This window comes from Pongo abelii, chromosome 19, assembly GCF_028885655.2.
Source record: "Pongo abelii isolate AG06213 chromosome 19, NHGRI_mPonAbe1-v2.0_pri, whole genome shotgun sequence".
NCBI classification, from domain to species: Eukaryota; Metazoa; Chordata; class Mammalia; order Primates; family Hominidae; genus Pongo; species Pongo abelii.
Window position 1 is genome coordinate 71,442,296 of NC_072004.2, and position 144,179 is coordinate 71,586,474.

At 41.1% G+C, this 144,179-nt stretch overlaps 12 protein-coding genes and 2 pseudogenes across 13 annotated transcripts; 9 read left to right on the forward strand and 5 right to left on the reverse strand.

Annotated features, from left to right (window-relative positions):
• Positions 1 to 5,743: 5,743 nt before the first annotated feature.
• Positions 5,744 to 6,184, reverse strand: LOC134760598 (keratin-associated protein 4-2). Its single transcript, XM_063719037.1, has one exon. The coding sequence runs from the start codon at positions 6,182 to 6,184 to the stop codon at positions 5,744 to 5,746; it is 441 nt and encodes a 146-aa protein (XP_063575107.1).
• Positions 6,185 to 12,641: 6,457 nt separating this feature from the next.
• LOC100452524 (keratin-associated protein 4-1) lies at positions 12,642 to 13,253 on the reverse strand. Of its 2 annotated transcripts, none has more exons than XM_063719036.1 (2): positions 13,015 to 13,253; positions 12,642 to 12,795 (listed from the first exon to the last, which is right to left on the reverse strand). In XM_063719036.1, exons 1-2 carry the CDS (start codon positions 13,251 to 13,253, stop codon positions 12,642 to 12,644), a joined length of 393 nt encoding a protein of 130 aa, XP_063575106.1. The 2 variants fall into 2 exon arrangements, with proteins under 2 accessions (XP_063575106.1, XP_063575105.1); XM_063719035.1 differs by having other exon boundaries at positions 12,642 to 12,852.
• Positions 13,254 to 17,989: 4,736 nt separating this feature from the next.
• Positions 17,990 to 18,769, forward strand: LOC100451298 (keratin-associated protein 9-1). The gene has a single exon (XM_024235272.3). The coding sequence runs from the start codon at positions 17,990 to 17,992 to the stop codon at positions 18,767 to 18,769; it is 780 nt and encodes a 259-aa protein (XP_024091040.3).
• Positions 18,770 to 34,977: 16,208 nt separating this feature from the next.
• On the forward strand, positions 34,978 to 35,540 carry LOC112129696 (keratin-associated protein 9-2-like; annotated as a pseudogene).
• Positions 35,541 to 50,025: 14,485 nt separating this feature from the next.
• LOC100450918 (keratin-associated protein 9-2) lies at positions 50,026 to 50,520 on the forward strand. Its single transcript, XM_009251772.4, has one exon. It carries the CDS (start codon positions 50,026 to 50,028, stop codon positions 50,518 to 50,520), a length of 495 nt encoding a protein of 164 aa, XP_009250047.4.
• A 5,436-nt stretch (positions 50,521 to 55,956) lies between these two features.
• LOC100937929 (keratin-associated protein 9-2) lies at positions 55,957 to 56,582 on the forward strand. The gene has a single exon (XM_003778847.3). The coding sequence runs from the start codon at positions 55,957 to 55,959 to the stop codon at positions 56,479 to 56,481; it is 525 nt and encodes a 174-aa protein (XP_003778895.3). The 3' UTR covers positions 56,482 to 56,582.
• Positions 56,583 to 61,855: 5,273 nt separating this feature from the next.
• On the forward strand, positions 61,856 to 62,857 carry LOC100937701 (keratin-associated protein 9-2). Its single transcript, XM_003778846.4, has one exon. The coding sequence runs from the start codon at positions 61,863 to 61,865 to the stop codon at positions 62,382 to 62,384; it is 522 nt and encodes a 173-aa protein (XP_003778894.1). The 5' UTR covers positions 61,856 to 61,862; the 3' UTR covers positions 62,385 to 62,857.
• A 9,832-nt stretch (positions 62,858 to 72,689) lies between these two features.
• Positions 72,690 to 74,535, forward strand: LOC112129660 (keratin-associated protein 9-4). The gene has a single exon (XM_054546646.2). It carries the CDS (start codon positions 73,581 to 73,583, stop codon positions 74,058 to 74,060), a length of 480 nt encoding a protein of 159 aa, XP_054402621.1. The 5' UTR covers positions 72,690 to 73,580; the 3' UTR covers positions 74,061 to 74,535.
• A 4,710-nt stretch (positions 74,536 to 79,245) lies between these two features.
• LOC100447272 (keratin-associated protein 9-2) lies at positions 79,246 to 80,240 on the forward strand. Its single transcript, XM_002827558.5, has one exon. It carries the CDS (start codon positions 79,248 to 79,250, stop codon positions 79,770 to 79,772), a length of 525 nt encoding a protein of 174 aa, XP_002827604.4. The 5' UTR covers positions 79,246 to 79,247; the 3' UTR covers positions 79,773 to 80,240.
• Positions 80,241 to 89,783: 9,543 nt separating this feature from the next.
• On the forward strand, positions 89,784 to 90,266 carry LOC100450189 (keratin-associated protein 9-6). The gene has a single exon (XM_009251770.1). It carries the CDS (start codon positions 89,784 to 89,786, stop codon positions 90,264 to 90,266), a length of 483 nt encoding a protein of 160 aa, XP_009250045.1.
• A 5,431-nt stretch (positions 90,267 to 95,697) lies between these two features.
• LOC103892848 (keratin-associated protein 9-2-like) lies at positions 95,698 to 96,222 on the forward strand (annotated as a pseudogene).
• A 25,746-nt stretch (positions 96,223 to 121,968) lies between these two features.
• On the reverse strand, positions 121,969 to 123,044 carry KRTAP29-1 (keratin associated like protein 29-1). Its single transcript, XM_009251776.4, is given in 2 exon segments — positions 121,969 to 122,945; positions 122,948 to 123,044. Coding segments are annotated over 2 exon segments (1,074 nt in total).
• A 4,829-nt stretch (positions 123,045 to 127,873) lies between these two features.
• LOC100446172 (keratin-associated protein 16-1) lies at positions 127,874 to 129,457 on the reverse strand. Its single transcript, XM_002827555.2, has one exon. The coding sequence runs from the start codon at positions 129,455 to 129,457 to the stop codon at positions 127,874 to 127,876; it is 1,584 nt and encodes a 527-aa protein (XP_002827601.2).
• Positions 129,458 to 135,036: 5,579 nt separating this feature from the next.
• LOC103892847 (keratin-associated protein 17-1) lies at positions 135,037 to 135,819 on the reverse strand. Its single transcript, XM_009251769.2, has one exon. The coding sequence runs from the start codon at positions 135,757 to 135,759 to the stop codon at positions 135,445 to 135,447; it is 315 nt and encodes a 104-aa protein (XP_009250044.1). The 5' UTR covers positions 135,760 to 135,819; the 3' UTR covers positions 135,037 to 135,444.
• Positions 135,820 to 144,179: the final 8,360 nt, after the last annotated feature.

Here is a 144,179-nt window from a genome sequence, read left to right on the forward strand (position 1 = left end):
TGTGTAAGAGCTGGGGCAGCAGCCTCTAAGTTAGCCCCATTGTTTCTGCCACCTGGTGCTCATGGTCTTAAGTAATTCCAACCCTTTGAGAAACTTACTTCTAACCAACATCATATGGTACATTGAATGATTAAGTTATTATACAAAAGATTGTCACTTTCTTCTTGTTGGCCAGCTCTGGTTTGCTCTCACGCTCACTCTCATTGGGTTTGATGAAGCCAGCTGCTATAAGAGACAGAGATCCATGTGGCAACAACTCGAAGACAGCCCCCATCCAACAGTCCATAAGGAACTGAGGCTCCCTGTAATTGTCCTTGGGAGCTGAATCCTGTCAACAACCATTTAGTGAGCCTGGATGTAGCTGCTTCCTAGTTGAGGCTTTAGATGAGACTCTAGTGACAGTGAACACCTTGATTACAGCCTTGGAAAACACTATGATGCAGAGAACATAGGTAAGGCATGCCTGAATTCTTGATCCACAGAAACTGTGAGAAAATGTGTGTTGTTTTAAGCTGTTAAGTTGTGAAGTGATAATATAAGGCAACAGTAGATAACTAGTATAGATTTATCTGGTAACACACAGCCCATGGAAGAAGAGGAAGGGATCAAAAGGTGCAGAGAAGGGAGGCCGAGGCGGGTGGATCACGTGGTCAGGAGATTGAGACCATCCTGGCTGACATGATGAAACCCCAACTCTACCAAAAATACAAAAAGTTAGCCGGGCGTGGTGGCATGCGCCTGTAGTCCCAGCTACTCTGGAGGCTGAGGCAGGAGAATTGCTTGAACCTGGGAGGCAGAGGTTGCAGTGAGCTGAGATCTCGCCACTGCGCCCCAGCCTGGGAGACAGAGCAAGACTCCATCTCAAAAAAAAAAAAAGTACAGAGAAGTGGAAATATTAAAATAGCTCTGGTCTTAAGGCCAAGCAGCTGACTATATTTCTGGGGTGAGTCTTGGAGACACTCTGTTTACAAAAGCAGTAAGGAATGAGCAGGTAAGAGAGCCACCAACATCAATGAGAAATTTAGTAGTGCCTATTCCATAAAGTCAGCATTTGTGATAAAAAGTTTTGTTATAGAACTAAGCTTCCCAGGAGTAATGGGGATGATAAGATCCCAGAATAGCAAAGCCAGGAGGTAGCATTTAACTTTAAGAATTAGTGTAGGTATAATTATATGATATGCAGCAAGCAAGGAATGGCAAACTAGGCAGAGTGATCTGTGACTTACAGGGATCTGTAGTTATGAACAATAGAACATAGTGGTCCTCAGAACAGGACATAGGTGGCCAAAAGGGCATAGGAATAACTGTAGACTCTGTAGATCAATAGCTACGTCTATATCCATATCTATATCTATATCCATAGCTAGCTACATCTATAGCTATATAATCTACATCTACAGTTGACCCTTGAACAACGGGTTTGAACAACATGGATTCACTTACACATGGATTTTCTTCTGCCTCTGCCGCTTCTGAGACAGCAATACCAGCCCTCCTCCTCTTCCTCTTATTCTCAGCCTAATCAACATGAAGATGACCAAGATAAAGACCTTATGATGATCCACTTCCACTTAATAAACAGTAAATATATTGTCTCCTCCTTGTGATATTCCTAATAACATTTTCTCTTCTCTAACTTACATTCATGTAAGAACACAGAATACAATACATATAACACATAAAATGTGTGTTGATTGTTTAAGTTTTCAGTAAGGCTCTGGTCAACAATAGGCTATTAGTAACTGAGTTTTGGGAAAGTCAAAGTTATTCTTTAATTTCTGGCTGCACAGGGTATTGGCACCACTAACACTTGTCTCATTTGAGAGCCAATTGTATATCTGTATCTCCACCTGTGTATATGTATATTTCAAGAGCTTAAGATTAAATAAGCAAAAATATAAGTTGCTCCAGTGGAAATTCATCATCCTTTATCCAATTTCCAGATGCGAGTTGATTATTGGACCTAGAATATATCAACTGAAGGAGAGACCAGTCCTCCCAAAAACAGGGTCACAGCAAATAGTAGCCTCACTAGTCCTTTCCCATAAATACCCACAGCCATCTTCTCAGGGGAAAGTGGAATCCCCATGCATTTGGATCCTGTTCAATACCAGATCTGAGTTGACATTGACAGTTGGAAACCCAAAATGTGAACACAAACCCCATTAGGATCTCATAATGATGGTGTGAAAATAAATGGAGTCTTGATCCAGGTTAGTCTTACAGTAGTTTCACAGGGTGCACAGACCCCCATGTGGTCATTTACCCAGTTCTCCAATGTAGAGTTCACCAATAACATTCCTTGACCTATGGAGTAAGAATTATTACAAAAGGAAAGGCCCAGTGGGAGCTCGTGACATTGCTTGGGACCTCTCACACATTCTCCACGCAAGCGAGTGGATAGAAGCAAGAAATTAGAGACATACTCAAGACTTACAAATGCAGGAGAGGTGAATACCACCTTCATATGATTCACTAGTTCAGACCCAACAAAAACCACATAGATCATGGCAGATGACAGTGGATGAACACAAACTCTGTCAAATAAAAATCTAATTATAACCAATGTGATTGATGCATGTAGAATCATTTCTGGGACAAATGAACACAGTCTCCAATATGGGGTGTATGGCAACCAAACTGGTAAATGTATCCTTTTCAATAACCACCAGGAAGCAGCATCAGAAGTGAATCCATTTCACCTGGAACAGACAGTGGTGTTAACACTCTGTGCTGAACCAGGGATATGGTAATTCTCCTGATCTTTGTCACAGTATAGTCGCAAAAGATCTAGGCATTGTGAACATCCTACAATACAGCATGTTGATCCACAATATTGATAATGTCATGTGAATCAGACTTGATGAACACAAAACGTGAATACTGTGGAGACCTTGCTAAGATCCATGTGCTCTAGAAGAGAAGACAAAGATTCCAGAGGCTGCCACACTGGTAATATTTTTAAGCATCCTGTCTAGAGCATACCAGGACACCACTGTTGAATATCCAATCTGCCAGCAAGAGAGTGGCCCTGAGTCCCTTGTAAGGTACCATCCTATGAGGGGATCAGCCAGTTACTTGCTGCTGATGGAATTGACATTCAGTCAGGGGATGGGCTTGCATTTTCTGCTTGCGGTGCCTCAGCCAGCACCGTTATATGGGGGCCCAAGAGAACTTGATGTGGCAGTGTGGAATCCTACCTAACTTCACCTTTGACTGATCAACCCTATATGGAGCACAAGGTGTGTGGCAGTGGGCAGGTAACTGTAGATACCCTGTTATCCACAGTATACTTTATGCTGCACCATCCAGAAACAGCTGAATGGATAGTGTGATGCAACCACCTCTTGAAGCCATAATGGAGGTCTCAGCTTGGAGATGACACCCTGTGAGGTGGAGCGCTGTTCTTCAGGATGCAGTAAGAATTATTACACCAATCATCATCACATGGAACTGTGTCCACAATAGGTAAAATACATTAATACAGAAAACCAAAGTGTGGACAGAGGAGTTGCTCACTCACTTTCATGCCCTGTGAGCCACTTGAGGGAATTTGTGCTCCCTCCCAAATAACTGTAAGTTTTATGGAGAGGTCCTGGCTCCAAGAGGGGAGGAGCCACCTCCAGAGGGCATAGTAAGGATTTGATTGGAATTAAAGCTATGGTTGTTACCTTATCACTTTGGCTGGAGAAAAGCACATAAAGAAAAGAGCTGTTCCCACAGGCAATTGGCCTCATCATCATGAGGAAGTAGGACCACTGCTATACCAATGGGGACAGGGAGGAATATATTTAGCACTTAAGTGATCCCCTGGGGCGTGCCTGGTGCTTCTACTTCCAGCCTTGACTGCAAATGAGCAAGTTCAAGGGCTCAAGCCTGATGAGGACACAGTAACCAAGGCTCAGAGCTCTCAGGATGAGGACTCGGGTTACCCTACCAAGCAAGTGACCTAGACCAGAAGCAGGGGTGCCCATGACCCCTCCTCTCATACATTTCTCTAGAAACTATGACCAACCAGTTGGAGTGAGCCTAACGAGAGAAATAGCTGCAGCCGAGCAGTGCCAGAGGTGGACTACAGGTCTCCCTATCCTGATCCCATTTACCAGAAAGATGCCCCCATCCCCAAGCTAGTGTAAGTAGGACAGCCAGCAGCTCCCTTTGTTCACCTGCACGCTTCTCCAGATAGTTGTCCTCAGCTTACAGGAGCCACCTCATCTGGAGGATTCTGCCCTCTTTGCATCCTCTTCCTCTCCCACAGGGTGGCCCATAGCTAGTGGTAACTGATGTAGGATTGTAAACTTCCAACCACCTTACTTCTCAGAAAGATGGGTCTGTAATACCATTCACACTCTAGAGCTTCCTGTGGGGTCAAATGACAATAAAATCCTTTTGGGCTTAGCCTCTTCTACAGTCCTATTCTGTTTCCGACAGTTCCTTACTGATTTCTCCTGAGAGAATTTTCTTATAAAAATCACTCGTGCAAACATCCTGTTTTAGATTTTTCTTTGGTGCCTCTAACTTAGCAGCATGGCTCAGGGTGAAAGCTTTTTCGATACAGCCTTTTTTAGGATAAGAATCACCAACATGGTGGTTGTGTCCTATCCCTCAGATAAAATGATGTAAAGAAAAAAACAATCAAAGACAACTAGTTTAAAAGCAAATATGCATATTGAAATAAAAACTTTAAAAATTAAAATTCTTAACAGAAGACCAAAAAAGTAAATGAATAAATAATAGGAAAAAATTGTAATGCTCAAAAATTGAAAAGAAAAAGAACAGCAAAATGTTCAGAGGTATCCATTCAGGTGACGATATACTCAAGAGTTGACCAAAATCTATGGTAACCATTCATATTGTACAAAAACATTTTGAAGGACACTGATACTGAGATTAGGAATACTGCTGTTTTAGACTGTGTGCCCTCTGGAGCAAACCCACAAAAGAGGATCTGAGAACATGTGGTATATTTGGACGATTAACCCAAGAAACACTGGAGGAAACTTGAAGAATGACCCTGGGAAGGAGGGAAAGTCATTATAGAGTGAGCTCATGATCAGAATGTTCCTGCAGGCATCTGGAATAAATCCCACTGAGGACCACTGGAAGACTGGTTTGACATACCCCCCACTGGAGGGAAACAAGCCAGGGCATATATTACCAACTCCCACTCATTCTCTGGGTGCTGTTCCTAGAGGCTTTAAGTCTCCAGCCCAGAGTTTGCTCCTTTATCCAAAGTCCTCAGGTAGAGAGTTCCAGGTGCCTGCTGTAAGGAACCATTTTCCTATATTTGAATGGAAAGTGCTGATAGGATAGAGGTGGAGCCCCTGATGTCATCTGCTGTGGTCTTCTCCCTCTGCAGGGAAGAACATCAGAAAATTTGACAGGTAAGGATGAGAATTCAAGAAGGAAAAATAATGAGACACTATGCCCATATATTATTTATATGCCTCAAAAATTAAAATTTATTTAAGATAGAGGAATAGCTCCATGTGATAAATTATGGTAGAGAGCAAATATTTCAATTCAGGGAACATGGGGTTGACATATTTCAGAGAAAATTGAAACTTGTATTCATTTGGTAGAGGGTAGCAACATAGTGTTGGGTGAGCATATTTGGAGGCCAAACTCAATCCAAGAATTGGTTGGAACTGAGGTTGTCCAATTGGCCTTGCATGATTCACTTCACAGGTGGACTATATCAAGAATGCTGGTTAATAAAGGCAGGTGAGTGTAGGTGAGGGCATCAGCAGCAAGAGCCACTAGAGCAGGTTGGGCGGCAGCAGGTGGACACAAAGCAGCTGGGGTGGCAGCAGGTGGTCCTGCAGCAGGTGGTCTGGCAGCAGCTGGGGCGGCAGCAGGTGGGCTGGCAGCACACAGACTGGCAGCACTGGGGCCTGCAGCAGCTGGACACACAGCAGCTGGGGCGGCAGCAACTGGACACACAGCAGCTGGGGCGGCAGCAGGTGGTCCTGCAGCAGTTGGTCTGGCAGCAGCTGGGGTGGCAGCAGGTGGGCTGGCAGCACACAGACTGGCAGCACTGCGGTCTGCAGCAGCTGGACACACAGCAGCTGGGGCGGCAGCAGGTGGTTCTGCAGCAGGTGGTCTGGCAGCAGCTGGGACAGCAGCAGTTCTCTAGGCCACAGCCCTGGTCAGAGCACACAGAGTCACAACAGGAGTTGACCATGGTGTCAGAGGGTGGAGGTTCTGGGTGGATTTCCAGGAAGGTGGGTTTGGAAGGTTTGGAAGTTTGCTTGCCCCAGATCCTCTTTTATACCCTGCTAAGGCCTGGTGTCATCAGATGCAGCACTCTTTCCTTGTTATTGTTTGTCCTGATAAGTAGGCAATTATTAAATTAGGCAAGTTTGTTGTTCTGGTTAACTTATCCACATAGATGGAAACACTATCTCCTTTCCCTAATGTGTTAGGACTCCTCAGCTCAGCTCTTCCTGAACCACCTCCTGTGTCTCTCTTACTGTAGCTTCCTCCTAGAGCCGCCATATGACATCTGCCTGTAAGCACATACTATGTGCTTCAGTCTCATTTGCTTAACACATCATGACTACTCTTGGGTGATTACTATTCTTACAGTGCCACGACTCTTTTTGGTGACTCAGGAGGATAAAGCTGCATTTCAGTCTGATGGCTTGTTCATTATGGGTCAGATGGCCTGTGAAGGTTTCGGTGTGAAACAGATTTCAGTGTGAAACAGATGACCACTGGTGTGAGAACGAGAACACTGTAGGACCTATCCCTTTTCTATCTTCTGCACTCTGAATTATGACCCGTTTTCTAGACCTTCTGATGAGAAATACAGAGCTGTTTTAAGGTGGACAACTAAGCTGTGAAAGTTTGATGTTTCCTTTTCTACAGAAACAACCCTCCAAAATTCAGATCCAGGGCCTCTTGGGGAATGTTGGCTTCAGAGAACAGCTATACTAAAAGGTCCAAGTCCCTCATTTTTTTGCTCCCTGGGGCAGATTTTCCTTGTGACTTTGCCTTTCTGCCTTCCTAGCTCTAACAGGGCACATGAACTCATCTCTCCAGGTTCCAAAATTTTCTTGCCAACCCAAGTTAGATGACTCAGTATCCTTGTCTTACTCTAATTTACTCCCAGCCCTCTTGCTTTCTCTGTTGAATTGCTGGGCCTTGAAGATGCCCTATACTCTGCTGCTTCCTTATAGAAGTTGTTGATCTGATTTCACACTTTACATCTTTGTTTTCAAAAAATAAATCAATAAAGAGAGAAAGAAAGCAGAAAACAGGTATCAAGAACAAAGGATATCAGCCTATATTTTTTCATGTAGGGATGGCTGAGTATTGTTTCAAAAATGTGCAATGTTGTCAATTCATTAACTCATCAGTTAATAAATATATATGTATTTCCCCACCCCTGAGGAGTCAAGGAACCCAGGGAAGGGGGTGGAAAAATGTCTGACTTACAATGATGGAAATGTTTTATGAACCGGGCCACCTCTGCAGGTAATCAGGGGAGGAGTTTCAGTGTAAGCTGGTGTTTCTGAGGGAGATCCGAGAACCAGATGGAGGGGATTGGATGAATGAGAGAGATTCCCTTTCTGCTCTCAGGTGCTTATAAGTCTAATAAATCAAATAGTGGTGTTCTTATGATGCTGCTATGTTCCTAGCCAGTTCCTACTTCTGCCCTGGCCCTAATTTCCAGGTGATTCAACCAGGATGAAAACAACCTGGGCTCCCAAGTGGACCCCTGCTTGGTGCACTGGCTGGTGTTCTGAGCCTGCACTGTTCTCTGGCTCTGATGTACCCAGACATCATATTTTACTGAGGGATGAAAGTGGGTTCCACGATGCTGTGGGATTAAGACCCTGTGAGCCCCGTTGTGGTGTACGAGAACAACACTAAGATTTCCAGGAGACCTTGTATTCTGGAAAAGAATCATGCCCTTGAGAAGCCGTGACAATTGGTGCCTGCTGATGACTCAGTAGAGATCACTTTATATTAACTATTTATTTTTCTTCATGATGTGAGTGTGTGTGTGTGTGTGTGTGTGTGTGTGTGTGACTGTGTGTGTGTTTTCCTTAAGATAAATTTAGATTATGTTTAGGAATCTCACGTGATTTCTTCTAGTCCTTTAACAATTTCATTTTTTCTACCTCTACTGAGCCATAATTGAAATATAAAATTGTACGTATATAAGGTGTACACCCTGATGCTCTGATATGTATATATTGTGAAATTATTATCACGATCAAATTAGTTAACACCTCCACTACTTCACATAGTTACCATTTTTTGAGTGTGTATAGTGAGAACATTTTAGATCTACTCTTTCAGCAAATTTCAAATATACAATACAGTGTAATTAACTACAGTCATCATACTGTACATTAGCTCCTCAGAACCTGTTCATCTTCTAAATGAATATTTTCTCCCTTTGACCAACATTTCCTCATTTCCTCCATCCACAACCTTTGGCAATCACCATTCTACCCTCTGTTTCTATGAGTTTTTAGATTCCACATGTAAATGAGATGATTTGTCTTTCACTGTCTGACCTACTTCACTTAGCATAATGTCCTCAAAGTCCATCCATGTTGTCCCAAATGAAAGGATTTTCTTCCTTTCATGGCTAATAATATTTCAGTGTGTGTGTGTGTGTGTTTGTGTGTGTGTGTAAAATCCTTGCAATCTTACATTGGTGTTTGTGCCTTTGAGGACACAGTCTCCTCTTCCACTTTACAAGTTCCCTTCAGCAGGGAAAGACTCTCAGCAGTCAGCCCAGCCTGGAATTCTGGACGGGGAAGCTGGTAGCATTTGTGAACAGGCAGGGCTTACTCTTGGGGGTCTCTGGGTGGGTAAAACTGCTGCACAGGCCCTGAGGTTCAGTGGGGCTGCTGCCTGGGCTTTTGTTCAGCTGTGGCTACTGGCTGGGATCCACAGTTAGGTGGGGCCACTGAACGGTTTCATTTTTATGTTGAATGTTTTATCTGAATGAAATTTGTTTTGATTTAACAAATGAAAATCTCTCCTTTTTTTCTTCATTCTGTACATCTTTCATTAATTTCTTTTATTCTTTATTCCTTTTTCTCCTTTCCTTCTTTGTTTGTTCCTGAATTTGGCTATCTGTTTTATAGTATATTTGAAATAATCCTTTCCATACTGCTTTTAAGACACCAGCTTTAGGATATAATTAATTTGTATAGACTTTTTTCTTTTTTGAGACGGAGTCTCACTCTTTCGCCCAGGCCTGAGTGCAATGGCGCTATCTTGGCTCACTGCAAGCTCCGCCTCCCCGGTTCACACCATTCTCCTGCCTCAGCCTCCTAAGTAGCTGGGACTACAGGCACCCGCCACCACGCCCAGCTAATTTTTTGTATTTTTAGTAGAGACGGGGTTTCACCGTGTTAGCCAGGATGGTCTCAATCTCCTGACCTCGTGATCTGCCTGCCTCGGCCTCCCAAAGCGCTGGGATTACAGGCATGAGCCATGTATAGACTTTTAAGTCAATTTCTGGACTCCACTCGATGGCAAACTTCACTGTTTGAAAATCTCTGGGTTAAATATCTCTAATGTGACTTCCAGTTTACAAACCTATACATTTATGACTTTTTTTGTTATTTATTTATTTATTATACTTTAGGTTTTAGGGTACATGTGCGCAATGTGCAGGTTAGTTACATATGTATACATGTGCCATGCTGGTGCGCTGCATCCAGTAACTCGTCATCTAGCATTAGGTATATCTCCCAGTGCTATCCCTCCCCCCTCCCCTTTTTTTAATTCCCTTTTACTTGATGACTTATTGTTATACTTTATCCCTCCTATCCATGTTCATGCTCATCTTTTAAAATTTATAATTGTCCTCAGTTTCAGTCATGTAAAATCTCATTTTTAAGAGTATGGATCCTATAAGATATAGTAATTTTCCCTACATGCTCCTCCTAGGAGAGAAACAATTCAAAATAAAATACCCAGCCACAAATACCCGAAAGACATTTCTGTCTTACATAAATTATGACTTAAAACAGTGATATAAACTCTTCAAAAATTATTTTTCCCAACAACCATATTACTAGGTTAGTGCTGAATGCACCAAAGTCCTCTAAATATTAGCCATAATTAGATAGGCCACAGGAATAAATACAACCTGCATTTTTATACTTCTGGCAACACATCTTGCCTGTTTTGTGCCTCATTTCAAAATTTAACTGAGACATAAGCTAATGTTTACCCAGAAAAGTGTATTTAGATTCTCATAAGAAAAGAGCGATACCCTTACAAGAAAGACTAAAATGTTAGAACTCTTCCGTCCAGAAAGAAAATAGAAGGTTGGTTAAGTATAATAATAATAAATTTAAAAAAAAAAGAAACTCTTAAAAGCCTTGGCCGGGCGCGGTGGCTCATGCCTGTAATCCCAGCACTTTGGGAGCCCGAGGCAGGCGGATCACGAGGTCAGGAAATCGAGACCATCCTGGCTAACACGGTGAAACCCCGTCTTTACTAAAAATACAAAAAATTAGCCAGGCACGGTGGCAGGTGCCTGTAGTCCCAGCTACTCGGGAGGCTGAGGCAGGAGAATGGCGTGAACCCGGGAGGCGGAGCTTGCAGCGAGCCAAGATCGCGCCACTGCACTCCAGCCTGGGCGACAGAGCGAGACTCCGTCTCAAAAAAAAAAAAAAACAGAATGTGACTTTCTTTATGACACTAATGCCATATTGCTCTATTGATATGATAATGTACTTAATTTTTGCCATTTTCTTCTTCGTCCTTGTCTAAATTTTGCTTCTAACTAAAGTCCTTAACTCTTGGGCCTATCGATATTTGGTTATGGAATGGAAATTATCTCAAAGACAGAAGAAACTGTGATAAGTTTGTACTTCCAAAAGGGAAAGTAGTTGCTAAAGAACAGAGGAAACAACCAGATGGCTGCCTTGGAGCTAGGCTGCCTTGGGTAAAACATTCACTTGTCATGGGGAGATGAGAGGCTGCTGTAAACACGGTGACACACGCTGTAAAGACAAAACAGATAACATTTCTTGACAATTTGCTTTGCCTATCCCAGACAAGTGTGGACAGTAATTGGTATTTAAGTATAAATTATACCAATCAAAATGAGAAATCTACCAGTATTTCTCACTTTACCTTCCTGCTGTCTACCCATCAGCTGAGTGGCTCCCCCATCATTTGCAATGACTTTCCACTGCACCTGTGCTTCACCTTGATAGCCTTGGCATTACTGCTTACTGCACTCCTGCCCATATTTTATGATCCTTCATGATTATTATCATTACTGAAAAGAATATTATTTCCCCATTTTAGAACATCTATAATTTTTTTGGTCCTTTCCTTAGGATAATTTTTATTCTATTAACTCCTGTATTTTCCTCAAGTATATATTTTTTTCATGTGGAAGTGATATCAGGCAGAACAAGCAAAGCCATGTGGCTACAGGAGACATATGGTTTGCTTGTCTGAATATGACCAAGTTTACCTGAGATACAAGAAAGCTATAGAGTCTAAGCATATCCCGAGAGTGCATTCTTAGCTCACAGCTTAGAATTACAGCCTGAGTCCTTCTCTTTTACAACTCTGTCATTGCCTACCATTCAAATCCTTACCCAACTCCTCCCCGACTCTTCCCCAAAGAGGATATTCCCTTGTCCATGGGTGGCTCCATCTTTGACTAAGAGCTTTCTCATTTGCCTATGACTTTTAGTATAGTATCATTAACATAGAGGTGATGGGATGAGGCCAGTGAGATTTAACTTCCCACGTTTGGTCAACAGCAACTGTTTCTTAGCTCATCTCAGTCTTGTCCTCATAAGAATGTAAACATTTTCCTATATTTTCCTCCTCTTCATTTCATGGGTCTGTGACCTGCACATCTTCCCTGTACTGACTTAACTCATTCTATTATTAAATGTGTGTATATGTATATTCCTAATGTCTTACTCTTCTCCAAGACAGAAACTTCTCCTCTGATCAGTACTACCCAGCATAATCTATCTACTTTGCTCTTTCCTCTTATTTCCAAGATTAGACAGTGAGCTACTTTTAGGAAGCTCCTGTGCCTCACAAACCTTGATGTGATCTCCAGAGCCCAACAGTGCAATGAACATGACAGATGATCAATCATTTCATTGACTGAATAAGAAACTTTTGTTAGTTAAATATAGCGAGTTATCTTATTTTGAAAAATTTATGAAGTCCTTTCTATAATATAGGCATTACATTATATTTACAAAATCAGTTTTCTTTCCTGGTCATGGGAACCCGTCTTTATTTTGAGAGAAATAATGCTAAAAAATAAACTGACAACTAATTCTCAAAAATAATTGAAAAAAGAGAAAAGAATTACTGATATTAAGATAATATTTATTGAAGAACAGTTAATATGTAATTTTGAAGGTCAAATCAAGCATAACAGTCAGAGACTTAGAGGCTTAGTTTCACTGCATCATGCATCTGAGGTCTGAATGCTGGGAAGAGATCCACAGGAAAAATGAGTGGTATTAAATGTAGATGGATGCCCTTTCACCAGTTACTTAGTGGAATAACAGGATAATAAAGCTGATGGCCATTTAACACATGGACAAGTTGATATAAATGACACTTTCATATCATGTGATGGTGACTGGCTCATGGTTGATAGTCCAATATGAGGTTCAACAAGAGGATCCACGGCAGCTGGGGCGGCAGCAAGTTGTACGGCAGCAGGTGGTCTGACAGCAGAGTGGACGGCAGCAGCTGGACACACCACAGCTGGGGCGGCAGGTGGTCTGACAGCAGAGTGGACGGCAGCAGCTGGACACACCACAGCTGGGGCGGCAGGTGGTCTGACAGCAGAGTGGACGGCAGCAGCTGGACACACCACAGCTGGGGCGGCAGGTGGTCTGACAGCAGAGTGGACGGCAGCAGCTGGACACACCACAGCTGGGGCGGCAGGTGGTCTGACAGCAGAGTGGGCGGCAGCAGCCGGACACATCACAGCTGGGGCGGCAGGTGGTCTGACAGCAGGGTGGGCGGCAGCAGCTGGACACACCACAGCTGGGGCGGCAGGTGGTCTGACAACAGACTGGGCGGCAGCAGCTGGGGTGACAGCAAGTGGTCTGGCAGCAGGTAGTCTGAGAGCAGGATGGGCGGCAGCAGCTGGATACAACACAGCTGGGGCGGCAGCAGGTGGTCTGGCAGCAGCTGGGGCAACAGCAGGTCTCTTGGCAGAGGCCTTGATCACAGCCCTGGTCAGAGCAGACAGAGCCACAACAAGAGTTAACCATGGTGTCAGAGGGTGGAGGTTCTAGGTAGGTTTCCAAGACAGTGAGTTTTTCGAATGTGGGAATCTCCTTATCCCATGTCCACTTTTATACTCGGCTGAGGAGCTGTTGCCACCATGTAAAAGCTATTTCCTTGTTATTGTTTATCTTAATAGATAGGCAATTATCGAGTTAGCTAATTGTGGGAAAAAATCGTATAAAAGGTGGAATGCACTTTTATTCTTTCTCTGTGTTAGAGTTTAGCCAATCCAGTCTTTCCTCCTCCTCTTGTCTTCAATTAATTTAATGTGTCATTTAATTTCAAAGACTTGTAATCTTACTCATCCAGTCGATTGTCAGGTGACAGATCACTTGGAAATCAGCATTCTGTGTGTCATCCTGAAAACTGTGTGTCTCACAGCAGTCCTCAAATGGGATGATGTTTCTTGTTTTCTGAAGATTCTTCTGAGAAAAATAAACTGTGAAACAACTAGAAGAAAACAGCAGAAATTGTCTTAAAGTATTAGAAGTGGAGTGGATTTTCTAATACAGAAAAACGTAATAGCAATGAAGAAAAGGATTGAAAAAATTTACAACAGAAAAAAACTCAAATGCCTGATTGAAAAACAAGAAGGCTAAAGAGTAAGCTGAAAATAAATAATAATACCTTAGCCAATCTAAAAATAAATGAGCTAATTTTCTTAATGCATGAATACTTCTTACAACCCAATGAGAAAAAAAACAACAACCACCAAACAGAAAATTGAGTAAAGGATATTAACAGTCATTTCACTAAAAAAAGAAATTTAAGTGCCTTTTCAGCTTCTGAAAGATGTTTAGTCTCACTCATAATTTAAGGTATTTTAATTGAACAACTTATTCACTCATCAAACCATCTACCGAATACCTACTGTGTGCCAGGTTCTACTGCATGCTCTGGGGATACGGCAGTGAATACTTACTATTTGTAATGACAAATGTAAAATATTTAAGTTTAAAAACTTTAATAAATTGGTGAAATTATAAGGAAATTGACATTTTAATACACAGTTGGCAGGGATCTAAATTGAGGCAACTTCTTTAGATGGTAATTAACAGAATCTGAAATTTAACAGTATCTTAAATTAATTTACCATATTTTGAAATGTGCGTGTGTTTTGATTGAGCCGTTTCACTTCCAGAAATGTATTCAACAGATGCACCTATACATACCTTCCAAGATATATGTTCAAGGGTATTCTTCGCAACATTGTTTTCAAGAATAAAGCCTGATTTTAAATTCTATTGTGTTTACGGTGGGGAAAGCCCTTGATGTAGGCAACACATACTAGTGCTCAGAGGCAGTGAAGCATCACTTTCTTTTTATCACCAAAGAAACGTCTTTGACCTATTCTTGCAATTTTTCTATAAGTGCAAGATGACATTAATTTTTAAAAAAGAAATAAAGAATGTTATTTCTTTAGGCCATCCCTATGCCATGCAGACACCTACTTTCCATTTAGACTGAATTATCCAGGAAGGAGGGAAGAGGGGATGGAAGGAAGGGTACAAGAACATATTTAGAATATATTTTTATGGACATATTTTATGACTATTTGGGGTATATATAAAAATTATGAAAATTCAGTTTGTTAGGCATAAGATGGCATAAAAATATCCATTGCGTCTAAGTTGATAATGATTTTACTCAAATTCTCCGTATCTTTGTTTATCTTTCTCTTCAAATGACCGTTTTTGAAATAATGTGTTTAAAGTCTCTGCTATGATTGCAGTTTTATCAACTTCCTGTCTATTTATAACAGGTTTTTTTTGTACTTAGTTTGAATGTAGCCCAACCACTATGACAACAAGAATATTAATATTTTTGCAGACATAATTAATGTATCATAAGGAAGTCACTATCAAGGTCAAAGCAAGTGCAGTTATCATAGGCTTGGGATTCTGGTCTAACTGAGCCACAGTTCTATGGTCACTTTTTTATTTAGAAATAGTTAGCCCTCTCTGTCTGAAGGCAGGGGAGACAGCTTAGAGATAACCCTTCTCCTTAAAACAAGTATGTTTTCAACATGGTGGTTGACTCAGGCTGGTGGTCAGGAATAAAATTCAACAACAGGATCCACAGGAGATTGGTGGTCTGGCAGCAGACTGGATGGTAGCAACCGAACTCACAGAAGCTGTGGCAGCAGCAAGCAGTCTTGCAGCAGGTGGTCTGGCAGCAGCTGGGACGGCAGCAGATCTCTTGGCAGAGGTCTTAACCACACCTCTGGTGACAGCAGAAGGAGCCGCAGCAGGAGCTGACCATGGTGTCAGAAGGTGGAGGTTCTGGGTGTGGGTTTTCAGTAGCATAAGGTACTAGAGTTCATACGCCTTCTTCCTTCCAAGTTTCCTTCTCTACTCTGCTGAGGACTTGCCATCACCATGACCTGGGTTATTTTCTTGCTATTGTTTGTCTTACCTAAAGAGAAGTTATCAGATATTCTGATTGAAGCACGACATCGTAGCAGTTAGCCTTGGTTTTTAAAATGGATGCTAAGGTAATTTCCATTTAATCAGCTATTTATCCCTAAAAGCACCATTTTTCTTCCTTTTTTGTTTTAGCGTCATCTCATCCATTCCCTCATATACTTTTCAGAGTGTGTCATTTGATATTCTGAGCACAGGAAGAGTCATTCTTTTGTGTTCCAACCATTTAATTTCCTGTTCCTGAAGGAGCTGCACAACCACAGTCCCTTCAATTTGAACAGTACTTAAAATAGATGTAAACATGGGTATGTTAATATTCAAAAAATAAGACCCCAGTACATTATAGCAAATAGCTGCTAATGAAATCAGCATAGCACACTTGTAAATTATGAAGAAGCTAAAAAACATTTAAGGCATGTGCCTTCAAATTTAACTTGTTCAGAATAGAATTGCTCATTCTGTTTCTTTTCCAAACCAATGCCCTAATTAATTCTCCAGTCCTATTACAAATGGTTGTTAGTCCAAAGTTTCAAGCTAGGGCTAGGCACAGTGGCTCATGCCTGTAATCCCAGCGCTTTGGGAGGCCGAGGTGGGTGAATCACCTGAGGTCGGGAGTTCAAGACCAGCCTGGCCAACATGTTGAAAGTCCATCTCTACTAAAAATACAAAAAATTAGCCGGGAGTGGTGGCACGTGCCTGTAGTCCCAGCTACTCAGGAGACTGAGGCAGGAGGATTGTTTGAACCCACGAGGCAGGGGTTGCAGTGAGCCAAGATCACCCCCTGCACTCCAGCCTGGGCAACAGAGTAACACTGTATCTCCAAAAAAAAAAAAAAAAAAAAAAAATCAAGCTAGTAAATGTAAAGTTCTTCATTCAATAATCATGTTTTGGTCCCCACTATGTGCCAAACCCATTCTCAGGATGGAGACACAAGTGAAGAATACTCCACCCCATCTCTCCTTCACTATAACTTCATTCTTACTCAATGAACTGCACCAGATCATTTTACGGGATGAAATGGCAATTCCATTACCCATATGCTGGACCAGCAAACAGGGGCTGTGTCCACCTTCGCAGCTAAGGTCAGGATGCCTCAGCAGCAGAGATGGCAGAAATTTTTAGCCACAATTTAAGTCAGAGCAAGTCAAGCTGTATCAAAAGACCATTTTGTTGCCAGTGAAAATAAGAAACTCTTTATTTGAATAGATTAGCCAGATATGGAAATTGCTAAGCATCCAAAATATTATGCAACTTATTCTGTCTTTTCTCCATTAATACACATGAAGGAGTCATTCTTGTCCCTTTTGTTCCTTCATTTAAAACACACAATGGTGTTTGTATTTTTAAACTGCAATTCAAAGCAAAATATTTTAGTTGTCTGACTAACTGCTTTTAAACTTTTCTTTGCACCACTAAGCGTAAACATCATGTACCCAGGCATGTTTGTACTCAGGGCCATCAACAGATGTGGAGCTCAGCATGGAAAAGATTATGACAATTACAATTGAGCCCAGTCCCCTGTTTCAGGAATTGAAATACCCAAGTGGAGTTGCTGTTACTATTAGAATTACTGTCATTGAATCTGTGTTTGTGTGACACAGATGAAAAATTTGATAAAAGATAAATTTTAACTCAAAATATTTTAAAATATGGTTTACATTTGTCGCGTTGAGTTAATCACCATTTTCTAGTGCTGGAGGAGAAAATGTAGGTGGTGTCAATAGTTCTGGCCTCTTCAAGTTAGTTTCAGTTGTCAGGAGATCAGTCATTGTACTCTGTCTTAAAGAATGATAATTCAGGCGAGGCACAGTGGCTCATGCCTGTAATCCCATCACTCTGGGAGGCTGAGGTAGGAGGATCGCTTGAGCCCAGGAGTTTAAGGCCACAATGAGCTATGATCATGCCACTGCACACCAGCCTGAGTGACAGAGTGAAACTTTGTCTCTAAGATAATAATAACAGTAAAATAATAAATAAAAATATATACTTTATAGTTAAATGATGCTACTGACGTTGATCACCTCTCTCAATTCTGGAAATAAGTTCTTATGGCTTATTTATTATTAAGTAGAACAATCATTTATTTTCAGAAGATTCATAACACTTAAGGAATACTTCCTCCCTGGGCAATTCCCTATAGGTTATGAAAAATAATGTCATAAATAATAACCAGGAAAATTCTGCTCATTGGTTCCAGATTTGGGAACCAGTGTATAAAAGGTCCAGATACTAGAAGGGGTCATCAGATTCTTGGAAACTCACCTCTGAACAGAAGCCCACCGTCCACCCCTGACACCATGACCCACTGCTGTTCTCCTTGCTGTCAGCCTACATGCTGCAGGACCACCTGCTGCAGGACCACCTGCTGGAAGCCCACCACTGTGACCACCTGCAGCAGCACACCCTGCTGCCAGCCCTCCTGCTGTGTGTCCAGCTGCTGCCAGCCTTGCTGCCGCCCAACTTGCTGTCAAAACACCTGCTGCAGCACCACCTGCTGCCAGCCCACTTGTGTGACCAGCTGCTGTCAGCCTTCCTGCTGCAGCACACCCTGCTGCCAGCCCACCTGCTGTGGGTCCAGCTGCTGTGGCCAAACCAGCTGTGGGTCCAGCTGCTGTCAGCCTATTTGTGGGTCCAGTTGCTGTCAGCCTTGCTGCCACCCGACTTGCTATCAAACTACCTGCTGCAGGACCACCTGCTGCCAGCCTACCTGCTGCCAGCCTACCTGCTGCAGGAACACCTCTTGCCAGCCCACCTGCTGTGGGTCCAGCTGCTACCAGCCTAGCTGCGGGTCCAGCTGCTGCCAGCCGTGCTGCCGCCCAACATGCTGTCAAACCACTTGTAGATCCACCTGCTGCCAACCATCCTGTGTGACCAGCTGCTGCAGCACACCCTGTTGCCAGCCAACCTGTGGTGGGTCCAGCTGCTGTAGCCAAACCTGCAACGAGTCCAGCTGTTGTCTGCCTTGCTGCCATCCCACCTGCTGCCAGACCACCTGCTGCAGGAACACCTGTTGCCGCCCCAGCTGTTGTTGCAGTCCTTGCTGTATCTCCAGCTGCTGCCAGCCTTCCTGCTGCTAATTCACTTGCTGCAGACCCACCACCCACCAGGGACATATTTCCTGAAACATTTTGTCAAAGTTCCTATTCCACCAAGAAACATTCCCTAAGATTTTCTGAGAACATTCTGACACTGAACTTTGTGATCGTCTTCTTCCTACCATGCTTGTGATTCTACTGAAGGTATGCAGTCTACCTCACTTTTATTCTTCTTCATTTCCTCTGGATTAATGTACCAGATGGTGGTCAGTCAGCTCCACCTAATTGACATGGATACATGGTCTCAGTCACAGAAAGTGGCCATCAGCTTTTGCCCCTATGGAACTTAAAAAAAAATTATTAAGACTGCTTATCTAACTCTCTATAATGATCAATACTGATCATCTTTTTAGATATATGCATTTTATTTAGCAGCCTCTGCCAGATTACTAAACTCTTTCATGATCACTTTTAATTGTCTCCCTACCTGGTCTTTCCTAATAAAATTTATATTATCCTGCATCTTATGGTATGATTTTTGTTCCATTTGTTTGTTTGTTTGCAGCAGTTGCTTTGTGAAGCCTTACTTTTGAGTTGTGGTTTATATTTATTATCTTGTTCAAGTCTCACAATGACCTACAAGTTGGACAGAGCAAACATTTTAGTGATGAGAAAATGATTTGCTGTACAACTAGCAATTGACAGAAGAAGGTTCAATGACCACGTACTTTGAATCCAGGTTAAGGACACTTTTTTAAAAACATTTTTCTCCAGGTAGATACAACAGTGGTGATTGAGTGCAGAGAAGATGTACATTTTAAGTCACATCTCAAGCAAACACTTTTCTACCTACAAAGCACTTCCCAAATACTCTCCCCACCTCTATGACCATTAGAGACCACTTTTAAGAGTTCTAGGAATGCTTTTACACTGTTGGTGGGAGTGTGAATTAGTTCAACCATTGTGGAAGACAGTGTGGCTATTCCTCAAGGATCTAGAACCAGAAATACCAGTTGACCAAGCAATCCCATTACTGGGTATATACCCAAAGGATTATAAATCATTCTACTATAAAGACACCTGCACATGTATGTTTATTGCAGCACTATTTACAATAGCAAAGACTTGGAACCAACCTAAATGTCCATCAGTGATAGACTGGATAAAGAAAATGTGTCACATATACACCATGGAATACTATGCAGCCATAAAAAGATCGAGATTATGTCCTTTGCCGGGACATGGAAGAAGCTGGAAGCCATCATTTCAGCAAACTAACACAGGAACAGAAAAACCAAACACTGCCTGTTCTCACTTATAAGTGGGAGTTGAAGTGTGAGAATATATGAACACAGGAAGGGGAACATCACACACCAGGGCCTGTCGGGGGGTTGGGGGCAAGGGGAAGGAGAGCATTAAGACAAATACCTAATGCATGCAGGGCTTAAAATCTAGATGACGGGTTGTTAGGTGCAGCAAACCACCATGGCACATGTATACCTATGTAACAAACCTGCACATTCTACACATGTAAAATAAAAATAAATAAAACTTTTTAAAAAGTGTTCTAGTCCGTGAAAAGAGCTTTGTGTCTCTGGATTCTGATCCACCGCTGAAGAATCTGTCACCAACAACTAGTGTGAGCACCATGGGTTTTCCCGGCCCTACTCTCACCAACAGGAACCGCCTCTTTGCCGTCATGGTTGAGCATCTGGGTATCATTTCATTCATCTTAACAGAAATTAGGATTAAGAATCACCTTTGCAAAGTACACAAGATTGGACCATGCTTCCTGGGTTCCCAAACTTTGAGGCAATTTTGTTTCCTAACATGAACTTTGTTAAGGGAAGATAAATTTGTACAGAATCCTAAGAATTAAGGTAACCATGCAATGGACTTATGCCCTTTGATCCAATCATAATCTCTGGGCCATAAAAAGAAACAAAATAACTTCCTGTGTTTTATGAGATAAAGAAGATAAAATCAATTATGCCAAAGGAAGTCAAAATCAGAGTTTTCAGAAAAAAAAGGGAGAAATGTTAGAAAGATGAAAATGGAAAGAAATGATGCACTATTTAAAGCCAAGATGGGCATTAGGCTGGTTCCCAAATAGAGGAAACTGGATCTTCTGATGAGAAACTGAATAAGAAAGGGAATAGCCAGAGGACGCAGCAGTACAAGGGCTAATTCAGCTTTGGGAGGACACTAAGAGGTTTTGACTGTGGCCACCTTCTTTTTTATTATTATTTTTTTTAATTTTAATTTTAATTTTTTATTTTTTATTATACTTTAAGTTCTAGGGTACATGTGCACAACGTGCAGGTTTGTTACATATGTATACATGTGCCATGTTGGTTTGCTGCACCCATTAACTCGTCATTTACATTAGGTATATCTCCTAATGCTATCCCTCCCCGCTCCCCCCACCCCACAACTGTGGCCACCTTCTTAAGAGACCTGAAGGTTCTTTGGGTGAGTGAAATACTAAATGTGACAGAGATGTGTCATCTTCCTAGAGGATGTATCTGGAATTCTCTGCCAGGTTATTAACTTTCCAACAGGGCGAATGAATGGGTGACTTGCTGACGTTTACTGAGAGCCTGCTCTACGCTAGGTATTGAGGTAGTCGCTCCATGCGCCCTGTCTCTCATTCCCAGGCAATCCCAAAGGTAGGTATTAGTGGCCCCACATTCAAGCTGAGGAAGTCAGTGTTGTGGAAGTTAAAGCAACTCACATGTGTTGCATAAATGACACAACATTTTTCTGCTTTCCAAAACAAAGCTGTTTGGGAGAAGTACTGGTGAAATGAGAGATACAGATCAATGGAAAATATTGAGAGACAAGAAAGAGATTCACATATATATTATCAATTGATTTTTTGACAAGATGCCAAGTGGATATACAGAGAATCTGTGGTCTTTTGCATAAATAGTGCTGGAACAATTAAACATCCATGAGCAAAAAGAAAAAAAAAATAGAACTTTGATTTATACATCACATATATACAAAAATAAAATGGATCACAGGCCAAAGTGTAAAACCTAAAACTACAAAACTTTTAGAAGGAAACATAGGAAAAAGTTTTTGAACTGTAGATTAGGTGAAGATTTCTTAGATGAATACAAAACTCCCTCAAAAAGTGGGCAAAGGATATGAACAGACACTTCTCAAAAAAAGACATTCATGCAGCCAATAAACGTATGAAAAAAAGCTCAACATCACTGATCATTAGATAATGCAAATCAAAACCACAGTGAGATACCATCTCATGTCACTCAGAATGGTGATCATTAAAAAGTTAAGAAACAATAGATGCTGGTGAGGCATGGAGAAATGGGAACGCTGTTACACTGTTGGTGGGAATGTAAAATAGTTCAACCATTATGGAAGGTAGCATGGCGATTCCTCAAGGATCTAGAACCAGAAATACCATTTGACTCGGCAATCCCATTTCTGGGTATATACCCAAAGGAATATAAATCATTCTGCTATAAAGACACATGTACACGTATGTTTATTGCAACACTATTTACAATAGTGAAGGCTTGGAACAAACCCAAATGCTCATCAATGATAGACTGGATAAAGAAAATGTGGCACATATGCACCATGGAATATTATGCAGCCATAAAAAAAAATTGAGATCGTGTCATTTGCAGGGACATGAATGAAGCTGGAAGCCATCATCCTCAGCAAATTGGCACAGGAAAAGAAAATCAAACACCACATGTTCTCACTCATAAATGGGAGTTGAACAATGAGAACACATGGACACAGGGAGGGGAACAACATACACCAGAGCCTGTCTAGGGTGGAGGGCAAGCGGAGGGAGAGTATTAGGACAAATAGCTAATGCATGCCAGGCTTAAAACCTAGATGATGGGTTGATAGGTGCAGCAAACCACCATGGCACATGTATACCTATGTAACAAACCTGCATGTTCTGCACATGTATCCCAGCAGTTAAAGTACAATTTTAAAAAAAGTAAACTGATACCCAAAACACACTGCATCATATCACGGCTATGTAGATTTTTGCCCAAAAACTTTCAGTTAAAAGTTAGAATGAAAAAAATAAAGTTGAGATGAAATGGGGAAAAAAATAGAATATGGTAAGATTGTGAATATCCAGCAAAAGTTCTGTGAACTCAATTCTAACAAAGCAGAAGTTGTGGTTAATAAGGTCAGTGATGGTCTTCACAATAGCAAAGACATGGAATCAACCTAAATGCTTATCAATGGTAGACTAGATAAAGAAAATGTGGTATATGTATGCCATGGAATACTACACAGACATAAAAAAAGAAAGATCATGCCTTTTGCAGCAACATAGATGGAGCTGGAGGCCATTGTCCTAAGCAAACTAACACAGGAACAGAAAATTAAATACTGCTTTTTCTCTCCACTTATAAGTAGGAGCTAAAAATTGAGTAAATATGGACACAAATACAGGGACAACAGACATACTTGTGTCTACTTAAGGGTGGAGGGTGGGAGGGGGGTGAGGATTGAAAAACTGCCTGTCAGGTACTATGCTGTTTACCTGGGTGACAAAATAATCTGTACACCAAACCCTGCAACACGCAGTTTACCTATATAACAAACCTGCAGCCGGGCATGGTGGCTCAAGCCTGTAATCCCAGCACTTTGGGAGGCCGAGACGAGTGGATCACCTGAGGTCGGGAGTTCGAGACCAGCCTGACCAACATTGAGAAACCCCGTCTCTACTAAAAATACAAAATTAGCCAGGTGTGGTGGCACATGCCTGTAATCCCAGCTGCTCAGGAGGCTGAGGCAGGAGAATCGCTTGAACCCAGGAGGCGGAGGTTGCAGTGAGCTCAGATCGCACCATTGCGCTTCAGCCTGGGCAACAAGATCGAAACTCCGTCTGAAAAACAAACAAACAAACAAACAAACAAACAAACAAAAACCTGCACATGTACCCTTGAACCTAAAATAAAAGGGAAACAAATAAAGAAATAAAGTCAGTGATGAAGACCTTGGGAAACAGTGAGCATCTTAAAGTCTGCAAAGGCTGGGGAGAAGAAATATGCCTGGTAAGAATGTCACCTGTTCAGTAGGAAGGCAGATGCCAGAGCTTAGAAGAAATTTAATGTGATTTTTTTGGGACGAAGCACTGGGAGAAAAGATGGCTAGTAAGAGTAGGAATCTCACAGGAATTCCTTTTGGTTCATTCCATTCGCAAATGATCCCAATGAGGAAAAAATACCAGAGGCCTAGGGTGGAAGAAGCTAATGCAAAAATTATTCTGGCAATGTGAATTCTAAACACTACCAGGATTCAAGCATTGGCTGGACAATCATTAGGACATTGTGCCAAGGATTCTCAGTGTCTGGTAATTGGTTATTATTATTGGACTTCAGAGGTCACTTCAGTTCTTGAGATACTTCAAAGTTCCCAGATGTTTTTGTTGGATTCAAAATTGACCATTCACTGATTTTTGAAGTTCATAAGCAACAAAATATGTAAAATTTAAAAAGAAACACAAAGTGCCACACATACTTATTAGGCATTCTTTTGGAGGAAACAGGAAGTCTGTCTTCCAGGGTAGTAAATACTACCTTGAAAAACGTACCTGTATCTGGCCTTCAGCCTTGGATACTCCAAAAACTGACATTATTTACATTCTAAGAATGAAACCAACTCTTGGAGCAGGCTCACTTTCACCAAGCCCATAATATTAGTACCAGTTGATGAATCTACATGAGAAATAACTTAAAGAGAAGATGACATTTTCATGGGTCTTTTTGACCAGGATATTTTCTTCCTATAGATATACCTGCATGAAAAGTGAAATTATAACCAAAGGTTATTTTCTTTTTTATAATTAAGCTTCTTGAGATAATTGTAGATTCACATGCACTTGCAAGAAATAATACAAAGAAACCTCTGTACTCTTTACCAAGTTTCCCCCCAATGATAACACCTTGCAAAACTACAGTACGGTATCACAACTCCAATGGTGACATTGATGCTTTCAAGACACAGAGTAGCTCCATCAGCACAAGGATCCCTTGTATTGCCCTAAAAGGTTATTTTCTCAGCAAATATTTAGAACATTCTAATATTCTAGAAGTTCTAATAATACAGAATGGCATCTAAGGCATTTGTTCTAAAACAGATTTTGCCAGGCACTCTGGAAGATTCAAGTGCCTTGTGTGGCTCTCCCTCCCCCGTGCAATGTGTCGTAACCAGCACTTCTGAATTTGTCTCAGAGCCTCTCTTTTCTCTAAGCTGCCATGGCTCACCAAACCTCCACCCCCATTTATAAGTCCCAGGTTCTTTTTAAAACCATCTTCAATCAACTTACAGTAATTTCTGCAGGCCTTGAAGCAGCCCCTCCCATGTTCCACAACTTCTGATACAACCTCATTTATGCCTTTGCCTCATAAAGACCTACAAAACATTTTTAATTTTGTTTGCTTTTGCCATCATATTTATGGATCATTTATGAAGTTTCAGGCCATAGCATACAAATTACACTTTAGGTGACTCCAGATTTTGTCCACTTTCTCTTTCTTCCAAATAAAAATATAAGCTGCAGCCATGCAGGTCGGTCTTCAGAAACTGGCATGGGCTCTTTGTTATCATTAGACAGTAACATGATATCATACACCTGTTTGTGTGATTCCCCCATCACACGCCTTCCCCTGGGACCCCTCAGTGGGTTCTGATGGTTTATGCACATCCTACTGCAATTTTTCCTATGACTGCCATTAAACATAAAAGACAATTCCACACTTCAGTCCTCTATTAAAATATAATATTATTATGGACAAGACCAAGTAATGCTTTCACGAAATGGTTTTTCATTTTCTTTAGCTCTGTCCAGTGTACAATGTATGTAACAAAACTTCCCTATTTTTCCACTGGAGAACCTCCATTCAGAATTCCCCCTAGATGGCAGATGTTGGCATGATTTTACTCCAGTATGTGTTTTAAAAAGAAAAGGAATGACACTCCCTAATTCCAATCCCTGCTATAACATTGATAGTTTAAGAAGTGTGAGAGAGCTCCCGAACTGCCAATATTGGAAGTTCTATCAACATCAGATTGACTCACTGGAGAATTGTGAAGTTTATGTTCAAAGTTTGCTCATGTGTAAAATGTGGAAAAATGGAAAAAGAATCAGAAGAACATGTAATGATTCCCACTGAGGTTAACAAGTGTAGATTTGTTTCTAAGATATTAAGAACTTTATGAAATTATAGAAATTTTGAAGACTGATAATACTGATATTATATGAAATTATAGAAATTTTGAAGACTGGTAACACTGATATTATGTAAGTTGTTCTGAGAGATTCCCACAGTATTTGTATGATGTTTTAATACCTTCTTTCAGCTTAGATAAGAATATTGGAATCTTCTGAAAATCGGTATCAGAATCTACCCAACCTAAAAGCTTTCTACTGTACCTGTCTAATTAATATAAAAGCTTGAGAATACTTGATATAAGTATATATAAATAATATAAAGGCTTGAGAGGATGTTGATAGAACTTCCAGGGATTGGATTTAAGGAGTGTCCTTCCTTTTCTTTTTAAAACACATACTGGAGTGAAATCATGCCAACATCTGAAGTCCCCTCAGAATGGAATACAGATATTATGAATCCAGATTCACCAAGAAGTTAGTTTTTTTTTTTTTTTAATTTAAAAAGCTGTTCATACTGGGAATGTAAACTGGTACAACCACTGTGGAAAACAGTGTGGAGATTCCTTAAAGAACTAAAAGTAGAACTACCATTTGATCCAGCAATCCTAATACTGGATATCTACCCAGAGGAAAAGAAGTCATTATACGAAAAAGATACTTGCACATGCATGTTTATAACAGCACAATTCGCAATTGCAAAAAATATGAAACCAGCCCAAATGCCCATCAATCAATGAGTGGAAAAAGAAACGGTTGTATATATGATGGAATACTACTCAGCCATAAAAAGGAATGAATTAATGACACTCACAGCAATCCGGATGGAATTGGAGACTATTATTCTAAGTGAAGTAATTCAGGAATGGAAAACCAAACCTGAAATCTTGTAAGTGGGAGCTAAGCTATGAGGATGCAAAGGCATAAGAATGATACAATGGACTTTGGGGAAAAGATGGGACTCAGGGGAAAAGACGGGAGGGGTGAGGGATAAAAGACTACAAACTGGGTTCAGCATACACTACTCGGGTGATGGGTGCACCAAAATCTCACAAATCACCACTAAAGAACATACTCATGTAACCAAATACCACCTGTTCCCCAAAAACTTACGGAAATAATTTTTTTTAAAAAAAAAGAAGCTGCTCAGCTCTGTCTGATGCATGATCTCGTGGTAACAGTGGAAGTGGTTAGATGTTTGACCGATCTCCAAAACCCATGTTCTTCTACCTTTTAAAGATAAAATCCTTCTTAAAACTGTTTCGTCGGGGCACGGTGGTTCACGCCTGTACTCCCAGCCCTTTGGGAGGCTGAGGCAGGTGGATTGCCTGAGGTCAGGAGTTCGAGACCAGCCTGGCCAACATGGTGAAACCCTATCTCTACTAAAAATACAAAAAAATCAGCTGCGCGTAGTGGCATGTGCCTGTAATCCCAACTACCTGGGAGGCTGAGGCAGGGGAATTCCTTGAACCAGGGAGATGGAGGTTGTAGTGAGCTGAGATCGCACCACTGCACTCCAGCCTGGGCGACAGTGAGACTCCGTCAAAAAAAACCAAAAAAACAAAAAAACAAACAAAAAAAAAAAACATGAACACACACACAAAAACCTGTTTCTTCCTTTCTTAAATTAAATTTCTAATTAAAATTTTTATTTTTAAAGACTAGAGATTGGCATGCAGTTGTAAGATGTGATACAAGAGATCCATGTACTCTTTGCCCAGTTTCCCCAAAAAATAACATCCTCCAAAACTATAGAAAAACATCACCACCAGCATATGATATTGATATTGACATAGCCAATGTACAACACATTTCTGTCACCACAATGATCTCTTTTGATTGTTCTTTTATAGCCACACTCACCTCCCTCCCACACCCACTCCTTTCTTTACACCTGGCAACCACCAATCTGTTCTTCATTTGTATAATTCTGTCATTTCAAGGATGTTGTATAAAAAGAATCATACAGTGCTTAACATTTTGAGACTGGTTTTTTCAACACAGCATAATTCCCTGAAAATTTAAACAGATTGTTGAACAGTTTTTCCTTTTTGTCAGTAAGAAGTACCCTCTGGTATGTATGTACCACAGTTTGATCATGTGTTGAAGGACATCTGGGTCGCTTCCAGTTCAAAGCAGCCATAAACATTCATGTACAAACATTTGTGTGAACAAGTACAATTACTGAGTTGTATGGTAGTTGCATGTTTAATTTTTTTTTTTTTTTTTTTTTTTTTACAGAGTCTCGCTCTGTCACCTAGGCTGGAGTGCAGTGGCACTATCTCGGCTCACTGCAACCTCCGCCTCCCAGGTTCCAACGATTCTCCCCCCTCAGCCTCCCGAGTTGCTGGGATTACAGACATGCGCCACCAAGCCCCGCTAACTTTTTGTATTTTTAGTAGAGACAGGGATTTACCATGTTGGCCAGGCTGGTCTCAAACTCCTGACCTCAGACAATCCACCCGCCTCAGCCTCCCAAAGTGCTGGGATTACAGGCATGAGCCACTGTGCCCGGCCAGCATGTTTAATTTTTAAGCAACAGCATCAACTGTTTCCAGAGTGTCTGTACCATTTTACATGTATGACTGATTCTGTTTCTTTGAACACTCACCAGCATTTATTTTAGCCATTTTGATAGGTGTGCTAACTTATGGTGGTTTTAGTTTGCATTTCCCTAATGGCTAATGATGTTGAACATCTTTTCACATGCTTATTTGTCATCTGTATATTTTCTTCCATGAAATATTTCTTCATGTCTTTTGCCCATGCTGTACTTTTAGTGTTTGCTTTCTAATTGTTCAGTTTTTAAAGTTCTTTATATATTCTAGGTACTACTCCTTTGTCAAATATGTGATTTGCAAATATATATCATGTATAGTTCACAGCTTGTCTTTTCCTCCTCTGTTCTTTTGCAGAACATAATTTTTTAATCAATTTATTAATTTCTCTTTAATGGATCATGTTTTTGGTGTTACCTAAGAACTCTTTGGTCTTACATGCTAAAGATTTTCTTCTATTTTTTTCTGAAAGTTTTATAGTTTTACGTTTTATATTTAAGTTTGTAATTTATTTGAGTTAATTTTTAGGGTTTTTTTTTCATCTAGATGTCTAATTGCTCTAGAACAATTTGTTTAAAGGGATAGCTTTCCTCCATTGAATTGTTGGTGTACCTTCATCAAAAATTGGCTAGGGATACAGCCAATCCTTAAACAATGCAAGGGTTAGGAGCAGCAAACCTCCACACAGCTAAAAATCTGCATATAACTTTTGACTCCCCCAAAACTTAACTACTTATAGCCTACTGTTGACTGGAAGACTTATCAATAAAATAAGCAGTCAATTAACACATATTTTGCATGTTATATGTATTATATATTGTATTTTTACAATAAAGTAAGCTGAAGAAAAGAAAATGCTATTAAGAAAATCATAAGAAATAGAAGATATATTTACTGTTCATTAAGTGGAAGTGGATCACCATAAAGTTGCTCAATCTGGTTGTCTTTTTTTTTTTATTATACTTTAGGTCTTAGGGTACATGTACGCAATGTGCAGGTTAGTTACATATGTATACATGTGCCATGCTGGAGCATTGCACCCACTAACTCGTCATCTAGCATTAGGTATATCTCCCAGTGCTATCCCTACCCCCTCCTCCCACCCCACAACATCCTGGTTGTCTTTATGTCGAGTAAGCTGAAGAGGAGGAGGAAGAGGAGGGGTTAGTCTTGCCATCTCATTAGTGGCAGAGGCAGAAGAAAATCCACATGTAAGTGGACCTGTGCACTTCAAACCTATCAACTGTATTTGTATAGGTCTATTTCTAGGTTTCTTTGTGTTAATCCATTCATTTAGCTGTCCATTCCTCCTCCAATACCACACAACCTTGATTACTATAGCTACCTCATAAATCTTGAAATTAAATAGACTGATTCCTTCCACTTCATTCTTTGAAATTTTTTAGCTATTCTAGTTCTTTTGTCTTTCTATATACATTTTGGAAGAATCTTATTGATATTTACTTCTTTAAAAACCTGCTGTGATAAGCCCTCTACATGTTTTTTAAATTTACACCTAAGTATGTTTTAGAGAGATTGTAAATGACATTTTATTTCAATTTCTGCGTCCATGCCTTCATTGCCAATATATAGAATACAGCTGATTGTGTATGTTTATCTTGTAGTTTGCAATCTTTTGAAACTCATTCATTAGTTCTCAGAGTTTGCTTGCTTATTTGTTTGTTTGTATTCATAGATTCCTTGAGATTTTCTATGTAGATAATCATGCTATCTACAAACAGAGACAGTTTTATTTCTTCCTTTCCTTTATTTTTTTTTCTTGCCTTATTGTGCTGGTTAAAACTTTGAGCACTGTGTAGAGTAAGCAGTGAGATTTAATATTTCCAATTCAGGGGAAAGCATTTTATCTTTCACTGTCATTTATACTTTCAAAGAACCAGCTCTTTGTTTCACTATTTCACATTGTTTTCTTCATTATTATTCTGCTTTCAATTTCATTGATTTCTGCTTTTATATTTAATATTTCCTTCCTTGTGCTTGCTTTTAGTTTATTTTGCTCTTCTTTTTCTAGGTTCTTGAGGTGGGAGCTTAGATAATTAATTGAGACTTTTTCTCTTTTCAAATGTATGCATTTAATGCTATGACTTTCCCTCTCATCACAGCTTTAATTGTGTCTAGCGAGTTTTGACATGTTGTATTTTCATTTTCATTCATTTCAATGCATTTAAAAAAAATTTCCCTTAAGTATTCCTTGTTGACCTAGGGATTATTTAAAAGTATGCTGTTTAGTTTCCAAGTGTTTGAAGATTCCCCAGTTATCTTTCTGTCATTAATTTCTAGTTTGAGTCCATTATAGTTGGAGAACATACTCTATGATTTCAACTCTTATAAATTTGTTGAGATTGCTTTATGGCCCAAGATATGGTCCATCTTGAAATGCATTCCATGGACACTTGAAATGAATGTGTGTTTTACTATTGTTGGACGGACTGTTCTATAAACATTAATTAGACCCTGTTGGTTGATGGTGTTTTTGAGTTCTTCCGTATCTTTGTTGATTTTCTACTCGTTTTAGTTCTTTTCTATCAGCACTTGAAAAATAATGAGAAATCCACTGTAGTTTTAATTGTTTTCCCCTAAAGGTGAGGTGTTTCTTTCTCTGGTTGCATTTACAACTTTTTCTTTATCTTTACTTTTCAGAAGTTTAACTACTATGTGTGTTGGCACAAATTTCTTTGAGCTTATCCTGTTTGGGATTTGCTCACCTTCTTGAATTTGTAGGTTTATGTCTCTCAGTAAATTGGGGAGATTTTCAACTATATTGTTTTTGAATACTTTTTCACCCCTGCCCTCTTTCATCTTTCCTTCTAGGACTCTGGTGAGATGAATATTAGATAGTTTGTTTTAGTCCCACAGGTCCCTTAAGCTCTGTTAAATTTTTAGGCTTTTCCAGTGTATTTTCTCTATTGTTTGGATTGGAAATTTTCTAATGTTCTGTCTTCTAGTTCACTGATATTTTTCTTTTTACCTCTGTTCTGCTGTTGAGCCATCAACTGAGCATTTTATTTTGGTTATTGGGTTTTTCAGTTCCAAAATTCACATATATCGTTTTATCTTTTATTTATTTGTGACACTTTCTACTCTTTCATTTGTTTAAAGTATATTTTAAACATACACTTTATGTTTTGCTCATTGACTTTTTTTTTTTTTTAGACAGTGTCTTGCTTTGTCACCAGGCTGGAGTGCAGTGGCCCGATCTTGGCTCACTGCAACCTCCAACTCCCTGGTTCAAGCGATTCTCCTGCCTCAGCCTCCTGAGTAGTTGGGACTACAGGTGCGTGCCACCACACCCAGATAATTTTTGTGTTTTTAGTAGAGAGAGGGTTTCACCATGTTGTCCAGGATGGTCTTGATCTCTTGACCTCAAGATCCTCCCACCTCGGCCTCCCAAAATGCTGGGATTACAGGCGTGAGCCACCACACCTGGCCTCATTGATGTATTTTTATCATGACTGCTTTAAACTCTGTCAGATAATTCTAACATATCTGGTATCTCAACCTTGGCATTTATTGATTGTCTTTTTTCATCCAGTTACATATCCTCCTGGTTTTTGTATGTTAAGTGATGTTTTATTAGTATCTGGCCCTCTTTGTATTATATTATGAAACTCTGGATCTTATGTAATTTTTTGTTTGGGCCGGCTTTCTCTGACATTGTTCTAGCAAGGGACTAGGGGCTACCTCATTACTGTCACATGAAGGTAGATTAGTTCCCCTATTCAGCCTGTGCTGACAATCAAGGTGGGGGAGCATATCATTATTGCTGAGCACAGATGAGAACTCCAGCCCTCCACATGGTCTCCACTGGCACTCTATGTCGATGTCTTTTGGGGACGGGGGTCATTACTGGCTGGCAGAGATTAAGGTTTCACAGCCCTACTTGGCCTTCTCAGACACTATCTCAGTGGGGGGTGTTAGGGAAACTCATTACAGCTTCTCAGGGATGAAAGTCTTATCTCCCCACCCGGCTTTTACTGGTGTGATTAGCAATGAAGCTGTAGTTGTTTCTGGAGCACAGCGGATACCATCTAAATGTTTTTCTTCTTGCTAAGCCACCTCTTTTCTGACCCTTTAAGTAGAGAGAAGCATTTATTGGAACTGTGTGTGTGTGTGTGTGTGTGTGTGTGTGTGTGTGTGTGTGTGTGTGCATCCATTAGAGTTTCAGAGTTGCAGGCTTCTCAAGCTCCAAGTCTGGGGGGTACTTGCAGCAAAAAGAAAACCCAGAGAACCCCACCTTATTGTTCCTTAAGTCTTGAGGCTTCTAGCCTGGCTGCTTTCTTCACTCCACCTTTCAGAGTCCTCTTGTGTTTGCTTTATATATAATATCCAGAATTTTTAGTTGTGCTTAGCAGAAAGAATATGGAAAAGTATGTCCACTCCATCTTCCCAGTCAGCAAATCTTCAACTGGGTTTTAACTAAACATAATAAATGCATTTAAAGACATAAGGGAAGCTATTACCAATATAGACAAATACAAAAAGACACACACACACAACATGAATAAGAACCAACCAGAGACTATCCTGCAATGATGTTAATATTTTGGTTTTGATCATTGGGCTGTGACAAGAAATACACACTGAAGTACATAGGGATAAAGTGGTATTTAGTGATAAAGGGAAATTCTATTTGCAACTTACTTTTAAAAGCCAACAGTAGTAACACATATATGTATAGAAATAATGTTAAAGAAGCGTGGTAAAATGTTAACATTTGAGGAATCCAAGTGAAGGCATATGGGAATCTTTTGTACTATGTTTACAATTTTCTATGAGTATGAAATTATTTCAAAATGAAAAATTAATAAAAACAAACATGTATAATGGGGGAGGAGACACAACCAAGCATAATATCAGATACTAAACTAATAATAGAGCATATAGTCATTAAAGTACACAAATAAGTGAGATAAGCTGCAGAAGATATACTGACTTGGAAGACCAAAATGGAAGAATCTATAATGTAAAGGAAAAAATATGTAACTCAATTATAATGAAAATATTACATATCAAGACTTGCGGGGTGTTATAAAAATGATCTTTGATAAAATGTACACACTTTAAATAGCCTTTAATATTTAAATATTAAACAAGAATAAAACCTAAAAATAAATGAACTAAGTGTTCACCTAAGTGAATAAGAAAAAGGAAAACAACCAAAGTAGCATAAAATGTAAATCAATGAACTAGTTAAAAACGATATCACAGAGAAGATGAACAAAGCCAAAATTTCTTTTTCAAAAAAAATACCAATAAATGATAAGCCACTGACAAGATTGATCAAGAAATGTAAAGAAGACACAAATAAATAATATTCTGGATGAAAATGAGAACATATCCAGCAATAAAGCTGAAAATGTTCCATAATCAAAGGAATCATAATCAAAGCTGTTTCCAGTATTTACATGGAAAAGTATTTACATGGAAAAGATGAACTTGGATTCTGATCACTCATCATGTATGAAAAAAAACAATTCCAGGTGTATCAATATCTTGAAGTTCAAAAAAAATCTTAAACCCTCACTAGATAATTTATGTGATTTTTTTTTATGTTTAGGTAGATAAATACTTCCTGACCAAGACAAAAATATTATTATTTGAAAAGAAATGACTGATAATTTTAACTGGATCAAGATTTAGAAAACTTAACCATCAAAAATCACATTTCAGACTGAGAGAAGGAATTAGAGAAGGAATTGTGATAAACCCTTTTAATGCCTATCTCTTCTCTGCTCTCTATGTGGATTCTATTTCTGCTGGCATTTGGCCATAACAGCTGCAGCTGCTGCAGCAGGTGGGCTGGCAGCAGGGTGGGCTGCAGCAGCAATTTTGAAAACATACAAACCCATGTGTTTCTTTTTTTACCCCATGTGTCTTCCTTCAAGGATCATAACCCAAAGCTGATTGTCATCCAATATCTGCAAACAGTTGTTTTATATATTTACAAAGCTTTTGTTATTGTTTATAGTAGGAGGATAAATCTTATACTAGCTTCTACATTAGGGTGGCATCAGAAGCCCTCCCTAAACTTGGTTTTTAACTCATCACCATGACTCAATATCATCCTATCTTCAGAGGTGCTTCCCAAAGTAAATAGCAATAAGGAAAAACAGATGGTGACTAACAATGGTCCTGACATCTCACAAAGCTACATAGGACCTGTTAGATGACCAAATACTGTACTCAGCTTTAAAAATGAGGATCAGTGCTTAATTGGTAGGGAGAATGATTCATTTCTCAGTTCAGAAAAATAGTCCTGACTGATTATTTGTCAATTAAGAAAGCAAATATATCAATTACTCAAAGAAAATTCACAGCACTGAATAGACAACTTCCTCCTTGGGACATTTCCCAATGGACTAGAGAAGTATCAAAGACAAGTTCTGCTCACTGATCCAAACTTCGGAGTACCATGTATAAAAGGTTCAGATTGAATAGGGTTATCAAACTCTAGGAAACTCACCTCTGAGCAGGAGCGCACCCTCCACCCCGATACCATGACCCACTGCTGCTCGTCTTGCTGCCAGCCTACGACGTGCTGTAGGACCACCTGCTGTGTGTCCAGCTGCTGTCAGTCTTGTTGCCCCCCCCAGTTGCTGCAACACATCCTGCTGCCAACCTAGCTGCTGTGCACCTGTCTACCGGAGAACATGCTACCATTCCATGTGTGTCTGCCTGCCTGGTTGCCTAGACCAGAGCTGTGGATCCAGCTGCCGCCAGCCCTGCTGCCTGCCGCCCAGCCTACTGTGAGGCCACCTGCTGCAGGACCACTTGCTGCCAGTCCACCTGTGTGACCAGCTGCTGCCAGTCTTCCTGCTGCAGCACACCCTGCTGCCAGCCCACCTGCTGTGGGTCCAGCTGTTATGGCCAAACTGGCAGTGGGTGCAGCTGCTGCCAGCCCAGCTCCTGTGCACCCGTCTACTGCAGGAGAACCTGCTACCACCCCACGACTGTCTGCCTGCCTGGTTGCCTAAACCAGAGCTATGGATCCAGCTGCTGCTAGCCCTGCTGCCAACCAGCCTGTTGTGTGTCTAGGGGCTGCCAGCCTTGCAGTTATTGATCAACTTACCACAGATCACTACCTGCATAGAATAGACTTCCATCATCAGACCACCCAGGTATTCTTTTTTTTTTTTTTGAGACCTAGTTTCACTCTGTTTCCCAGGCTGGAGTGCAATGGCGTGATCTCAGCTCACCACAACCTCCGCCTCTTAGGTTCAAGCCACTCCCCTGCCTCAGCCTCCCAAGTAGCTGGGATTACAGGCTTGCGCCACCATGCCCGGCTAATTTTGTATTTTTAGTAGAGATGGGGTTTCTCCATGTTGGTCAGGCTGGTCTAGAACTCCTGACCTCAGGTGATCCACCTGCCTTGGCCTCCCAAAGTGCCGGGATTACAGGCATGAGCCACCACGCCCAGGCCAGATATCCATTTCTATTGCAAACTCACTCCACTTCCTCTGCTGATAACATACATGCTGTCACTAAACTGTGAGTCATCTTCTTGTTAACAAATTTATGAGCTTGCTTGATGAGTGTAGCCTTTTTCACTCCGATATTCTCTTCATTGAGCCAGCTGCTGGTCAGCTTCATCTGTTCTTGACCTGGATTTATGGTCTGAGCATTGACAAAATTATCTTTGTTTTTTTACCCTAGGAAAATTTCTAAAAAGAAAAAGAAAATTCTCATAGCTGTCTTATTAAAATTTTTTTTCTTTTTTTTGAGACAGAGTTTCACTCTTGTTGCCCAGGCTAAAGTGCAATGGTGCGATCTCAGCTCACTGACACCTTCGTGCTCCCAGGTTCAAGTGATTCTCCTGCCTCAGCCTCCCAAGTAGCTGGGATTACAGTTTCCTGCCACCACACCCGACTAATTTTTTGTATTTTTAGTAGAGAGGGGGTTTCACCATGTTGGCCAGGCTGGTCTCGAACTCCTGACCTTAGGAGATCTGCCCACCTCGGCCTCCCAAAGTGCTGGGATTACAGCCATGAGCCACCACACCCGGCCCTTATTAGATCTTTACAGTTATACATATCATTTTGTTTCAATATAATACTCACTTTTGTGACTTTCCATGACAACTCTGTATTATCTTCTTAGCTGAAAAGAGTGTTGCTTTATTTATTTCCTAATAAAGTATTTACTATAGTGCCTCCTGTGTTGTGTTTTGTTTTGTTTCTGTGATTGTTTTGCATCTCACATATATTATCTCATCTAAGTCACATAGGAGCCTCAAACTTGGACAGAACCAAGATGAGTCAAGTGGCCTGCATCGTGTCATGTAGCTAAGGATGGACAGAATCGGCTCTAAGCTCAGGGTTTCTGATTTCAGCTCTGCTGCTGTCACACTTACAGAATTATACTAAGGACTTAAAACCGGGAAGGGGTGCACTCGAAGTTGTTCTCCGACAATGGAAACACCAATTCCACGCATTTGCAGATCATTTTCTACTAACAAAGTTCTTCCCAAATTCATTCCCCTAACCAATAGCCACATCTTAAGAGCAACAACTTGTTTTAAGAGCCCTCGTGAATCATGTGAACATTTTATATTCTCAGTCTCTTGTCAGACTCTGGTGAACTTCTTTAAATACTTTTGAGCACCCGTTGTGTTCCTGCCTCTGTCCTGGGACTTTGGTGTGAGAGGCTCATCTAGAAATACTTGTTTGTTGAAATCATGGAATTGGCATTCTGTTTGTCCTCATTCTTCTGGTCACCTAAATAAATGGTAATAGAAGATTAAGTCATGCCCTATAAAACTTAGGCCACATTTCATTTGCACCCAAACTTTGAGAGATAATTTGTTTCCACATCAAAACTTTTTATTCCTGTCTTACTGTTTTTTATTGTGGTAAAATACACATAAAATTTACAATTATAATCTTTATTTTATTTTATTTTATTGAAATGGAATTTTGCTCTGTTGCCCAGGCTGGAGTGCAGTGGCACGTTCTCACCTCACTGCAACCTCCACCTTCCAGTTTGGAGCGATTCTCCTGCCTCAGCCTCCCGAGTAGCTGGGACTACAGGCATGTGCCACCATGCCCGGCTAATTTTTTGTAGTTTTAGTAGAGATGGGGTTTCACTATGTTGGCCAGACTGGTCTCAAGTGCCTGACCTCGTGATCCACCTGCCTCAGCCTCTCAAAGTGTTGGGATTACAGGCGTGAGCCACCGTGCCCAACCACAATTATAATCATTTTTACATATACAGTTCAGTGGAAGTAAGTACATTCATGTTGTTAGACAACCATCATCTGTCTCTAGAAATTTTAAAAATTTTTTTAAATTATTTATTTTTTATTTTATCAACTTTTATTTTGGGTTCTGGGATACATGTGCAGGATGTGCAGGTTTGTTACATAGGTAAATGTGCCATGGTGGTTTGCTGCACAGATCAACCCATCACCCAAGTATTAAGCCCAGAACCCATTAGCTGTTCTTCCCGATGCCCTCCCTCTCGTGGCCTGCAACAGGCCCCAGTATGTGTTGTTCTCCCACCCCACCATTTGTCCCATCATTCAGCTCCCACTTATAAATGTGTTCCCATCATTCAGCTCCCACTTATAAATGAGAACATGTCATTTTGGTTTTCCGTTCCTGTGTTAGTTTGCTGAAAATAACAGCTTCTAGCTCCATCCACGTTCCTACAAAGGACATGATCCAGTTCCTTTTTATGGCTGCATAGTATTCCATGGTGTACATGTATCATATTTTCTTTATCCAGTCTACTCTTGATGGGCATTTGGGTTGGTTCCATGTCTTTGCTATTGTGAGTAGTGCTGCAGTGAACATATGCATGCATGTATCTTTATAACAGAATGATTTCTATTCCTTTGGGTATATACCCAGTAAAGGGATTGCTGAATCAAATGGTATTTCTGGGGATGGTGCTATCTGGCCCAGATACTATGCTTTTCTATGGTCTTCACAACTCACAGGCCAGGAGATTCCCTCGGGTGCCTACACCACCACGGCCCTGGGCTTCAAGCACAAAACTGGGTGGCTGTTTGGGCAAACACCAAGCTAGCTGCAGGAGTTTTGTGTTTTTGTTTTGTTTTGTTGTTTTTTTTTTTTTTTTTCATATCCTAGTGGTGCCTGGAATGCCAGCAAGACAGAATCATTCACTACCCTGGAAAGGGGCTGAAGCCAGGGAGCCAAGTGGTCTTGTTCACCAGATCCCACCCCCAAGGCACCCAATAAGCTAAAATCCACTGGCTTGAAATTCTCGCTGGCAGCACAGCAGTCTGAAGTCGACCTGGGATGCTCGAGCTTGGTGCGGGGAGGGGTGCCCACCATTACCGAAGCTTGAGTAGGCAGTTTTCCCCTCACAGTGTAAACAAAGTTGCCGGGAAGTTCGAACTGGGTGCAGAACCCACCTCAGCACAGCAAAGCCACTGTGGCCAGACTGCCTCTCTATATTCCTCCTGTCTCAGGAGGGCATCTCTGAAAGAAAGGCAGCAGCCCCATTCAGGGGCTTATAGATAAAACTCCCATCTCCCTGGGACAGAGCACCTGCAGGGAGTGGCAGCTGTGGGCACAGCTTCAGCAGCAGACTCAAACGTTCCTGCCTGCCGGCTCTGAAGAGATTCACTGCTCTCCCAGCACAGCGCTCAAGCTCTGCTAAGGGACAGACTGCCTCCTCAGGTAGGTCTCTGACCCACATGCCTCCTGACTCCTCCCAGCAGGAGTCAACAGACACCTCATAGTGGAGAGCTCCAGCTGGCATCTGGCAGGTGCCCCCTGGGACAAAGTTTCCAGAGGAAGGAGCAGGCAGCAATACCCAGGCAAACAGGGTCTGGAGTGGACCTTCAGCAAACTCCAGCAGACCTGCAGAAGAGAGGCCTGACGGTTAGAAGGAAAACTAACAAACAGAAAGCAACAGCATCAATATCAACAAAAACGAGGCCCGCGCAAAAACCCCATCCAAAGGTTACCAATATCAAAGACCAAAGGTGAATAAATCCAAGAAGATGAGAGAAAAACCAGCACAAAAAAGGCTGAAAATTCCAAAAACCGAATGCCTCTTCTCTTCCAAAGGATCACAACTCCTTGCCAGCAAGGGAACAAATCTGGGCAGAGAATGAGTTTGATGAATTGACAGAAGTAGGTTTCAGAAGGTGGGTAATAACAAACTCCTCCGAGCTAAAGGTGCATGTTTTAACCCAATTCAAGGAAGCTAAGAACCTTTATAAAAGGTTACAGGAACTGCTAACTAGAATAATCATTTTAGAAAAGAACATAAATGACCTGATGTAGCTGAAAAACACAGCACGAGAATTTTGTGAAGCATACACAAGTATCAATGACCAAATGGATCAAGCAGAAGAAAGGATATCAGAGATTCAAGATCAACTTAATGAAATAAAGCGTGAAGACAAGATTAGAGAAAAAAGAATAAAAAGGAATGAACAAAGCCTCCAAGAAATATGGGACTATGTGAAAAGACCAAACCTATGTTTGATTGGTGTATCTGAAAGTGATGGGGAGAATGAAACCAAGTTGGAAAACACATTTCAGGATATTTTCCAGGAGAACTTCCCCAACCTAGCAAGACAGGCCAACATTCAAACTTAGGAAATACAGAGAACACCACAAAGATACTCCTCCAGAAGAACAACCCCAAGACACATAATTATCAGATTCACCAAGGTTGAAATGAAGGAAAAAATGTTAAGGGCAGCCAAAGAGAAACGTCAGGTTACCCACAAAGGGAAGCCCATCAGACTAATAGTGGATCTCTCTGCAGATATCCCACAAGCCAGAAGAGAGTGGGGGCCAATATTCAACATTCTTAAATAAAAGAACTTTCAACCCAGAATCTCATATCCAGCCAAACTAAGCTTCATAAGTAAAGGAGAAATAAAATCCTTTACAGACAAGCAAATGGTGAAGGAGTTTGTCACCACCTGTCCTGCCTTACAAGAGCTCTTGAAGGAAGCATTAAATATGGAAAGAAAAAACTGGTACCAGCCACTGCAAAAACATACCAAATTTTAAAGACCATCGACACTATGAAGAAACTGCATCAGCTAATGGGCAAAATAACCAGCTAGCATCATAAAGACAGGATCAAATTCACATATAACAATGTTAACCTTAAATGTAAATGGGCTAAATGCCCCAATTAAAAGATGCAGACTGACAAATTAGATAAAGAATCAAGACCCATCAGTATACTGTATTCATCAGACCCATCTCACATGCAAAGACACACATAGGCCCAAAATAAAGTAATGGAGGAATATTTACCAAGCAAATGGAAAGCAACAAAAAAAAGCAGGTGTTGCAATCCTAGTCTCTGATAAAACAGACTTTAAACCAACAAAGATCAAAAAAGACAAAGGGCATTACATAATGGTAAAGGAATCAATGCAACAAGAAGAGCAACCTATCCTAAGCATATATGCACCCAATACAGGAGCACCCAGATTTATAAAGCAAGTTCTTAGAGCCCTACAAAAAGATTTAGACTCCCACACAATAATAATGGGAGACTGGCCGGGCATGGTGGCTCACACCTGTAATCCCAGCATTTTGGGAGGCCAAGGTGGGTGGATCATGAGGTCAAGAGTTCAAAACCAGCCTGGCCAACATGGTGAAATCCTGTCTCTACTAAAAAATACAAAACTGAGCTGGGCATGGTGGCACGTACCTGTAATCCCAGCTACTGGAGAGGCTGAGGCAGGAGAATCACTTGAACCCAGGAGGCAGAGGTTGCAGTGAGCCAAGATTGTGCCACTGCACTCCAGCCTGGGTGACAGAGCAAGACTCCATCTTAAAAAAAAATAGTGGGAGACTTTAACACCCCACTGTCAATATTAGACAGATCAACAAGACAGAAAATTAACAAAGATATTCAGGACTTGAACTCAGCTCTGGGACAAGCAGAACTCTTCACCCCAAATCAACAGAATATATATTTTTCTCAGCACCACATAGCACTTACTTTAGAATTGACCACATAATTAAAAATAAAACATTCCTCAGCAAATGCAAAAGAACGGAAATTATAACAAACAGTCTCTGAGATCACAGTGCAATGAAATTAGAACTCAGGATTAAGAAACTCACTCAAGGCTGAGTGTGGTGGCTCACGTCAGTAATCCCAGCACTTTGGGAGGCCAAGGTGGGCAGATCATGAGGTCAGGAGATGGAGACCATCCTGGATAACATGGTGAAACCCCGTCTCTACTAAAAATGCAAAAAAATTAGCCAGGCATTGTGGCACGTGCCTGTAATCCCAGCTACTCAGGAGGCTGAGGCAGGAGTGAGCCCAGGAAGTGGAGCTTGCGGTGAACTGAGATCACACCACTGACTACAGCCTGGGCCACAGAGCAAGACTCCATCTCAAAAAAAAAAAAAAAAGTGGGAGACTTTAACACCCCACTGTCAATATTAGACAGAACAATGAGACAGAAAATTAACAAGGATATTCAGGACTTGAAATCAGCTCTGGACCAAGTGGACATTTACAAAACTCTCCACCCCAAATCAACAGAATGTACATTCTTCTCAGCACAACATAGCACTCTAAATTTGACCACATAATTGGAAGTAAAACAGTCTCTCAGATCATAGTGCAATCAAATTAGAACTAAGGATTAAGAAACTCACTCAAGGCTGGGCACGGTGTCTCACGCCTGTAATCCCAGCACTTTGGGAGGCCGAGGTGGGCAGATCACAAGGTTAGGAGATCAAGACCATTCTGGCTAACACAGTGAAGCCCTGTCTCTATGAAAAATACAAAAAATTTAGCCAGGCATGGTGGCACGCACCTGTAATTCCAGCTACTCAGGAGGCTGAGGCAGGAGAATTACTTGAACCCAGGAGACAGAGGTTGCAGTGAGCCAAGATCACACCACCGCACTACAGCCTGGGTGACAGAGCGAGACTCTGTCTCAAAAAAAAAAAAGAAAAAAGAAAAAAAAGAAAAAAAAAACTCATTCAAAACCGCACAACTACATGGAAACTGAACAACCTGCTCCTCAATGACTACTGGGTACATAACAAAATTAAGGTAGAAATAAATAAGTTATTTGAAACCAATGAGAACAAAGACACAATGTACCAGAATCTCTGGGACACAGCTAAAGCAGTGTTTAGAGGGAAATTTATAGCACTAAATGCCCACATGAGAAAGTGGGAAAGATCTAAAATCGACACCCTACCATCACAATTAAAAGAACTAGAGAAGCAACAGCAAACAAATTCAATAGCTAGCAAAAGACAAGAAATAACTAAGATCAGAGCAGAACCAAAGGAGATAGAGACACAAAAAAATCCTTCAAAGAATCAATGAATCCAGGAGCTGGTTTCTTGAAAAGATTTACAAAATAGATCACTAACCAGACTAATAAAGAAGAAAAGAGAGAAGACTCAAAGAGACACAATAAAAAATGATAAAGGGGAGATCACCACTGATCCCACAGAAATACAAACTACCATCAGAGAATACTATAAACACCTCTACACAAATAAACTAGAAAATCTAGAAGAAATGGATTAATTCCTGGACACATACACCCTCTGAAGACTAAACCAGGAAGAATTCGAATCCCTGAATACACCAATAACAAGTTCTGAAATTGAGGCAGTAATTAATAGCCTACCAACCAAAAAAAAAAAGCCCAGGACCAGACGGATTCACAGCCAAATTCTATCAGAGGTACAAAGAGGCGCTGGTACCATTCCTTCTAAAACTATTCCAAACAATAGAAAAAGAGAGACTCCTCCCTAACTCACTTTATGAGGCCAGCATCATTCTGATACTAAAACTGGGCAAAGACACACCAAAAAAAGAAAATCTCAAGCCAATATCCCTGATGAACATTGATGCGAAAATCTTCTGTAAAATACTGGCAAACCGAATCCAGCACCACATTACAAAGCTTATCCACCACAATCAAGTCGGCTTTATCCCTCGGATGCAAGGCTGGTTCAACATACACAAATCAATAAATGTAATCCATCACATGGATTACAATGACAAAAACCAATGACAAAAACCAATGACAAAAACCACATGATTATCTCAATAGATGAAGAAAAGGCCTTCAATAAACTTCAACACTGCTTCATGCTAAAAACACTCAATAAACTAGGTATTGATGGAACGTATCTCAAAATAATAAGAGTTATTTATGACAAACCCACAGATAATATAATACTGAATGGGCAAAAGCTGGAGGCATTCCCTTTGAAAACCGACACAAGACAATGATGCCCTCTCTCACCACTCCTATTCAGCATAGTATTGGAAGTTCTGGCCAGAGTAATCAGGCAAGAGAAAGAAATAAAGCATACTCAAATAGGAAGAGAGGAAGTCAAATTGTCTTTGTTTGTAGATGACATTATTCTATATTTAGAAAACCCAATCGTCTCATCCCAAAAACTCCTTAAGCTGATAAGCAACTTCAGCAAAGTCTCAGGATACAAAACAAATGTGCGAAAATCACAAGCATTCCTATACACCAATAATAGACAAGCAGAGAGCCAAATCATAAGTGAACTCCCATTCACAATTGCTACAAAGAGAATAAAATACTTAGGAATACAACTTACACGAGATGTGAAGGACCTCTTCAAGGAGAACTACAAACCACTGCTCAAGGAGATAAAAGAGGACACAAACAAATGGAAAAACATTCCATGCTAATGGATAGGAAGACTCAATATCATGAAAATGACCATACTGCCCAAAGTAATTTATATATTCAATGCTATCCCCATCAAGCTACCATTGACTTTCTTCACAGAATTAGAAAAAACTACTTTAAATTTCATATGGAACCAAAAAAGAGCCCACATAGCCACGACAATCCTCAGCAAAAAGAAAAACTGGCCAGCCATATGTAGAAAGCTGAAACTGGACCCCTTCCTTACACCTTATACAAAAATTAATTCAAGATGGATTAAAGACTTAAACATTAGACCTAAAACCATAAAAACCCTAGAAGAAAACCTAGGCATTACCATTCAGGACATAGGCATGGGCAAGGACTTCATGTCCAAAACACCAAAAGCAATGGCAACAAAAGCCAAAATTGACAAATGGGATCTAATTAAACTAAAGAGCTTCTGCACAGCAAAAGAAACTACCATCAGAGTGAACAGGCAACCTACAAAATGGGAGAAAATTTTCGCAACCTACTCATCTGACAAAGGGCTAATATCCAGAATCAACAATGAACTCCAACAAATTTACAAGAAAAAAACAAACAACCCCATCAAAAAGTGGGCAAAGGATATAAACAGACACTTCTCAAAAGAAGACATTTATGCAGCCAAAAGACACATGAAAAAATGCTCATCATCACTGGCCATCAGACAAATGCAAATCAAAACCACAATGAGATACCATCTCACACCAGTTAGAATGACAATCATTAAAAAGTCAGGAAACAACAGGTGCTGGAGAGGATGTGGAGAAATAGGAACACTTTTACACTGTTGGTGGGACTGTAAACTAGTTCAACCATTGTGGAAGTCAGTGTGGCGATTCCTCAGGGATCTAGAACTAGAAATACCATTTGACCCAGTCATCCCATTACTGGGTATATACCCAAAGGACTATAAATCATGCTGCTATAAAGACACATGCACACATATGTTTATTGCGGCACTATTCACAATAACAAAGACTTGGAACCAACCCAAATGTCCAACAATGATAGACTGGATTAAGAAAATGTGGCACATATACAACATGGAATACTATGCAGCCATAAAAAATGATGAGTTCATGTCCTTTGTAGGGACATGGATGAAATTGGAAATCATTATTCTCAGTAAACTATCGCAAGAACTAAAAACCAAACACTGCATATTCTCACTCATAGGTGGGAATTGAACAATGAGAACACATGGACACAGGAAGGTGAACATCACACTCTGGGGACTATTGTGGGGTGGGGGGAGGGGGGGTAGCATTAGGAGATATACCTAATGCTAAATGACGAGTTAATGGGTGCAGCACACCAGCATGGCACATGTATACATATGTAACTAACCTGCACATTGTGCACATATACCCTAAAACTTAAAATATAATAAAAAAAAAAAAGAACAAAGCTGGAGGTATCATGCTACCTGACTTCAAACTATACTACAAGGCTACAGTAGCCAAAACGCATGGTACTGGTACCAAAACAGATATATAGGCAAATAGAACAGAATAGAAACCTCAGAAATAACACCACACATCTACAACCATCTGGTCTTTGACAACCCTCACAAAAACAAGCAATGGGGAAAGGATTCCCTATTTAATAAGTGATGCTGGGAAAACTGGCTAGCCATATGCAGAAAACTGAAAGTGGACCCCTTCCTTACACTTTATACAAAAATTAACTCAAGATGGATTAAAGACTTAAACATAAGACCTAAAACCATAAAAACCCTAGAAGAAAACTTAGGCAGTACCATTCAAGACATAGGCATGGGCAAAACCCCTATCAAAAAGTGGGTGAAGGATATGAACAGACACTTCTCAAAAGAAAACATTTAGCTAACAAACATATGAAAGAAAGTTCATCATCACTGGTCATTAGAGAAATGTAAATCAAAACCACAATGAGATACCATCTCACACCAGTTAGAATGGCAATCATTAAAAAGGCAAGAAACAACAGAGGCTGGAGAGGATGTGGAGAAATAGGCACAGTTTTACACTGTTGGTGGGAGTGTAAATTAGTTCAACCACTGTGGAAGACAGTGTGGCAATTCCTGAAGGATCTAGAACCAGAAATACCATTTGCCCCAGCAATCCCATTACTGAGTATATACCCAAACGATTATAAATCATTCTACTATAAAGGCACATGCACACATATGTTTATTGCAGCACTGTTTGCAATAGCAAAGACTTGGAACCAACACAAATGCCCATCAATGATAGACTGGATAAAGAAAATGTGACACATATACACCATGGAATACTATGTAGCCATAAAAAGAATGAGTTCATGTCCTTTGCAGGGACATGGATGAAGCTGGAAACAATCATTCTCAGCAAACTAACACAAGAACAGAAAACCAAACACTGCATGTTCTCACTCATAAGTGGGAGCTGAACAATGAGCACACATGGACACAGGGAGGGGAACATCACACACCAGGGCCTGTCAGGGGGTGGGGGGATAGAGGAGGGATAGCATTAGGAGAAATACCTAATGTAGATGATGGGTTGATGGGTGCAGCAAACCACCATGGCACGTGTATACCTATGTAACAAATTTGCACGTTCTGCACATGTACCCCAGAACTTCAAGTACAATTTTAAAAAATAGGCCATATCAAATAGCCTAGATGTATAGTAAGCTATATGATCTAGGTTTCAGCACACTCTACAATGTTCGCACAATGACAAAATTACCTAGTGGTTCATTTCTCAGAACATATCCCCATTGTTAAATGGCACAAAACAGGATTCATGTTTTGGTAAAAATTAAAAACAAAATTTAACAAAAGAAAAGAGAGCAAAAAGGAAAGATACAACACAGCATGTGATAAAATATTTATACCATATCCACTCAATAAATGATAAACTCCTGATACATATATCTCATATAAGTTTATAGACAATGATCTCCACATTATCTATCTGTCTATCTATCTATACACTAGTCAGAACATATATCCAAAATCTATAAAACACTAAGAAATTAACAACCGTGAAGAAGTATGGGTAGAAGACTTGAACAGGGATCTTATGAAAAAGGAAAAAGGAACAACAAATGCCTGTTAGACATTAGTCATCAAATAAATGCAAATCTAAAACATAAATACATACCAGTACAATTCAGAAGGTTCACAATATTAGGGTCAAGCAGGAGTCACTACTGGTTGTAAAATGTTGAAACACTGCTTTTTTCTTTCTACTAATGCTGATTATAAGTGTTTCCTCTGACGTGGCAATTTCACTCCTACATATATTCCCAGAGAGAAGAATTTGAGTACCACATTCCCATATAAGAAATATTCATTTTCAAATCCTTATCAGACTAGAATAAATTTGGCTAGCCTCGAAGCCATTGATTCTTTTTAAGATGCCTGTGCATAATTTTGCTCTGTTTCTTTTCGTGTAACTTTGAAGTTCCGAGGGCAATCTAATCTCTGTTATTTTTCTGTCCAAAGCCATCTTTCTGTAGGGCCTAAATAGTGATATTTCTTACATGTTAGCGTAAACTTTCACTTCATTCATTTCTGCCATAATATTTAAGAACTGATAATGATATTCTGTCATACACGTCTACTTATATTCTCAGGAAACTCACTGTTTACTTTCCACTCTCTTCAAAAATCTACATGTAAAACTCAGTGCAATAGGCCTGTTGTTAGAGAGCTGCATGGGCTCTCATGTTTTATGTGTTTGTTAATCAAGAGATAATCTGATACCACTATCTTGTTATTAGTGATCCACCAATTACACTTTCCCCCAGGTTCTCCTCAATGAATTTAACTGATACCTACATATCCTGATGTAATTTCCTCCTCCTATAATTTGAGTTGCAGATTAAAGACAATTCCTCACTCACGTTCTCTAGATTAATACAATATTGTTGTAGAAATGACTAAGTATAGATTTCGGATAATTGGGCTAGACTTCATTGTTTCTGTCAAAGTAGATAAGAAAGACTACAACTGGGCTACAAGTATCTCCTGGGAGTTCCCCCCATGGGGTGTGTGTGTCAGAAAGGGACCCATGGGATAATCTAGTGCCCCTGTTGAAAAGAGAGCTGTTGATCCCCAAGCCCACATTCTGCAATAGAACTGCTAGAGTATTTCATGGGGCATGAAATTGCCTTTAGAAAAATCAATACAGGGGGTCACATCAAGGTCAAATTGGGCACAGAAGGGTAGGAATTTTGCTATATTCAGAATTTCTTTACTTAGAGAAGGTAGAGGAAATAGAGTAAGAATAGGAGAATATATTTTTGGAATGCAATGATAGTAAATATCCTAAACAAAATATAAGTAAGTAAAATCCAGTGGCATATACATGTGATCATAACCACATGAATTGTTTTCAGAAATACAAGACTGGGCTAATATTTGAACATTAATCAACTTTTAAAATAACACATTTTGGGAAGCCGAGGCAGGTGGATCACTTGAGGTCAGGAGTTCACGATCAGCTGGCCAACGTGGTGAAACCCTGTCTCTATTAAAAATACAAAAATTAGCTGGGCATGGTAGTGTGCTCCCGTAGTCCCAGCTACTCGGGAGGCTGAGGAAAGAGAATCTCTTGAACCCGGGAAGTGGAGATTGCAGTGAGCCGAGATCGTACCACTGCACTCCAGCCTGGGTGACAGAGCAAGACTCTGTCTCAAAAAACATAGAATAAAATAACATTTACTGGAAAAGGTAGAATAATCATAACGTTATTTCAGCTTATAAAGAAAAAGCATTTTGTAAATTTCAGTACATTTTCAGTTTTCTGTCTCTCAGAAAATAAGGAATAGAACAAGCCCTGTTGCTATGATGAAATGAATCTACAAAAAAGACAGAAAGCATCGTAATTAACTGTGAAATACTGAGAGTTGTCCTTTCTATCCGAAGAATATAAAAAGATATACACTACACCATTCTATTAGACATTGTCCTGGAGGGTCTACCCCTGTACAAGGGCCAAAAAAAAAAGCAAGATTAAAAATACTCTTATAAAGCGAAGAAAACTATTACTATTTTTTACGAGTCATGACTGCACATGTACAATTTTCTGTCACACCAAAAGAAAATACAAAAAGTATTAGAATTAACAAGCTGGGACCAGAACTCGGCTTGATTTGACCGAATCTAGAGCACTTACATCACAGAGAGTCCCATGCTGGTAAACCCTTCAGTCCCAGGCAAATAAGGGTAAATGGCAACACCATCACAGAGACACCTGATGCTTTCTGAATCCCAGTGGACTCCTTTTTCTACCCACCTGCTTTGGTCTAGCTCTGAATTTGGGACACATTGTGCCAAACACCCTTTCCCTAGTGAGTTTAATAGAACTGGAAGACACAGGTGGAATAGGTTGTAGCGAGAAAGATGCTTGTTACTCTTGAATCAGACTTTTGTGGATAAATAGGCTTGGGGCCGGGCATGGATTCAATGCGTTACTGTGAACATATCAGCATCACACGACTGCCCACAGACATTTCCAGTCTACATACAGTCAACCATGAGGCTGGACAGAGAGAACTATATGCCTCCTGGATCACCAGGAACTATCACATGAGCAGATGATAGTCAGAACAGGAATGATGCTGATGATGAGACTGCCTTCCTTTTATCTCAAACAAAGTTTTTATGAGTAATTCTCAATTAACAAACAGATTAAACGCTTACTTTCAAAAGATTCATAAGATTTCAGAAACAACTTCCTCTTTGACGATCGCAAAGGGAGTATGGAAAACAGTGTAAACAGCAACAAGGAAAAGTCCTGCTAATTGGTGGAAACTTTGGAGGCCAGATGTATAAAAGGTCCAGATTGCAAGGAGTCATCAGATTCTGGGAAACTCACCTCTGAACAGAAGCCCACCCTCCACCCCTGACACCATGACCCACTGTTGCTCGCCTTGCTGTCAGCCTACATGCTGCAGGACCACCTGCTGCAGGACCACTTGCTGGAAGCCCACCACAGTGACCACCTGCAGCAGCACACCCTGCTGCCAGCCCTCCTGCTGTGTGTCCAGCTGCTGCCAGCCTTGCTGCCGCCCAACTTGCTGTCAAAACACCTGCTGCAGGACAACCTGCTGCCAGCCCACCTGTGTGAACAGCTGCTGCCAGCCTTCCTGCTGCAGCACACCCTGCTGCCAGCCCACCTGCTGTGGGTCCAGCTATGGCCAGAGCAGCTCCTGTGCACCTGTGTACTGCAGAAGAACCTGCTACCACCCCACGACTGTCTGCCTGCCTGGTTGCTTCAACCAGAGCTGTGGCTCCAGCTGCTGCCAGCCCTGCTGCCGCCCAGCCTGCTGTGAGACCACCTGCTGCAGGACCACTTGCTTCCAGCCCACCTGTGTGTCCAGCTGCTGCCAGCCTTCTTGCTGCTGATCAAGTCCCAAGAGAGCCACCATCCTCACACAACAAATTTCTGCTCAACTGACTCATCTTTTGGGGGACTAATTTACTTTGCTGCTGACAGCCACCATGCTCTCACCCAAATTTTTATGACTTCTCTTCATGTTTAAAATCTTGGGAATCTGCTTGAGGGAGGGCAGAATACTTCATCCTGATTCTCTTTTTCCTTACACCTTGTGGATCGTGTGCCAGCTTCATGTGTTCTCAATTTTGAGTCATGGTCTCAGCTTTGACTCTAAAGTCACGAGCTTCATTCTTTGCTTCTGAGGAATTTAGGCTTCTGCAACTGATCAACAATCTTTGCAATCTTTTTTTGTTTGTTTGTTTTCAATATCCTCCTCATGGTTCTTGTATCCTTCTTTCTTCTTTTCATGATAAATTTGGGTTATGCCCCTGGTAGCAGAGATCCTTACCTATATGTTTCTGAATAAACTCTGAACCGTCCTCATCTCATAAGGTGTTTTGTTTTATTTGAAAGCATTCCTGATGTGGGAATTACACACATATCACATACCATAGGTATTATCCAATTTGATTCTCAAAACAGGTGGTCATGTATTATTACCTTCATTTTTCACCTGGAAAAAAAATTAATATGTGATGTTATGTAGCTAATAAAGGACAGATTCTGATCCAAGCTGAGGTCCTCTCTTTCTGCCCAAGGACACTTACATTTAACTCTCAACATAGTAGAAATGACATTGGAAGTCAGCACTAGCAAGACATGCACTTGAGTTTATTTAACAATGAGAGAAATAATGTCTCATATTTGCAGATATTTTTATTCACAAAAAAATTCCCAAATTATTTTTTCCCACACCTCAGTGAGAAACAGCTGCATGACATGGCAGCAGGGACTGTATTTAATGGCTGCCCTGAATGCAGGGATCTTTTTATCTCAGCCTCTGACCAGGCAATCATTCAATTCATCTGCATCAAAAAGATTCTTGAGAATTCATTGTATCATCATAAGAGAGAGTCTCATCTGAGGTGACTTATTCTCAGTATGATGTAAATAAAATTCTTACACAGCCTCCCTCTCCTGAATACCTATTGGCAAAGTCAATGAAACTAAGTTATTCCTTGTAAAATACAGACCATACCTTATGCCACATTAAGACAATTTGTCCCCTAATCAAAATGTTATGAGGAAAATTGAGCAAGGAATTAAGCTGGGAATTGAGAAAGTATGCAATGGGTATGTAAGACGTGGCACAATCCATAATCTCTAAACCAAGGAAGGGAATGAAAGAACATTCTGCATTTTGTAAGACCAATATGAGGCATCTAAAGAAACTGAAAACTGTGTTTCCAGGGAAATCAGAAGAATGTAAGAAAGGAGCAAAGTAGAACTTGTGCATTCATAGAAGTCATGATAGACAGAGGTTGGTGCTTTTGGTCCTGAACTGATGCAAGCTAAGCATTCACTCATGGAAAGATTGATTGATACTGGCTCTGAGAGAAATATAAAGCTTGGGGACCTGGGTCACCTTCTTGGGACCTCCTACCAGCATGGGAGTGGTAGAAATACCTCTGATGAGCTAACAATGTAGATTTCCATGACAGATGCCAAATTCTGAGACTGTGAATCTAGAATGGTCTAAAAACTTGGCTGAGGGATGAAGGCCGCTTACTGTGATCATCGTTCAGGGATGAAGTAAAGGAGATGAAAACTAGGACATTCTGTTTGACTAGCATCAGTTATGAAAGATGAATAAGTTCTGCATGTCTACTGTACAGTAGTGTCACTATAGTTGTAAACATTTTATCATATACCTGAAATTTGCCAAGAAGTTAGATCTTACATGTTCACACCACAAAAATAAAAAAGAAATGGTAACTATGTGGGCTAATAAATATGTTATTCACAATGGATATATATATTAGAGCATCACCTTGTATACCTGAAATAGACACAATTTTTATTTGTCAATTACACCTCAGTACAGATAGAAAAAGTATTTAGTTGATCTAGTTAATTATTACAAAAATATTCTTCTCTTCAACATTAAAATTAGAAATTTTCTGAACAAAAACACTAATTCTGGGCTGCCTGCTATAGGAGACGTATTGGCTAAATGCTTTGTGTACATTATTATTAATTCTTTTTTTTTTTTTTTTTTTGAGATGGAGTCTTGCTCTGTTGCCCAGGCTGGGGTGCAGTGGTGCAATCTCGACTCACTGCAAGCTCTGCCTCCCTGGTTCATGCCATTCTCCTGCCTCAGCCTTCCGAGTAGCTGGGACTACAGGCACCCGCCACCACACCCGGCTAATTTTATGTATTTTTAGTAGAGATGGGGTTTCACGGTTTTAGCCAGGTTGGTCTCAATCTCCTGACCTTGTGATCCGCCCGCCTCGGCCTCCCGAAGTGCTTGGATTACAGGCATGAGCCACTGCACCTGGCTATTATTAATTCTTTAACAAACTTTCAAAATAGGTATTAATGTTCCCTTTGTAGAGATGAGAAAATTGAGGCTGAGAGAGTTAGTGTATTGTCACAGATTAGTTTCTCCCAGAAGAGATTCTGAGGAAAGCATTCCAGTGAAACTAGTTTATTCGAAAGTGCAGATCACACTGGTAGGGATCGGGGAAGTGATACAGAAAAGGGTACACTATCAAGTCAGTATCACAGTCACCAACTAAAGCTTAAACTAAAGGGAAAACTATCAGAAATGACAAAAAAACACACTGCTAGAATTATCCTACTTCAGGAATGAGGAAGCTAGAGTCTTTATAAATCAGCTCTCCGGAATCATTGGTTGAGAGTTTTTCTCTGTGTTGCATTCACAGGTGACATGACTTCTTACAGCAGCAATACAAGGGCCCTTAGGCACAGAGATGCAGATTCTAACAGATGGAAATTAGTCCAAGCACACTAAGATCTAATATATATGGATGCAGTCATGAAAACTTATCTACAATCTACAATTAGCTCCACTCAAGTAAAACCTTTGCTACTTAAATGTGATGGACAGCCACAAGCTCTAGAAGAAGGAAGAAGAGGAGGTGAGAAAGAGGAGTAAGAGAAGGGACAGAAGATGAGTGGAGGACAAAAGAAATAAAGAAAGAAATAAAGAGAGAGAAAGAAAAAGAAGGAAGGAAGGGAGAGAGAAAGAAAGAGAAAGAAAGAAAAAGAAAGAAAGAAAGAAAGAAAGAAAGAAAGAAAGAAAGAAAGAAAGAAAGAAAGAAAGAAAGAAAGAAATAGAAAAGAAGAAGGAAGGAAGGAAGGAAGAGGAAGGAGAGAGACGAAGGAAATGAAAAGAAAGGAGAGGAAGTGAGATGTAAAATGAAGGCCAATGAAATAAGCTACACTTACTGTTGCTATAGTACAGTGTATCTGAGATTCACAATCTCCATTAATTACCACCAGTTCTATTCTCCCTTCACCCCTGGCCAGCACTCTTCTTGGTCTGGATAACTGCCTGATAGAGTAGCTCAGAACTTCCTTCCTGAATGGTCTGAGCCTCTAGTTACTATACCACTGTCCACTGTGATTGCTGTTCTTACTGATTTCTGGTTATCACTGGACATGGACACACTATGAGATTCTCCAGTGTTATGGGTTAATTTGTGTCCCCCAAAATTCATATTCAAATAGAATCATTTAAAGTGTTATGTGATAAGGCAAGGTCATATTGGAAACAATTAGGCCTCTGATTAAATATGACTGATGTCTATATAAAAGGGGGAAATTCAGAGAGTATGCATATAACAGAAAAATTATGTCAAACACACATGGAAATGGTAGATATCAACAAGTCAAGGAGAGAGACCTGGAACAAGTACTTCCCTCACAGGCTTCAGATGAAAACAACATTGCCAACAGCTTAATTTCCGAACTGTGAAAAAATAAATTTAAGCCACTTGGTTTACTGTAATTTATTATGGCAGTGCTAGTAAGTTAATACACTTACTAAGTATCCTGAGCTATAGATATGTTCTGCTACACTATATGGCTTAAAGATAATTACCCCTCACCAAATAATAATGCCTTTCTCTGTCTGTTGCTCTGCTGACAGGAAGAGTTCAAAATGACTAGGCGATAATGATTCCTTTTGATTATAACAAAGAAATAGAGAAGCAAATACAATAATTTTTATTCACGTGAAAATTTTAAAAAGCCAAAAGTCACCTACTGTATTATAACTTGATAGAGTGGTTAGCTGTTTGGAAATGAGTAAGTGGATATAATTGGGAGAGAACGGGATTAATTTCTATTTCCTAACCTGGTAATGGGGACATAGATGTATTTACAATGTAATACTATATCAGGTTGGAAATTAATAATTTGTGTTCTTCTCAAATGAATGATATACCTAGAAAATGTTTTTTTCTTTTTTTTCTTTTTTCTTTTTTATTTTTTTATTTTTTTAATTTATTTTTATTATACTTTAAGTTTTAGGGCCATCCCATTACTGGGTATATACCCAAAGGACTATAAATCGTGCTGCTATAAAGACACATGCACACGTATGTTTATTGTGGCACTATTCACAATAGAAAATGTTTTAAACATGTTAGAACTCCACAATGAATCAGGTATCATCTCAACTCATCTAATCCCTTCATTGAAAAGAAATAGAAGAAATGACACTGTGCTAGTAACTAGGTTTAGGGCTAGAGCCACAGCACATGCTGGTTGGCCTGAATCTCAAGTATTTATGTGATGGAAAGTCCTCCATTCTCATCCTGGAAATCCCCACACTCCCAGACAAGTCAGAATGAATGGTCGCCCTAGGGCATAGATTGATTAATGTTGTCTAAATCCCAGTGGATTTCTCTGCATCCACCTGTTCTGGATCTGCTCTGCCGCATGGAACACACTGTGCCTGACACCGTCTTCCCAAGTGACATTCAAACAACTGAAAGACACAGATGATGTGGGTGGCACAGAGAGATGCCTGTTAGTCTTCAGCCAGAATTTCTGGGAGAATAGTCTTGGGCCCAGGCATGGATTCATTTTGTCACCGTAAATATGTCAGCATCATGCTTCTCCCCACAGACACTTCCCAGTCTTCATACAGCCAAACATGAGGCTGGCCAGAGAGAACTTCCTGAGCCTCCCGGATCAACAGGAACTATCACATGACCAGATGATGGTCAGAGCAGGAATGATGCTGATGATGAGACGGGTTTCCTTTTATCTGAAAGGAAGTTTCTAAGAGTAATTCACAATTAAGAAACAGATTAAACCCTTACTTTCAAAAGATTCATAACTTTTAGGAAACCACGTCTCCTTTGACAATACCAAAGGGACTGTGGAAAACAATGTTAACAGCAACAAGGAAAAGTCCTGCTGATTGGTGGAAACTTTGGAAGCCAGGTGTATAAAAGGTCCAGATTACAAGGGGTCATCAAATTCTGGGAAACTCACCTCTGAACAGAAGCCCACCCTCCACCCCTGACACCATGACCCACTGTTGCTCCCCTTGCTGTCAGCCTACCTGCTGCAGGACCACCTGCTGCAGGACCACTTGCTGGAAGCCCACCACTGTGACCACCTGCAGCAGCACACCCTGCTGCCAGCCCTCCTGCTGTGTGTCCAGCTGCTGCCAGCCTTGCTGCCGCCCAACTTGCTGTCAAAACACCTGCTGCAGGACAACCTGCTGCCAGCCCACCTGTGTGACCAGCTGCTGCCAGCCTTCCTGCTGCAGCACACCCTGCTGCCAGCCCACCTGCTGTGGGTCCAGCTGCTGTGGCCAAACCAGCTGTGGGTCCAGCTATGGTCAGAGCAGCTCCTGTGCACCTGTGTACTGCAGAAGAACCTGCTACCACCCCACGACTGTCTGCCTGCCTGGTTGCCTCAACCAGAGCTGTGGCTCCAGCTGCTGCCAGCCCTGCTGCCGCCCAGCCTGCTGTGAGACCACCTGCTGCAGGACCACTTGCTTCCAGCCCACCTGTGTGTCCAGCTGCTGCCAGCCTTCTTGCTGCTAATCAACTCCCAAGAGAACTACCATCCTCACACAACAACCTTCTGCTCAACTGACTTATCTTTCGAGGGACTAATTTACTTTGCTGCTGACAGCCACCATGCTCTCACCCAAATTTTTATGAATTCTCTGCATGTTTAAAATCTTAGGAATCTGCTTGAGGGATGGCAGAATACTTTACCCTGTTTCTCTTTTTCCTTACACCTTGTGGATCATGTGCCAGCTTCATCTGTTCTCAATTTGGAGTCATGATCTCAGCTTTGACTCAAAAATCAAGAGCTTCATTCTTTGCTTCTGAGGAATTTAGGCTTCTGCAACTGATCAATAATCTTCGCAATTATATTTTTGTTTTCAATATCCTTCTCATGGTTCTTTTATCCTTCTTTCTTCTTTTCATTATAACTTTGGGTTATGTCCCTGGTAGCAGAGATTCTTACCTATATGTTTCTGAATAAACTCTGAACCATTCTCATCTCATATAGTGTTTTGTTTTATTTGAAAGCATTCCTGATATGGGATTTACACACATATCACATACCATAGGTATTATCCAATTTGATTCTCAAAACAGATGATCATGTATTATTACCTCCAATTTTTCAGCTGAGAACAATTTACTGTGTGATGTTATGTAGCTAGTAAGGGGCAGACTCTGGTCGAAGGTGAGGTCCTCTCTTTCTGCCCAAGGACACTTACATTTAACTCTCAATATAGTAGAAATGACACTGGAAGTCAGCACTAGCAAGATGTGTACTTGAGTTTATTTAACAATGAGAGGAATAATCTGTCATATTCGCAGATAACGCTTTTGTTCACACACAAAAAAATCCCGAAGTAGTTCCCCACACCTCAGTGAGCAAAGGCTGCATGATATGCATTTAATGGCTGCCCTGAATGCAGGGATCTTTTTATCTCAGCCTCTGACCAGCCATTCATTCAGTTCATCTGCGTCAAAAAATGTTTGAGAATTTATTGTGGACTCAGGAGACGGAGCCTCATCTGAAGAAACTTATTCTCAGTGTGACGTAAATAAAATTCTTATACAGCATCGGTCTCCTGAATACCTATTGACAAAGTAAATAAAACTAAGTTATTCCTTGTAAAATACAGACCATACATTATGCCACATTAAGACAATTTGTCCCCTACTTGAAGTGTTATGAGTAAAATTATGTAAGAACAAAGCTGGGAATTGAGAAACTATGCAATGGGCAGGTAAGACTTGGCACAACCCATAATCTCTGAGCTAAGGAAGGGAATAAAACAACCTTCCACATTTTGTGAGGCCAATATGAAGAACCTAGAGAAATGAAAAACTTCTGTTTTCAGGGAAATCAGAAGAATCTAAGAAAGGAGCAAGGTAGAACTTGTGCATTCATAGAAGACATAATAGACAGATGTTGGTGCTTCGGGTCCTGAACTGATGTAAGATAACCATTCACTCATGAAAGGATTGATTGATGCTGGCTCTGAGAGAAATTGAAAAGTCAGGGACCTGGGTCACCTTCTTGGGGCCTCCTACCAGCAGGGGAGTGGTAGAAATACCTCTGATGAGCTAAAAATGTAGATTTCCATGACAGACGCCAACTTCTGAGACTGTGAATCTAAAATGCTGTGAAGACTTGGCTAAGAGACAACGGCCACTGACTGTGATCATCGTTGAGGGATGAAGTAAAGGAGATGAAAACTAAGACATTCTCTTTGACAAGCATCAGTTATGAAGGATGAATAAGTTCAGCATGTCTAACGTACAGTAATGTGACTATAGTTAAAAACACTTTATCATATACCTGAAATTTACCAAGAAGGTAGATCTTCAATGTTCACACCAGAAAAATAAAAAGGAAATGGTGACTACGTGACCTAATAAATATGTTATTCACAATGAATATATATATCAGAACATCACCTTGTATACCTGAAATATACAAAATTTTTGTTTGTTAATTATACCTCAATATAGCTGGAAAAATGTATTCAGTTGATCTAGTAATTATTACAAAAATATTCTTATCTTCAACATTAAAATTGGGAATTTTCTGAACAAAAACTACTAATTCTGCATTGCCTATAATATGATGGGTATTGGCTACATGCTTTGTGTATATTATTATTAACTATTTAACAAACTTTCAAAATAGGTATTAATGTCCCCTTTGTAGAGATGAGAAATTTGAGGCTGAGAAAGTTAACGTATTGTCATAGATTAGTTTCTCCCAGAAGAGACTCTGAGGAAAGTATTCCAGTGAAACTAGTTTATTGGGAAGTACAGATCACACCGGTAGGGACTGGGGAAGTGATACAGAAGAAGGTACACTATTAAGTCAGTATCACAGTCACCAACTAAAGCTTAAACTAAAGGGAAATCTATGAGAAATAAGGAAAAACACACAGCTAGAATTATCCTACTTCAGGAATGAGGAAGCTAGAGTCTTTATAAATCAGCTCTCCAGAATCATTGGTTGAGTGTTTTTCTCTGTGTTGCATTCACAGGTGACACGATTTTCTTTCTAAAGCTGCATTACAAGAGGTCTTAGGCACAGAGATGCAGATTCTGACAGACAGAAATTAGTCCAAGCACACTGACATCCAAGATATATGGGTGCAGTCATGAAAACTTGTCTACGATCTACAATTAGCTCCAGTCAAGTCGAATCTTTGCTACTTAAATGTGATGGACAGTAATAACCTCTAGAAGAAGGAAGAAGAAGAGGAGAGGAAGAGGAGGAAGAGAAGGGACAGAAGATGAGAAGAGGAGGAAAAAGAAAAGAAAGAAAAGGAAGGAAGGAAGGAAAGAAAGAAAGAAAGAAAGAGAGAAAGAAAGAAAGAGAGAAAGAAAGAAAGAAAGAAAGAAAGAAAGAAAGAAAGAGGAAGGAAGAAAGAAAGAAAGAGAAAAGAAGAGAAGAGGAGAGGAAAGAAAAGAAAGATGGAAGGAAGGAAAAGAAGAAAGAAAGAATGAAAGAATGAAAGAAAGAAAGAAAGAAGGAAGGAAGGAAGGAAGGAAAGAAGGAAAGAAAGAAAGGAAGAAAGAAAGAAAGAGAAAAGAAGAGGAGAGAAAAGAAAAGAAAGATGGAAGGAAGGAAAAGAAGAAAGAAAGAACGAAAGAAAGAAAGAAGGAAGGAAGGAAAGAAGGAGGGGAAGGAAGGAAGGAAGAGAGAGAGGGAAAAAGAGGAACTGAGATGTAAAAGGAAGGGCAATGAAATAAGCTACACTTACTGCTGCTATAATACTGTGCACCTGAGATTCCTAATCTCCATTAATTACCACCAGCTCTAGTCTCCCTTCACCCCTGGCCAGCACTCTTCTTGGTCTGGATAACTGCCTGATAGAGTAGCTCAGAACTTCCTTTCTGAATGGTCTGAGCCTCTAGTTACTATACCATTGTCCACTGTGATTGCTGTTCTTACTGATTTCTGGTTATCACTGGACATGGACACACTATGAGATTCTCCAGTGTTATGGGTTAATTTGTGTCCCCCAAAATTGATATTCAAGTAGAATCATTTAAAATGTTGTCTTCCAGAATCTACAATGAACTCAAACAAATTTACAAGAAAAAAACAAACAACCGCATCAAAAAGTGAGCGAAGGACATGAACAGACACTTCTCAAAAGAAGACATTTATGCAGCCAAAAAACACATGAAAAAATGCTCACCATCACTGGCCATCAGACAAATGCAAATCAAAACCACAGTGAGATACCATCTCACAGCAGTTAGAATGGCAATCATTAAAAAGTCAGAAAACAACAGGTGCTGGAGAGGATGTGGAGAAATAGGAACACTTTTACACTGTTGGTGGGACTGTAAACTAGTTCAACCATTGTGGAAGTCAGTGTGGCAATTCCTCAGGGATCTAGAACTACAAATACCATTTGACTCAGCCATCCCATTACTGGGTATGTACCCAAAGGGCTATAAATCATGCTGCTATAAAGACACATGCACACATATGTTTATTGCGGCACTATTCACAATAGCAAAGACTTGGAACCAAGCCAAATATCCAACAATGATAGACTGGATTAAGAAAATGTGGCACATATACACCATGGAATACTATGCAGCCATAAAAAATGATGAGTTCATGTCCTTTGTAGGGACATGGATGAAATTGGAAATCATCATTCTCAGTAAACTATCGCAAGAACAAAAAACCAAACATCGGGTGCAGCGCACCAGCATGGCACATGTATACATATGTAACTTACCTGCACATTGCGCACATGTACCATAAAACCTAAAGTATAATAATAATAATAATAATAATAATAATACAAGAAAAAAAAAAAAACCAAACACCGCATATTCTCACTCATAGGTGGGAATTGAACAATGAGAACACATGGACACAGGAAGGGGAACATCACACTCTGGGGACTGTTGTGGGGTGGGGGGAGGGGGGAGGGATAGCATTAGGAGATATACCTAAAGCTAAATGGTGAGTTAATGGGTGCAGCACACCAGCATGGCACATGTATACATATGTAACTAACCTGCACATCGTGCACATGTACCCTAAAACTTAAAGTATAATAATAATAAATAAATAAAAGAAATGACACTTACCTTGCTAGTAACTAGTTTAGGGCTTGAACCACAGCGCATACTGGTTGGCCTGAATCTCAAGCAGTTATGTAATAGAAAGTCCTCCATTATCAACCTGGCAATCCCCACACTCACAGACAAGTCAGAATGAATGGTTGCCCCAGGGCATAGATTGCTTGATGCTGTCTAAATCCCAGTGGATTTCTCTGCATCCACCTGTTCTCGATCTGCTCTGCCACATGGAACACACTGTGTCAGACAGCCTCTTCCCAAGTGACGTTAAAAGAACTGAAAGGCACAGATGGTAAGGGTGGCACAGAGAGATGCCTGTTAGTCTTGAGTTAAAATTTGGTGGGTGACTAGTCTTGGGCCCAGGCATGAATTAATTTTCTCACCATAAATACATCAGCGTCATGCTTCTCCCCACAGACACTTCCTAGCCTACATACAGCCAAACATGAGGCTGGCCAGAGAGAACTACGTGAGCCTCCCAGATCAACAGGAACTATCACATGACCAGATGATGGTCAGAGCGGGAATGATGCTGATGATGAGACTGCCTTCCTTTTATCTGAAACAAAGTGTCTATGAGTAATTCACAATTAAGAAACAGATTAAACACTTACTTTCAATAGATTCATAATCTTCAAGAAAGAACTTCCCCTTTGACAATACCAAAAGGACTGTGGAAAACAAGGTAAATGGCAACAAGGAAAAGTCCTGCTGATTGGCGGAAACTTTGGAGGCCAGGTGTATAAAAGGTCCAGATTGCAAGGGGTCTTCAGATTCTGGGAAACTCACCTCTGAACAGAAGCCCACCCTCCACCCCTGACACCATGACCCACTGTTGCTCGCCTTGCTGTCAGCCTACCTGCTGCAGGACCACCTGCTGCAGGACCACCTGCTGGAAGCCCACCACTGTGACCACCTGCAGCAGCACACCCTGCTGCCAGCCCTCCTGCTGTGTGTCCAGCTGCTGCCAGCCTTGCTGCCGCCCAACTTGCTGTCAAAACACCTGCTGCAGGACCTGCTGCCAGCCCACCTGTGTGACCAGCTGCTGCCAGCCTTCCTGCTGCAGCACACCCTGCTGCCAGCCCACCTGCTGTGGGTCCAGCTGCTGTGGCCAAACCAGCTGTGGGTCCAGCTATGGTCAGAGCAGCTCCTGTGCACCTGTGTACTGCAGAAGAACCTGCTACCACCCCACGACTGTCTGCCTGCCTGGTTGCTTCAACCAGAGCTGTGGCTCCAGCTGCTGCCAGCCCTGCTGCCGCCCAGCCTGCTGTGAGACCACCTGCTGCAGGACCACTTGCTTCCAGCCCACCTGTGTGTCCAGCTGCTGCCAGCCTTCTTGCTGCTGATCAAGTCCCAAGAGAACCACCATCCTCACACAACAAATTTCTGCTCAACTGACTCATCTTTTGGGGGACTAATTTACTTTGCTGCTGACAGCCACCAGGCTCTCACCCAAATTTTTATGACTTCTCTGCATGTTTAAAATCTTGGGAATCAGCTTGAGGGAGGGCAGAATACTTCATCCTGATTCTCTTTTTCCTTACACCTTGTGGATCGTGTGCCAGCTTCATGTGTTCTCAATTTTGAGTCATGGCCTCAGCTTTGACTCAGAAGTCAAGAGATTCATTCTCTGCTTCTAAGGAATATAGGTTTCTGCAACTGATCAATAATTTTTGCAATTATATTTTTGTTTTCAATATCCTCCTCATGGTTCTTGTATTCTTCTTTCTTCTTTTCATGATAACTTTGGGTTATGTCCTTGGTAGCAGAGATTCTTACCTATATATTTCTGAATAAACTCTGAACCATCCTCATCTCATATGGTGTTTTGTTTTATTTGAAAGTATTCCTGATATGGGATTTACACACATATCACATACCATAGGTATTATCCAATTTGATTCTCAAAACAGATGGTCATGTATTATTACCTTCATTTTTTTAGCTCAGTACAATTTAATGTGTGATGTTATGTAGCTAATAAAAGACAGACTCTTGTCCAAGCTGAGGTGCTCTCATTCTGCCCAAGGACACTTACATTTAACTCTCAATATAGCGAAATGACATTGGAAGTCAGCACTAGCAAGACATACACTTGAGTTTATTTAACAATGAGAGGAATAATCTCTTATATTTGCAGATAACATTCTTGTTCACAAAAAAGTTTTCCCAAATAAGTTTCCCACACCTCAGTGAGCAACAGCTGCATGATATGGCAGCAGGGACTGCATTTAATGGCTGCCCTGAAAGCAGGGAACTCTTTTCGTCTCATCCTCTGAACAGCCATTCATTCAATTCATCTGTATCAAAAAATGCTTGAGAATTCATTGTGGACTCATGAGAGAGAGTCTCATCTGAAGAAACTTATTCTCGATGTCACATAAATAAAATTGTTATATGGCCTCTGTCTCCTGAATACCTATTGACAAAGTAAATGAAACTAAGTTATTCCTTGTAAAATACAGACAGTACCTTATGCCACATTAAGAAAATTTGTCCCCTAATTGAAATGTTATGAGGAAAATTAAGTAAGAACAAAGCTGGGAATTGAGAAAGTATGCAACGGGCATGTAAGACTTGGCACAATCCATTATCTCTGTGCGAAGGAAGGGAATGAAACAACCTTCTGCAGTTTTTGAGGACAATATGAACCATCTAAAGAAATGCAAAACTTGTGTTTTCAGGGAAATCAAAATAATGTAAGAAAGGAGCAAAGTAGAACTTCTGCATTCATAGAAGTCATGATAGGGGGCAGTTCCAAGGTGGCCGAATAGGAACAGCTCCAGTCTACAGCTCCCAGCGTGAGCGAAGCAGGAGATGGGTGATTTCTTCATTTCCAACTGAGGTACCGGGTTCATCTCACTGGGGCTTGTTGGACAGTGGGTGCAGAATAGTGGGTGCAGGATAGTGGGTGCAGCACACTGAGCATGAGCCAAAGCAGGCCAAGACATCACCTCACCTGGGAAGCGCAAGGAGTCGGGGGAAGCTGTGACAGATGGCACCTGAAAAACTGGGTCACTCCCACCCTAGTACTGTCGTTTTCCAACAGTCTTACAAATGGCACACCAGGAGATTATGTCCCGTGCCTGGCTCAGAGGGTCCCATGCCCACGGAGCCTCACTCATTGCTAGCACAGCCGTCTGAGATTGAACTGCAAGGTGGCAGTGAGGTTGGGGGAGGGGTGCCTGCCATGGCTGAGGCTTGAGTAGATAAACAAAGTGGCCAGGAAGCTCGAACTGGGTGGAGCCCACCACAGCTCAAGGAGGCCCGCCTGCCACTGTAGACTCCACATCTGGAGCAGGGCATAGCCGAACAAAAGGCAGCAGAAACCTCTGCAGACTTAAATGTCCCTGTCTGACAGCTTTGAAGAGAGTAGTGGTTCTCCCAGCATGGAGTTTGAGATCTGAGAATAGACAGACTGCCTCCTCAAGTGGGTCCCTGACCCCCGAGAAGCCTAACTGGGAGACGCCCTCCAGTAGGGGCAGTCTGAGACCTCACGCGGCCGGGTACCCCTCTGAGACAAAGCTTCCAGAGGAAAGATCAGGCAGCAACATTTACTGTTCAGCAATATTTGCTGTTCTGTAGCCTCCTCTGCTGATACCCAGGCAAACAGGGTCTGGAGTGGACCACCAGCAAACTCCAACAGAACTGCAGCTGAGGGTCCCGACTGTTAGAAGGAAAACTAACAAACAGAAAGGACATCCACACAAAAACCCCATCTGTATGTCACCATCATCAAAGACCAAAGGTAGATAAAACCACAAAGATGGGGAGAAACAGAGCAGAAAAGCTGAAAATTCTAAAAATCAGAGCGCTTCTCTCCTTCCGAAGGAACACAGCTCCTCACCAGCAATGGAACAAAGCTGGACAGAGAATGACTTTGATGAGTTGAGAGAAGAAGGCTTCAGATGATCAAACTTCTCCAAGCTAAAGGAGGAAGTTCGAACCCATCACAAAGCAGCTAAAAACCTTGAAAAAAGATTAGACAAATGGCTGACTAAAATAACCAGTATAGAGAAGTCCTTCAATGACCTGATTGAGCTGAAAACCATGGCATGAGAACTACAGGATGAATGCACAAGCTTCAGTAGGCAATTCAATCAACTGGAAGAAAGGGTATCAGTGATTGAAGATCAAATGAATGAAATGAAGTGAGAAGAGAAGTTTAGAGAAAAAGAGGAAAAAGAAAGGAACAAAGCCTCCAAGAAATATGGGACTATGTGAAAAGACCAAATCTGCATCTGATTGGTGTACCTGAAAGTGACAGGGAGAATGAAACCAAGTTGGAAAACACTCTGCAGGATATTATCCAGGAGAACTTCCCCAACCTAGCAAGACAGGCAAATATTCAAATTCAGGAAATACAGAGAACGCCACAAAGATACTCCTCGAGAAGAGCAACTCCAAGACACACAATTGTCAGATTCACCAAAGTTGAAATGAAGGAAAAAATGTTAAGGGCAGCCAGAGAGAAAGGTTGGGTTACCCACAAAGGGAAGCCCATCAGACTAACAGCAGATCTCTCAGCAGAAACTCTACAAGCCAGAAGAGAGTGGGGTCCAATATTCAACATTCTTAAAGAAAAGAATTTTCAACCCAGAATTTCATATCCAGCCAAACTAAGCTTCATAAGTGAAGGAGAAATAAAATACTTTACAGACAAGCAAATGCTGAGAGATTTTGTCACCACCAGGCCTGCCCTACAAGAGCTCCTGAAGGAAGCACTAAACATAGAAAGGAACAACCGGTACCAGCCACTGCAAAAACATGCCAAATTGTAAAGACCATCAATGCTAGGAAGATACTGCATCAACTAACGAGCAAAATAACCAGCTAACATCATAATGACAGGATCAAATTCACACATAACAATATTAACCTTAAATGTAAATGGGCTAAATGCTCCAGTTGAAAGACACAGACTGGCAAATTGGATAAAGAGTCAAGACCCATCCGTGTGCTGTATTCAGGAGACCCATCTCACATACAGAGACACACATAGGCTCAAAATAAAGGGGTGGAGGAAGATCTACCAAGCAAATGGAAAACAAAAAAAAAGCAGGGGTTGCAATCCTTGTCCCTGATAAAACAGACTTTAAACCAACAAAGATCAAAAGAGACAAAGAAGGCCATTGCATAATGGTAAAGGGATCAATTCAACAAGAACAGCTAACTATCCCAAATACATATGCACTCAATACAGGAGCACCCAGATTCATAAAGCAAGTCCCTAGAGACCTACAAAGAGACTTAGACTCCCACACAATAATAATGGGAGAATTTAACACCCCACTGTCAACATTAGACAGATCAACAAGACAGAAAGTTAACAAGGATATCCAGGAATTGAACTGAGCTCTACACCAAACGGACCTCATAGACATCTACAGAACTCTCCACCCCAAATCAACAGAATATACATTCTTCTCAGGACCACATCACACTTATTCCAAAATTGACCACATAGTTGGAAGTAAAGCTCTCCTCAGCAAATGTAAAAGAACAGAAATTATTAAAAAAACTGTCTCTCAGACCACAGTGCAATCAAAGTAGGACTCAGGATTAAGAAACTCACTCAAAACCACTCAACTACATGGAAACTGAACAACCTGCTCCTGAATGGCTATTGGGTACATAACAAAATGAAGGCAGAAATAAAGATATTCTTTGAAACCAATGAGAACAAAGACACAACATACCAGAATTTCTGGGACACATGTAAAGCAGTGTGTAGAGGGAAATTTGTAGCACTAAATGCCCACAAGAGAAAGCAGGAAAGATCTAAAATTGACACCCTAACATCACAATTAAAAGAACTAGAGAAGCAAGAGCAATCACATTCAAAAGCTAGCAGAAGGCAAGAAATAACTAAGATCAGAGCAGAACTGAAGGAGATAGAGACAGGAAAAACCCTTCAAAAAATCAATGAATCCAGGAGCTCCTTTTCTGAAAGGATCAACAAAATTGATAGACCGCTAGCAGACTAATAAAGAAGAAAAGAGAGAAGAATCAAATAGACGCAATAAAAAATAATAAAGGGGATATCACCATCTATCCCACAGAAATACAAACTACCATCAGAGAATACTATAAACACCTCTACACAAATAAACTAGAAAATCTTGAAGAAATGGATAAAGACTAAACCAGGAAGAAGTTGAATCCCTGAATAGACCAATAACAGGCTCTGAAATTGAGGCAATAATTAATAGCCTACCAACCAAAAAAAGTCCAGGAGCAGACGGATTCATAGCCAAATTCTACCAGAGGTACAAGGAGGAGCTGGTACCATTCCTTCTGAAACTATTACAATCAATAGAAAAAGAAGGAATCCTCCCTAACTCATTTTATAAGGCCAGCATCATCCTGATACCAAAGCCTGGCAGAGACACAACAAAAAAATAGAATTTTAGACCAATATCCCTGATGAACATTGATGCAAAAATCCTCATTAAAATACTGGCAAACTGAATTCAGCAGCACATCAAAAAGCTGATCCACCATGATCAAGTGGGCTTCATCCCTGTGATGCAAGGCTGGTTCAACATACGGAGATCAATAAACGTAATCCAGCATATAAACAGAACCGAAGACAAAAACCACATGATTATCTCAATAGATGCAGAAAAGGCCTTTGACAAAATTCAACAACACTTCATGCTAAAAACTCTCAGTAAATTAGGTATTGATGGGACGATCTCAAAATAATAAGAGCTATCTATGACAAACCCACAGTCAATATCATACTGAATGAGCAAAAACTGGAAGCATTCCCTTTGAAAACTGGCACAAGACAGGGATGCCCTCTCTCACCACTCCTATTCAACATAATGTTGGAAGTTCTGGCCAGGGCAATCAGGCAGGAGAAAGAAATAAAGGGTATACAATTAAGAAAACAGGAAGTCAAATTGTCCCTGTTTACAGATGACATGATTGTATATTTAGAAAACCCCATTGTCTCAGCCCAAAATCTCCTTAAGCTGATAAGCAACTTCAGCAAAGTCTCAGGATATAAAATCAATGTGCGAAAATCACAAGCACAGTTATACACCAATAACAGACAAACAGAGAGCCAAATCATGAGGGAAACCCCATTCACAATTGCTTCAAAGAGAATAAAATATCTAAGAATCCAACTTACAAGGGATGTGAAGGACCTCTTCAAGGAGAACTACAAACCACTGCTCAATGAAATAAAAGAGGACACAAACAAATGGAAGAACATTCCATGCTCATGGATAGGAAGAATCAATATCGTGAAAATGGCCATACTGCCCAGGGTAATTTATAGATTCAATGCCATCCCCATCAAGTTACCAATGACTTTCTTCACAGAATTGGAAAAAACTACTTTAAAGTTCATATGGAACCAAATAAGGGCCCGCATTGCCAAGACAATCCTAAGCCAAAAGAACAAACCTGGAGGCATCATGCTACCTAACTTCAAACTGTACTACAAGGCTACAGTAACCAAAACAGCATGGTACTGGGTACCAAAACAGAGATATAGACCAATGAAACAGAACAGAGCCCTCAGAAATAATACCATACATCTACAACCATCTGATCTTTGACAAACCTGACAAAAACAAGAAATGGGGAAAGGATTCCCTATTTAATAAATGGTGCTGGGAAAACTGGCTAGTCATATGTAGAAAGCTGAAACTGGATCCCTTCCTTACGCCTTATACAAAAATTAATTCAAGATGGATTAAAGACTTAAATGTTAGACCTGAAACCATAAAAACCCTGGAAGAAAACCGAGGCAATACCATTCAGGACATAGGCATGGGCAAGGACGTCATGTCTAAAACACCAAAAGCAATGGCAACAAAAGCCAAAATTGACAAATGGGATCTAATTAAACTAAAGAGCTTCTGCACAGCAAAAGAAACTACCATCAGAGTGAACAGGCAACCTACAGAATGGGAGAAAATGTTTGCAATCTACTCATGTGACAAAGGGCAAATATCCAGAATCTACAATGAACTCAAACAAATTTACAAGAAAAAAACAAACCACCCCAACAAAAAGTGGACAAAGGAGATGAACAGACACTTCTCAAAAGAAGACATTCACACAGCCAACAGACATATGAAACAATGCTCATCATCACTGGCCATCAGAGAAATGCAAATCAAAACCACAATGAGATACCATCTCACACCAGTTAGAATGGCTATCATTAAAAAGTCAGGAAACAACAGGTGCTGGAGAGGATGTGGAGAAATAGGAACACTTTTACACTGTTGGTGGGACTATAAACCAGTTTAACCATTGTGGAAGACAGTGTGGTGATTCCTCAAGGATCTAGAACTAGAAATACCATTTGACCCAGCCATCCCATTACTGGGTATATACCCAAAGGATTATAAATCATGCTGCTATAAAGACACATGCACACGTATGTTTATTGTGGCACTATTCACAATAGCAAAGACTTGGAACCAACCCAAATGACCATCAATGATAGACTGGATTAAGAAAATGTGACACATATACACCATGGAATACTATGTAGCCATAAAAAACGGTGAGTTCATGTCCTTTGTAGGGACATGGATGAAGCTGGAAACCATCATTCTCAGCAAACTATCACAAGGACAAAAAACCAAACACCACATGTTCTCACTCATAGGTGGGAATTGAACAATGAGAATACTTGGACGCAGGAAGGGGAACATCACACACCGGGGCCTGTCATGGGGAGAAGGGAGTGGGGAGGGATAGCATTAGGAGATATATCTAATGTAAATGACGAGTTAATGGGTGCAGCACATCATCACGGCGCACGTATACATATGTAACAAACCTGCACGTTGTGCACATGTACCCTAGAACTTAAAGTAAACAAACAAACAAAAAAAAACCGAAGTCATGATACACAGAGGTTGGTGCTTCAGCTCCTGAACTGACGCAAGCTAAGCATTCACCCACGGAACGTTGATTGATACTGGATCTGTGAGAAATACAAAGATTAGGGACCTAGGTCCTCTTCTTGGGGACTCCTACCAGCAGGGGAGTGGTAGAAATACCTCTGATGAGCTAACAATGTAGATTTCCATGACAGATGCCACTTCTGAGACTGTGACTCTAGAATGCTCTGAAGACTTGGCTAAGAGACAACAGCCACTGACTGTGATCATCGTTCAGGGATGAAGTAAAGGAGATGAAAACTAGGACATTCTCTTTGACTAGCATCAGTTATGAAAGATGAATAAGCTCAGCATGTCTAATGTACAGTAATATGACTATAGTTAAAAACACTTTATCATATACTTGAAATTTACCAAGAAGGTAGATCTTAAATGTTCACACCACAAAAATAAAAAGGAAATGGTAATTATGTGACCTAATAAATGTTATTCACAATGAATATATATATCAGAGCATCACATTGCATACCTGAAATATACACAAATTTTTATTTGTCAATTATACCTAAGTACACCTTGAAAAAAAGTATTTAATTGATCTAGTTAATTATTACAAAAATATTCTTATCTTCAACATTAAAATTAGAAATTTTCTAAACAAAAATCACTAATTCTGTGTTGCCTGCCATGTGATGGGCATTGACTAAATGCTTTGTGTACATTATTATTAACTATTTAACAAACTTTCAAAATAGGTAATAATGTTCCCCTTGTAGAGGTGAGAAATTTGAGGCTGAGAGAGTTAACATATTGTCATAGACTAGTTTCTCCCAGAAGAGACTTTGAAGAAAAGATTCCAGTGAAACTAGTTTACTGGGAAGTGCAGATCACATCGGTAGGGATTGGGGAAGTGATACAGAAGAAGGCACACTATTAAGTCGGTATCACAGTCACCAACTAAAGCTTAAACTAAAGGGAAAACTATCAGAAATGATGAAAAACACACAGCTAGAATTATCCTACTTCAGGAATGGGGAAGCTAGAGTCTTTATAAATCAGCTCTCCAGAATCATTGGTTGAGTGTTTTTCTCTGTGTTGCATTCACAGGTGGCATGACTTTCTACAGCTGCAATACAGGAACCCTTAGGCACAGAGATGCAGATTTCGACAGATGGAAATTGATCAAAGCACACTAACATCCAAGATATACGAGTGCAGTCACGAAAACTTGTCTACGATCTACAATTAGCTCCACTCAAGTCAAATATTTGCTACTTAAATAGGATGGGCAGCCACAAGCTCTAGGAGAAGGAGGAAGAGGAAGAGGAAGAGAGGAAGCAGAGGAAGAGAAGGGACAGAAGATGAGAGGAGAAGGAAAGAGAAAAGAAGGAAAGAAAAACAGAAAGAGAGAGAGAAGGAAGGAAGGAAGGAAAGAAGGAAGGAAGGAAGGGAGGAAGGACGGGAGGGAGGGAAAGGAGGCAGTGGGGAGGAACTGAGGGAGGGAAAGGAAGGAAGGAAGGAAGGAAGAAAGAAAGAAAGCGAGAAGGGAAGGGAAGGGAGGGAGGAAGGGAGGAAAAAAGGAAGGAAGGAAGGGAAAGAGAAAGAAAGAAAGAAAGAAAGAAAAAAGAGAAAGAAAGAAAGAGAAAAAAAGAAAAGAAAGAAGAAAGAAGAAGGAAAGGAAAAGAAAGGAGAGGAAGTGAGATAAAATGAAGGCCAATTAAATAATCTATACTTACTTCTGCTATAATACAGTGCACCTAAGTTTCATAAACTCCGTTAATTACCACTAGTTCTATTCTCCCTTCACCCCTGGCCAGCACTCTTGTTGGTTTAGATAACTGCTGATAGAGCAGCTCAGAACATCCTTACTGAAGGGTCTGAGCCCCTGGTTACTATACCATTGTCCACTGTGATTGCCGTTTCTACTCATTTGTGGTTATCACTGGACATGGACACACTATGAGATTCTGCAGTGTTATGGGTTAATTTGTGTCCCTCAAAATTCATATTCAAATAGAATCATTTAAAATGTTATCTGATAAGACAAGGTCATATTGGAAACAATTAGGCCTCTGATTAAATATGACTGTCTATCTACAAGGGAGAAATTCAGAGACAGTATGCATATAGTAGAAAAATTATGTCAAACACACTTGGAGATGATAGACTTCGACACGTCAGGGAGAGAGACCTGGAACAGATAGTTCCCTCGCAGTCTTCAGATGAAAACAACATTGCCAACACCTTAATTTCAGAAAAGAGGCCTTCAGAACTTTGATAAATAAATTTAAGCCACTTTTTTTCAGTAATTCATCAGGGCACTGCTAGTAAATTTATATACTCAGTAAATCTCCTGAGCTATAGATATATTCTGCTACACTATATGGCTTGAGGGTAATTATCCCTCACCAAATAGGAACTACTTTCTCTGTCTGCTGCTTTGCTTGTATGAAGAGTCCAAAATGACTAGGCGATTAAGATTACTTTTGTTTATGCCGAAGAAATAGAGAAGCAAATACTATACTTTTTATTCACATGAAAACTTTAAAAAACCAAAAGTTACCTACTGGATTACAACTTGATAGAGTGATTAGCTGTCTTTGGGAACGAGTAAGAGGATATAATTGGGAGATAATAGGATTAATTTCTGTTTCCTAACATAGATGTAATGGGGACATAGATGTATTTACAATATAATACTATATCAAGTTGAAAATTAATAATTTGCATTCTTCTCAAATAAATAGTATACCTGGAAAATGTTTTAAACATGTTAGAACTCCATGATGAATCAGGCATCATCTCAACTCATCTAATTCCTTCATTAAAAAGAAATAGAAGGAGAGAGAGAAAACATGCTGCTTACTGTGTTAGTAACCGGGTTGCAGCTAGAGCCAGAGAGCATGCTGGTTGGCCTGAATCTCAAGCAGTTATGCCATAGAGAGTCCCATATTCTCATCCTGGAATCACCACACTCACAGACAAGTCAGAATGAATGGTCACTCGGGGCATAGATTGCTTGATGCTGTCTAAATCCCAGTGGATTTCTCTGCATCCAACTGCTCTCGATCTTCTCTGCCACATGGAACACACTGTGACAAACACCCTCTTCCCAAGTGACGTTCAAAGAACTGAAAGACAGGTGGTGTGGGTCGCACAGAGAGATGCCTGTTAGTCTTGAGTCAGAATTTGGTTGGTGACTAGTCTTGGGCCCAGGCATGGATTCATTTTGTCACTGTAAATATATCAGCGTCATGCTTCTCCCCACAGACACTTCCCAGTCTACATACAGCCAACCATGAGGCTGGAGAGAGAGAACTTCCTGAGCCTCCCAGATCACCAGGAACTATCACATGACCAGATGATGGTCAGAACAGGAATGATGCTGATGATGAGACGGGCTTCCTTTTATCTGAAACAAAGTGTCTATGAGTAATTCACAATTAAGAAACAGATTAAACCTTAATCTGTTTAACCTTAAGGAAACAACTACCCTTTGAGAATCACAAGCAGACTGGGAAAACAATGTAAACAGAAATAAGGAAAAGTCCTGCTGATTGGTGGAAACTTTGGAGGCCAGATGTATAAAAGGTGCAGATTGCAAGGGGTCCTCAGATTCTGGGAAACTCACCTCTGAACAGAAGCCCACCCTCCACCCCTGACACCATGACCCACTGTTGCTCCCCTTGCTGTCAGCCTACATGCTGCAGGACCACCTGCTGCAGGACCACTTGCTGGAAGCCCACCACAGTGACCACCTGCAGCAGCACACCCTGCTGCCAGCCCTCTTGCTGCGTGTCCAGCTGCTGCCAGCCTTGCTGCCGCCCAACTTGCTGTCAAAGCACCTGCTGCCAGCCCACCTGTGTGACCAGCTGCTGCCAGCCTTCCTGCTGCAGCACACCCTGCTGCCAGCCCACCTGCTGTGGGTCCAGCTATGGCCAGAGCAGCTCCTGTGCACCTGTGTACTGCAGAAGAACCTGCTACCACCCCACGACTGTCTGCCTGCCTGGTTGCTTCAACCAGAGCTGTGGCTCCAGCTACTGCCAGCCCTGCTGCCGCCCAGCCTGCTGTGAGACCACCTGCTGCAGGACCACTTGCTTCCAGCCCACCTGTGTGTCCAGCTGCTGCCAGCCTTCTTGCTGCTGATCAAGTCCCAAGAGAACCACCATCCTCACACAACAACCTTCTGCTCAACTGACTTATCTTTTGGGGGACTAATTTAATTTGCTACTGACAGCCACCATGCTCTCACCCAAATTTTTATGACTTCTCTTCATGTTTAAAATCTTGTGAATCAGCTTGAGGGAGGGCAAAATACTTCATCCTGATTCCCTTTTTCCTTACACTTTGTGGATCATTTGCCAGCTTCGTGTGTTCTCAATTTTGAGCCATGGTCTCAGCTTTGACTCAAAAGTCAAGAGCTTCATTCTCTGCTTCTAAGGAATATAGGTTTCTGCAACTGATCAATAATCTTTGCAATCATATTTTTGTTTTCAATATCCTCCTCATGGTTCTTGTATTCTTCTTTCTTCTTTTCATGATAACTTTGGGTTATGTCTCTGCTACCAGCGAGATTCTTAGCTATATGTTTCTGAATAAACTCTGAACCATCCTCATCTCATATGGTGTTTTGTTTTATTTGAAAGTATTCCTGATATGGGATTTACACACATATCACATACCATAGGTATTATCCAATTTGATTCTCAAAACAGATGGTCATGTGTCAGTACCTCCATTTTTTCAGCTGAGAACAATTTAATGTGTGATGTTATGTAGCTAGTAAAGGGCAGACTCTTGTCCAAGCTGAGGTCCTCTCTTTCTGCACAAGGACACTTACGTTTAACTCTCAATATAGTAGAAATGACATTGGAAGTAAGCATTAGCAAGACATATACTTGAGCTTTTTTAACAATAGGACAAATCATCTCTTATATTTGCAGATAACGTTTTTGTTTACAAAAAATTCCCAATTTCCCACACCTCAGTGAGCAACAGCTGCATGATATGGCAGCAGGGACTGCATTTAATGGCTGCCCTGAATGCAGGGATCTCTTTTTGTCTCAGCCTCCGACCAGCCATTCATTCAATTCATCTGCATCAAAAAAACGCTTGGGAATTTATTGTGGACTCATGAGAGAGAGTCTCATATGAAGAAACTTATTGTCGATATCATGTAAATAAAATGCTTATACAGCCTTCATCTCCTGAATACCTATTGACGAAGTAAATGAAACTAAGTTATTTCTTGTAAAATACAGACCGTACATTTTGCCACATTAAGACAATTTGTCCCCTAATTGAAATGTTATGAGGGAAATTATGTAAGAACAAAGCTGAGAATTGAGAAACTACACAATGGGCATGTGAGACTTGGCACAATCCATAATCTCTGAGCCAAGTAAGGGAATGAAACAGCCTTCTGCATTTTGTGAGGCCAATAGGAAGCATTCAAAGAAATGAAAAACTTGTGTTTCCAGGGAAATCAGAAGAATGCAAGAAAGGAGCAAAGTAGAACTTGTGCATTCATAGAAGTCATAATAGACACAGGTTGGTGCTTTGGGTCCTGAACTGATGTAAGCTAAGCATTCACCCATGGAAAGATTGATTGATACAGGCTCTGAGAGAAATATAAAGGTTGGGGACCTGGGTCACCTTCTTGGGACCTCCTACCAGCATTGGAGTGGTAGAAGTACCTCTGATCAGCTAAAAATGTAGATTTCCATAACAGATGCCAACTTCTGAGACTGTGAATCTAGAATGCTCTGAAGACTTGGCTAAGAGACAACGGCCACTGGCTGTGATCATCGTTCAGGGATGAAGTAAAGGAGATGAAAACTAGGACATTCTCTTTGACTAGCATCAGTTATGAAAGATGAATAAGTTCAGCATGTCTACTGTACAGTAATGTGACTATAGTTAGTAACACTTTATCATATACCTGAAATTTACCGAGAAGGTAGATCTTAAATGTTCACACCACAAAAATTAAAAGGAAATGGTAGCTTCGTGACCTAATAAACATATTATTCACAAGGAATATATATATATCAGAGCATCACCTTGTATACCTGAAATAGATACAATTTTTATTTGTCAATTATACGTCAGTACAGCTAGGAAAAAAGTATTTAGTTGATCTAGTTAGTTATTACAAAAATATTCTTATCTTCAACATTAAAATTGGTAATTTTCTGAACAAGAGACACTAATATGTTCTGGATTGCCTGCTATGTGATGGGTATTTGCTAAACGTTTTGTGTACATTATTATTAACTCTTTAACAAACTTTCAGAATAGGTATTAATATTCCCAGCATAGAGAGAAGAAAATTGAGGCTGAGGGAGTTAACATAATGTCATAGATTAGTTTCTCCCCACGAGACTTTGAAGAAAAGATTCCAGTGAAACTAGTTTACTGGGAAGTGCAGATCACATCGGTAGGAATTGGGGAAGTGATACAGAAAAGGGTACACTATCAAGTCAGTATCACAGTCACCAACTAAAGCTTAAACTAAAGGGAAAACTGTCAGAAATGATGAAAAACACACAGCTAGAATTATCCTACTTCAGGAATGAGGAAGCTAGAGTCTTTATAAATCAGCTCTCCAGAATCATTGGTTGAGTGTTTTTCTCTGTGTTGCATTCACAGGTGGCATGACTTTCTACAGCTACAATACAAGAGCCCTTAGCCACAGAGATGCAGACTCTGACAGATGGAAATTAATCCAAGCACACTAACATGCAAGATATATGGGCACACTTATGAAAACTTGTCTGAGACCTATGATTAGCTCCACTCAAGTCAAATCTTTGCTGTTTAAATGTGATGGACAGCCACAAGCTCTAGAAGAAGGAAGAAGCAGAGGAGAGGAAGAGAAGGAACAGAAGATGAGAGGGGGAAAGAGAAAAGAAACAAAAAAGAAAAAGAGAGAGAAGGGAGGAAGGAAGGAAGGAAAAGGAAAGGGAAGGGAGGGGATAAAGGAACCAAAAAAAAAAAAAACACGAAGGAAGGAGAAGGGGTGATTGAAGAAAAAGAAAGAAAGACAAATGAAGAAGGAAATGAAAAGCTGGGGGAGGAAGTGAGATATAAAATGAAGGCCAATGAAATAAGCTACACTTACTGCTGCTATAATACAGTGCACCTGAGATTCATAAGCTCCATTAATTACCACCAGTCCTATTCTCCCTTCACCCCTGGCCAGCACTCTTGTTTGTCTAGATAACTGACTGAGGGAGTAGCTCAGAGCATCCTTCCTGAAGAGTCTGAGCCCCTGGTTACTATACCACTGTCTGCTGTGATTACTGTTTTTACTCTTTTGTGTATCACTGGGCATGGACACACTGTGAGATTCTGCAGTGTTATGGGTTAATTTGTGTCCTCCAAAATTCATATTCAAATATAATCATTTAAAATGTTATGTGATAAGAAAAGGTCATATTGGAAACAATTAGGCTTCTGATTAAATATGACTGATATCTATACACAAGGGGGAAATTCAGAGACAGTATGCATATAGTAGAAAACTTACGTCAAACACACATGGAAATGATAGACATCTACAAGTCAAGGAGAGAGACCTGGAACAGATACTTCCCTCATAGACTTCAGAAGAAAACAACGTTGCCAACAGCTTAATTTCAGACTAGAGGCCTTAGGAACTATGAAAAAACAAATATAGGCCACTTGGTTTGCAGTAATTTATCATGGCACTGCTAGTAAATTAATATACTCAGTAAATCTCCTGAGCTATAGATATATTCTCCTACACTACATGGCTTGAGGATAATTACCCCTCACCAAATAGTAACTCCTTTCTCTGTCTGCTGCTCTCCTGACATGAAGAGTCCAAAAACTTTTGATTATGCTAAAGAAATAGAGAAGCAAATACTATAATTTTTATTTACATGAATATTTTTTAAAGCCAGAAGTTACCTACAGGATTACAACTTGACAGAGGGATTAGCTGTCTTTAGGAATGAGTAAGAGGATATAATTGGGAGAGAATGGGATTAATTTCTATTTCCTAACATAGATGTAATGGAGGCATAGATATATTTACAATATAATAATGTATCAAGTTGGAAATTAATAATTTGCAGTCCTCTGAAATGAATGGTATTCCTAGAAAATGTTTTAAACATGTTAGAACGCCATGATGAATCAGGTGTCATCTCAACTCATCTAATTACTTCATTAAATAGAAGGAGAGGCTGTGGATGGTGGCTCACGCCTGTAATATCAGCACTTTGGGAGGGCGAGGCGGGCAGCTCACAAGGTCAGGAGTTCGAGACCAGCCTGACAAATATGGTGAAACTCTCTCTCTACTAAAAATACAAAAATTAGTAGGGCATGGTGGCGGGCATCTGTAGTCTCAGCTACTCGGGAGGCTGAGGCAGGAGAATCCCTTGAACCCGGGAATCGGATGTTGCAGTGAGCCGAGATCACACCACTGCACTCCAGCCTAGGCGACAGAGCAAGACTCCGTCTAAGAAAGAAAGAGAAGAAATGACACTGCCTGTGCTAGTAACCAGGGTTATGGCTAGAGCCACAGCTTATGCACGTTGGCCTGAATCTCAAGCAGTTATGTCATAGAAAGGTCTACATTCTCATCCTGGTAATCCCCACACTCTCAGACAAGTGAGAATGAATGGTCACCCCTGGGCGTAGATTGCTTGATGCTGTCTAAAGACCAGTGGATTTCTCTCCATCCACCTGCTCTCGATCTGCTCTGCCACATGGAACACACTGTGACAGACACTCTCTTCCCAAGTGACGTTCAAAGAACTGAAAGACAGGTGGTGAGGATTGCACAGAGAGATGCCTGTTAGTCTTGAGTCAGAATTTGGTGGGTGAATTGTCTTGGGCCCAGGTATGGATTCATTTTGTCACTGTAAATATATTGGCATCATGCTTCTCCCCACAGACACTTCCCAGTCTACATACAGCCAACCATGAGGCTGGGCAGAGAGAACTTCCTGAGCTTCCCAGATCACCAAGAACTATCACATGACTAGATGATGGTCACAGCAGGAATGATGCTGATGATGAGACAGGTTTCCTTTTATCTGAAAGGAAGTTTCTAAGAGTAATTCACAATTAAGAAACAGATTAAACCCTTACTTTCAAAAGATTCATAACCTTTAGGAAACCACGTCTCCTTTGACAATACCAAAGGGACTGTGGAAAACAATGTTAACAGCAACAAGGAAAAGTCCTGCTGATTGGTGGAAACTTTGGAAGCCAGGTGTATAAAAGGTCCAGATTACAAGGGGTCATCAAATTCTGGGAAACTCACCTCTGAACAGAAGCACACCCACCACCCCTGACACCATGACCCACTGTTGCTCCCCTTGCTGTCAGCCTACATGCTGCAGGACCACCTGCTGCAGGACCACTTGCTGGAAGCCCACCACTGTGACCACCTGCAGCAGCACACCCTGCTGTCAGCCCTCCTGCTGTGTGTCCAGCTGCTGCCAGCCTTGCTGCCACCCAACTTGCTGTCAAAACACCTGCTGCAGGACAACCTGCTGCCAGCCCACCTGTGTGACCAGCTGCTGCCAGCCTTCCTGCTGCAGCACATCCTGCTGCCAGCCCACCTGCTGTGGGTCCAGCTGCTGTGGCCAAACCAGCTGTGGGTCCAGCTATGGTCAGAGCAGCTCCTGTGCACCTGTGTACTGCAGAAGAGCCTGCTACCACCCCACGACTGTCTGCCTGCCTGGTTGCTTCAACCAGAGCTGTGGCTCCAGCTGCTGCCAGCCCTGCTGCCGCCCAGCCTGCTGTGAGACCACCTGCTGCAGGACCACTTGCTTCCAGCCCACCTGTGTGTCCAGCTGCTGCCAGCCTTTTTGCTGCTGATCAAGTCCCTAGAGAACCACCATCTTCACACAACAACCTTCTGCTCAACTGACTTATCTTTTGGAGGACTAATTTACCTTACTGCTGACAGCCACCATGTTCTCACCCAAATTTTTATGAATTCTCTGCATGTTTAAAATCTTGTGAATCAGCTTGAGGAAGGGCAGAATACTTCATCCTGATTCTCTTTTTCTTATACCTTGTGAATCATGTGCCAGCTTCATGTGTTCTCAATTTTGAGTCATGGTCTCAGCTTTGACTCAAAAGTCAAGAGCTACATTCTCTTCACTTAAGAAACTTAAGTTGCTGCAAATGATTAAGAATCTTCACAACTATGTTTTCTTTTCAATATACTCATGATTCTTGTATCCTGCTTCCTTCTTTTAATGATCACTTTGGGTTATCTCCCTATAACCAGGGATCTTACCTATATATTTCTTAATAAATAAATTTGGAACTATTATTCATCCCATATGGTGATATGTTTTATCTGAAAGCATTCCTGACGTGGGATTTACACATATATCACATACCATATGTATTATCCAATTTGATTCTCAAAACAGACAGTCATGTATTATTGCCTCCATTTTCCAACTGGGAAAATTTTAATATGTGATGTTATGTAGCTAATAGTTGACAGACTCTGATGCAAGGTTGCGTCTTCTCTATCCAAAGACACTTACATTTAACTCTCAATAAAGTAGAAATGACATTGGGACTCAGCACTAGCAAGTTATGCACTTGAGTTTATTTAACAATGGAAAGAATCATCTCTAGTATTTGGCAAGAGATAACATTTCAATTCACAAAAGTCTTCCCAAATTAATTGCCCACCCGTCAGTGAGCAACAGCTACATGATACAGCAGCAGGGTCTGCATTTAACAGCTGTCATGAATGCAGGGATCCTATTGGCCTATACCAGCCAATAATTCAATTCACGTGCATCAAAGAAATTTTTTAACCTTTTTTTAAGGTTCAGGGGTATGTGTGCCGGTTTATTTTATAGTTAAATTGTGTGTTGCAGGGTTTGGTGGGCAGATTAATTTTTCACCCAGGTAATAAGCATAATACCCGATAGGCAGTTTTTTGATCCTCATTCTCCTCCCACAGTCCATCCACAGGTAAGTTCCAGTGTCTGTTGTTCCCTTCTTTGTGTTCATATGTATTCAATGTTTGGCCCCCACTCTTATGTGAGAACATGTGGTATTTGGTTTTCTGTTCCTGTGTTAGTTCCCTTGGGATAATGGCCTCCAGCTCCATCTGTGTTGCTGCAAAGGACATTATCTTGTTCTTTTTTTCCTTTTTTTTCTGTGTAGTATTCTATGGTGTATATGTAACACGTTTTCTTTATCCAGTCTACTTTTGACGTACATTTTAAGTTGACTCTATGTCTTTGCTATTGTGAGTAGTGCTGCAATGAACATACGCATGCATGTGTCTTTATGGTAGAACAATTTATATTCATTTGGGTGTATACCCAATAATTGAATTGCTGGGTCAAATATTAATTCTAAGTTCTTTGAGAGATCCCAAAACTGCTTTCCATAATGGTTAAACTAATGTACAATTCCACCAACAGTGTATAAGTGTTCCTTTTTCTACAAAAACTTGCCAGCATCTTTTATTTTTTGACTTTAATAAGAGCTATTCTGATTTGTGTCAGAGGGCATCTCATTGTGGTTTTAACTTGCATTTCTCTAATGATCAGTGATGTTGATCATTTGTTCATATCCTTTTTGGCCGCTTGAATGTCTTGTTTTTAAAAGTGTCTGTTCATGTCCTTTGACCACTTTCTAATGAGATTGTTTGGTTTTTGCTTGTAAATTTGTTTAACTTCCTTACAGATTCTGGATATTAGACCTTTGTCGGATAGATAGCTTGCAAATATACTCTCCTATTCTGTAGGTTGTCTGTTTACTCTGTTGATAGTTTCTTTTGCTGCGCAGAAGCTCTTTAGTTTAATTAGATCCCATTTGACAATTTTTTCTCTTTTTACAATTACTTTTGGTGACTTCATCATAAAATCCTTGCCTAGTCCTGTGTTTAGAGTGGTATTGCCTAGGTTGTCTGCCAGGGTTTTTATAGCCTTGGGTTTTACATGTATGTCTTTGATCCATCTTGAGTTGATTTTTGTATACCATGTAAGGAAGGGGTCAAGTTTCAATCTTCTGCAAATGACTAGCCAGTTATCTCAGCACCATTTATTAAATCAGGAGTCTTTTCCCCATTGCCTATTTTCATCAACTTTGCTGAAGATCACATGTTGTAGGTGTGCAACATTATTTCTGGGTTGTGTATTCTGTTCCATTGGTCTATGTGTCTGTTTTTGTACCAGTACCATGCGGTTTTGGTTATTTTAGCCTGTAATGTAGTTTGAAATCAGTTAAAGTGATGTCTTCGGCTTTGTTATTTTTGCTTAGGATTGCCTTGGCCATTCAGGCTGTTTTTTGGTTCCATATGAATTGTAAAACTTTTTTTTCTCATTCTGTGAAGGCTGTCATTGGTAGTTTGACAGGGGTGGTATTGAATCTGTAAATTGCTTTAGGGAGTATGGCCATTTTAACAATATTGATTCTTTCTACCCATGAGCCTAAAATGTGTTTCAATTTGTTTGTGTCATCTTTAATTTCTTTGAGCAGTGTTTTGCAATTCTTGTTGTAGAGATCTTTCACCTCCCTGGTTGGCTCTATTCCTAGGTATTTTGTTGTTTTTTGTGGCTATTGTGAAAAGGATTACATTATTGATTTGGCTCTCAACTTGGATGTTGTTGGTGTATAGGAATGCTACTGATTTTTGTACAATAATTTTGTATCCTGAAACTCTGCTGAAGTTGCTAATCAGATCAAGGAGTTTTGGGGTAGACACTATGAGGTTTTCTGGGTGTAAAATCTTATTCACACAGAGAGATAGTTTAACTTCCACTTTTCCTATCTAGATACCTTTACTTTATTTCTCTTGCCATATTTCTCTGGCTAGGACTTTCATTACTATTTTGAATAGGAGTGGTGAGATATGGCATGTTTGCCTTGTTCTGGTTTTCAAGAGGACACATCAAAAACTTTTCAGAATGCATCGTATCCTCATTTGAAGAGACTAATTCCTTCATATCAAATAAATCAAATTCATATCTGGCCTCCTCCTGAAATTTCATTGAAAAAGCAAAATGGAATTAAGTAATTCCATGTAAAATACAGACCATACCTTATGCAACATTTAGGCAATTTGACTTCCTGATAAAAATGTTATCAGGAAAATTAAGTAAGGACAAAGTTTAGGATTGAGACACTATGCAACAGGCATATATGACTTTGCATAATCCATAATCTCTGAGCTATCTAATGGGTTAAAACAATCTTCTATGTTTTATGAGGCCAAAATTAAGCATCTAAAGGAAATAAATATTTGTGTTTTCAGGGAAATCAGAAGAATGTAAGAAAGACTGAAAGTAGAAAAATGTGTACATTCGTAGAAGTCATGGTAGACAGATGACTGGTGCTTTTGGCCCTGAACTGATCGTACAACTCAAGCATTCACTAATGGAAGGACTGATTTATACTGGCTCTGAGAGAAATAGAAAAGTCTGGGACCTGGATTACCTTTGTGGGACCTCCTACCAACATGGGAGTGCTAGAAATACCTCTGATGAGCAAACAATGTAGACTTCCAGGACAGATGCCAACTTCTGAGGCTGTGTACCTAGAATGCTTTGAAGACTTGGCTAAGAGACAAAACCCATTGACTGTGATTCTTCTGGGGTGACAGGGTAAAGGAGATGAAGACCTAAAACATTCACTTCAGCCAAGATCAGTTATGCAAGGTGAATAAGTTCTGCAGACCTAGTGTACAGTAGTGTGGCTATAGCAAAAAATACTTTATTTTACACCTGAAATGGCAAGTGTGTGAGCTAATGAATATGTGAATTAGCTTCACTGTGGTGAATATCTCACTATAAATATATATATCAAAACATCACTTTGTATACCTTAAATATATACAATTTTTATTCAGTTATACCTCAATAAAGTTAGTAAAAACCAAATCTAGCAGCACATCAAAAAGCTTATCCACCATGATCAAATTGCTTCATCCCTGGGATGCAAGGCTGGTTCAACATATGCAAATCAATAAACATAATCCATCACATAAACAGAACCAATGATAAAAACCACATGATTATCTCAATAGATGCAGAAGAGGCCTTCAATAAAATTCAACATCCTTCATGTTAAAAACTCTCAATAAACTAGGTATTGATGGAACATATCTCAAAATGATAAGAGCTATTTTTGACAAACCCATAGCCAATATTACACTGAATGGGCAAAAGCTGGAAGCATTCCCTTTGAAAATGGCACAAGACGAGAACGCCCTCTCTCACCACTCCTATTCAACATAGTATTGGAAGTTCTGGCCAGGACAATCAGGCAAGAGAAAGAAATAAAGGGCATTCAGATATGAAGAGAGGAAGTCAAATTGTCTTTGTTTGCAGATGATGTGATTCTATATTTAGAAAACCTCAGTGTCTCATCCCAAAAACTCCTTAAGCTGATAAGCAACTTTAACAAAGTCTCAAGATACAAAATCAATGTGCAAAAATCACAAGCATTCTTATATACCAATAATAGACAAGCAGAGAGCCAAATCATGAGTGAACTCCCATTCACAATTGCAACAAAGAGAATAAAATACCTAGGAATACAACTTACAAGAGATGTGAAGGACCTCTTCAAGGGAAACTATAAACCACTGCTCAAGGAAATAAGAGAGGACACAAACAAATTGAAAAACATTACATGATCATGGATAGAAATAATCAATATCATGAAAATGGCCATGCTGCCCGAAGTAATTTATAGATTAAATGCTATTCCCATCAAGTTAACCTTGACTTTCTTCACAAAATTTAAAAAAAAAAAAAAACTACTTTAAATTTCATATGGAACCAAAAGAGAGCTTGTATCACGAAGACAATCCTAAACAAAAGAACAAAGCAGGAGGTATCACGCTACCTGACTTCAAACTATACTACAAGGCAACTGTAACCACAACAGCATGGTACAGGTATCAAAACAGATATATAGACAAATGGAACAGAACTGAGACCTCAGAAATAACACCACACATCTACAACCATCTGATCTTTGACAAACCTGACAAAAACAAGCAATGGGGAAAAGATTCCCTATTTAATAAACTGGGCTGGGAAAACTGGCTAGCCATATGCAGAAAACTGAAACTGGACCCCTTCATTATACCTTATACAAAGGTTAACTCAAGATGGATTGAAGACTTAAATGTGAAACCCAAAATCATAAAAACCCTGGAAGAAAACCTAGGCAATAACTTTCAGGACATAGACATGGGCAAAGACTTCATGACAAAAATGCCAAAAACAATCACAACAAAAGCCAAAATTGACAAATGGGATCTAATTAAACTAAATAGCTTCTGCACAGCAAAATAAACTATCATCAGAGAGAACATACAACCTATAGAATGGGAGAGAATTTTTGCAATCTACCCATCTGACAAAGATCTAAAATCCAGAATCTACAAGGAACTTAAACAAGTTTACAAGAAAAACAAACAACCTCATCAAAAAGTAGGAAAAGGATATGAACAGACACTTCTCAAAAGAAGACTTTTATGTGGTCAACAAACATATGGAAAAAAGCTCATCATCATCGATCATTAGAGAAATGCAAATCAAAACCACAGTGAGATACCGTCTCATGCCAGTCATAATGGTGATTATTAAAAAGTCAGGAAACAATAGATGCTGGCGAGGCTGTGGAGAAATAGGAACGCTTTTACACTGTTGGTGGGATTGTAAATTAGTTCAACCACTGTGTAAGACAGTGTGGCAATTCCTCAAGGATCTAGAACCAGAAAAACCATTTGACTCAGCAATCCTATTACCAGGTATATACTCAAAGGAATATAAACGATTCTACTATAAAAACACATGCTCATGCTAAATGACGAGTTAATGGGTGCAGCACACCAGCATGGCACATGTATACGTATGTAACTAACCTGCACATTGTGCACATGTACCCTAAAACTTAAAGTATAATTTAAAAAAATGCACATATATGTTTATTGCAGCAGTATTTACAATAGCAAAGACTTGGAACCAACCCAAATGCCCATCAATGATAGACTGGATAAAGAAAATGTGGCACATATACACCATGGAATCCTATGCAGCCATAAAGACAATGAGTTCATGTCCTTTGCAGGGACATGGAAGAAGCTGGAAGCCATCATTCTCAGCAAAGTAACACAGGAGCAGAAAACCAAACACCGCATGATCTCGCTCATAAGTAAGAGTTGATCAACGAGAACACACAGACACAGGGAGAGGAACTTCACACACCAGGGCCTGTTGGGGGGGTTGGAGGCAAGGGGAGGGAGAGCATTAGGACAAATACCTAATGCATGCAGGGCTTAAGACCTAGAGGACAGGTTGATAGGTGCAGCAAACAATCATGGCACATGTATACCCACTCAACAATCCTGCACATTCTGCACATGTGTCCTGGAACTTAAAGTAAAAGAAAAAAGGTTGATCTAGTTAATTATTATAAATATATTCTTATCATCAACATTAAAATTAGTTTAGGAATTTTCTGGAGAGAAAAGAAATAATATGTTTTCAGTTGCCTGTCATTTGATGGATATTGTGTAAATCTTTTACGTACATTATCATTAATTATTGAAAAAACTTTCAAGGTAGGCATTAGTGTTCTAATTGTAGAGATGAGGAAATTGAGGCTGAGAGATGTAATGTCATAGTTTGGTTTTTCCCAGAAGATACTCTGAGAAAAAGATTCCAATGAATACAGTGTATTAGGAAGGGCAGAACATGCCAGAAGGGATTGTGGAAGTGATACAGAAAAGGGTATACTATTAAGCCAGTATCACAGAGATCAACTGAAGCTTAAGCTAAAGGGAAATTTTTCAGAAATGATGAAAAACACACAACTTTGAATTCTCAAACTTCAGGAGTGAAGAAACTAGAGTCTGTATAAATCCACTCTTCAGAATTTTCAGCTGAATATTTTTCTCCCTGTAGCGTGCACAGGTGACATGACTTTCTGTAGTTGCAATACAAGAGCCCTAAGGCACAGAGACGCAGATTCAGGCAGATGGAAATTGGTACGAGCACCCTAAGTTCCATGATATACAGGTATGGTAATGAAGACCTGTCTACAGTAACGTTTGCTCCATTCAAGTCCAATCTTTCCTTCTTAAATGTAGTGGACAGCCATGAACTCTAGGAGAAAGAGGAGGAGGAGGAAGAGGAAGAACAGAAGGTGAGAGAGGAGGAAAAACTAGGAAAGATATGGGAAGAAGACAATATACACAGACAGGAAGAAAGAAACAGAGGAAGAAAGAGAGCAAGAGAGAGAAGGAAAGAGAGAGTAAAAAGGAAGGAAGGAAGGAAGGAAGGATGGACGGAAGGAAGGAAGGAAAAGGAAAGAAGGAAAGAAAGAAAGAAAGAGAGAAAGAAAGAAAGAAGACAAAGAGAGGGGAGGGGAGGGGAGGGGAAAGGAAGGGAAGGGAAGGGAAGGGAAAAGAAACTACTGCTGTAATAGGGTGCTTCTGAGATTCATAATCTCCATCAGTTTCCACCAGTTCTATACTCCCTTCACCACTGTCCAGCACTCCTGTTGGTCTAGATAATTGCCTGATGAGGAAGCTCAGAACTTCCTGCCTGATGGGTCTTACCCTCTAGTTACTTACTATACCATTGTCCAACTGTGGTTGCATTTGTTACTCATTTGTGTTTATCACTGGGCATGGATACACTACGAGATATTCCAAGGTTATGGGTCGAATTGTGTCCCCAAGAACTCATATTCAAATACGGTCATTTATTTTTTTTTCTTTTATTGTAATTATTATTATTATTATTATTATTATTATACTTTAGGTTTTATGGTACATGTGCCCAATGTGCAGTAAGTTACATATGTATACATGTGCCATGCTGGTGCACTGCACCCACCAACTCGTCATCTAGCATTAGGTATATCTCCCAATGTTATCCCTCCCCCCTCCCCCCAACCCACAACAGTCCCTGAAGTGTGATGTTCCCCTTCCTGTGTCCATGTGTTCTCATTGTTCAATTCCCACCTATGAGTGAGAATATGCGGTGTTTGGTTTTTTGTTCTTGCGATAGTTTACTGAGAATGATGATTTCCAATTTCATCCATGTCCCTACAAAGGACATGAACTCATCATTTCTTATGGCTGCATAGTATTCCATGGTGTAGATGTGCCACATTTTCTTAATCCAGTCAAATACGGTCATTTAAATGCAATATGGTAAGATAAGGTCATATTGGAATAAATTGTGCTTCTGATTCAATATGACTGATGTCTGTATAAAAAGGAGAAATTCAAACAGGATGCATACAGAGGGAAGATGATGTAAGAGACACATGAAGAAGATAAACATCTACAGGTCAAGGAGAGAGAATTGGAACAGATACTTCCCTCACAGCCCTCACATGAAAACAACATTGCCAACACCTTTATTTTAGCCTTCAGAACTGTGAGAAAATAAACTTCAGCCACTTGATTTGCCATAGTTTTTAATGGCAGTGTAATACTTTAATATATATAGTAAATCTCTTGAGTTTCAGATATATTCTCCCTACACTCTATGGCTTCATGAAAATTATCCCTCATGGAATATTAACTCCTTTATCTACCTGCTGGTCTGCTAACATGAAGAATCCAAAATGAAATGACCAGGTTATAATTGCTGCTTTTGATTATGCCAAAAACACAGTGAAGCAAATTCTATAATTTTTATTTACATAAAAGTCAAAGAAAAAGCCAAAACTGACCTACAGGATTAAAACTTGATAGTGACTAGCTACCTTTGGAGATAGGTAAAAAGATATAATTTGAAGGGAATGGAATTAATTTCTATTTTGTAAACTGGTAATGGGGACTTAGATGTTTTTACAATGTAATATTATATCAAGTTGGAAATTCATAATTTGCACTCTTCTGAAATGAATGGTATAATTTAAAAAGTTTTAAACATGGTAGACCTCAAAGAGGAATCAGATATCATCTCAACTCATCTAATTCCCTCATTGAAAACAGAGAGAGACAGAGAGACAGAGACAGAGACAGAGACAGAGAAATGGCAATGATTGTGCCATTAACCTGGATTAGGGCTAGAGCCACAGCTCATACTGCTTTGCCTGGACCTAAAGCAGTAATGTCACAGTAATTCCCAGTCCCACATTCTCATGCTGGTAAGCCCCTCAGTCCCAGGCAAATCAGGATGAATGGTCACCCCAGCACGTAGATTGCTTGATGCTTTGTGAATTCCAGTGAACACCTCCTCTTTCTATGTGTTTGCTTTGGCTCTGCTCTGCCACGTGGAACACATTGTGCCGAACACCCTCTTCCCAAGAGGCTTCTATAGAACTGGAAGAGACAGGTAAAGTAGGTTGTACATAGAGAGATGCCTGTCAGTCTTGAATCAGACTTTGGTGGGTGAACAGTCTTGGTCCCAAGCATGGATTCAATTCACCCCTGTGAATATATCAACATCATGCTTCTCCCCACAGACACTTCCCAGTCTGCATACAGCCAAAGGATGAGACTGGGCAGAGAGAAGTTCCTGAGACTCCCCAGTCACCAGGAACTATCACATGACGAAATGATGGTCAGAGCAGGAACAAAGCTGATGATGAGATTGCCTTCCTTTAATCTGAAACAAAGTTTCTACGAGTAATTCACAATTAAGAAACAGATTAAGCCCTTACTTTCCAAAGATTCATAACATTTAGGAAATGACTTCCTCTTTGACAACGCCAAACAGACTATGGAAAACAATTGTAAACAGCAAGAAAGAAAAATCCTGCTGACTGATGGAAACTTTGGAGGCCACATGTATAAAAGGTCCAGATTGCAAGGAGTCATCAGATTCTGGGAAACTCACCTCTGAACAGAAGCCCACCCTCCACCCCGACACCATGACCCACTGTTGCTCCCCTTGCTGTCAGCCTACATGCTGCAGGACCACCTGCTGCAGGACCACTTGCTGGAAGCCCACCACTGTGACCACCTGCAGCAGCACACCCTGTTGCCAGCCCTCCTGCTGTGTGTCCAGCTGCTGCCAGCCTTGCTGCCGCCCAACTTGCTGTCAAAACACCGGCTGCAGGACAACCTGCTGCCAGCCCACCTGTGTGACCAGCTGCTGCCAGCCTTCCTGCTGCAGCACGCCCTGCTACCAGCCCACCTGCTGTGGGTCCAGCTGCTGTGGCCAAACCAGCTGTGGGTCCAGCTATGGCCAGAGCAGCTCCTGTGCACCTGTGTACTGCAGAAGAACCTGCTACCACCCCACGACTGCCTGCCTGCCTGGTTGCCTAAACCTGAGCTGTGGATCCAGCTGCTGCCAGCCCTGCTACTGCCCAGCCTGCTGTGTGTCCAGCTGCTGCCAGCCTTCTTGTTGCTGAGCAGCACCACAGAGGATCATCATCCTCACACAACAACCTTCTGCTCAACTGACTTTTTTTTCTTTTGAGACGGAGCCTCGCTGTCACCCAGGCTGGAGTGCAGCAGCACGCTCTCGGCTCGCTGCAACCTCCATCCTGGGTTCAAGTGATTCTCCTGCCTCAGCCTCCTGAGTAGCTGGGATTACATGCCTGTGCCACCACCCCTGGCTAATTTTTTGTATTTTTAGTAGAGACAGGGTTTCCCCATGTTGATCAGGCTTGTCTGGAACTCCTGCCCTCAAGTGATCCACCTGCCTCAGCCTCCCAAAGTGCTGGGATTACAGGTGTGAGCTACCACACCCGGCCCCAACTCACTTATCTTTCAGAAGACAAATTTACTTTCAAACTTTACTGATACACAGTATGCTTTCACCAATTTTTTTTTATTTCTTTGCATGTTTAAAATCTTGTGAATCAGCTTGAGGGAGGGCAGAATACTTCATCCTGATTCTTTTTTCCTTACACTTTGTGGATCATGTGCCAGTTTCATGTATTCTCAACGTGGAGTCACGGTCTCCATTCGACTCTAAAGTCAAGAGCTTCATTCTCTCCTTCTAAGAAACTTAGGTTTCTGCAACTGATCAATAATCTTTACAATCATATTTTTGTTTTCAATTTTGTCATCATGGTTCTTTTAACCTTCTTTCTTCTTTTCATGGTAACTTTGGCCTATGTCCTTAGTAGCAGGGATTCTTACCTATATGTTTCTGAATAAATTCTGAACCATCCTTCATCTCATGTGGTGTTTTATTTTACAGAATTGCTGATATGGGATTTACACTCATATTGCATGCCATATATATTATCCAATTTGATTCTGAAAACAGAATTATTATTATGTATTATTACCTCAATTTTTCAACTGAGAACAATTTAATGTGTGATTTTATGGAGCTAGTAAAGGACAGACTGTGGTCCAAGGTGAGAGCTTCTCTTTCTGCCCAAGAACACTTACATTTAACTCTCAGTAAAGTAGAAATGATATTGAGACTCGGCAATAGCAAGACATGCACTTGAGTTTATTTAATGTGGGAGGTATAATCTCTCATATTTGAAGATAACATTTCTGTTCACAAAGGTCTTCCCAAATTAGTTGTCCACACCTCAGTGAGTAATAGCTACATGGGATGACAACAGGGACTGCATTTAATAGCTGCCCTGAGTGAGGATCCCTTTTTGTCTCAGTCTTTGACCAGCTATTTATTCAATTAATCTGCATCAGAAAATTTTGAGAATGCATCATGTCATCATGAGAGAGGATCTCATTTGGGGATTTTTTTCCTGGTATCATGTAAATAATATTCTTATATGGCTTCCTTCTCCTCGATACCTGTTGACAAAGCAAAAAGAATTTAAGTTATTCCTTCGAAAATATGGACCATACGTTAAGCCACATTAAGTCAAATTGTCCCTCAAATCAAAATGTTATTAGGAAAATTAAGTGAAACAAACTTGGGGATTGAGGGACCATGCAATGGGCATGTATGACTTCGCACAAACCATAAAGGTATAAAGCAACCTTCTGAGTTTTGTGAGGCAAATAGGCAGCATCTCAAGAAACCAAAAACCTGTGTTTCCAGGGAAATCAGAAGGAGGAAACGTGGAAGAACTTTCTCATTCATGGAAGTCATGATAGATGGAAAACTGGTGCTTTTGTTCCTGAACTGATGATGCAACTGAAGTATTCAGTCATGGAGGGATTCGTTGATACTGGCCCTGAGAGAATTAGAAAAGTTAGGGACCTGGGCCACCTTCTTGGGACCTCCTACCGGCATGGAAGTGGTAGAAATACCTCTGAGGAGCTAACAATGTAGTTTTCCAGGACAGATACCAGCTTCTGAGGCGGTGTATCTAGAATGCTCAGAAGACTCAGCTAAGGGACAAAAGCCACTGACTGCGATAGTTGTTGCATAATGAGGTAAAGAAGCTGAAGGACTATCACAGTCTCTTTGACCAACATCAGTTATGCAAGATGAGTCAGTTCTGCAGATCTAGTGTACAGCAACGTGACTATAGTTAACAAAAATGCTTTATCTTATACCTGAAATGTGCTAAGAAGGTAGATCTGAAGTGTTTACACCACAAAAATAAAAAGGAAATGGTAACTATGTGAGCTAAGGAATATATGATGATTCACAATAAGTATATATATCTCAAAACTTCACCTCGTACACATTAAATGTACACAATTTTATTTTTATTTATCAATTATGCCTCAATAAAGCTAGTAAAGAAAGAAGTGAGTTGATCTGGTTAATTATTATTCATGTATTCTTATCTTCAACGTTAAAATTAGAAGTTCTCTGGACAAAAAAAAAACTAATATGTCCTAGGTTACCTACTATTTAATGGGTATTGATTAAATGTTTTATGAACATTATCATTAATTCTTGAAGAAGCATTCAAAGTAGGTATTAATGTTCCCACTGTAGAGATGAGAAAATTGAGTCTGAGAGAGGAAATGTAATATCAGAGTTTGGTTTTCCCATAACAAACTCCAAGAAAAATATTCCAGTGAAAGTAGTTTATTGGAAAGTGCAGATCACACCAGCAGGTATTAGAGAAGTGATACAGAAAAGGGTAGACTATTAAACTAGTATCACAGTGACCAATTAAAGCTTAAACCAAACAAAGTACTATCATCAGAAATAATGAAAAACAAACAAATTAGAATTATCCTACTTCAGGAATGAGGAAGCTAGAATCTTCACAAATCAGCTCTCTGGAATCATTGGTTGAGTGTTTTTCTCTGTGTGGCATGCACAGGCGACATGACTTTCTGCAGTTACAATACAAAAGCCCGTAGGCACAGAGATGCAGATTCTGGCAAATGCTTATTGGTCTGAGCATACTAAGATCCAAGATATAGGAATGGGATAAGGAAATCCTATCTACAATCTACCATTTGCTCCACACAGACTCAGTCTTTGCTTCTTAAATGTGGTGGACAGCCACAAACTCTAGAAGAAGGAAGAGGAGGAGGAAAGGAAGAGGAGAAAGAGGAAAAACAGAAAATGAGAGGAAGAAGAAAGATGGAAAAATGAAAGAAAGAGAAAGAAAGAGAGAAGAAAGGAAGGAAGGAAAGAAGGGGGGAAGGAAGAAGAGGGAAGGAGAGAGGGAAGGAGAGAGGGAAGGAAGAAGGAAAGGAGGGATGGAAGGAAGAAAAGAAGGAGGAAAGAAAGAGAGAAAAGGAAGGAAGGAGAGAGAGAAAAAGCAGAAAGAAAGAAAAAGAAAGAAAGAAGGAAAGAGAAAGAAAGAAAGAAAGAAAGAAAGAAAGAAAGAAAGAAAGAAAGAAAGAAAGAAAGAAAGAAAGAAAGAAAGAAAGAAAGAAAAAGAAGAAAGAGAGAGGGAGGGAGGGAGGAAGGAAGGAAAGAAGGAAGGAAGGAGAAATTAAGAAGCAAAAAAGGAGGGGGAGAGATATGTAAAATGAAGGCCAATGGAACAAGCAACAGTTACTGCTGCTATAATAGGGTGCACCTGACAGTAATAATCTCCATTAATTATCAAAAGTCTGTATTTCCTTCACCACTGTCCAGCACTTTTGCTACTCTAGATAATTTCCAGAAGGAGTAACCCAGATGTTCCTGCCCAAAGGGTCTGAGCCACTAGTTACTGTACCATTGTCCACTGTGATTGCTGTTTTCACTCACTTGTGGTTATCACTGGGCATGGACACAGTACGAGATTCTCCAGTGTTATGGGTTGAATGAGTCCCCCAAAATTCATATTCAAATGAGGTCATTGAAAACGTAATTAGTTAAGATCAGGTCATATTGGAACAAGTTAGGCCTCTGATTCGATAGGACTGATGCCTGTATAGAATGGGGAAGTTCAGACGCTATGTGCATCTAGAAGGAAGATCATGTAAGAGACACATGGAGAAGACAGACATTTACAAGTCAAGGAGAGACACCTGGAATAGATACTTTCCTAACAGTCCTCAGGTAAAAACAACCTTGTCAACACCTTAAATTCAGACTACTAGCCTTCAGAACTGTGAGAAAATAAATTTCAGCCACTTGGTTTGTAGTGGTTTATCATGGCAGTGCTAGTAAATTAACATATTCAGTAAATCTCCTGAGCTACAGATACATTCTCCTACATTCTATGCCTTCAGGATAATTACCCCTCACCAACTCTGTTCTCTGCCTTCTAATCTGCTGACTTGAAGAGTGCAAAATGACTAGGCGATAATTATTACCTCCGATTATGCGAAAGAAATTGAGAAACAAATATTGTAATTTTTATTCACACAGAAGTAAAAAAGGAAAAGCCAAATTGACCTACAGGGTTACAACTTGATAGAGTGATTAGCGGTTTTGGGGGATGAGTAAGGAAATATAACTGAAAGGGAATGGGATTAATTTCTATTTCCTAACCCGGTAATGGCAACACAGATGTATTTACAGTTATATCAAGTTGGAAATTAATAATTTGCATTCTTCCAAAATGAATGGTATACCTAAAAAATGTTTAAATATGTTAGAACTCCAAAACAAATCAGGTATCATCTCAACTTATCTAATTCCTTCATTAAAAAGAAATAGACAGAGAGAGAAGAAATGGCCCTGACTGTGTTAGTACCAGAGTTAGAGCTAGAACCACAGCTCATGCAGGTTTGCCTGAATCTAAAGCAGTTATGTTACAGAAAGCCCCACATTCTCATCCTGGTAAGCCCGTCACTTTCAGACAAATCAAGATGAATGGTCACCCCAGGGCATAGATTGCCTGATGTTATCTAAATCCCACTGGACTTCTCCTTGTACCCACCTGCTTTGGTTCTCTCTGACACATAAAACACAATGTACCAATCACCCTCTTCCCAAGTGACTTTGATGGAGCTGAAAGACACAGGTGGTGTGGGTTGTACAGAGAGCAATACCTGTTAGTCTTGAATCAGACTTTGGTGGGTGAACAGTCTAGGCCACAGACATGAATTCATTTAGTCGTTGTGAACACATCAGCATCACGCTTCTCCCCACAGACACTTCCCAATCTACATACAATCAAAGAAGGAGGCTGGGTAGAGAGAACTTCCTGAGCCTAACTGGTCACCAGGAACTATCACATAATCAGAAGATGGTCACATCAGGAATGATGCAGATGATGAGACGGGCTTCCTTTTATTGAAAACAAACTTTCTATGAGTAAACTACAATTAAGCAACAGATTAAACCCTTACTTTCAAAAGATTCATAACCTTTAGGAAACAACGTCCCCTTTGACAATACCAAAATGACTGTGGAAAACAAAGTAAACAGCAACAAGGAAAAGTCCTGCTGATTGGTGGAAACTTTGGAGGCCAGGTGTATAAAAGGTCCAGATTACAAGGGGTCATCAGATTCTGGGAAACTCACCTCTGAACAGAAGCCCACCCTCCACCCCTGACACCATGACCCACTGCTGCTCCCCTTGCTGTCAGCCTACATGCTGCAGGACCACCTGCTGCAGGACCACTTGCTGGAAGCCCACCACTGTGACCACCTGCCGCAGCACACTCTGCTGCCAGCCCTCCTGCTGTGTGTCCAGCTGCTGCCAGCCTTGCTGCCGCCCAACTTGCTGTCAAAACACCTGCTGCAGGACAACCTGCTGCCAGCCCACCTGTGTGACCAGCTGCTGCCAGCCTTCCTGCTGCAGCACACCCTGCTGCCAGCCCACCTGCTGAGGGTCCAGCTGCTGTGGCCAAACCAGCTGTGGGTCCAGCTGCTGCCAGCCCGGCTCCTGTGCACCCGTCTACTGCAGGAGAACCTGCTACCACCCCATGAGTGTCTGCCTGCCTGGTTGCCTCAACCAGAGCTGTGGCTCCAGCTGCTGCCAGCCCTGCTGCCGCCCAGCCTGCTGTGAGACCACCTGCTGCAGGACCACTTGTTTCCAGCCCACCTGTGTGACCAGCTGCTGTCAGCCTGCTTGCTGCTGATCAGTTCCGCAGAGGACCATCATCCCCATACAGTAACCCTCTGGCAACAGATTTATCTTCTGGGGGACAAATTTACTTTCAAACTGTGATGACAACCAACAAAGTGAACTTAGGGTGAACTTTGCTCACCCTAATTTTTATGACTTCTCTGCATGTTTAACATCTTGTGAATCAGCTTGAGTGAGGGTAGAGTACTTCATCCTGATTCTCTTTTTCTTTACACCTTGCGGATCATGTGCCACCTTCATGTATTTTCAATTTGGAGTCATGGTCTCCGCTTGACTCTAAAGTCAAGAGCTTCATTCTGTTTATCTAAGAAACTTAGGTTTTGCAACTGATCAATAATCTTCACAATCATGTTTTCATTTTCAATGTCCTCCTCGTGGTTCTTTTATCCTTATTTGTTTCATGATCATTTTGGGTTATCTCTCTAGAAACAGGGACTCTTACCTATATGTTTCTTAATAAACTCAAAACTGTCCTTCATCTCACATGGTGGGTTTTTTTTTATTTTAGGGCATTCCTGATATGGGATTTACACACATATTGCATACCATACATGTTACCTAATTTGATTGTAAAAACAGACAGTCATGTTTTATTACCTCCACTTTCCTGCTGAGGAAAATTTTAATGTGTGATGTTATTTAGCTAAAAATGCAGACTCAGATTTAAGGTTGGGTCTTCTCTTTCTGTCCAAGAGCACTTATATTTAACTCTCATTAAAGTAAAAATTACATTGGGACTCTGCATTAGCAAGACATGCACTTAAGTTGACTTAACAGTGGAGGAGTAATCTCCTGTATTTGCAGGTAACATTTGCAGATAACATTTCCATTCTTATATGGCCTCCTTCTTCTTCTCCTGAATACATATTGACAAGGCAAAATGAACTTAAGTTATTCCTTATAAAATACAGATACCATCTTTTGAGACTGTATATCTGGAATGCTCTGAAGATTCCAGAAAGAGAGAAAAGCCACTGACTGAGATAGTTGTTGGGTGATGGGGTAAAGGAGAAGAACTAGCACATTCTCATGACCAACATCAGTTATATAAGATGAATACGTTCTGCAGATCTGGTGCACCCTAATGTGGCTATAGTTTAAAATACTTTATTGTATACCTGAAATTTGCTGAGAAAGTGGATCTTAAATGTTCACACCACAAAAATAAAAAGGAAATGGTAACTATGTGAGCTAATAAATATATGATTATTTCACTCTGTATATATATGTATATCAAAACATAACCTTTTATACCTTACATATACACAATTTTTATTTGTTAATTATACCTCAATAAAACTCATAAAGAAAGAATTTTGTTGATCTAGTTAGTTATTATAAATATATTCTTATATTCAATATTAAAATTATTTTTTAAGTTTTCTGGACAAAAAAAGAACTAATATGTTCTAGGTTGCCTACTGTTTGATAGTGACTACATGCTTTATGTTCATTAATATTTATTCTCAAGGAAATGTTCAAAGTAGGTATTAATGTTACCATTGTAGAGATGAGGAAATTGAGGCTGAGAGAGTTAATGTAATATCATAGCATGGTTTCTCCCAGAACAGACACTGAGAAAAATATTCCAGTGAAAGTAGTTTATTGGGAAGTGCAGATCACACTATTAGGGACCAGGGAAGAGATACAGAAAAGGGTACACTATTGAGCCAGTAAGTATCACAGTGACTAACTAAAGTTTAAACCAAAAGGAAAACTATCAGAAATGATGAAAAACACATAAATTAGCAATTTCCATCTTCAGGAATAAGGGAGCTAGAATCTTTGTAAATCAGTCCTCCAGGATCATTGGTTGAGTTGAGTGATATTCCTCTGTGTGGAATGCACAGGTGACATGACTTTCTGCAGTTGCAATACAAGAGCCCTTAGGCACAGAGATTCAGATTCTGGCAAATAGAAACTCGCCCAAGCACACTAAGATCTGAGAAATGTGGACAGGAAAATGAAAATGTTATCTATGATCTGTCATTCGCTCCACTCAGATCTAATCTTTGCTTCTGAACTGTGATGGACAGCCAGAAATTCTAGGAGAAGGAGGGAGCTGCTAGTTACTATACCATTGTCCACTGTGATTGCTGTTACTCATTTGGGGTTATCACTAGGCATGGACACGCTCTGAGATACTTCCATATTTGGATTGATTTTTTTCCCCAGAAATTCGTAGCCAAATAAGGTCATTGAGAATGTAACTAGCTAAGTAAGGTCACATTGGAATAAACTGGTCCTCTTATTCAATATGACTGGTGTCTGTATGAAAAGGGTGGTAGAATGCAAGGGAAGGAGGGTAAGAGGAAAGGAAGGAAGGAAGGAAGAAAGAAGGGAAGGAGAGATATAAAATAAAGGCCAAATGAAACAAGATACAGTTACTACTGTAAAAAGGTTCACCTGAGATTCATCATCTCCATTAGTTACCACAAGTTCTATACTCCCTTCACCACTGGCCAGCACTTCTGTTGTCTAGATAATTGCCTGATGGAGTAACCCAGAACCTCCTGCCTGAAGGGTCTGACCCTCTAGTTACTGTGCTATTGTCCACAGTGATTCCTGTTACTCATTTGCGGTTATCATTGGCCATGGACACACTCTGAGATACTTCAATATTTGGATTGATCTGTTTCCTCAGAAATTCATCTCCCAATAGGGTCATTGAGAATGTAAGTAGTTAAGGTAAGATCACATTGGAATAAACTGGGCCTCTGATTCAATATGACTGGTGTCTGCATGAAAAGTAAAGTTCACCACACACCTACAGTCACCTCATTTTCAACAAAGGTGCCAAGAGCTTACACTGGGAAAAAGATATTCTCTTCAATAAACCATGCTGGGAAAACTAGATATCTCTATGCAGAGAAACGAAACTAGATCCCTCTTTCTCACCACATACAAAAATCCAATCAAATTAGATCGAAGACTTGAATCTAAGACCTCAAACTATGAAACTACTACAAGAAAATACTGGGGAAAATCTCCAGGACATTGGTCTGGGCAAAAATTTCTTGAGCAATACCCCACAAGCACAGGCAACCAAAGCAAAAATAAAAAAATGGGATCACATCAAATTAAAAAGCTTCTGCACAGCAAAGGAAACGATAACAAAGAGACAACCCACAGAATGGGAGAAAATATTTGCAAAATACCTATGCGTTGTTAATGAGTTAACAACCAGAATATAATGAGGTCAAATAATTCTATAGGAAAAAAATCTAATAATCTGATCACAAAATGGGCAAAAGATTTGAATTGACATTTCTCAAAAGAAGACATATAAATAAGCATATGAAAAGGTGTTCACTATCATTGATCATCAGAGAAATGCAAATCAAAATTACAATGAGAGATCATCTCACCCCAGTTAAAATGGCTTATATCCAAAAAGCAGGCAAGACAAATGCTGACGCAGATGTGGAGAAAAGAGAACGCTCATGCATTCTTGGTGGGAATGTAAATTAGTACAAGCACTATGGAAAACACTTTGGAGGTTCCTCAAAAAACTAAAAACTGAGCTACCATATTATCCAGCAATCACACTGCTCAGTATATACCCAGAAGAAGGGAAATCAGTATATCAAAGAGACATCTGCACTCCTATATTTGTTGCAGCACTGTTTACAATAGCTAAGATTTAGCAGCAATGTAAGTGTCCACCAACAGATGAATGGGTAAAGAAAATGTGGTACATACACCAAATGAAGTATTATTCAACCATAAAAAAGAATGAGATCAAATCATTTGCAACAACATGGATGGAGTTGAAGATCATTATGTTAAGTAAAATAAGCCAGGCACAGAAAGACAAACATCACAGACACATCTGGAGTAGGTTGCACAAAGACAGGTAGGTGCCTGCTCTTCTTGAATCAGGCCTTGTAGGTGAACAGCCTTGACCCAGGCATGGATTCAGTTCATCACTGTGAACCTATCAGCAGCATGCTCCTCCCCATGGACTCTCCCCAAAGAACAAGCTGGGGAGAGATATCTGCCCTGATCTTCCAAGGCCAGTAGGAACTATCACATGACCACATGATGACCAGAGCAGGAAGGATGTCAATGATGTGACCACCTTCCTTTTATCTGAAACAAAGTTTCTAACAGTTATTCTCAATTAAGAAACAGATTAAACTCTTACTCTCAGAAGATCTATAACATTTAGGAAACAACTTCCTCTTCGATAATCCCAAACTGACTATGGAAAACAATGTAAACAACAATAAGGAAAAGTCCTGCTGATTGGTGGAAACTTTAGAGGCTCAGTGTATAGAAGGTCCAGATTGGAAGGAGTCATCAGATTCTGGGAAATTTACCTCTAAACAGGAGCCCACCCTCCACCTCTGACATCATGGCCCACTGTTGCTCCCCTTGCTGCCAGCCTATGTGCTGCAAGACCACCTGCTACAGGACCATCTGCTGTGGGTCCAGCTCCTACCCGCCTTGCTGTCGCCCAACTTGCTGTGCAATCACCTGCTACAGGACCGTCTGTGTGACCACCTGCTGCAGCCCACCCTGCTGCCAGCCCACCTGCTGTGAGTCCAGCTGCTACCGGCCTTACCAATGAACTAACTCCCACTCCCCTGACTTTGTTGACAACCAACATACTGTTGCCAAACATTTGATGTGTTATATTGTTAAATTGTGAGGCTGCTTAGTGAAGTGGAGCTGGCTTCACTTTGATTTTTCTCTTCCTTATTTCTTATATATCAGAGTGCCAGCTGCTAGTCATCTTCATGGATCCTTGACATGAACTCAAGATCTCAGCCAAGGAAAAATTGTCATCCCCTTTTCCCTCTAACAGTCTTAAAATATCAGATCCCTAAGACTGTTCTCTTAAGTCTCTGCAACTGATCAATATTGCTGCAAACGCCCAATATCAACCACGTTATATCAACATACTCATTATTCCTGTGTCCTGCTTCTCACCTCCATAATCAGTTAGAATTATCCTCAAGGATCTAGAACTAGAAATACCATTTGACCCAGCAATCCCATTACTGGGTATATACCCAAAGGATTATAAATCATGCTACTATAAAGACACATGCACACGTATGTTTGCTGCGGCACTATTCACAATAGCAAAGACTTGGAACCAACCCAAATGTCCATCAATGATAGACTGGTTAAGAAATATGGCACATATACACCATGGAATACTATGCAGCCATAGAAAAGGATGAGTTCATGTCCTTTGCAGGGACATGGATGCAGCTGGAAACCATCATTCTGAGCAAACTATCACAAGGACAGAAAACCAAACACCGCATGTTCTCACTCATAGGTGGGAATTGAGCAATGAGAACACTTGGACAAAGGACAGGGAACACCACACACCAGGGCCTGTCATGGGGTGGGGGTCGGGGGAGGGATAGCATTAGGAGAAATACCTAATGTAAATGACGAGTTAACGGGTGCAGCAAACCAACAAGGCACATATATACCTATGTAACAAACCTGCACGTTGTGCACATGTACCCTAAACTTAAAGTATAATAAAAAAATTATTTAAAAAAAAAAGAATTATCTTCCTAAAGTCTTGCCTGTCATGGACCATACATTGGGGTTTTGTTCTGCACAGCTATTCCTTTAAAAGGCCTTGCATGTGTATTGTATTTCCTGTTATCTCTTCTAATCTCATAGTAACCCCACAAGGTGGACAAAGCAAAGACTATCATTTGCACATTACAAATGGGAAAAATCACTGGCCTCATGTCATACAGTTAGAAATTGATAGAATTAAGTCCAATACCCAGATGTTCTGAATCTCGATCCAGGGCATTATTATTTAGATTTTAATACAAGTAGAAGTAACTCTGGTGCCTGAGTTTTAGGGAAGGTGTATGATTTGAGTTGCTTGTTGACAAATGAAAATGAAATGTCTTGTACATGTAGGTCACTTTTCCACCTAAAAATGCAGAATACTTGAACAAAAAAGACTAAGAAACACCGTGCAATGCGCACAAGACACAGTTTCTGTGCTCCAAATGCTGGATCAATCTAGCTTCCCAATCAGAGGATTATAAGGGTAGTGCATATTTACAGAATCCTCAGAATTGAAGTAACTGAGCAATGGGTATATAATGCTTTGATTCAACCAGTGCCTCAATGTTGTGAGGCAAAGTTGAAGCTGAGGAGATTCAACATCAGAGTGTTAGAAAAAGAAAACATAAGGATTTGAGAAAATAAAGGAAACTGGTCACTCTTAAAAAGTATAGTGGATATAATGACAATAGACGTTATTGGAGTCCCCCAAAGTGGGAGCTAGACTTTCTGAAGAGCTGAACACCAAAGATGATACCAAGATATTTCTTGAAAAAAAGAACAGATACTGGCTCCAGGAGAAAAATAATATCTGTGGTCTGAGCTATCGCATCGTAGTTAGGTCTTAGGAAACCTAAGAAGGTGGAGGGATTTTCCAAAGAGGCTTCCATGTTGTCTGACTTGCTAAATGCTTGTTCTCCTGATGCATTCAAGGATGAGCTGAGGGACTACCATTTACTGAGTAACTACAGGTATTAGTCTAGGTTTTTCTAATTCATAACCCACCAATGTTTTATTTTCCTCATTTCACAGATGAAGAAACAGAGGCTAAGGGAGTTGAAGGAACTTGTTCAAAGTTGTACAGTTAACAGTTGACCTGGCTTCAAACACTAAGCTGTCTACACTACACTCACTGTGTGTGCTATGCTCCCTGCCCCTACCAGTCTAGAGACAGAACCGGGTCTATGGAGTCTTGAATATGACAGCAAATTACTTGGTACCCTCACACAGTCTCATTTCCTTATTCTACCAATAGTTGGGACTTCGGGAGAGAGAATAAGAATAAAGACTTGCATCTGGATATTAAAACAATCCTTTATTTAAATAAGATTTATTGAGCACTTACTGTGTGTTAAGTACTGTGCCAAGTGCTGTGATTATAGAAGTGAACGAGACATTCAACATCCTCACCTTTATTGTGCTTCTGAAGAATACAAACGAGAGACAAAATTTATACAGTAAAATTAGAAGTGAGGAAGGTGAGCCTATATTATTAATGATATAGGAAGGGTGGTTCATGACGACTGTATCTAGCAGAATTGTATCTTAGCAATGAATCAGAGAGAGAAAGAAATAAAAAACTTCCATTCTGAACCCATGAATCAATTTACCATGTAAAACAACAAGGGTGATACTGAAAGAATTCAGGTACAAAAATTCCCCAAAAATGTAAATGCAGAAACAATAAAACATGGTTGGAATATATTAAGTACTTCCCCCAAAGCCTGCAGATAGTAGGTAGCAGAACAGGCGTGATGCAAATACTCATCTATGTGATTTCGATCCTCATGGCCCAGACTTTCCTGCCTTCTTCCACAGTGGAAAACCTGTGCATGAACAAAGGAGGAAAGATGAACCCATGAGCTCTCCTTGTGTGGACATACTACAGTCTTCCTGGCCAAACACAGGAAATTGATGATACATTGCAAATGCAGATCACAAAACCAGTACACATGGGAGGAGAAGGGATAAAGGAACATCCAACAATCTAGCTATTTTGTGGGGACCTCAGAATCACTAAAATTGAGCAGAAGGTTCTTAGGCATCCAGGTAAACCACCTTGATCTAGATGTTAACAGTGAAAAGGACTTGGTAAGCAAAGGTTAGTGGTGATAAACTTGCTGCAAAAGGACCATCTAAAAATTTGTGATAGCAAGGCAAGGAAATGCTTGCTTGGCTGGAACTGCATTTTACAGAGCAGGAAGATAAATGTCATGTTTACAGGAACATGAATGTGATTTTCCAGCGAAGGGCACTGGAATAGAGGATGGAGCTAAGGGTAGGGAAGCGCTCAGAAAAGTCATTCTGATTGCATAGTCATAGATGCTTCTAATGAGGAAAAAGTTCAGGGGGTCTAGAGTGAGTACAGAAACTCTCTAAAAGCTCTTTCAAAGATCTTCCTAGGAATGGAACAGACCACCCTGGGTGTATGAATTTCCATTTACTAGACATTTACGCATTGGATCTGGCAACACATGGTAGGAAGTTTATTAGGATTCCTTCCATGCCTGAGATTCTTTGAGGTCCTTAAACACTCTGTCTTGCCCCGTCATTATTTGATTAATTAATTGCTAACAGGTTGTTATTCTCTGAACTCCATAAGCATTCACATACATAATGCTTTAAAGAAAGCATACACACTGTCATGATAATTGGCATTCCCTTGGAGATAAAAAAAATAAGGACTGTCTCCCCAGAGGCATACAAGGTAGAATTCACAACCCTTGATAAATGTACCTGGGTCTGGCCTTTAGCCTTGCAGACTCAGAGACCTGATTTTACTTACATTCTAAGGGTTAAGCTACGTCTTAGAGCAGACTCCTGTTAGCCAAGCCCAAAAAGCAAGGATGCCTATTTATTAAATTACAGGAGAATTAAGTAATAGGAACTTCTAAACCACCACATGAGTAAGGAATCAGACAGGAAGTTATATAAGCTAAATGTTGAATGGCATTTGACATGTTCATTTCACAATAGTTCTCACCAATGGAAATTGAAAATTCATAGTCCCTCTCCTGTGGGCAGTTGCCTGGCGGGGCACTGCCAACATTCGCCCCAGCACTTGTCTTAACCCTGATTTTCCATGGTTCAACAATACTCTAATTTAAGTTTCGCATTTTTACATCTTCAATTAGACTTGAATCAATTCTTCAGACTTTGAATGCATACATCTTTTTAAGGCGACACTACATAATTTGGTTTTGATCATTTTGAACATAGGTTCCAAGTCTTGGATGATATCTCACTGTACCAATGCATTCTCATTCACACCATTGCATGGTGGGCATCCATGATGAAATTTATATTTGGTTTAGTTCATGTCTACCATCATATCTGTTGACTATTTGTAATATTTCTATTGCATGTCAGGATAACTTGGGCTTTGTTTATCTTTCTCTCTTATCTCACAAAGTCTTTAAAAAAAGATTACTGTGTGATACAGAGTTGTCATCATAATGATAATGTAGAATTATCATCAGAGTGTTGGGTTGACTCTTATGATTTTGCGTGTGTCTTTGTTCATCTGATTATAATATAACATCACCAACTTGTTATGAGTGACACACCACATACTTCTTCCTTCCTCCCTGCTGTGAGTTATAGTGGTGATTGGACTATAGTTAATTTATTCTTCTTAGAATTTGAATTACACATAAAAGACAATCCCTAGGTTAGGCCCTCTAGTGCAATGTAATATTGTTACGGAAAGAACAGGGATTAATTTCAGAAAAACCAGCCTGTGTTTCCTACATTCAAAGTAGGGAAAACTCGGCTCTTTCATCACTGGAAACCTTCTCCTTGGAACCTCTTCTGACACATCGTTCAGATAACACAGCTTGGGATTTTTCTTGTGAATATGCAGGAAACAAGAATGAATGTTATATTCTAAGATCAAACGCTGGGATAAATTTAATTAAATTGTAGGTTTGGAGGTAACTTATGCAGAAAATATAGGATTAAAAATCAGAAATAAAATTAAAATGATTCCCACTTAAATAAACAAATACAGACATCATTCTAGAATATAAGTCAAGAAAGCCTAAATTGGATAGATTGTATAAACTCGCTAAGGAAAGCATGCAAGCCTTATCCATCCTTTATTATCACTGTGTTCCACGGTGGCTGTGGCCTGTCCCAGACCAGAAAACCTTCAGATCCTTTTTCTAAACAAAAGCATTCCTTATGCAGGATAAGGACAAGGTAAAAACCAAGCTCTTCAGCCCCAGTCAGATTCCTGCTTGGAACAAAGATTAAGATGGAAAGGGTCAAATTTCAATAATCTTCTACCCTTTAAGGTTGATTCCTAGCAAAATCAACCCAGTTCTTTCCAAGCATTCCCCTTTAAGTGCCCAATAGTAATAAATATAGCAAAGCATAAGTATACTTAATATATAAAACAAACCACTCACTAAGACCAACATTAAGTCCATTATGAAAGAATTGTTCCTACACAAATAGGTGATGATAAGAATATAAGGGATTTCATTTAAGATCTACTGGTAAAATTATTATTAAGACATAAGAAAGGAGGACTTCTCAGTATTACTTATATATTCAAAGAATAATATTTGAACAGAATTGTGTAGAAGGACAGCTGGAAAGGGGAATAGTGGCCCCAAATGGATGTAAACAGCATAGGAGAGAATTTAGTTTCTTTAAATGAGTTCTAGTTTCCTGACAGCGGACAAACTACTTCTCAGATACAGAGACATCTTCCAAGTGAGAACATTGAACATTGAGCTCTTTTTTTTTTTTTTTTTTTTTTGAGATAAGTCTCACTCTGTCACCAGGCTGGATTGCAGTGGTGCAATCTCGGCTCACTGCAACCTCCACCTCCAAGTTTCAAGCAATTCTCCTGCCTCAGCCTCCTGAGTAGCTGGGATTACAGGTGCCCGCCACCATGCCCATGTTTCACCATGTTGGCCAGGATGGTCTCGATCTCTTGACCTCATGATCTGCCCACATTGGCCTCCCAAAGTGCTGGGATTACAGGTGTGAGCCACCGCACCCACCCAAGAACATTGAACTCTTATTGGTGATGTTTGAAGAATTGTGGGGAACCTAAAATTTGGGAGACTGGGTCTATATCAGCATCAGAGAAAATTTTCATTCAATCTAAACTGATCAAAATAAGGATAACTCCCTCTCCTTCAGGAAGCATTGAGCATGCCAGCATTTGCAAAATATATACCAGAACTTGAATTGCAAGAGCAGTTTTCTACTTTTTGGCCCTGAAAATAACTTACAACATCCAGGAAGACTTTAAACAATCTATCTCTTACCTATTGCACAATTTGTTATTATACAATAGGGGGTTTATTGTTATTGTTGTTGTTTGTAATGGTATTTCTAGGGTTTTCTATATTTCAAATGACTGACTCTTAATTCTGTTTAGTGCTGAATCACTGTTTTCCTCTTTCATTTTGCTTTTAACTGGTAAATATTAACTTCCTTCATACAGCTCTGTCCTAAGACAGGTACAGCTAGCTTATTGGTGACAGCCGGACATGCTTGCACTGAATGACTGATGCTTTCCACTCTTCTTTCCTCCTCTTTCCTAGTAGCTCAGTTCAATAAGGTTAAGCACTTTTCTGATGGTTTGAGATACATTTAAAATGAACTTCTTATATTTATTTTTCTGGTGAAATAATATGTTATCAGGGAAACAATAGGGATTTGGCTTTTAAAAATTCACCATAGTCTTGTTAAAAAAAATTATTCAATGGCACTTGCGAAAGCCTGGTAAGGGAGACCTTATTCAGGAACATTGCAGTAAACAAAGGAACCACCATAACAGGGTCTTGCATTGGGAGACAGAGATTGGACTCATCTCCTAATATAGCATGGGCAAGTGAGAATTTACAGCCAAGGAGCAGAGTGGCAGTCAGTGGATGGAAAATTACTAAGAGGAAGCATCACCAGTAGGGAAATTTTGGCTAAACTGACCTAAAAGTCCTCTTGCTGAAGACAGGCGAGGGTGATCAAACATCACTTGAAGAATGGTGGCAGATAAGAGATCTGATCTATTGTTAAGGGTGATCAGATATCAAGGATGGGGAGTTCTTGCTAAACCTATTTAGCAGGGCTCTTTGCTAAAATTTTACAAAACTGGATTTTACAAGGAAGTGCACACATGGGCTTATAAGTTCATGTGTTCAGAAGTTTGACTAAACTATGGACAAGTTTGACTAAACTATGGACTATTGACATGGGTTCAGAAGTTTGACTAAACCATGGACAAGGAAAAAAATCTTCATTTGTCCCTACTGCCTTTTTAAAGAAACATTGGACTTCATGGCCACTAGTGAGGGTTTGGATTTAACTAATGAGTATCACTAGAAATTGGACATGCATGAGATTTACCATCCCTGTCCACCACCTCTGCTGATTATCTTAATAACTGGTTAATTTTGCCACCTCTAAAATATCTTTCCTGCACATTTCTTCATATTTATAATTTGAATTTTCTTTGCAACTAAGGCATTTCCCAATTTATCACCTAGTAATCTATACTCATCTTGCATATCCTTTCATGACCTAGATTACGTGTGCAGTATATCCTTCATAAGCTCTTAGATTTAAAGGATATTTTATATTTTATAAAGCTTTTTCCCATTTTGGCCGGACACAGTGGCTCACGCCTGTAATCCCAGCACTTTGAGAGGCCAAGGCAGGAGGATCATTTGAGGTCAGGCGTTCGAGACCAGCCTGGCCAACATGGCAAAACCCGTCTCTACTAAAAATACAAAATTAGCCAGGCTTGTTGGTGTGCACCTGTATTCCCAGCTATTCAGGAGGCTCAGGCACGAAAATCACTTGAACCTGGGAGGCGGAGGTTGCAGTGAGCTGAGATCGCGCCACTGCACTCCAGCCTGGGTGAAAGAGCGAGACCTTGTCTCAAAAATTAATTAATTAATTAATTAATTAATATTTTTTAAAAAGCAAAGTTCTTTCACATCTATTCTCATGCCACTAAGTCAAGAGACTAGTTTTTAAGACTTCGGGTCAGATCTATGGATCCCATCCATGCTGACTTAGAGCATATGCAAATAGTTCATTTAAACAGCAACCCTTTAACCAGGCACAGTGGCTCACACCTGTAATCCTAGCACTTTGGGAGGCCAAGGCAGGCAGATCACTTGAGGTCAGGAGTTCAAAACCAGCCTGATCAACATGGTGAAACCCCATCTCTACCTAAAAAAATAAAATAAAATAAAAATTAAAAATACAAAAAATTAGTGGGGTGTGGTGACACACACCTGTAATCTCAGCTACTCAGGAGGCTGAGGCAGGAGAATCGCTTGAACCCAGGAGGCGGAGGTTGCAGTGAGCCAAGATCAAGCCACTGCACTCCAGCCTGGGCGACAGAGCAAGACTCTGTCTAAAAAGAGCAATCCTTTGATTGTGTTTGCAACAGCTCTGGATTATTTTTCAGGAAATCACTACTATCAAATATTTTTCCAGTTCCAGCTAGGTTCAGGTGTTGCCAAGAAGTTTCTGATGAGGTGGGCTACAGGAGGGAACTTACTTCTAGATGCTATAGAACTACTGTTGTAAGATGAATTTATTTAGGTGGGCAAACTGATGAGACCAACGTGAGTAACACCAAATGCCGTACACCATGCAGATCTGCAAGTTTCATGCTATATCGGGGATTCATGGGCTCATTACACCCATCTTTTGGGCCATTTTTATGTCTCAAATATCAGTTTTTATTCTATTGTCCTAACTTATAGCCACTGAGATAACTCCCTACTGATAGTTTCCAAGTTGACCTTTACAAGGCTGCCTTAACTTTGCCCCTTAACATCCTTTATCAAAACCCATTATACGAATCCCACATTTGAGATTTCCAAAATAAGACAATCAATGCATAGTTTTTCCTCAGGAATGGAACTTCTCAGGACAAGTCTGATGTGTACCCTAGTTATTAAACAGATATGGAAACAATCAGAAAAATGACAGGGGAAATTTCATTCTAATAGACACTGGGAGAAAAGATGGCTTATGTTGACTTAATTCTTTTTAAAATACTTTGTGTGATTAGTATCCTAAGACCTTTTAAAATACTTTTCAGTATACTATAAAGATGCCAGAGGGAGTTACAAGGAGCTATGGGCTGGGATTTGATTGAAAAAGGCCAAGTAGGCCAAGCGTGGTGGCTCATGCCTGTAATCCCAGCACTTTGGGAGGGAGAGGCAGGCAGATCACTTGAGGTCAGGAGTTCAAAACCAGCCTGGCCAACATGGTGAAACCCCATCTCTACCTAAAAAAATAAAATAAAATAAAATAAAATAAAATAAAATAAAATAAAATAAAATAAAATAAAATAAAGGCCAAGTAGAGAATACAAGTTTGAGCCATACGAAATTTCCATTTTTGTAGATCAAAAATAACTGCATACCTACAATTCCAAAAGTTTAGCCTTAGGAAGAAAGATTCATGAACAAGGCATTAAACAGGGATGGTAGGAGTCCATGAGAAGAATGAAAGAAGCTCCAGATGCTTTTTGGTTGGAAAACAAAAACAAAAACAAAAAAACAGCAGAAAACATGGTGGAAATGTGTTTTTTAATGAAATGGTTGTAAACAAAGTGAGTATGCCATTAAACAGGAAAAGGTCTATTGCTTTGTACTGATAATCTTGTACTGTGCTTGCGATATACAAATCAACACTCCTCTTATTTTTCTTTAGTCTTTTTTTTTTTTTTCCTTTATAGACAGAGTTTCGCTCCTGTTGCCCAGGCTGGAGTGCAATGGTGCGATCTCGGCTCACAGCAACCTCCACCTCCTGGGTTCAAGCAATTCTCCTGCCTCAGCCTCCCAAGTAGCTGGGATTACAGGTGCCCACCATGCCCGGTTTCTTTTTCTTTCTTTCTTTCTTTCTTTTTTTAGTAGAGACAGGGTTTCACCACATGGACCAGGCTGGTCTTGAACTCCTGACCTTAGATGATCCACCCGTCTCAGCCTCCCAAAGTGCTGGAATTACAAGCATGAGCCACTGCGCCCAGCCTTTTCTTTAGTCTTCCTAACGAGAATAGTAACCAACCATCTGTAAAGAGAAAGAGAAAACCAAGATTAGGGCATAATAAGCAGTAACCAGTAGTTTGTCCCTGGGGAGGGGGATGTGGATGGGGTGTTTGGAAACTAGGACTTCTCTTTTTTTTTTTTCTACATTGTTTTCCCCCTCAAGCACAGGTTACTTTTATAACAAAAGAAAAATTGAAATGTTTCCTTCTAAACTGAAATGAGAAAACTTACAAGAGTGACAGAGAGATTTTAATTCCTTTTGATCTGAATAAAGAGAGCTATAAGCACTAAAAGAAGTTTAATATGAAGTAAGCTCCTCAGTGTGATGCTGCATTTTTTTTATATGATGCATTTGTATCCACCCTTCATCCAATTCATGATCCATGAACTGTAAACATATCAGTATCTGGCAGGGAAACCCTGGGCTTATAAAAGGAACCTGGCCTCCTTATTTCAGGCTGAGAGCAGGGATTGAGAGAAGATCTGAGATCTCCCAGTGGCATATAGCACAAAGAATGCAAAGGTTATGCTAGAAATACTGTTATTTGGTGTCTATCTTTTCAGACAATAGGAAATAATTGAACTGGAAAAATGACTAAACATTGATAAGGACAAATCAATTTTGCAAATGCTTAGATTCTCTAAATAAATTCATGTCACTGCATGCTGTGCACATTAGGTCCCAGAGCAGTTAGAGATTGGAAGTAAACCACATATTGATATTTGAGGAATCTTACAGAACAAGAGCTACTCAACGTGTTGTGACAAGCAAAGACCATCCCAATTTTTCAAGTTTCTGCAAACCATACACCAATCAGCTTGATCTTATCTTAGAAAAAGACTTTAGAATAAACCGTTCAGATGATCTTTTGTGAATGCCAAAAAATAAAACATGGTACCACTTAGACCAACCCATGTAAAATAACTTTTTATTTTTGCTAGATTCATTGATAAATGAAATTCAGTATAAAGTGAATCTGGATTTCAGCAGAGCATTTCAAAAGGACTCTCATCATAGCTTATGAAAAGATTGCAGAAATGTGGATTCAATTCAGTGACAATTTGCCAAGACATGTTTTATTCTAATGTCACCGTCTTACTTTATCCAATAATAATAAGCACTTGATCCGGAATTCAAACCGAGGCCCTGGATAAGAGATGGGCTAGAGGGGCAGATAGGCAGACAGTTTGGGGCAGATTCACTGTACAGTCTTTTCTGCAGATACTCAGAGCATCTAGAGGTTGCTAGGAGGAGATAGTATTGTTAACTTGGACTCAAACTAATGAGCCATACTTCTGAAGCTGATATTAAACCTGAACCTGAAGAATTCCCTCTTCCAGACAGTGGCAGTCAGGACATCATTATGGCTGCAGTAGAAATCTGAACTTAAAAACAGGCATTCAAAAGCAGGAACATACCGGGCGCGGGGGTTCATGCCTGTAATCCCAGCATTTTGGGAGGCTGAGGCAGGCAGGATCACCTGAGGTCAGAAGTTCAAGACCAGCCTGGCCAACATGGTGAAACCCTGTCTCTACTGCAAATACAAAAATTAGCCAGGCATGGTGGTGGATGCCTGTAGTTCCAGCGACTCAGGAGGCTGAGGCAGGAGAATCGCTTGAACCTGGGAGGTGGAGGTTGCAATTAGCCGAGATCGCACCATTGCACTCCAGGCTGGGTGACAAGAGCAAAATTCAGTCAAAAAAAAAAAAAGCAGGAACAGAGGATATCAATACAGGGACCAGAAAACCTTTCAGCAGTGGTAGAGGTAGCCCCTACAGGAGGACAAATGCTACCTCACTAAGTAGGGACTTAGACATTCAAATACCAGCACATTTCCTCTTCAGGGCGGAGATCTCTGTAATCCCAGCACTTTGGAGGCTGAGGCAGGCAGATCACGAGTTCAGGAGATCGAGAACATCCTGGCTAACACAGAGAAACCCCGTCTCTACTAAAAATACAAAAAATTAGCCAGCCGTGGTGGCAGGCACCTGTAGTCCCAGCTACTCGGGAGGCTGAGGCAGGAGAATGGCGTGAACCTGGGAGGCGGAACTTGCAGTGAGCGGTGATCTCGCCACTGCACTCCAGCATGGGTGACAGAGCGAGACTCTGTCTCAAAAACAAACAAACAAACAAACAAACAAAAGAATAGTATTTAATTATATCATCAGGCAGACATGACCTGGAAAATATGGACTATACTCAAAAGAAGAGGATGGCTATTCCCTATCCTGTACTGGCTAACAGATAATTTGATCGTGAGTTAGGCTCTGATCATGCCCCTTTTAAAGGAATATTGAATAATTGGAAAGTCTTCCGAGTATAGCAAGTATCCTGAGAATAGGACTGGAATTCAAGTCACATAATGAAAAAAGATGGTATCCAGTGATAATTATCCCAGAGAAAAGAAGATCTTTGGGGGAAGGGAAAGACTTAGTGTCTGTAAACATAGCAATACCTGTCTGCAGAAGATGGATTAGATGTGTCCTGTGTGGCCTTATAGGGTCAAGAAACCAGACCACCAATTTAAGCAAAAATAAGTGAAAAGTCATTCCTGGAGCTGACTAGAGAGACACATGTTTTCTTGAGAAGTTGAGTGCCCTATTCTCTGGAGACAGGAAAACACAGACTCAAAAAAACTAATAGGGATGTCACAGAATGCTTGTGTAAATAAATGGGTAATTTGATCAACTGATATGCAAGATTCCTTAAGTCAGTAAGGATTTATGAAGGCATGTCTCATGCCTGTAACCCAGCACTTTGGGAGGCTGAGGCAGGAAGACCACTTGAGGTCAGGAGTTTGAGACCAGCCTTGGCTAACATGGTGAAACCCCATCTCTAGTAAAAATACAAAAATTAGCCAGGTGTGGTGGCATGCGCTTAAAATCCCAGCTACTTGGGAGGCTGAGACTGCAGCTGCAGAAGTGCTTGAACCCAGGAGGCGGAGGCTGCAGCGAGCCAAGATTGCACCATTGCACTCCAGCCTGGGCGACAGTGAGACTCTGTCTCAAAAAAAAAAGGACTTATGAAAGTAATGATCATACAAATTCTGACCATTGTCCTGAATTTTAACCAAGGTACCCGTCAGAGTAGGAAACCTACGTCTCAGAGTGGTTTTGCCATTACCAAAGCCATTCTTGACTTCAGTTGTTTTCAAAGTTTACACCATCCGATTTAACTGCCATTATCCTTTCCATTGACTGTTTTCATCAGTTTCCAGGCAATTCCACCCATTTATTTGTGGGTCACTGTCTTTCTTTTCTCCTCTAGGCCTGTCTCTTTTTTTTAGTGAATTCAACTTCCATAAGGACAATTCATCCAACATCTTGATCTCTCAGTTCCTTGACCTCTTCACCAGCCATGAGTTTTCCCCTTCCTCCATCCCAGTCACTCATTACCAGAATAATTTCCTGATCCTCATCATCACAAAAATGGAACCAGATGAGAAACTAACCAGAGTATTTCTTTCCATAAGATTTATTACACTTAGTTAACAACTTCCTGCCAAACCATCCTTCAGAGCTAAAGGGAATACCATATACAGTAATAAGGAAAGGATGTTTCCTTCTCAAAGACAGGAATTGTTGCAAAACTGACATATTTAAAACCCCAGAGGAAAAAAAATGTATTCTTAGATTTGGGGAAACTTGTCCCTACATAGAAAGCCTCCAGGTGATTCTAGCCCATAGCCATTTGGATATTTCCAACTGAAGTCCAAGACATCTCAGATTGTAGACAAGCTCTCCCTGCTGTGCACTGGCCGAATTCCTGACCCACAGAATCCACGAGCATATTGGAAACTGGAGAAAGGAAAATTCTTGCTATGCAGTGGTGGAAAGTACTCTGTCACCCGCAGTTTTGAGGCAAAAGCAGAAAAGTTCCTGATGAACTGAGTGAACTAAGGAAATTTCCAACTAAAGTCTTGAAGGTGTTCTTTGATTTCTTCTTGCTGACTATAATAAAACGTGAGAAGAGAAAGATAAATTGAGAGAAGGGCTGATTAAAAAAAAAAGGATCCTGGACAGTATTGTTTGTTTTGAAAATTCTCAGCCTCTCCAATGGCAAATAATGCTAAAGTTTAAAAATGACTTCTAAGCAAATATCAAAATGAAGACAATGCCAGAGAAATTCAGATATACCAGAAATCATGCCCTAAAGATAAAGCTAACATGTGACTATAAGATTTTTTGTTAAGATCTGAGAAAGTGAAAAATTAGAAAATAATTTCATTTCAAAAATGAAAAATTGGGAACAGCTACATACAAAAGCCCCTCTAAAGATATTAAGCGAGGCTGGGCGCAGTGGCTCACGCCTGTAATCTCAGCACTTTCAGAGGCTAAGGCGGGTGGATCACAAGGTCAGGAGATCAAGACCAGCCTGGCCAATATGGTGAAATCCCCTATCTACTAAAAAATACAAAAATTAGCCGGGCATGGTGGTGGGCGCCTGTAGTCCCAGCTACTCGGGAGGCTGAGGCAGGAGAATCGCTTGAAACTGGGAGGCGGAGGTTGCAGTGAGCCAAGGCCGCTGCCACTGCACTCCAGCCTGGGTGACAGAGTGAGACTCTGTCTCCAAAAAAAAAAAAAAAAAATTAAGTGAGAATCTCACAGACACTCTCAGATAAATCAAAGAGGCTTCCAGGAAACTTAAGGGCATTGTCCTCAGCTATTAAATCAGGGGTCCGAGTGTTTATCTCTAGATGATCTATGGTAGTAACTTTTGTCTAATAGAGTAAACTCCAAGAAGATTCACAGGAGAACCACAAATTTTTTCTAAAAGTTAGATATACAAACAAATTGCCAGCTTGAACAGAGGCATGTCTCACGTGGTGGCAGGCAAGAGAAGAGAGCTAGTGCAGGGAAACTCCCCATTTTTAAAACCATCAGATCTCGTGAGATTCATTCACTATCACGAGAACAGTGTAGGAAAGATCCACCCCCATAATTCAATCACCTCCCATTCGTTTCCTCCCATGACACATGGGAACTGTGGGAGTTACACTTCAAGATGAGATTTGGGTGAGGACACAGTCAAACCATGTCATAAGGTTAGGCTGTAAAGGAACGGCAACTTTATACATATATATATATACACATATATATATATATGTGTATATATATATATATATTTTATACTTTAAGTCCTAGGGTACATGTGCACAACATGCAGGTTTGTTACATATGTATACACGTGCCATGTTGGTGTGCTGCACCCATTAACTCGTCATTTACATTAGGTATATCTCCTAACGCTATCCCTCCCCCCTCCCCCCACCCCACAACAGGCCCCGGTGTGTGATGTTCCCCTTCCGGTGTCCAAGTGTTCTCATTGTTCAATTCCCACCTTTCTCTTCGCTTCCTCTGGGAGAATCCAGATGTTGTGCCATCAGCCAGAGTATGGAGAAGCCCATGAGGCAATGAACTGATATCTCTGGCTAGCAGTTGGTGCGAACCAGTGGCCTTCCAGTGTCCACATAAATGAGCTTGGAAGTGAATCCTTCCCTAGTTGAGCCATGAGATGACCGCAGCCCCAGCCAATACCTCACCAACCATCTCATAAAAGACCCCAAGCTGTAGGTATCTAGCTAAGCCACATCTAGTTTTCTAACCCACAGAAACAGTGAAATAATAAACTTTGTTGTTTCAGCCACTAAGTTTTTAGATAATTGTTATGCAACAATAGGTAACTAATATAATGAAACAGGTCCATGTATCAAAATGCATAGTTCTTAAAAGCAATAATGAAATTTAAAAAGTAAATTGCATAATTATACATCACATACATAAATTCTTAAATCTGCAATCCTTCATACTAGATCTTGTTTAAATATTTTATAAATATAAGATGTTTATATTTTTATATAAATTAACAGTGACTGGGAGAATATACAATAAAATTATGATTGAAGTTATATCCGAGATGAAAAAAGGGAAATGAGACTGAAGAGGGGACTTCAACGCTTTACAAGTATAATGTTTCATTTCAATTTTTCAATTAATTTTTTAAAGATCCAAAGCAGAAGTAAGAAAATGCCAATTTGGGGAGGCAGGTTCTTGTAATATTTTTCTCAAAATTTTCTTGTATTTTTAAAATTGTTCCCCTGCCCTGAACATAAGTGTAAAGAAAGATTTAGTTACATGTTCAGGCTTGGCAGAACATTGCTTATTAGAGGAGATTCAGATGTTTTATGGATAAGCTCTAGCAAACTTAAAAGGAGAAAATACATGCTATGTCATTTAAACTGTTGCCAAGCATGGCTAAAGACACAAAGCTTCTCAACTCATATTTCACATTTGACATGTTTAGAATGTGAAGTTTGCATGTTGGCAGATGGCCAGTAAACACATTTGCCTATAAAACTGAGAAATCTGTCATTGGGACAACAAAAACTATGAGATAGATGGGTCAAAAAAAAAACTACCTAATGCTAGATGACGAGTTAGTGGGTGCAGCGCACCAGCATGGCACACGTATACATATGTAACTAACCTGCACATTGCGCACATGTACCATAAATCCTAAAGTATAATAATAATAAAAAAATTAAATTTAATTTAAAAAAACTATTATAAAATGAAATTTGAAGTTTCAGGTGTCTTGAGAATCCTGGTATCAATAAACAAATTATTAAAGTTAATATAACTCCTTAAACAATGTCTGCATCCTCTTGTAAGAAGCATTCTTGAAAAGTCTATGCAATATGAGATGAGGTGCATCTGCTTCCCAGAGCCATATCCTTCCTCTAGCATGATGGAAATCTCCATGGAAGATGTGGGAGAGAGAATTTGAACGGGGTGTCCATCAAAATGTCATTTCTGGAAGACATTCTATCCACGGTAATTCCTTTGTGGTGTCAAGTTCCCTCTCCTTCTTCCTTTTTAAAAAAATTTTCTTTTGGGACTTTAGTTGTAAATAATTGAATTATTATCATCTGTGATTTTTGCATGGTCCCTCTCTTATTTATTTTTTATGTACTTATAAATCAGTTAATTTACTTCTTCTTTTCCCTTTACTCCCTTCTTTTCCTATAGGCCACTGTGCTATTCTGTCTAATGTATATTCAATGCATATTAAATTTATTTAATGGATTTTTATATATCCTTATAAAGTATTGTTTAGTACACATATACTTTATGTAAATAGCAATGAGTAATATATCTCATTCTGGCTTGTCATTAAACAGAATTTTTAAAAATCCATCTCTGCTACACTGTGTATATGTAATCTACTGTTACTAATTCCTGCATAATACTCCATGAAGAGGATCACCAAGTTGCCTATCCACTTTCACAGTGTTGGACACCAGCTTTCCTTTGATGTTTTTGCCACCATAGGGATGCTACAGTGAACACCCACATGTACACCCCCCTGTGGACCTGTGTGAGAATCTTCTGGAAACACACACTCAGGTGTAGGATTGCTGGATCATGGAGCATCACTTACATAATTTACATAAATAGTTTCAGATTATTCTTTAGAGTGGCCAAACAAGCCAACAATCCCATTAGCAATGCAAGAAAATTCCTGTAAATTCCCACTCCCACCAACACTTGGCATTATATAGCACAGGAGTCAGAAAACTATGGCCCATTGATACAGGAGCGGGGCAGAGAAGTGCTGGGAGAAGAAGGGTGGGTCCCTGGCGAGGACACCACCCCCACTGTGCCCACGGACCTAGGGAACAGGCATTTCTGAATGAATGAGAACAGGCATTTCTGTTTTTGTGTCCAAACGTTGCATTTCCCAAAACCACCCTGGCCCACCACGCCCTCATCTTGTGCCTAGTGGGAAGAGACACAGGCAGCTGGACATCCGAGAGGAATAAATCGGCGGAAGAGCACACCGACAGGAAGCGGCAGACGCCAGTAGGACGGCAGGCCATCGACAGGGGGAACCATGGTGAGTTTGTGGGGGGCGGGATGAGGGGAGCCTGGCTGAGCAGCCCAACTCCAGGGGAAAACCACCTTCCCACTCCATCCTCCTTCTGGCTCCCCCTTCTGCTGAGAGCTACTTCCACTCAATAAAACCTTGCACTCATTCTCCAAGCCCATGTGTGATCCGATTCCTCCAGTACGACAAGGCAGGAAACCCTGGGATACAGAAAGCCCTCTGTCCTTGCAATAAGGCAGGGGGTCTAATTGAGCTAACTAACACAACCCATCTATGGACGGAGGCTAAACTGAAAGAGTACCCTGTACACACACCCACTGGGGCTTCAGCTGTAAACACTCACTCCTAGACGCTGCCGTGGGGTCAGAGCCTGACAGCCTGCCCATCTGCATGCTTCTCCTAGAAGTATGAGCAGTGGGGCACGGAAGAAGCCAGCCACGCCCCCGTTGCACGCCCTGCGAGGGGAACAAGGAAACTTTTCCCGTTTCACCATGAGCCAAATAGAGCCCCAGCCTGTTTTTACAAAGTTTTATTAGAACCCAGCCACACTCATTTGCTTACGTATTGTCTATAAATGTAATGATATAATGCAATGATACAATGGCAAAATTCAGTAGTTGCAACAGAGACCATGTGCCCCACAAAGCCTAAATTATGTACTATCTGTCCCTTTACAGAATGAGTTTGCTGGGCTCTGATATAGCACTCTATTTTTTGCAAATCTAATACTTGTAAGTAACATGTAATTGTTATTTTAATTTTGAAATCTCTGAGAAATAATACTTTTGAGAATTCTTTCACAGACTTACTTAAGGATTCATCTTCCATGAAGTTCCATTCATGTCTCAAGAGAGGTTTTGCACAGGGTGTCCACCAAAACGTCGTTTCTGGGAGACATTCCGTCCACGGCACTTCCTTTATGATATCAAGTTCCCTCTCTCCCCCCTCCTCCTTTTTGTTTCTAATTTTCTTTTTGGACCTCAGATGCAAATAATTTAGCCAATCACATTTCTTATTTTATGGCATACTAAAAAGATATCCTTCCAAATCTCTTCCCCATCGGTTCCAGAAGTACAAGAGGCTTCAGTTTTAATCAGTTTGAGAATATTTAGAACCTCACAGAACACATCAACAGACTCACAAGATCATGTAAATAAATGAGCCCTCAGAGGTAAAATAAACTAACTTCTTTGTGTTATAGATTAGCACCCTGGTCTTACATAAGGTCATACAGTAAATAAGTGGCCAGGATGCAACTCAAGCCTTCTCCTTTGAGCCATGGTCTAGTGCTTTTTCCTCACCACCACCATAGAAGTCCTCCTCTGAGTTGCATTTCCAAGCAGGTCATAAGGCAAATGCCCATACTCTTGTTCTTCAGTGACCTTGATGTCTCATTATTCCAGGGCTTTTTTGGTTAGTTTTCCTTCATCTATAAGGTTTTTTTTAGAATGTCCCACACATATTGGCAAGGCCTATTTAACTACTGAGAACCTCAAATCACAGTGATTGAGAGGACTGGAACAAGAGATGCTCAGCCAGTGACCATCAGGTAAGTTTATGAGCAGATACTAAGGTCCCTCCTCGGGTTGGGGAGAAGGCCCGATCTGGTAGAAAGTCAGGGCACTGGTCATAAAGATATAAGGACAGAAGCCCAACCATTTAAACTGGGACAGGAGTCATCCAAAGGGCAGGGGGGAAGAAGAGGGTGATATCAGCTGGGCCAGTTAGATGGGGAAGGCTAAAATGCTAAAATCAGTCTTTGGCTAGGTTTGGCTAGGCATGTTTTATAGGCAATTGTAAATTATGGAGCAAATAAATCAACCTTAAGTGCAGCCATACAACTAAGTTGAAATGTGGTGTGGGTCTGTGTGTGAGTGTGTGTGTGCATGTATGTGTGTGTACATGTGTGTCTGAGTGTGTGTGTGAGTGTACCTATATGCATCTATATGTGTGTGCATGTGTGTGGGTAGAAAAGATACTGAAGGCAATACCCATACATAGTTAGAAATAAAAGGAAAATACCCATCGGAAGACTAGAACAGATCTAGCTACTTGAACTGTTGAAATGATAAGCCCACCTATATTTAGGGACTCAAGAAGCATTCAATGCTTCTTGAATTCAATTCAAGAAGAGATTCAATGCTGACATTAGTCAATTCAACTGCGGGTTGAAATTCTCCACCTAGACCCTTCCATGTTCAGGTGCTAGATTTTGTTCTTATGGCCATCAGCCTCTTTTTTGGCCCAGAACCTTCTTTCAAGACTACGACCCTTGTGATTCTAAAACTGGGGATAAAACAATTAATAGTTTCTCTACAGATCCGAAGTATACATCAGTGACAGAAAAATGTGAACTATGAAGATTTGTGTGCTAGTTACCAAATTATTGCTGCTCACCTACAGGTACACCGTTCATTGCCTGCTCTATGATAATACAGAAGGATCCTATGAATATTTCCCCTTAGCCAGCTGACACAATGTCCCAGGCAGGAGAATCGCTTGAACCCAGGAGGCAGAGGTTGCGGTGGGCCGAGATCACGCTCTTGCACTCCAGCCTGGGCAACAAGAGTGAAACTCTGTGTCAAAAAAAAAAAAAAAAAAAAAGACTCTTAAATGAATTAACCCTAAGCTATTCTCTATGGCCAATACCTCATGTTTGTTTTCATCTGTGGCTTTCCAGAACCATTTTTGTTGTTGGTTTCCTGTCTACTCACTATAGGGAAAGTGAGCCCACTCAGCTCAAAAGAACTCTTGGTGGTGAAAATTTTGGAAGCCAGTGAACTGTTTGCCCTTACTCTCGTCCAGCTGGAGAATCTATAATCCTAGACACTAGCTACCCTTGCAGACCAATGCAGACCCACTGACTTAGATGACTCAGGCTCATTGTGTTCAAATGTGACCTGAAGGAAATCTACATAGAGGTGTGTGTAGGAATGAAAGCACTCCAGGAGTCTTATTTATTATACTTAACCAGTCACATTTTTACTAGCAGCTGGCAGCAAAGAGGTCTTCTGAAAGACCAGGCAGCACCAAGAAAAAGAAACAAGAGAGGGTTTGCTAAAGTGAAATGAATTGACATCATCAGGAAATGCAAGCAGCAGTGTGGTAGTCCATGGTTGCTGAAAGGTTATTCTCGGTTAAGAAGGATCTCTTCGTGCCTGGACAAGTTCCCTGGTCAGCACCTGGAAAGAATGTGAAGGTGGAATCAGGGTAAAGTTAGAAAGCAGGCAGCATTTGTACTCGGTGGGAGGCAGGCACCCAGGGATGGCTATGCATTTATAGACAGCCGCAGACCCTCAGAGGAGGTGTGAAGAGTGCTCCATTGACAAAGTGTTGCCTTGCAGAAGCTGGACTCACAGCTGGGTTGGCATGAAGTCGGCAAGGAATTGGAGCCACTACTGGGTGATGTGCCTAAACCAGTCACACAGCAAGCTGATTTGCAGCCACTCTGGTTATAGGAAGGGGGTCCATCACAAGTTCATTGGCCAGAAATCACAGTGTCACAGGAAGCTGGTTTGCAACAGTTCTTTGCGGAACAAGGGGCCTGGCAGTTAGCCACTGGCTGGTAGATGAAGCATGTGGAAGGAACCAGTTGGCAGTGAAGTGGCTGGCGATGGGAAGGCACACAGCAAGTAGTATTGCAAGAACTGAACACACAAGTCGATGGCTGGCAGGGAACAAGCATGTAGAGGGCTGATTGGCAAGGCTTGAAAATATAGCAGATGGGTTGATAATAAGTTGATTTAGAGGGCTGGCCTTCACCACTGACGGGTTGACATGAACTTCCTTGGCACCAAGTTGGTTGGCATGGACTAGCTGTACAGACGGTTGGTAGGCAAGAAGTTTCCGGACAGGAGGTCACTTCAGAGCAGGATGGCTGGCAGGATCCAACATCACAGCAGACTGATTGGCCACAAGCTGCCTGACATTATCCAGACATGCGGACAGATTCCTGGCAGGAGCTTTGCTGGCAGGGACTGGCATCACAGCACTTTTCCTGACAAGTAGATTCCAAGCAGGATGGCTGACATGAGCTAACCAGACAAGGAGACTGACCAGTGCCAGACTGATAGCAGGCTGCGTGGGAGCACATAGGTTGGCAAACAAAACCCACACAAGACGTTGCTGGAAGGCAGGTAGGTTGACACAAAGCAGGATCACAGCCACTTGGGGCACCAATGGATGACTGACAGCTTTCTTGGCATGTGATCAGTTGCCACGTTCTGCTGTGGCAGGAACAAGGAAACAGAGAGCATGTCGAAAGCCACCTTTAATTGGGTATGTGGTGATGGTGGACACAGCTGGAATGGCTGTGGTGTTTCCAGGACAACAGCCGTCTGCCATGGTGCTGGTGCTGACCTTGCTGGGAAGTCGCAAGCTCAGTATACCTGCATTGGAAAGACATCCGATACAGAGGGGCTTTTATAGTCCTTCACTAGGGATGTTGGCACGCCATGCAGCATCTTTCCTTGTTATTGTTTTTACTCATTTGCATGCAAACATCTGATTAGCAGGCTTCAGGAGCCTGGGAGGTGTTGTTCCAACTTTGAAAACGTGTCTGTTGAGTCGGGAATTTTCTGCGCTGCATTTGGATTCGTTGACACTGCTCCTGCTCTTGGATGAGCTGTCTCTTTTACAGGTTGCTCCCCAACCTCACTGAAGCAGGCCTTTCCTGGCACTAACCTTTCATCAGGAGGCCTCTGCCAAGCCAGAGTGGCCCTGCTCTTCCTTCAGGAATGCAGCTTTGCACCATTCAATCAGAAATGAAGCCTTGACCCAGTTTGGGGAGGGGGTGTCAAGATGGGAAATGGAAAATTAGTCCACGGAACCCAGGGACACTTAAATGCCTCTACCTCTTTTTAAAACCTTCTCATTTAGCATTCCTGAAACTTGTTTACTAGTACTATTACTAATAATAACAATAGAAATGGCTTTCATTTATTGCATAGTTACTAGATCAAGTCCTTGACTGCATTTTTCACTGAATCCTCACAATGACTTCAGTAAGTGTAATTGTCATCACTATGTTAGAAGTGGCAAAACTGAAAAAAAGTAATAAATAAAGAAGAAACCAGGTTTAAAACACAGTTAAGATTAAAATGTAAAACTTCATTGGCCTTTTCAGGAAGCTTAAAATCTCCCCCAAATTGGTTCCTCTCAAGATTTTTTTAGAACAGAAAAGAAAAAAACAGAAGAAGTGGCAAAACTCATAGAGTTTAAATCATGTTCCCAAAATTATGCAAATGATAAGGGGTAGAAACAAAATTCAAACCTGGCTTTGACTGACTGCCAAACCCCTGATCTTAACCACCTATTAGACCCTCTGACTTTGGGGAGGCAGGGAGAAGGCGACACTGATATGGTGGCTGCAGGCTGACACTCCTATGGCAACAGGCTGGCTCATGAGCAGGTTGCCCAGGCCCCATCCTGGGGATCCTCTGCCCACTCCAGTGACTGTAATCAGCAGCTAGACCACACTGCTGTGAGTACTTACCTCTACTTATCAATACACTCAAACACAGTCTTTTAATTTTGGAAATTCTTAAAACTACCAAATATTTCATCAAGAAGTATCAAACCCACCCTAGGGCATCAACAGCATATGAATTCTATACAAATAAAAACACGCCAGCAGTTATAATTAAAAAATCACTGTAAAGTGGTGTTAATGTTAAACCAATCCCTTCCAAGAGGAATTCATGAGGGACTTTCTTGGCCCTTCTGCTTTTCCTCCAGGCTTGTCCTGGCTCCGCATCACCAACCAGGTCCAGTGTTCTACACCAGCCAACGTTCTGGCCGGTTCATGCTGGAGGCACATGATGGAGTGGAAAGATCACGGTGTGGGGAGCCAGATGGGGCTGGCCTTGATTTCTGGCTCTGCCACTAACTCAGTCTGTTGGATGTGTTAGCTAATTACCTAAGTCTTCAAAGTATGGCGATTTCATCAACTGCATTGCCATGTCTCAGGTTAGTTTTTTGTGGGTGTTTGTTTGTTTTGGTTGCTTCACAAATTATTGAAAATACTGAAAACGCTGAAGGGTACTTTGCAAACCCCCAGCTACAAAATGCCATCTCCTTGGCACCCTCCTCACCTTCATTTTAAAAAGAAGAGAAACATTTTTGATCAGAACAATGTCTGGAAAACCTTCTCCCCTGATATTGAAATGCCTTTTTCCCCACAATTGGTTTCTATGTCACACCATGGATCACTTCTTTTGCCCTCCTTCTTGTCTGTATTCATGTTGGCATCTTTCAATCTGTAGGAATCCATGCACTGTGTTTTATTGCTGAACATTTACCCCCAAAGCTCTTCATCTTCCCAGAGGAAGTATTTAATATTTTCAGTCTTACCAAATATGTCAATCAAACTGGGAACATGAGCATATTTGAAAAATCACATCAACTTCAGTCCAATATCTTATACCACTTTTATAGTTTTAAAGCAATCCATTCTACATCCATTTTTCTCTAAGTGATTCTGCTCTTGTTTTCTTTTCTCCTAAAGGAACCTCTCAATAGCAAGAACATCTGTCTTGCTGTAGTTCAAGGCACTAAAAACACCTAGTGTATCAACAAGGACACCTGTGACCACATTGAGACATATCATGATACATACAGAACCTAGGCTTTGGAAAGAACTGGGTTTTAGTCATTTGCATGTTACTTATTAGCCATGACAATCATGAATTTTACCACTCCCTTTATATATATGTGTTTGTGTGTGTGCATATGTGTATAAATGCAGGAATACTCATACATATGTGTGTCTGTGGTTTTTGAATGATACACACATATATGTTTGAGTGTGTGTATATATATACACACATTGTATTAATATACATAAATATATACACACACGTATGGTTTTCTGGAGCTTGTTTATATCAGTCAACATTATGTTAGTAAGATTCACCCATGCTATTGCATGTCACCATTTTCCAGTCATTTTCACAGTATAATATCCCATTGGGTGAATATACCACAATTTACTTGTCCATTGATGGGCACTTGGATTGTTTGTCCTTCAAATTCTGCATCTTATGTATAGGGGAAAAAATAGGAGAGAATACATATTACTTCAAAGAATTGCTGTAATCCATATGAAATACTTAGTCCAGTGCTTGGCACAGAGGTTCAAAACCCTAGCCAACTCCTCTGTGTGTGTGTGTGTTTTTAGACAGAATCTCTCTGTCGCCCAGGCTGGAGTGCACTGGAGTGATCTTGGCTCACTGCAACTTCCTCCTCCTGGATTCAAGCAATTCTCCTGCCTCCGCCTCCTAGTAGCTGGGACTACAGGTGTGCGCCACCATGACCAGCTAATTTTTGTATTTTTAGTAGAGATGGGTTTCCACCATGTTGGCCAGGCTGGTCTCGAACTCCTGACCTCAGGTGATTCACCCACCTCGGCCTCCCAAAGTGCTGGGATTATAGGCTTTAGCCACAGCATCCGGCTGGCCAACTCCCCTCTTGATTCTGGAAGGAGACAATGATAAATCCCAATGGCTTGATGAGACATAACTCCAACACCAATGTGATAAGTTTTGCTTTTGACTTTCTCCCTCTGCCATAGTCTGACCCAGTGGTTCTCAAACAGGGGTGATTTTTGCACTCCCAGGCAATGCTTGGCAATGTCTGGAGGCATTTGTGATCATCACCCTCAAAGGATGCTACTAGAATCTGGCTCATAGAGGCCAGGGATGCTGCTTGACATCCTACAATTCACAGGACAGCCTTTACAACAAAGAATCACCCAGCCCAAAATGTCAATAATGCCGAAGTTGAGAAGCCCTGGTCGACCTTCACACTGTGCTCGTGATGACTCAAGCTGCACCTTGAGGACAAGGAATAAGCCTCCACTCTGTGCACTAAGTGTAGGGAGCGACTGCTTTGAAGAGACTCTGTCCTTGGAGATTGTAAGATATGGAATTTATCCTATGAGTGTCTTGGAGGAACTAGGAGAACATAAAATTCTCACACAAGAAATCCAAGTTACCCAACCTTCTTTGTTGTATGATCCCTGATCCCCACTTGTTTTTCTTCCTGTGGACCCAAAAACAATTGGCTTCCTTTCCTCCTCAGTCTCTCTATATCCAGAACCATGTTCTTCCATTGAGTTCTCCACACCAACCAAGGCCAGAGGGATGTTCCAAAACCCAGTGCTCTTCCTGTCACCTCCCTGCATGCAGCCCCTTGATGCTTTCATGTCAGCCCTGCATCAAACTCAAACACCTCTGTCTAGCATGCAAGACCCAACATAGACAGATCCCTGTCTACGATCTGACCTCATGGCTCATTCCTCAAAGAACAACTCTCCCATGCCTCACCTAATGAACAATTTTTTCTCAAGCCTCATTCACTTGTACGTGTCTCCTTTGCCTAGAAAATTTTTCCTTTCCTGTCTGTAACTGGTTAATTCCTACTCATAATGAAAGACTCAATGCCAGTATCACATTCTCCAATAATTCTTTCCTTGTTCCCCCACTGTGCTCTGCTGAGTTCATGGTGCTCTATGCTTATCTCCAAGTACTTGGCACAAAGGAATGTCATAATTGTCTTGCTGCCCACCAGAGAGTGAGTTTCTTGAGAGCAAAGACTGAGACTTCTTATGTTTATTCTTAGAGCTAAACACAGTAACTGGCACCTAGCTGCTGCCTAATAATGCCAGAGGGATGGGTGGGTGGATGGATGGTTGAATGGAGCTGCTGTTAAAGAAGAAGCAAGTCACTGATGAGACTATGGCATTAATGGAAGAGCAAGGAGAACAGCAAGTTGCTTCAGCTTAGCCACCTTTATTGGACGGTTACATATTTTACCTGATTGGAGGAGTCCCTAAGGAACACAAACATGCATAGCAAGGGAGCACATACATGATGACAGAAAAAACTACCTGCAGGAAAGAGACCTGAAATGATGTGGCAAAGCGGCTCTTCTCAGCTTAATCTCAGCAGAACACAAGAACCAGGAATGTCTCCCTCTCACTGTCCAGAAGGCCTTCATTTAAGTGATCAGGATACTGACATTTCTGATGAGTTCTTTGAGGTGTAAGCAGATGGTGAGTAACAATGCAGAAAGAAAGAGCTCCTAGCTAAGTCATAATGAGCTTTGGGGAGGACAGTGCAGTTTTGTCTCTAGCTGGTGGCTTGATTTGCAAGAATTGGGGGGCTGAAGCCAATTTAGCAGTTGGCAGGCTTGCTGGCAGCAGGCTGAGCTGCTGCGGCCTTACGGGTGGTTGGGCTGATGGGTTTGGCTTCAGTGGGCTGGCAGGGACCCTCTTCTGAGACATCCGCCTTGCAGGGGGTTGTGTCAACACAATCCAGTTGGCTGGAAGTGGATTTTTTGCAATCCCGTTTGCAAGAGTCAGACTCAGAGCAAGACGGGCGGAAGTAGACTGGGCGGTAAGAGTAGGAAGTGACACAGGCTGGGCGGCGCAGGATGGAGTAGCATGGGCGATAGCAGGCGGGACGGTAGGAGATGGATGTCACGTATGGCTGCCTATAGGTGAGGAGTCCAGAGCAGATTGGGCGGCAGATCGGACGGGAGACCGGGCGGTAGGAAACCGTAGCACTGCAAGGCCGTTTGCTGGAACTGGGTACGTAGAAAGTCCTAGGACAAGTTGGTCGGCAGATGGCAGATGCAGAAGACCCTGGACGGCAGGAAAGAGGTTGGCAGGAGGTAGATGGGCAGGAAACTGGCTCAGGGCAGACAGAACGACAGCGCTTGACTACGTAGCAAGTAGGTTGGCATGGACTGGGCACACAGACAGCTGGTGAGCAGGGGCTGGGCTCAGAGCAGATGGGTTGGCAGATACTGGAGACACAACAAGAAGGCTCTTGGCAAGTGCTAGGGACACAAGGTGGCTCGCACGGGCTCTGAACACAGCAGACAGGGCGGAGGCAAACTGGTTCACAGACCAGAGCCACACAGGTAGCTGGCTGGCAGATGCTAGACTCTGAGCAAGATGGCTCACAAGGGCTGGGGTCACAGCAGACAGCCTGGCAGCTACTGGTCACAGAGCAGGTAGGTGTTGGACACACCGGCTGACAGCAGGCAGGCTCACAGACCACAGGTTGGCAGGAACTAGGCAGGGTGCAGACAGCTGAACAGCAGCTGGGCTCACAGACAACTGGCTGGCAGCAGCTGGATTTGCAGAGGACAGGCTGGCATGAAGTGGGCACACAGAGGACTGGTTGGCAGGATGTGGCCTCAGAGCCTACAGGTTGGCAGCAGCTGCTCACGGAGCAAGAAGGCTCACAAATAGCAGGCTCACAAATAGCAGGCTCACAAATAGCAGGCTCACAGCACACAGGTTGAGCACAGCTGCTCACAGAGCAAGAAGGCTCACAAATGGTGGCCTCGAAGCACACAGGTTGGCAGCAGTTGCTCACGGAACAAGAAGGCTCACAGGTGGTGGCCTCAAAGCACACAGGTTGGCAGCAGCTGCTCACGGAGCAAGAAGGCTCACAGGTGGTGGCCTCACAGCACACGGGTTGGCAGCCGCTGCTCACGGAGCAAGAAGGCTCACAAATGACAGACTCACAGCACAGGGGTTGGGCACAGCTGCTCACAGGACAGGAGGGCTGACAGCACTGTGGCCCACAGCTGGATGATCCACAGCTGTCTTGACAAGTCACCAGCTGCCATGTCTGGCTCTGGCAGGAACTGGGCAGGCAGATGGGACCTCCACAGCTCACCTCAGTGGAGCAGAGAGAGGTGGCTGGCACGGAGAAGCATTTCCTAGAACAGCAACTGCCAGACATGGTGGAGGTGGCCGTGCTTCCTTGTGCTGAGTGCTGAGAGGTCGCTGCCTGACTGTGACAGCTCCCTGAGGCCCTCACTTTTATACCTCCTCACTGGCGTGTTCTGTTTGGGACTCCTGCATCTTTTCCTCATTGTTGTTTGGGCCAGTTTGCAGAGGAACATCTTATTATACCACCGTTTGTTGATCTGGAAGCTGTTTATCTACCCATAAAGAAGCTGTTTATTTATTGATGTGCTAAATTTGGAATCCTCAGAGCTACAGGTAGTCTTGGAAGAAGCATCCTCACCTCCAAACTGGATAATCTATATTTCCGAGCATTGTGAACAGGGAAAGAAGAAAGAAACTTATGATTTATCCACCTTCTAGTCTTCCATACAAGGCCCTGGGTTGGGTTCAGAGGATGCCACAGGAATAAGACCTATTCACCCATTCTCTTGGATCTCGCCATCTAGTGGGCAGATAAGCATGCAGACAAACCCACTGCAATACAATGATAAGTTCAACAATAGACATACAGAGATTAATTGAGAAGAGAGGTGATGAACTCAGTTGGGAAAAGAACAACTGGGCTGGATTTTAAATGACTGCACCTTACAGCAATGATCTTACTTAAAACAACCAGCAATCTCATGAGGCAGAGATTTTTCTCCACCATTAGAAATGAATAAATGGTCCAGGAACCATGGCTCACGCCTGTAATCCCAGCACTTTGGGAGGCCGAGGCAGGCGGATCACCTGAAGTCAGAAGTTCGAGACCAGATTGGCCAATGTGGCAAAAACCCATCTCCACTAAAAACACAACAAATAGCCAGGCATGGTGGCACACACCTATAATCCCAAATGCTTGGGAGGCTAAGGCAGGAGAATCACTTGAACCTGGGAGGTGGAGGTTGCAGTGAGCCAATATCAAGCCACTGCACTCCTGCCTGGGTGACAGAGGGAGACTATGTCAAAAAAAAAGAAAAAAAAGGAAGGAAGGAAGAAAAGAAAGAAGGAAGGAAGGAAGGCAGGAAGGAGGCAATAAAGAAAGAAAAGAAAGAAAGAAAGAAAGAAAGAAAGAAAGAAAGAAAGAAAGAAAGAAAGAAAGAAAGAAAGAAAGAAAGAAAGAAAGAGAAAAAGAAAGAAAGAAATGAAGAAATGGGGGCAGAGGGTCAGAAAGTTTCAGTCACTTGCTAAAGATCACACACAGCCTGTCTCTGATCTAAGGCAGCTGTCCCTCCTTCTCACCAACCTGTCTAGACCTACCTTTCTCAGAAGACTTCGTCAAAGTCACATATCGCCAGCTCAGCCCACCGCCGTCCTCCTTGCTATCCCATGAGCATAGAACATTGGCTTGACCTGTTCCTGGAAATCATGTGACCCAGCCTTTCTGCTCTTCCTCAAGCATTCGTTAGACCTCCAGGGTCTTCCTTGCTTTTAACGATTTTGACAGTTCCTTTAAAAAAAAAAAAAAAAAAAAAGTCTCCAAGACCCAAAGCGTAAAGAATAAAAACAAGAGATTTCTCAGGTGTGTCTCTCAAAGACTTTGTGAACAAAAGACTCGTCTTTGCTACTCTTGAGACAGATGAAGGGAGAAATGAATCCTAGTTTTCTGAATACCAGGACTTAACATCTTGCTCAGTGAAGGGCCTAGTTTGCCTCCACCATGTGTTTTCATCAACACAAAAGGCAGGCTCTCGCTTGGAAAAGCTGAGCCATTCTGCCATCCATTGTGCCATCCATTCATCCCTCCCTTCATTTATTAATTCATGCAATCATTGACTCAGTTTCTCTTTTATTTATGCACTCAACTCAGCCAACACTGGGTTCTGTGTGATGGATACAAAAAGAGTGAGTTGCAATTCTGGCCACAAGGAGCCCAAGTTTAGAAGAGAGATAGACACATATATAAGCAAGTATGGTACAGAAGGCAAGTGTTGTGAAAGAGGGATGCAGGGGGTGGATGCAGCAGAGAAACATAGCTGGCATGGAGAGGCATTTCCTAGAATAGCATCTGCCAGACATGATAGAGGTGGCCATGATTCTTGTGAGTGCTGAGAGGTCACTGCCTGACTGTGACAGCCTCCCTGAGGCCCTCACTTTGGAGGCACCCAGGAGAGATATTGACATGGTTTTTGCAGGCTGGGCATGGTGGCTCACACCTGTAATCCCAACACTTTGAGAGGCTGAGGTGAGTGGATCACTTGAGGTCAGGAGTTCGAGACAAGCCTGGCCAACATGGAGAAACCCTGTCCCTACTAAAAATACAAAAATTAGCTGGGCATGCTGGCATGTGCCTGTAATTCCAGCTGCACTTGGGAGGCTGAGGCAGGAGAATTGCTTGAACCCAGGAGGCAGAGGTTGCAGTGAGCCAAGATGGCACTATGGGTGACAGAGCGAGACTCTGTCCCAAAGGAAAATTTTTAAAAAGACATGGTTTTTGGGGAATTAGAGAAGCCTTTTCAAGTAATGTGAAGGCTCAAAGAGAGTGGACAAAAAGAGGGTCATAAAGGCAGGAAAAGGATAAGATGTGGAAATCAAAGACATAGAGCACATAACATTTGGGAAGCAGCAAATGGTTCAACATATCCAGGATGAAAAGCAGAGGGGATAGGAGGGAAAATCAGTGGGGCTAGAGGAGTTACTAGGCACCCAATCATGAAAGGTCTTGTGGACCATGATTAAGAAGTTGTATTTTTTTAATGATAATGAGGGTTTAAGCAGGAGAGTAACTTGATCAGGGTTGCCCTTTCAGAAGGATGTGTCCCCTCTCTCTGGATGTGGAGAAGGGAGGGTGAGGGCAAGTCTGAAGGCAGGGAGACCATTAGGGGTCTGTGGCAATTACTTAGAAGTTTCATGACAACAACCTGAACTGGGCAGGTTCAGAGACCTGAGAGATGGGTCGTGGTGGTTGAAAATGGAAGATTAGGAACAGGGAGTGCCATTCTTTTAAATGTGGCTCTCAAGCAGTGGGCAAAGAGGACTTTTGGACAGGCCTGCAGAGGGAAATACAGAGGAGCTGCTGAGACCCGTCTCTTTTCCATTCACTTCTCTTCCTCAGCTAAACCAGCAGTGAATGGAAGTCCGCCCCACAAAAAAATTTCTCATAAACTCTCTCAGCCAAGATACTCATCCATTGTGCTGGAATGTCATCTCTTCGAAGAATCCTTCCCTGCTAAATGAAAAGGCGGGTCGTTCAACTATGTAGCCAATTTCTAGTTTATTCTTCTTTATAGCTCTTATCACCCCTTGACCTCATATAAGCACCATGAGGGCAAGGACCTTGTCTATTCACAGATGCATACCCAGCACCCAGAGCAGCAGCTGATACATTGGAGGCACACAGTTAGCATTTATTGAGTGAATAAATGAGAACCTCTGTGGATAGCTAAGAAGGGCAAGCCTGTATCAGTAATTCAAAAATCACTACCTCCACACATGCATCCAGGAGGCATGACCATGAACAATAGAATAATCAGCTGCTCTGAATCACAGGTACTCGATGCAGATTCACTGGTCTCTGGACGAGTGTGTCCCATTGGCAGCTCCTGCTTTGGCGGTGGCTTTGTCTTGGGGGTTAAAGAGCCGGTTCCTAGGAGGCCAGTTCCAGCCAGAGTGAAAATGGCTCAAATAGTAGAGTCTGAAACTGAACCAGGGCAGAGTCAAATCTCAGGTTCTCTCCAAAAGAAGACATTAATAATACTGCTGGGTTCATAAATGAAAGAAAAAAATGAAAACACAATGAGCTACAACTATACACCTGTTGGAATGGCTAGAAATAAAAAGACTGATAATATTAAGTGTTACCAAGGACGTAGACACTGGAACTCTCAGACATTGCTGGTTGGAATACAAAATGCTGTGGCCACTTTGCAAAACAACTCGGCAGTTTCACATAAGGTTAAGGATTCACTTACCATTTAAACAGCCATCAAATTGCTAGGTATTTATCCAAAATAAAGCATATGTTCACCAAAAAAAAAAATTATACGAGAATGCTTATAGCAGCTTTATTCATAATAGCCAGAAATGCAAAAGAATCTAAATGCCCATAATTAGGTAAATATATTTTTAATGTAGTTTATCTATACAATGGGATACCATTCAGTAGAAAAAAAATGAATTATTGATACCTGCAACAATGAATAGATACAAAACATGATAGGCAAAATGAAAAATAGTTCATACTGCATGATTTATTTTGTATGAAATTCTAGGCATGGTGAAATCTATAGTAACATAAAGAACAGGTTGATGGTTGCCAGGGTCTGGGGGTGGGGGAGGAACTGACTGCAAAGACAAACTGGGAATTTTGGGGGTGATGGAAAGTTCCATAAAGATCTTGAGTGCGGTGGTGGTTACATAAGTATACACAAATGTCAGATCACATCATACTGTTCACTAAAAATGGGAACTTTTTATTATATGTAAATTATATTTCAATAAAGTTGACCATAAAAATGAAACAAAAAAATTTTTTAAAGAAAAAGTAAAAGCAACATAATCCCAGTTTTATTCATAACTATGCTTAGAAAAGAGTCTGGAAAGCTTATCAGTAGTAAACTCTGAGTGGTGAGCCTTCAGAATGCTATATTCTTTATATGTTTCTGTATTTTTTCATTTTTTAGAGTTCATTGCTATGCTTATAATCAGAAAAAAAATTTTCTTTGTCAAATGAAACATTGCTTTGTAGGCATAAAAATAAATACTACTTTTCCAGGGCAAGAGCAAAATTAGTTTTATTACACACACAGCTTAAGGTCACTTTCAACAAGAGGTTGAATCAACTGCCTTTTGAGTTTTAACCTCCCAGGTGGACCCACACGCTTTGACTGGGCCCTACCTAGCAGAGGTATACTCACTCCCTCCTCCTTAGGACTCAGGCAGAAAAAACGTAGCTGGTTCCAGGTAAGACAACCTAGCACAGAAAAGTGAGACTGGACCAACCATGAGGCTGGAAGAAGGAACTGTACTGTGCAGAACATCCTCAGAAACTATGAATTCACTAGCTTTGCCATTAGAAATCCTTTCCATTCAGAACCAATCTTGTTTTACCAAAGCCTCCTCTCCGACTTTGCCAGAAAGTTCTGATCAAGCCTGAAGCCCTCCTGCAGAGCCATCCTAGGAGAACTGTAGTGCAGAAGAAAGCCATGCCTTTCAATCACCATTAAATGTGGCCAGCATCAGCATTCACCCAGGAGCTTTTAAAAATGCAGGTCCTTAGGGACTCTAGGCCCTTGAGCTAACAGGTAAAATCTCCAGTGATAAAACCCAAGGATCTATATTTTTAAAAGCTTTTCAAGTGAATCTCATGCAGCACACGGAAGTTTCCATCTAGATCTATGGTTCTCAAACTTCAGTGCATAAGAATTATCTAAGGTTCTTGTTAAAAACACAGATTCCCAGGCCACACTTTGGTGGATTCTGATTCTGTATGTCTTAGGGAGGGCCTCAGAATCTCCAGTTTTAACAAGCTCCCAGGTGATTCCGATGCAGGTGATCCACAAACCACAATTCAAAAACCCTAAGGCAGATGCCAGAGTGAATTTTTCTAACCCAGTCCTCAGCAGGGAGGTCAAGAAGAGGCAAGAGAACTAATTAGGTTATGCCAGCATGCTCAAATTTATTAAGAGGCTCACAAAGAAGGTGGACTTTTTTTTGCATCTCAAAGCAGCAGAAAGCCAGGGCGGAGGATCAGTCCCAAAGACACCTTGAAGAAGAGGATGTCTTATATTACAAGACATTGAACTTCATGTGAATAAATAAAGTATTGGGGATTCACCCTTGAGCTTGGGATCACTTTGTTGTGACTGAGTTTTAATGTTTCATCAGAGTATGGCTCTTGTTCTCAGTGCCTTGAAATACCAGAGCAGGCGTTGGAGAACAAGCCCTCCTCTACAAATTACAGAAAGACAAGACACTGTCTTGGGGGTATGGAAGGTTCTGGACACGAGGGGCTGTCCCCCTAGAGCAGATGGAGGCTTTCGGTGGTGGAGGGAAAGGTCTTCATTTTGTGTCGCATATAGGTGTGGGCTGGCAGCACACAGGCCCACAGCACCCGGAGCCGCAGCAACTGGACCCACAGCAACTGGATCCACAGCAGCCACCCCCGCAGTCTCCGCAGCCTCCACAGCCTCCACAGCCTCCACAGCAAGACGATCCGCAGCAGCTGCCCCCGCAGCCAGAGCCCCCACAGCCAGAGCCCCCGCAGCCACAGCAGGAGCCACAGCAGCCACAGCAGGCCGGCTGACAGCAGCACTCTTCACAGCAGTTTTGCTCCTGGGTGCAGCAGGTGAAGCAGTCCCCCGGGCAGCACCCCATGGTCCGGGCCCGTCAGCTCACAGGTCAGTAACGCAGCCGGAGTTCCCCACGACTGACCGTGGCCAGCTAGCTGGATGGCAGCTTTTATATCCCCTCACCCAGGCATGAGGGACGGGATGTTTTCTTTGTTATTATTTGTGCAAGTTTCCATAAGACTGGCTCATTAACTGGCTGTTTATTTTCCAGTCCTGAGTACCTCAACTCATAAAAACGCCCCACTCCTGCCAACTGCTGTTTATCCAGAGGGTAAAAATACATCTTCGAAAAGACCTGTCATCATGGCCAAGCATCTGCCAGCTGTCATTAGCCCAGGTTGGAGATGGGAAGGGGAAGCCGGCCACAGCCTCTGGCTCTGGAATGAGGGGCTCGCCTCCCACATCTTACAGGTTGGTGATGGACCCATCTTGCATGGGTGCTAGTCCTGGAAAGGCAGACCGGCAACAGCCGAATGCCCTGTTCCCCCTGACACCAGTGGAGGCTACTGAGAACGCCTGGTCACGTGGCTCCTCCCAGGTGGAAATGGCATCCTCATCCCGGTTCATGTGAGCCAGGCAAATGTTTGTGTCTGTGTGTGGTATGGGGAGTGTGCCACACATTTAGGCTTGGCCGGTGAGCATCAGTCATGAGTAATAACTGCCCTGTGAAACGGAGAGAGACTCATCGTAAAGCTGCAAGAAGCTGGTAAGGCATGGTCTGTCTCGGCTGCAAGGTGAGCTGAATACTCGCACTTCTCTCTAAATAGATGGGAAGAACTGAGATCAGAACCCTCTACCCACCCCCACTCCAGCCCCAGGCCTTTCCTTGACCAGGGAAGGAAGAGATGCAGGAGGAGGAAGAAGAGAAGGGGAGGAAGGAAGGAAAGAAGAAAAGAAAGAAGAAAGCAGGAAGGAGATCAGTAAATATCCAAAATGCTACATTAAAATGGGAATGTAACGCACTTTTTTTAAAAGAGCTCCAACCTTATAGACCATCTGGCAGAAGGAGAAATTAGAATACAAAATACCCAGAGTGTCATCTCAAGGAATAAAATGCCTTTGCAAGGAGTCTAAAATCTACAGCTGGTTCGGGTCCATGTGTAAATTTTGAGATGGGTCAAAATTTCTGTCTCTTTCTTGGGCTTTGGTACCTTGTTCTCCTCTTGGAGTGCCCATGGCAGCCCTGGAGCTGGAATACAACATCTAGTAGGGGTAGAGGACAGAAGATAGGGGTGGGGTGGGAATGGAAGGAGGGATGGGAGTAAGGATCTGGATCAAGGGATCTAGTCCTTCCCTTTTCATTTCCATTTCTTTTTAAGATGGGCTAGAAGTAAGACAGCCTCTAAGAAGGGCTAGAAGGACTAAGGACAGGGTGGGGGTCGGGAGGATAAATGATGAATGAGTTACTTGGATCTGATATGATACTCAATACTTCACAGGATAAGGAACTTTAGAGCTGGGAGGAACCCCTGAAACATCATCTGGTCCAGGGTTTTATATCAGAATTGCCTAAAAGGGGGCCTTTTGAAAAATACAGATTCCCAAACTGTATCCCAGTCCTTATGATAAATCAGAATGTGTGCTTATGAGAGCTTGAGAAGCTATATATTTTAAACTTTCTCAGGTAACTCGGGTTACATTAGGAAACACTGATATAATCTAATCCTATCATGACTGTCACTGCCAAGCACTTGTGTTTTACAGAAGATGATACCAAGGCCCAGAGATGACACATCCGTGGTAGATTGGACCCATGGCCCAGATGTTCTCCCTCCTGGTCCACTGTTTCTTCCACCATACCACATCCACAGATGGGCACCTCTGAGTGAGCATAATACAGCAATGTCTATGGCAGACATGTCCTTTTTTTTTTTTTTTTTGAGGTGGAGTCTCACTCTGTTGCCCAGGCTGGAGCGCAGTAGCTTGATCTTGGCTCATGGCAACCTCCGCCTCCTGGGCTCAAACAATTCTCCTGCCTTAGCCTCTCAAGTAGCTGGGATTACTGGCACGCACCAACAAGCCCAGCTAATTGTTGTATTTTTAGTAGAGACAGGGTTTCGCCATGTTGGACAGGCTGGTCTGGATCTCCTGACCTCAAGTGATCTGCCCACCTCGGCCTCCCAAAGTGCTAGGATTACAGGCGTGAGCCACCGCACCCGGCCGACACGTCCTTTTACATATTTATTTATTTTAATAAGAGGTCAAGCATTCCCAGGATAAAAGGTACGAAAGAGTAGAAAGTCTTCCTCATCTTCCAATGTCTCACCATTCAGTTCTCCTGCCTCTCACCCACCCCCTTGCTGCTCCCATAATTACTTAACCCCTCTGTACCTGAATTTCTTCATCTATAAAACAGAAATTAGGATAATAATAGTGCCAGTTTCATAGAGCTGTTTCAATTAAATGAGTAAATATAAATGTATACATATTGAACACTTGGCTGTTTGAACAACTTGAAAATATAAATTATCAAACTTTTACATTTAACAATTCATATACTCATGAGCATTTACTTAGATTAAGTACAACATTCAGTGTGCAACTCAAATTATACACTATGATTTCAATTGTGTAAATGTACATGTCATGATGAGGACTTGAAGTCCTCATTATGGTGGTGTTATTTTTCTTCTGCAGTTTCTTTCACTGTTGGTCTTTCCACACAAATTGGGAAGCAGTGGGAACTTTTTATATTTACTGCCCCCAGGGTAGGGTTATTACTGTAGAAATGCAGAGAGAATGACTTAGGTCAATGCTTAGCTTATACAATTCAAAGTAGACTTTTGCAATGCAGGAGAGTGGGTGGTCAGATGACCAGGTCCATCTAGCCTCCTGGATGGGGTAATGACAGGATGTAGAATTTGTGGACTAAAGATCAGAGAGAACTCTAATATCTTAGTTGATGCCATGAGAGGGATGATAGGGCCAAGAGTAAGAGAGTACCATGTATATTTCAGCAAATGCCCACCATGAACCTGTTGCCAGCCTCTTGAAGGCTATGAAATTTCCATTGCATTCAAACATAACACCCCTCAAAGCTCAGACACCACCTCCAGATGAAGGTTGGGAGGGAGAAATCCTGAATGATTTCTGTGTTTACATAGAACTGACATTTATTTTTTTCCCCCATAAGGTGGAATGAGGGTTTGAAATAAGTTTAAGCAGTCTCAGAGAAAAATAAAGTTATATATTTTAACATATCTTAGAACATGAATTTTGAAATTTGTAACTAATATATGTTATTATATATTTATATATGTATATATCTTTATGGATACTTATCTACATTAATATAAATATTTACATGCAGATCTTTGAAAAAACACTAAAAGGAAAACTAAAATATTAGCAGTAAGTGTAGTTATTGTGGCATGATAAATGATTTTTATTTTCTTCTCTTTTTTGTATTTTTTAGAAATTTGCAGTGTGTAAGTATGAAATTTATAATGTAAACATTATATTATTATTATTATTTGAATACAGTGTCAAAGGCAAATGAAAACCTGGGAACAATACAAGTAATTCATAGACAAAGCTTGCTTTCATTTTCTATTTAACAAAGGATTTCCATCAATCAAAGAGAAAGACCAGCAACCCAGTAGAAAAACTGACAATGGAGATGAAAAGATAATTCATGGAAGAAGGAATATGAATAGCATTTGAGCATATGAAATATTGCTTAGTTGCAGTCACAATAACAGAAAAGCAGATTAAAACTATTCCAAAATCCTACCTGTTACCAGATTTGCAAGGTCATATCTTTTGATAACACATTGTGTAATAAGGAATGAAGAGAGAGATAGTCTCACACATTGCTGATGGGAGTGTAAATTGGTACAACCTTTATGGCAATATCCATCAAAATTACCAATGCAAAAACTAATTGATCCAATAATTTATATTCTAAGAGTTTATGACAGGGATATATCAAGATATATATAAAATGATGTAAGTATACAGTATCTGTTGCAACACAGCTACAGAATCAACACTATCAAATTACCAACATCGTTTTTAACAGAATTTGAAAAAACTATTCTAAATTTCATATGGAACCAGAAAAGATCCCAAAGAGCCAATGCAATCCTAAGCAGAAAGAACAAAGTGGAAGGTATCACATTACCCAATTTCAAACTATACTGTAAGTCTACGGTAACCAAAACAGCATGGTACTGGTACAAAAACAGACATGTACAATGGAACAGAATAGAGAATCCAGAAATAAAGCTGCTCACCTACAGCCATCTGATCTTTGACAAAGTTAACAAAAATAAGCGTTGGGGAAAAGACTCCCTATTCAATAAATTGTGGTGGGATAACTGGCTAGCCATATGCAGAAGAATTAAACAAGCTCTATATTTCACCATATAGAAAAATTAACTCAAGATGGATTAAAGATTTAAATGTAAGGCCTCAAGCTATAAGAATCCTAGAAGAAAAACTAGGAAACATGATTCTGAACACTAGTCTTGGGAAAAAACGTATTACTAAGTTCTCAAAAACAAATGCAACAAAAACAAAAATTGACAAGTGGGATCTATTTAAATGAAAGAGCTTCAGCACAGCAAAAGAAACTATCAATAGAGTAAACAGATAACCTATAGAATGGAAGAAAATATCCACAAACTATGCATCCAACAAAGATCTAATATCCAGAATCTATGAAAAACTTAAACAATTCAACAAGGAAAAAACAAATGACCCCATTAAAAAGTGGGCAAAAGACATGAACAGACACTTCTCAAAAGAAGACATGCAAGTGGCCAACAAACGTGAAAAAATGCTCCACTTCATTAATCATCAGAGAAATGCAAATCAAAACCACAGTAAGATACCATCTCACACCAGTCAGAATGGCAATTATTAAAAAGTCAAAAAACAACAGATGTTGGTGAGGGTGTAGAGAAAAGGGACCGCTTATACACTGTTGGTGGGAATGTAAATTAGTTCAGCCACTGTGGAATGCAGTTTAGAGATTTCTCAAAGAACTTCAAATGGAACTACCATTCAACCCAGCAATCCCATTACTGGGTGTATTAGTCTGTTCTTGAACTGCTATGAAGAAATGCCTGAGACTGGGTAATTTAGAAAGAAAAGAGGATTAATTGGATCACAGTTTCATAAGCTATACAGGAAGCATGATGCAGGCATCTTCTCAGATTCTGGGGAGGCCTCAGAAAACTTACAATCATGGCAGCAGGCAAAGGGTAGCTGGCACTTTACATGGCCAGAGCAGGAGGAGGAGAGAGAGTGGGGAGATGCTACACACATTTAAATGACCAGATCTCACAAGAACTCACTCACTCTCACAACCAAGGGGGCTGGTGCTAAACCATTCATCAGAAATCACCCCTGTGATCCAATTACCTCCCACCAGGACCCACCTCCAACGTTGGGAATTACAACTGAACATGAGATTTGGGCAGGAACACAGATCCAAATCATATCATTGGGTATACATCCAAAAGAAAATAAATCGTTCTACCAAAAAAACACACATCCGCTTATATGTTCATTGCAGCACTATTCACAATAGCAAAGACATAGAATCAGCCTAAATGCCCATCAGCAGTGGACTATATAAAGAAAATGTGGCACACATACACCATGGAATACTACCTGGCCATAAAAAAAAAATCATGTCATTTGCAGCAACATAGATGCAGCTGGAGGCCATTATCCTAAGTGAATTAACGCAAGAACAGAAAGCTAAATACCATGTGTTCTCACTTACAAGTGGGAGCTAAACAGTGGATTCACATGGACGTAAATATGGCAACAATAGACACTGGGGACTATGAGAGGGGGAAGGGAAGGAGGGGGGCAAGGGTAGAAAAACTAACTATTGGTTACTATGCTTACTACCTGGATGATGAGATCAATTGTACCACAAACCTCAGCATATATACCCAGGTAACAAACCTACACACATATCCCCTGAATCCAAAAGAAAAGTTGAAATTATTTTTTAAATTACTCTCCAGAAAAATTGTCCTCATTTGTATTCACTTCACAGTGCCTTCGCCAATATTAGTTATTATTTTTAAAATCTCTTTGTCAATTGGGTAGGCCAATTATGAAGTCTCATTATAGTATTTATTTGTACTTAGTAATTATCATTGCATATTTTTATAGGCCACTGTTATTTCCTTTTTAGAAATTATCTGCTCATTCTAATTAGCTACCCATCTTTCCCACCTTACTTATATGAACTTGTTTTATGCCAAGTATATTAACTTTTCGTTGTGTCACTCACACATGTTGCAAAATTTGTCCCAGGGTGTATCACTTTCTTTTAGTTGTGTCTATATTTTTATGCACAGAAATTTCTTTCTATGTAGGGAAATCTTTTTTTCCTAGTGTTTTATGTTTCAAAAGTTCTCCTCCATCCCCAAATCAGACAACTATTTGCTTTATTTTCATCTATTTTATGGTTGTATTTTTTATACTTAATGCTGCTATCCATCAGGTATTTACTTTGGCGTGTGGCAGATACTGCTTTACAAAAAAAAAAAAAAAAAAAAAATCCTAGTTTTCCTAGTTGGGGAACTTGACTGCCTATTAAATGAAGTTTGCTGACAATATCCTGCCTCTACAAAAAATTAAAAAATAAAAAATTAGCTGGGTGTGGTGGTGCATGTCTGTAGTCCCAGCTACTCAGAAGGCTGAGGCAGGAGGATGGCTTGAGCCTAAGAGCTCAAGGCTGCAGTGACTGAGCTCAAGGAGCCATGATCAAGCCACTACACTCCAGCCTGGGCAATGGAGCGAGACCCTGTCTCTAATAAATAAAAAAAATAGTTTCTGTACAAGAAAGAACAGAATGTAGAGATCAAAAATGCAATCATGTCATCTGTTTTGGCGGCCTCTAGTGTTTATCTCATGATATTACACAAGCAGCTTCTAGTGTTTCCTTTAGAAGCACTCACAAGACAGGCTCTGACACTAGATTCACCAGAAGCAACTCAACAAAAATTTGGTTTGATGAGAGAAGCTTATTATATTTACATGGAACTAATTTAAACCATGCATCCAATTAACGATCTCTTAGCAAAGGAGGCACATTACCAGTCCCTCCCACATGCCAGGCCTGCTGTGAGCACCTTGTACGTGTTTTCTTGGTTAATGCTCAAGATAGCTCAACACAGGTGTTACTATCCTTATTTTGTACATGAAGAAACTGGAGCTCATGGTGATCAATTATTTTACCCAGACGATGTAGAGCTTGGATTTGAACCCAGATCTGTCTGTTTCTGAAGCCCATCTTCCCTCCTCTATGTCTGGCTTTCTGAGAGAACCACAGAAAATTGCAAAGGCCCTGAGGCAGGAGCGTGATTGGCATGCTTGAGGCCCAGAGGGGAAGTCTGCATCTGGTCTGGTCTGGTGTGAGCAGGGGAGAGTGGCAGACAGCTCAGGGGAAGAAGAAGGCCCAGGTTCAATGACCTGAGGCCGTTGCAAGGCTCTAGCTGTCACTCAGAGGAGATGGAGAGCCAGCAGAGGGTCCTGGGTAGAGGAAGGCTCAGCTGTGGCTCAGGTGTTAACCACCCACTGCCCTCTGTCCTCTGCCTTCAACCCTCAACTTTTTGCCTCTCCACTCCACCATGCTGGGTGGGGAGGGCTGAAATTAGGGAGCACCCATAGATGCTCTGATGCTGGCCCTGGGACCCAGGGGTGAGAGTGATAAGGAACTGGCTGCACACATGAGTAGGGCAGCCGGATCTGGCCAGAGAAGCAACACATGCACCCTTTACCTTGGACCCCTCACCCTGGCTCCCTCTGAGTTGCAGGGATGCCGAGCTGGGCTGCCAGCGGACATGGGGCCTGAGTATGCTGGCATCTACAAAAGCACTGATTGCCTTGGGATTCTGCAGTGAGTCCTCACCCCCTAAAGCACCAGTCTCAGCTCAGGGATGGGTTTTGCCCTTAGAAAGGCCTTTCTGAGGCAAGATATGTCTACCTGGCTCCAGCCAACCTCCTTTTCAGGGCCAGAACTCCTCCCTGGCGCCCCTGCAGGTCCAGCCCATGGTCGTTGTTAGGCCAGAGGTGCGTGGCCCATCTAGGGAGCATGGCTCATCTAGGGAGTGGGTGGGAATGGAGAGAGGGCTAGGTCAGGCCCCTGGGCTCTCAGCAGTTCTGTCTCCAAGTTAGCACAAGAGGAGGGGGGCAGCCTGAGGGTCTGGCCCTGTCCACTTTCTGAGATCCAAGGGTTGTGGCCACAGGGTGAGGGGATGCCTGGCCCAGCCTGGGGGCATTTGTCCGGCAGGTCTCTGAGGGCCCACCTGCCCGTCTTCTCCCCCATTCCCCATGGGGAAGGGCATGGGGAGAATGATGGCTGTGACCCTGGGGGAATGGGGGAGAAGATGGTCAGGGCCATGTTCTGAGCATCTCACGGTGAGACCAGGGAGGCAGCAGAGCTTGTGGCTAAAGGCCCTGGATCTGGTGCTGGGA

Coding starts and splice junctions, on each gene's coding strand:
- LOC100450189 (XM_009251770.1), top strand. CDS start 89,784: ATGACCCACTGTTGCTCCCCTTGCTGTCAGCCTACATGCTGCAGGACC.
- LOC100451298 (XM_024235272.3), top strand. CDS start 17,990: ATGACCCACTGCTGTTCTCCTTGCTGTCAGCCTACATGCTGCAGGACC.
- LOC134760598 (XM_063719037.1), bottom strand. CDS start 6,184: ATGGTCAACTCCTGTTGTGACTCTGTGTGCTCTGACCAGGGCTGTGGC.
- LOC100447272 (XM_002827558.5), top strand. CDS start 79,248: ATGACCCACTGTTGCTCCCCTTGCTGTCAGCCTACATGCTGCAGGACC.
- LOC103892847 (XM_009251769.2), bottom strand. CDS start 135,759: ATGGGGTGCTGCCCGGGGGACTGCTTCACCTGCTGCACCCAGGAGCAA.
- LOC100937929 (XM_003778847.3), top strand. CDS start 55,957: ATGACCCACTGTTGCTCCCCTTGCTGTCAGCCTACCTGCTGCAGGACC.
- LOC100450918 (XM_009251772.4), top strand. CDS start 50,026: ATGACCCACTGTTGCTCGCCTTGCTGTCAGCCTACATGCTGCAGGACC.
- LOC100452524 (XM_063719035.1), bottom strand. CDS start 13,253: ATGGTTAACTCTTGTTGTGGCTCTGTCTGCTCTGACCAGGGCTGTGAT. Junction 12,853..13,014: donor TGCCGCCCCAGCTGTGGTGT/GTCCAGCTGCTG, acceptor CTGCCGCCCCAG/CTGTGGTGTGTCCAGCTGCT.
- LOC100446172 (XM_002827555.2), bottom strand. CDS start 129,457: ATGTCTGGCAGTTGCTGTTCTAGGAAATGCTTCTCCGTGCCAGCCACC.
- LOC100937701 (XM_003778846.4), top strand. CDS start 61,863: ATGACCCACTGTTGCTCGCCTTGCTGTCAGCCTACCTGCTGCAGGACC.
- LOC112129660 (XM_054546646.2), top strand. CDS start 73,581: ATGACCCACTGTTGCTCCCCTTGCTGTCAGCCTACATGCTGCAGGACC.